At 40.2% G+C, this 144179-nt stretch overlaps 1 protein-coding gene and 1 long non-coding RNA gene across 3 annotated transcripts; both read left to right on the top strand.

Moving 5' to 3' along the window:
- Positions 1–13925: 13925 nt before the first annotated feature.
- ZNF397 (zinc finger protein 397) lies at positions 13926–22473 on the top strand. Of its 2 annotated transcripts, XM_036885110.2 has the most exons (5): positions 13926–14102; positions 14191–14391; positions 15403–15895; positions 16171–16294; positions 18984–22473. In XM_036885110.2, coding segments are annotated over exons 2-5 (1662 nt in total). In that variant the 5' UTR covers positions 13926–14102; positions 14191–14389; the 3' UTR covers positions 20027–22473. The 2 variants fall into 2 exon arrangements, with proteins under 2 accessions (XP_036741005.2, XP_057359935.1); XM_057503952.1 differs by having other exon boundaries at positions 13926–14391.
- A 33615-nt stretch (positions 22474–56088) lies between these two features.
- On the top strand, positions 56089–117900 carry LOC118912241 (uncharacterized). The gene is made up of 4 exons (XR_008998275.1): positions 56089–56434; positions 87537–87610; positions 88626–88736; positions 114834–117900. It is a non-coding gene; the product is annotated as an uncharacterized LOC118912241 (long non-coding RNA).
- The last annotated feature ends 26279 nt before the right edge of the window (positions 117901–144179 follow it).

Genomic DNA, 144179 nt, shown 5'->3' with positions numbered 1-144179 from the left:
CAATGCACAATCATTAATCCACCCCAAGCCTAATTTTCGTCAGTCTCCAATCTTCTGAGACATAACAAACAAGTTCTTACATGGAGAACAAATTCTTACATAGTGAATAAGTTCTTACATGGTGAACAGTACAAGGGCAGCCATCACAGAAACCTTCGGTTTTGCTCATGCATTATGAACTATAAACAGTCAGTTCAAATATGAATACTCATTTGATTTTTATACTTGATTTATATGTGGATACCACATTTCTCTCTTTATTATTATTATTTTTAATAAAATGCTGAAGTGGTAGGTAGATACAAGATAAAGGTAGAAAACATAGTTTAGTGTTGTAAGAGAGCAAATGTAGATGATCAGGTGTGTGCCTGTACACTATGTGTTAATCCAAGCTAGACAAGGGCAATAAAACATCCACGTATGCAGAAGATTTCTCTCAGAACGGGGGGGTGAGGTTCTAAGCCTCACCTCTGTTGATCCCCAATTTCTCACCTGATGACCCCCCTGCGACTGTGCCTGTCTTAGGTTGTTCCTCCCTTGAGGAATCTTACCCGTCTCTGGCTAACCAGTCATCTTCCAGGGCCATACAGGGAAATGTAAAGTTGGTAAGTGAGAGAGAAGCCTTATTGTTTGAAATGGTTAGCTTTTTATTTCTTTGCATATTTATGCCCTGTGGCTTCTATGCCCAGCATTTGTCTTGAGGTATCTTTACCACTTGGAAGAATTATGATACTCGGTAAATTTGATATGAGGCATGAATTCTATTTAAGGGTTGTAATTAGGAACAAAGAAGAAAAGCTATAGAAGTAGCAGGCGGCAGAAAACATGGGAAGATTGATTATTTCTTTGACATATCTTCTTGTCTTTATATCTTTTGAAAATCATTTGTGTAAGGCTAAGTTTAGGTGAGCTTGTTCTTAACATTGTTTTGGTTGTGGGGACCATGGAGAATTCGGCGATGCTGTCGTCCCTCCTGCCCGAGAAGCACACATCACACATACAACAGTTTGGATGGCTGTCAGCCTTAAAGGTTCTTCCCTGACAGGTTAGAATCCTCCTCAGTCACAGGCTAATGTTGCCAGGTCATCTCTCTGCAGATATTCCCAGGAAGCTCGCACACCTCCCCATTCTTTGCTTTTATTTTCTACTGAAGTGAAAGGGACCATTTCCATTACTGCATTCTGCCCAGAATGTAGGGAAATGACTCACAATGGACTTTCCATGCTGCTAAATCCCAAGTCTTCAACAGTAATGTTAAAGACAGGTGATTTCCACACCCCATCAACCCCAGAGAAGTGGTGGTGTTCACACTGACAGGACATTTTCCCTCCTGTTGAGACAGTCTTGACTTGTATATCAGAATACATAAAATAATAAGACACGATTCATTTTCTTAGCATAGAACCATTCAAGGAGAAAGAGTTTAACCATAGGGCATAAGAAAAATATTTAGGAGAAGCTGTATTTAAAAGGCAGCCTAGACAGAGGAGACAAGTAGTGACTCTATAGCATCTTACGACACTGATGGACAGTGACTGTAATGGGGTATGTGGGGGGACTTGATAATATGGGTGAATGTAGTAACCACAGTGTTGCTCATGTGAAACCTTCATAACATTGTGTATCAATAATACCTTAATTTTTAAAAAATGCAGCCTACAATTGCATGGCAGTTAGGAACCCACACCTTGGAGTGAGGCCTCTGAGTGGCTATAGGTCTGGGTCTGGGCTCTGCCACTTACTTCCTGTGTGACTTTGAGCAATTTACTTAACCTCCTGGAGTTTCTTAATCTGTGAAATGGGGATAATACTACACATCCTGCATGGCTCAAGCTAATGTTAAATGAAACTAGATTAGAAATACACAGAGCTTGGTGCATAGTAAGCACTGGGTAATGGGTGGTATTGTTATGTTATTCTTGACCATTTTACTGCACTGATTATCTGGCTTGATTATAAAACATGACATTCTGGTCAGTAGGCACTTTCCATGTTTATTTATCTTTGTTAAAAGCAATATAAGGATTAAACTATGGACTTTTTCCTGTACCTAAAAGGAAACCAAACCAATTGGATTACTGACTTTTAAGGAATTAGAACATAGAAAAAGTGCCAAAGATAAAAGCATATGACTTACCCTACCTTCAGTCATTTGGGAGGATGCTCTGAACCCAGGGTTTCACCATTAAATACAAATCATCATTTTAATATAATAGGAATGAAGAAATACAGAGTAAGAGAGGTTTCCAGATAATAAAATATCAGTTATTCTTCAACTATAGTACAATAGTCTGTGATGTGTCCTTTTATTTAGAAGTCATCTGCAAGACTTATTTTTAAAAGATACTGAGAATGTAGTAGATACTCAATGAACGTTTATTGAATTAAAGGCCGAATTGAAATCTAGACACTTATGTATTCTTAGATGCCAGACCATTATGCTTCCTTACATCTCACACTTCTCTAGCAGGACAAAGATTATGGGTCTACTTTATATTTGAAGCAACTGTGTGTTAGAAAGCTTAATTTGCCAATGTACACATCTAGTAAGTTGTGCAAAGTAACTAATAATTAGTATATCAGCATTCCAGCCATGGCCTAACTTCAAAACCCATGTTGTTTTTACCATTCTCTGTAGCCTGCCATTTTTCACAATGAAAAATATGTGATATTTAAAACCGGTCAGGAACTCTGCTTATAAAATATCTTACTCTGTCCATTATCAATCTGATAACCTCCTGGGGGGGGAATGGCAAAATTTAATGAATAAATATATAGAGTGTGCTGTCTCTTGGATAGATAAATTTCAAATTCAAAGAATAGAAGGTAAAAAATGCAACAGAAATCTGATCTCAGACAATCCACTTAAAAAAAAAACACCTTTTTTCCAGCTTATTCTGTGGATTCATGAGATAAATTCTCATCCCAAGCTAATTAGAACACCAGTTGCAAACATAACTTGGCAATTTGATTACTTACTAATTTAAATGAAGTATTGCAAAGGGCACATGAAAACTGTATGTATAAATGAAGAGAATTTCTCCAATTTTAATGAATCATATCTTTTAGGAGATAAAACACAGGTAAAAGTTGTTGTGTGTGCCAGTTAGGAAGCTATAATCATAAACAATTTTCTTGTGCCTAGAATAAAATTTAATTAATCTGGGATCATTTCCTTTTCATTTGTGCCAAAAAGGGAAGAAATGTTAGTAACTTATTTATGTAATGAATACCAACAATTTGGAAAAAAATTAAAAGTATTCAAATTCAAGGACTAGAGTACAAATTCAAGTTCAAATGGCAATCTAACATAGACTAATAATTCAAGCACTTCCACGGATGCAGCTAATTAGAAATGGGTACCACCGTAGCCCTTGAAATGTCACCTGTGTAGCCAATGGAAGATAGAGATCCATGAGATTTCTAAGGCTTGCATAACACAGAGAACGAAGAAACTCAGTAGCTTTAATTGATTTCCAACACTTTGGTAACCCAGGCTTCTCAAAACAGTGCCAGATCCTTCTGTTGTAGGTGTTATTTGCCTTAATTTTTCTATTGGAACGAAGTTGTTACCAAAAGGCAGAAGCACAGGGACACAGGGGAGTAAAATGCCTGAAGATAAACTAGCCAAAAAGGCACAGCTTAAAAAGACAAAAAAAAAAGTACCCAGGTGCCTTGTTTTATTCATGAGACTGTGCAGAAATCATTAACAGAAAGGAACCAGTTAGGAAATCTCAGCAAAGTTAAGGTTTCTCTAGAATTCAGTCTTCTCTCTGAAGTGTAGCTCTATCATGGGACCCAATAATGAAGTTGAGAAACCATATTTTTCACCATTTTATAATGCACAGACATTCCTAATGTTAGAATGGCTATTAACAGAAGCCAACTTATAGCTCTGCCCCAGAGCCTAGTAGGAGCAGTGAAGACTTGCAACAGGGACAAGTGTGTTCAAGCAGTGCCACGACTCCACAGCCTAGAAAGGGCTGCTTAAGCATAATAAATTTTCCTTTCTTGGCTGTTCACTCTTTCTTAATCTTCTTTTTTAAGTTATGAAAGCACTAAAAAGATTAAAGTTTAAAGGGGTTTATAGTCTCTTACTGAGTCTCTTACTCAGCCTCTCCCCTGCTGTCAGGCAGCTGGTTCCTGAGCACTCACTTCAGTGAACCCTGCGCCCTCCATCTCACCACTCTGTCTCGCCCTGAGCCCCTCTCTGGTTCTTGCCTCACTGCACTCCTCTGCTCATAAAGGCATCCACATTCTAGAACATGCGCCAGGTCCCCATGACCCCCAGATCCCTTGCCTATGTGGTCTCATATAGGCTACAACATGGATAGACCTTGAACACATTAAACTTGATGAAATAAATCATCAGTTGTTTTGGAATTATAAGCAATTTGCCAAAGTGGTTATATTCACAAAGTTTAAACCTTTAATGTAGTTCTGATTCTCAACTTCTGAGTTTCCCACCTTGCTTAACAAGTTTCCATCCTTCACTCCCACATTCCACCCCGCATTCCACCACATTATAGAAATGTTCCCCTAAGGCTTTATTTTCTGCACTTACATATTTAAGCTACCCCACACAAATGCATTTGTACAAACATAACAAAATGATGCACTAAATTGTTAGCACTGGGTACCTAAGCTTTGCCTTTATACTACAGAACAAAATCCCTTACAATATGTATATCCTACTTGATAAAGAAACAAAAAAGAGTACTGTGTAGCTCTAAAAAAAACAGTAAATATAAACCATCTTCACTGCCAAACCGAGAAAAGGAAAAACTAAATAAAATAGGAAAAAAATAATAAAAATAAATACAGAAAAAAATACATGAAAAAAAGGAATAAATAATATGTTTTTGGGGTATGCAAATGTACACAACAAAAGCCAGTGTCTACCCAGATTCAAAATAACCAGTCCTTACAAACTTCAGAATAACAGTTTTTTTCTTCAAATGGTATAAACAAATGGACAAGTAAGTAAGCCCATATTCAATTCAGGGTAAAATGAACCTGTGGCTCACCTCAAAATCAAGTGTAGGTTAATTAGTGAAAGGGGCCAGAGCAGATGATGAGAACCAGTCCAGAGGGAAAAAGAGGCACGCGATTAAGCAAGCAGATGGCCACCTGCAGGTTAATGAACAGACACTTTTGGGTTTGGATGCATAGCCCACCTAGGGAAGGTCTTTAGCTTAAGCTCTTTCCTGGCGAGCCCTGGATGGCTGAACTCCAGTGATTTGTTCAGTTTAGAGCACTTCTCCACCCAGAACTGACATCCGTAATTCATGAAAAGCCTAATGTTAATACCAAACAAGTGCAGGACAGCACAACCGCTAACTCATTCCTTCCAGCTTCAGGCCAGCAGAGTGGAAGAGGAAAAGCACCTTTTTTATCTTCCAAAGATCACATTTAAAAAGCAAAGATTGGAAGGAAATGTACCTTATTTAAATCATTTTTTGTATATACCTTAAGCCAGTGTTACCAAAATTTTGTGACAGCCATGTCAAAGTGGAATCAAACCTCAGAACAGAGCCCACAGGTAGAAATGAGTGAACTCAGGAAAAAAGTAGGGTGCTAATTTAAGAAGAGCCAAAAGCACACGTCATGTATTTCTCAATTTTTCTTAGAATAAGCACATCCAGGAACACTAAGATCATCTCTAAAAGGCCTTTCCGCATATGAGCTGTCAACAAATCAAGAAGCATCTGCTCATTAACCTATAGGTGGCTCCTGCATGTGACAGTATTGGATCCCAAAGGAACCACAGCTGTTTCTGACAAGGTGCAAATAGAATATATACATCTTTAAGTATTTTCTTTTTCACATGACCATCTATAAAAACAAGGTGAAGGTGCACCCCTATGTTTATCGCAGCACTATTTACAATAGCCAAGAAATGGAAGCAACCTAAGTGTCCATCAGTAGATGAATGGATAAAGAAGATGTGGTACTTTACACAATGGAATATTATTCAGCCAGAAGAAGAAAACAAATCCTACCATTTGCAACAACCTGGATGGAGCTAGAGGGTATTATGCTCAGTGAAATAAGCCAGGTGGAGAAAGACAAGTACCAAATGATTTCCCTCATTTGTGGAATATAACAATGAAGCAAAACTGAAGGAACAAAACAGCAGCAGACTTACAGACTCCAACAAGGGACTAGCGGTTACCAAAAGGGAGGGGTGGGGAAGGGCAGGTGGGGAGGGAGGGAGAAGGGGATTGAGGAATATTATGATTAGCCCACATAATGTAGGGGGGTCATGAGGGAGGCAGAAAGAAGACAAGTAATGACTCTATAGCATCTTACTACGCTAATGGGCAGTGATTACAGCGGGCTGTAGGGGGACTTGATAATATGGGTGAATGTTGTAAGCACAATGTTGTTCATGTGAAACCTTCATAAGATTGTATATCAATAATACCTTAATTTAAAAAAAACTATAATGATCCAACATTGAAATATAACAGATGTCAACTCCCCATGAAATTGTTGACTAAAAATAGGAAAGACAAAATAACTTCGAAGGAATTCAAGGAAAACTGGCAATTTCCAGACATAAAAAAAAAATCACATGTCAATACAGCATGAGTTTGTATACAAGATATTTTAAAATTTCCTATGAGATATTTGGCTTGGTCTGTGCTATAATACTTGTATTTGAGGACAAGAAAAAATGTACAAGCTGCAAGATATGATGAAACTATTTCATTTAACAATTACTTTTCAGACCACTTTAAGAAAATAAAGGTAAATTTTACTTCAGGGATTACTGGTGAGCAGTTATGAGGTTGAAGAGAAAATCAAATGGTCTATAATTAGGTCATGACCCTCTATGCTCTTGCTTTACTGGAGGAAGCAAAACAAGTCTGAGATCAATATTTACACATAGAGAAAATTTCCTAAATATTTGGGATTTTTTGTGACCACACAATGCATTTTTTTATGTTCTGCAATCCTAGATGGAAAATGTGTGAATCCTCAGATATTTTTAAAGAAGAACATCAAATTAAAAACAATCTTTATCTCAAAAAAAAAACAAGGTGAAGAAACAGATGTGGGCAAGGGGGGGATTATGGTTCAGTTCAGCTGTGTTTTTGAAGGAATTGCAGCTCAAAAGATATTTAAATCAATAAAAACTGGTGTTTTTGATGTAGGTCAAAGGTTACTGCCATTATCTTCTGGGTTTTATGATACATATATGTTAATTATAGATACATATATCTATATTAATCCCCTTATAAACGAGAGCTTTCCCATTACTATTTCTCCCAGATTCAGTATCGTTTCATTAGCATAAAGTTATCTTTCATTAAATTGAAGATTTACAAATTGAAACTCAAATCCTTCTTTTTTTCCAAATAACTTTTTTTCCAAAAAACATTTTTAAACAGGGAAAGAAAGTCAGAGTCAGGAACTGAGTAGCTGTAAGTATTTCTCCTATCTGAAGGATTGGATGTGACTGCCAACCATTTGTGGTTTTAGCTGCTTTCAAAAGGAGAAATGTGATAATAGCTCCTGGGTAGAATAATTTTGGCTGGACTTGATTAAACCTAAGCTTAAGACTTACAGGACTAGCTTGGACTGCCTTTTTTTTTCTTTTTTGAATAAATAGCTATGCATTCTGCCTTACTGTGGCCTTGCTAGATTTCGGGCCTTTGAGAGTCTGGCACTAGATTAGGTACTAACAAAGGGGCAGTAATGCTGCATAATATGAGTCACATAATCCCAGTCAATACTAATGAGCATGTGTCTCACTAAAACCCTGTAATTTTGGAATGGAGTTCTCAGTGGTTCTAAGGTCCTTCCTTTTACAAAGGGCTATTCATTAAGCTCCCAGAAAGTCATCAGTCCAGAAGAGGATGGGTGATGATCACTGGACACATTCAGTAGGCATCATTATTTATACTCTAATGTCTTTTTCTTTTGATAAATAAATCATTTATTTATTTATCTATTTATTACTCCCCAGAAATGTATCAAGATTTTGCATCCAATATCTTGAGATTTTTTCTTTATATTGTTTTCTGGTGACCTGAGATTTTATTACCACTGATAATAATTCTAGAATACTTGAAAAAAAAATCAACTATATGTTGGAGAACTCCTGGAGTCTCTATTTCCAAACTTGAATACAAATAATATTAAATATTAAAAACTGTTCCATGGGTTTCTGGTTCCTGGACAGGATGCACAAATGTACTTCTCTCATTCCTTCTGCTAAGTGCAGGCAAAACACCTGGACATCACACATAAGACACATATAAGAAGACTGAATGTTTTTCAATACAGAAAGAAAAGAACTTGATATCCAATGAAAATAGCTTTCAAGAATGAAGGCAATATCCGAAGTTCTCAGATAAAAGAACAGTCAGAGAATTTGTTGCCAGCAGACCTGCATTAAACGAATAGCTAAAAGAGGATCTTGAATCAGAAAGGAAATGAATAAAGAAGGAATATTGGGACATCAGGAAGGAAAAACAACAAAAAGAATAAAAATTTAGGTAAATACAATAGACATTCCTCCACCTCTTGAGTTTTCTAAATTGTGTTTGATGGCTGAAGCAAAAATAATTCTATTATTTGATGTGGTTCTTAATGTTTGTAAAGAAAGTAAGACAATCACATTATAAATGGGGGAAGTAGAGGGACTTAAAAGGAGGTAAGATTTCTACACTTTATTCAAACTGGTAAATTTCAACACCAGTAGACTCTGATAAACTATGTGCAGCAAATGTAATATAATGTGTAGAGAAACGACTAAGAAAGCTATACAAAGTCATAAACTCAAAACACCACAGATGAATGAAAATGAAATTCTTAAAAATCATTAGGGAAAACTAAGAAAGGGGTACACAGGACCTCTCTGTACTACTTTTTGCAGCTTCCTGTGAATCTGTAGTTATCTCGAAAACAAAAACAAGAACAAACAAACAAAACCCTGCCAACATTCAAATCCAGGCTCTATCACTCCCTGTGTGAATTTGGTCTCATTTAACCAATCTCTTTCTGGTTTTGTCATCCATAAAATGAAATAACATCTACTATGTTATGGTGAGAAATAGCTGAAATAATACATTCAAAGAAGAATTGTCCTGTGAGTACTTAGTGCTGCTCACATATTCTGGTTTTCCTGTGTTGCAGAGCGGGACAAAATCAAGTCCTCTTTTATCTTTGATTATTTACATGATCTAGTTCATATCCACAATACACAGTTATTGCCTGGGAGCCTACATAGTTAATAAGATATTTATATTAATCATCTCTCTAACACATCCAAGAAAACTTTAGCCTGCAGGATGAACACAAAATGACTTGACGCTGAGCATATCAAGTGCAGGCATGGGCAGCTCCGTAATCTGACTTTAGTCACACCTTACCCTGAGAATCAAAATATTCCTCCCAAAGCACAGGATGTTTGCCCCATTATATTCATTGCACAAAAACAAACATAAATCACATCAAAGTTTAATAAATCGAAAGCTTCCCAGGAAAACTGACACATGTATATAGACCGATTCACCTAGAGAAATAAAGCAAATAAATACATATGGAGATTTAATATATGAAGAGAGTATCATTTGAAATTAATCAGGGAATGATGGACTATTCAATAAGTCGTGTTATAACAATTGGATAGCCACCCTGCAGAAGAGGTGGTTATGCCCACACTCTACATCAGTATAAATTCAAAATGCATCAAAGAATCAGATGTAAAAAATCTGCAATAAAAGTACTAGAAGAAAATAGAAATTTATTTTATAACTGTGAAGTAAGGAAAACTTTTGTAACCATGATACAAAATGAAGAAGCCATAGAAAAAGCAATATAGAAAACTAACTATATAAAAAACAAGAAGTTCTACATGGAAAAAAAATACCAAAACAAACACATACACACACAAAACAATGAGTGAAAAAAACTTTTGCAGAAAACAGTAAGAAAAAATTAATACCCAGTTTAAAATGTACATGGTTATTCTTGGTAGCATTGTATATAACAGCAAGAGATTTTAAACAACCAAAATGCCCATCATTTGGAGGCTAATGATTGAATATTATGGTTCAATATATTTTACATGGTAGACTATTATAAAGTTGTAAAAAAAAATTGAACGAGCTCTTTGAAAGATCTCTAGGTATGTTATTAGTTTTTTTAAACAGCAGAGTGAAAATAGAGTATACCATCTGAGTAAAAGGGGTAAAATAAGAAAGTGTATTTGATTTTCTTACATATGCACAATGAAAATCTGGAATATTACATAACAGACTACTTATACCGGCTCTCCAGTAGGTAGACAGGTAGATGGAACTGAGTGGATAATAAAATATTTCCATCTTATTCCTATTTTTTTAAACTTTGAAAAATTCATCTGCTAAAAAGCTTGGATTAAAAACAACTTTTAAGCAGATTAGGAAAAATATATTTTATTCATTTTAACTTCTATTAAAAGTTATCCCAAGCAATCTTTCTTTAGACTGAAATATTCTGGTAAACACTGTCTAATCAGAGACTGGGAGTTTTAAGATGCTACAAAGAGCACCTGAGACAAATACTAAAAGGTGACTTCCCATTCAACAGCTCAAGAAATTAGTTAAAATTTATTTTACAACAGGAACAATGATCAGATAGTTCAGCAAATTTTAGAGGCATTAGCAACAGCATCTTTTGACATCCTGAGCTCTAAGAATGCCACATCATTTTGAAGGGGCATAAAATATAAGAAAAAGACAACAATAAAAGCGGACAAGGCAGGAGAAAGTCGCTTTTACAGTAGGAAATACCTAATATCTAGGGAAATATCCCAACAGCTTGTTGTCTGTGTGTACGTGTACTCTGTGTGCATGTTTATTAGCTTATTTATTTACTTATTTGTTCATTTATTTATTTTATTCATTCATTGCTTCATTCCAGGCTGGCAACTAGCCCTTTCATTTCAAACAAATTTAAAATTAGATGGGAATTATATTCTTAAAACCTGCAGATCTAAATAAATGAAAACCAATTGAAAGAAACAGTCTCTTACGGAACATTGACTTGTACAGTAGGATGAGAGACAGCGTGTTTTCAGTATTGGTAAGTAAAAAGTGATCATCCCTAAGATACACGTTTTAAAACCACTCTGATTATAAATATGCACTTTCATAGCCTCTAGTCATTTGTGTCTGAGCACTTGTTATTTACATCTTAACTATGAAAATAGCATACAATTTTTCTAAAATGTCTGCTGCTTAGGAGAAGAAAGAGGAAGAAATATTACAATGAGTAATATCTGTTTTAGATTAAAATCTGACAATATAAAGCTGTAGTTTAAGTTTTTGTTATGAGAGGCATAAATTTAAATCTATGGTCAACTGTAAACCAGTGTGCCTAGTAGAGAATGTTTGCATTAATCGTTTGTCTTTTATATTCCATAATCCAAGCTGGAGTTGAGTGTTCCTCCTCCAAGCCCCCAAACAATCCTGTGTATTCTGTACCTTATCCTGCTGATGCAGAATTCCTTGATGACTCAGTGTCACTTTTTGACTGGATGTCCGGAGGGAAGGACCTGTGTCTTTTATTCACCACAGTAGTCACAGAACCTTGTAGAGTGCTTAGCTGAGTAGTGCTTGATAAAGATGGCTTACTAAGTTAAATGTCAAAAAATGGAGGTGTAGCACACATTTCATGACATTTTAAATATCCAGCTTTGCCATTTATGCCAAAGTTCTTTTGTTTTCACATGTGCCATCAGTTTTAAAATGTGATGACAAATTTACAAGACTGAATAAGCATAAGATAACCTGAACCTTATGAGCTTCACAATAAACTCTCCAAGGCTAATTTTCTTGCTGTTTATACAATTCAAAAGTAGCCCTTGTTTAGTCTCTTACAGCATCTTTTTTTTTTCATGTAACTTTATGGAAAGTATTCCAGGTATTTTGGCTCCTTGGACAATTATGCTTTTTCTTTATAGTTCAAATATTTGATGGCTCCCTTAGATGTTGAAAATCCAAATTTTCGGTGTTTAATTACACTGCCGGCTTTCCTGGGATCCTACTGCATCTGCCCTGCTTTATGTGGCCAAGAGGTGGCAGCACATCCCAGAGAAATGGTCTCGAGAATTCTGTGACTTCATTCTGTATAGCCAGAACTGCCAATGAATTACTGGACTGTGGAATACAGGGTAAACAGAAATCTATGCACTCTGTTGGTTCCAGTCTAAGTGTATTTCCAAAGCAGTAGAGGTCATTGTATGGTTTCAACCATTTGGAAACTAGTGTCACCCCTGTTGTTAATTATTACCTATTTGTTAATTCGCAGCAGGTGTAATACAACACAAACCAGCAAGGTTTCTGCCAGGACAGAGAGGAGAAAAGGCAGAAGTAAAGGAACAAAGGGAGCTTCAGAAAATAGGAGATTGAAATATGAGTAAGTATTCTGGAACACCTCTCCTGTGCACATTTGATGACCTTTCAGTCTAATAAACGTGATTAATGTGTGATATATTTTTACCATTTATAATACTACTCCTTTACATATATATTATTACATAGATACTAACAACTATAATACAAATTACTACAAAAATTAAAAAGGATTTTAAGGTCAATTATTCATTCTTTGTAAAAAGTAAGCACTTCAGTAAAAATAGTTTACCTCATTGTGTAGGTACTCCTGTTAAGACTGATACTTAACACCTTCATGTATTTTATTATACCTATAGGATGTTACTAGCACGTGATCCTTTTACAGAGTAATAAAATTATGGTAAAATGTTGGGCAAGCTAGATAGAAAAAGGTAATTACTTATCAGAGTTTACTTTGTGTGGTTTGGTTAGATTCAGTCATTAGCAGAATGCAGTCACTTGTGTGTTTTCTTCCATGTTGTCATGTTTACTCCCTATAATAAATATTCTCCTTGATTTTAAAGTTTTAAGAGATCCTGATATACTCTCCATGTAAATGGGTATTGAGTACCCAGATTCCATGCAGTTGCCTACGAGACTGAGAAATCCATGGCTATTTAAACACAAAACTAAAATGATAACACTTAAACTGCAAACAATTTGAGACTTATTTTAAATTATATGAGTACCCATTAAGCTTAGTAATGTGCCAAGAGTGTCAGGTTATGACCCTGAATTTCAATTTAAATCTGGAGATTTTGTAGTATATCATCTTCTCATTGGCTATGTATGCTACGGCAATCCTGGAGGAACATCACAATGGACATCATTCCAGTTCTACTACCCAGTTCACTGAGTCGGTGAGTGCGGGTCGCACTCTGGTGGTGAGGGTCGCAGTCAGGGGTGTTAGGATGGTAGTCTGGGGGTAAGGGTCGCAGACTGGTACCTAAGGTCGCAGTGTGGGAGTTTCGATGGCACTCTGGGGCGTTAGGTTGCAGTGTCTAGGGCATTAAAGTCGCAGTCTGGGATCCTGTCTCCTTAACTGCGGGGCGCTGGGAGTCCCCTGGGCCCGAGCAGCCTGATGCTGGGCGCGCCAACGGCTGTACAAGGAGCACAGTTCGACTCCCGGGTACGCTGCGCACTCTCCTGTCGCGTGGGGAGGAGCCGCGTGCGTGGGTGTCGCTTTTGCTCAGCCCGTCGGTCACGCGTGTGCTCCTGTCCAAGATACGGTTGACGCGCGTTATTACAGCAAAGCCTGAGCCCTTTCTGGAAAACTGGAGGAGCCGCGACTCGGCGGTGACGCGACACCAAGCAGGGAGGGGGCGGCGGGTGAGAGCGAGGGCTCGCTCGACGGGGCCCCAGGAGCGACTGCGCCGCTCACGCCCGAGCCCCGCGAAGCCCGCCCGGCCCGGAAGCTGCGCGGCTCGCAGCCCTGGGGAAGGCGGGCCGGGGTAGGATGCTCGGCGCTGATGGGCTGCCTGCGATAGAGATGGGCGCGCGCACGTTCGGCGGGGCCGCGAGCGGAAGTTCGCGGACGCGCACTTCCGGCCTTTGTGGCGGGCCGCCCCGGTTCGGCGGCGGGCGTTTCTGCTGCTGCGGGCTGCGGGACGGACGGAGGGAGGCGTGGGGTGGGCTCCCCGGCTGGCGGCCTCCTGCCCGGCGGCGCTCGACCCAGATAGGCGGCGCGGCCCAGGTGCTCAGGCGCCCACGGTAACCGGCGTGGGGTCAAGGCGCGCCGCGCTGCCCTGAGCGAGGGCACAGCCGCCTTGAAGTCAGATGGTGCTGGTCTCCACCGCAGGTTTAACGCCTAGTTACTTCTTGCAACGTTAAGAGATGTTTGCCCCCGTGTCTTGAGAGCCGACGCTGACCCGCCTGCCGCATGTGTCTGGTACCCGACCAGCGGGCCCTCGGCGGCTCTCACGACTCCTCGGCGGATCGCGTGCCTTCTAACCCTAGCTCAGTGCCGCACCGTTTGCCTGAGACCCGTAGAGCATCAAATGTGAGCAAATGGCAGATGCCAAAATGTTTTTATTGTACTCCACTTAGGTTTTATACGAGTTTTTAGAAACGTTAACACCTTAGCAATAACACGGATGGGGCTAAGAGGTTAATATTAATATGATAAGTGAAATAGTTCAGAGAAAGACAAATACCAAATGATTTCCTCCATTTGTGGAGTATAACAACGAAGCAAAACTGAAGGAACAAAATAGCAGACTCACAGACTCGAAGAAGGGACTAGTGATTACCAAGAGGAGGGGTGGGGAGGTGGGGGAGAAGGGAATTGAGGGGTGTCATGAGGTGCACCTGGTGTGTGAGGGATCACGGGGAAGACAGTGTGGCTCAGAGAAGACATATAGGGACTCTGGCATCTTTCTACGCTGATGGACAGTGACTGCAATGGGGTATGGGGGAACTTGATAATGGCGGTTAATGTAGTAACCACATTGTTCTTGTGAAACCTTCATAAGAGTGTATATCAATGATACCTTAATAAAAAAAAACATATTAACACTTAAGTGACGTCAATATTACCATAGATGTAAGGTAACTGAAAACATCTTCCAAAGTCAGCAAGATTCAGTCCTAGCCTGATATTGTTAACCTTGGAAGTATGAGGTCCACATTACAAAGGGAGCCCTGCAAGTTTTCAGACATGTTAAAGAGATTTTTCTCCTTGACGCAATCAGGGCTGTAAGGGAATTGAAAAGGAAATTTTCCACTATGTGATTCATGGTAGTGTTGCATTCTTTTGCTTCTGAAATAATTTTTTATAGCATCATTGGTAGGAATTATACAAAATGGGAGATAACTAAATGAGGTGACTAATTTTTTGTCATTTGATTATTATTTGTTTAGTTTCAGTTTCAGTCCAGCTCCCTTTCTGTGTATTACTAGCATGATGATACATTGATCTTTGTTGATCTGATAATACCTTGATCTTTATTTCTGTAAGTTCTTAGAGGTATTTTTCACTGCAATAAATTAACAGTGCCTTTGTATCCTTCAGGAAAGAAGAGATTACTCAAAGAGCTCTGAAGTACAGTGCCAGTTGTAGCGAGCTTCGGGCTAAGCTGTATCAGCCAAGAATGGCTGTGGAGACCAGAGCAGTTTCAACGGTGGTACCTCAGAACCCTCAGGAACAGAAACTAATACTGGTGAAAGTAGAAGAAAACCTTTCCTGGGGTCAGAAATTTAAGCAGAATGGGAGGACCCACTCCTGCCAAGAGCTGTTTCGTCAGAAGTTCAGAAAGTTTAGCTACCAGGAAACACCTGGGCCCCGGGAGGCTCTGGGCCGACTCCAGGAGCTCTGCCATCAGTGGCTCATGCCAGAGTTGCACACAAAGGAGCAGATCCTGGAACTGCTGGTGCTGGAGCAGTTCTTGAGCATCCTGCCTGAGGAGCTGCAGATCTGGGTTCAGCAACATAGTCCAAAAAGCGGCGAGGAAGCTGTGACCCTGTTGGAGGATTTGGAGAGGGAATTTGATGATCCAGGGCAGCAGGTGAGAACAGGGAGATGTGCTGTGTCATGGGGAAAGGAATTTACAGAGTGGAGGGAGTATGTGGCATCATCATTATTATGGGATGAAAATTTTTTGTCTCTACTGCACCATAACCCTGAAATGACTACTAGGACCACCCCTGTCTATCCTTAGTTTTCTTTTCCTTTTTGCTCATTTGCTCAGCCCTGGAGTTACCTGCGTTGACCTCTTTGAAATTTTTACTAATTTCCTCATGGATTTTCTTAACAAAGCTCAGCATGTTTTACTGACTTCAGGGAGCAGCAGTGCCATGGAAGGATTTGACATGTCTTGGAGTGTCCCAAGAGTTAACAGACATCCAACTCCAGCCGTTAAAGACACAGCTGAAACCCTGGGAACCTTGCCTTTCCCCAAAAAGTGGTAAGAAATAGATACCTTGGAACTGTTATCATTTAGCCCTCTGGTTTTGAGGATACGGAATTTTGTTTTATAAAAAAACCACATGTGAACCTCACCTTTACCATTCTAGACCAGAGGTACTTGCTTTAGCAACTTGTATTCAGTAGTCCTCATGAATTACAGTCAACCCTCATTGTGTCTCTTGCCCTGCCATTTGTTCATTTGCCATACCTTCATTACATAATCTAATACAGTGTGCTAATTCATGTCTGGTACTGTGGTAGGTCCTCTGTGGTCTACTGTGGTAGGATCTGGTACTGTGGTAGAGAGATCCTGTCTTCAAGGAACTTTCAGGTCTAGATGGGGTGGTAGACATGCAAAAAGGCAATTGCAGTATAGTGAGTAAGCTGTAGAATAAAAGTAGGCACTGGGTAATGGGGAGACTTATGAGAAAGCACCTAACCAGGCTTTGAGGTTCAAGGAATGTTTCCTGGAGAAAGGCATCTGAGTTTAGACTTGAACTTGAGTAGGAGAAAGCAAGGTGAATAGGTGGGTGGAGGAGTGTCCCATGCAAAAGGGAAAAATCATCTTTACTTAACACTTCTTGACACCAGGTGTGTGGGATTTTCTCTCCCATTAAGCAATTATGAGCTAATACCCCAGAATTAGTGCAGCTGTCGTAGGTTAAGGTTTCAGTCTCTCAGAGCTGTCCCCCACTTGCCAGTCGCATGTAATGAGTCCCCAGGTTACCCACACTTCTGTCCAGTTTGGCTACAAATCAGAGATTGCATGACCCCCTCCTCAGGTTTCATAATTTGCTATAATGGCTCACAGAATATAGGGAAACACCTTGCTTACTATTCTGGTTTATTATAAAGGACACAAATGAATGGCTAGATGAAACAGTATGTAGGGTTAAGTCCAGAAGGGTCTTGAGTACAGGAGCTTCTGTCCCTTTGGAGTTTGGGGTGTACCACTCTCCTTGCTCTTGGATGCATTCACCATCCCAAAGCACTCTCAACCCTTTTGTTTTAGGTGTTTATGAAGCCTTCATTAAAGCATGATTGATTGATGACATTATTGGTTATTGGTGATTAAATCTCTAGCCTGTCTCCCTGGAGGACAGGGTGAAGCTGCAGGTTCCAACTCTCTAATCCCACGGTCCACGGTGGGTTCCTTTGTCAGCCATCCTCCAACCTCTGAGATTCACTTCATTAGCATAAACTCAGGTGTGGATTTAGGGGCTTACTGTGAATAACAGACACTCCTCTTACCACTACCACTTAGGAAAGCTGTGTAGGGACTGGAGATGAAGGCCACATACACATTTCCTAGGTTACAATATCACACAAGCAAAGGCCACAGAGTACTGAAGGTGAGAGAATACAACCCATACTGAGAATTGCAGGTGATCCAATTTAATTTTAATATAGAATTCATAGGGGAGAGGTGTAGGGGATAAACTAAGAGGAAATGGGACCCAGGTTGTGAAAACATGTCACCATGACCAGTTGGTACAGTGCAGTGGTTACAGTGGAGGGATTTTGGACATGATTGTATTTGTGTTTCAGGTTTGTGTGTTTAGAACGTAGTTGCAGAGGGGAGAATGGAATGTGAGAGAGGCAAGAGTAGAGTGCTAGACTATTGTAATCCTAGTGACTGCAGTGACTAAATCAAGCTATGATGTGGTAAGTGGTGGGCATCAGACCTGACTCCAGTTCATTGGCACTAAATCTTGTGACAGTGACTGGTCATTGTTGCAGGTGAGTATGTGGGAGAGGAGTTGAGAGTGGTACTCGGGTTTCTGTCTTAAGCAACTTAGTTAATGGTGGTGGTGTTCATACAAATGGGAAGAAGTAATCTGATGTGTTTCTTTGGGACATTTTGGTGCTTATAAAATATTCATAAGTAACATGCCCAATTGATATTGGATTTGAGAGTATAAAGCTTTAACAGGGAGAATTGGGAAAGACAGGGTAGACTGATTAGCTTGTACATGTTGGTTGAAGCCTGAGGGTAGAGAGTTCACAGAGAAAGGACACCTGATAGCCCTCTGGAGGACTCTGAACAGAACCTGGAGGAGATTGCATTTGAAACTGTGAAGGGAGAGCCACAGAAATCAGGCTAATATAGCTGCAAGAGAATGTCTCCAGAAGGAAGGTGTGGTCTCCAATGTCAGAGCTGCAGAGAGGCCAACTAAGTGTCCAGAAAGTGTCCATTAGATTAAGCAGCTGTGAAGTTGGTGATCTTGATGGGATGGGGGTGGGAGGTGCAGGGTAAGGCAGAAACCATATTACAGAGTGAAGCTGAGTATAGACAGCCTCTTCAAGACACTTTACTCTGAATGGGAGTAAGGTTGCATGAGGGAGATGTGTAGGCAAGAAGCTCGATGTGAAAGGATGAGGGACACGGGCCTGTGTGAATGCTGATGAGTAGGAGTAAGTGGAAAAAACTTGGAAATAACAGGAAAGGAATCTTTTGTAAGTGATCAATTGAAGTCTCAGAGGAGGGAGGAAAGGATGAACTTCAGATGTTGATGTAGGCTTTAGTATTAGAAAGGAAGACGGGGCCCTGTTGTGACCAGCTAAAGAAAAGATATGTGTGGACAGTGACTTTGGTGGGTAGAAGCCTGTTTTTCTCTCACATAGAAAGTGAGCATTGAGAGTGACTGGAGAAATAAAAACTCTGGTTTTTGCTGTTATCATTTCAGATTGTGAAAACAGTGAATCAGCAACAAAGAACATACCGGGAGAAAAAGCACCAGGACTTCCCCAGGAAACTTCATTTGGAGGAGTTAGTGAACAGGACAGCAATGTAGAGTGGCAGCAAGGGAGTACCACAGCGGGGAAATTTGGAGTACCGCCGTCCCAGGGGGGTGGTCTTAGTCAAGTGATCTTCACACACAAATCTCTGGGAAAGAGAGACCATCATGAGCCTCAGAGAAGCTTAGTGCTGAGCACAAGCTCTATAGCATGTCAGAAAGCTCCAGAAGAGAGACCTTACAGATGCGACGTATGTGGGCACAGCTTCAAACAGCATTCCTCTCTTACACAGCACCAGAGGATCCATACTGGAGAAAAGCCCTATAAATGTAACCAGTGTGGGAAGGCCTTTAGTTTGAGGTCCTATCTTATTATTCATCAGAGAATTCATAGTGGTGAGAAAGCGTATGAATGTAGTGAATGTGGGAAAGCCTTCAACCAGAGCTCAGCCCTCATTAGACATAGGAAAATTCATACTGGTGAGAAAGCTTGCAGATGTAATGAGTGTGGCAAAGCATTCAGTCAAAGTTCCTATCTCATTATACATCAAAGGATCCACACTGGTGAGAAACCCTACCAGTGCAATGAATGTGGGAAGACCTTCAGCCAAAGCTCAAAGCTCATCAGACACCAGCGGATTCACACAGGAGAGAGACCCTATGAATGCAACGAGTGTGGGAAAGCCTTCAGGCAGAGCTCAGAGCTGATAACCCATCAGAGGATACATAGTGGGGAGAAACCCTATGAGTGTAGTGAGTGTGGGAAGGCCTTCAGTTTGAGTTCAAACCTCATCAGACATCAGAGAATTCATAGTGGGGAGGAACCTTACCAGTGTACAGAGTGTGGCAAAACCTTCAAAAGGAGCTCAGCCCTTGTTCAGCATCAGAGAATCCATGCTGGAGATGAGGCTTATATATGTAATGAGTGTGGGAAGGCTTTCAGGCACAGATCAGTCCTTATGCGCCACCAGAGAGTCCACACTGTAAAGTAATGTGAATACAGTGAGTACCATAACTACATAAGTCAGATTTATATCTGCTAGTCGAAAGGGTTGAGAGCAAGATGTAGTGAAGTAATAAATATCTAGGTCTTGAGTCAGCCTGACTTTATGGAGCACTTCCCAGTGTTAGTGCAAATTGTCCCTTGAAAGCTTTTCCAGTGACGAATCAGAATATCATATGGAAAAGTCATTGCTTCCAACTTTTCTCTTGCCATTAGGAATACTCAGGACATGGAAAAATGGGAATTTAATATTGACACCTCATTTTCCATGCAAATGTCCTCTGGTACAGTAACCCAGGCTCTGACTCACTCCAATTGCCTATGCCAGATTGGAGGATGGTAAGGACAGTGTGAAGGCTTTTTCGTCAGTATTGCCAAAGTTTTACTGACCAATTAAGAACAGTGACAGGGCAGTAAGACAGATGGGGAAACAGTTTCATCAGTGATTTGATGAGCCCAGAGTAGGTCACAAATGAAAAGGTGGGAAGAAGGAATACAGACTGACCTGACAGTTTTTGAATGCCTGCTTTGTCTAGGCACTAGGTACAATGGAAATAAAAGTGGTTCAGTGGCCCTGGTTTGATCAACGCTGTTCTTTTAAGGCGTCCCTGCCTCAACCTTGGAGCAGGGAGAAAAAAGTGAGTAAGAGAGGCAGGCCAAGGAACTTCCCAGTAGGGGGAGCAGCAGACAAGGGCCAGGAAGAAAGTCTGAGAAATCAGGCTGTTTTGTGTGGAGCAGTCCTGTTGGGTTCTTTTTAAGTAGAGTTGTGTCTGTAAGAAGCATGGATATAGCCAGAATTCTGAAGCAGTATCTATAGTAAAATAGCCAGTGGAGAAGTTTGTTACATAAAACCTAAGTCCTTGAACCTTGTGATGGTGAGGAGCTTTGTGTTGGTCTGTTGTGACCCCAGGGGAAAGGTGAATAGTTTCTTGCCCTGCCTGCATATCAGGCTAAGCCCAATGCAGGGACAGAAATCAGAAGGTGCTCAGCCTGGAGGTGGAGTCGAGTTCTGCATTTTCCTCTCCTGCACAGATGCCTCCTTTGGTCCTTAGGACTGTGGGTGCTGCAGTTGGCTCCTTCCTGATTCCTAGGCCCCAGGTCAGGCTGCTGTGGCTGCTGTGCCGTTTGTTCAAGGGCTGCAACTGCAGGGATGCTGGGCGGTCCCTTGGGCCCAGGTGTTAAAGACGTGTCAGTTGCTGTATCTGTGACTTACTCTCCAGGCACCTCACACATGCTCTGCTTTGTTCTAGCAGCAGCATTTCACAGGATTTTGTGCACTCTGTTAAAGTTCATGCTGAAGGGTCATAACGTGATATCAAAAGTAATCATGGTCCATTCAGAGGCCACCCTTTTCTGAGGGACCCAGAAGGAAAAGTTGCTTAGACTGGTGCTTCTCAGTGTAACCTGGAAAGGTGTACAGGTTAGTCAGTAGCTTGTTATATGACTTATCTAATCTGTTGGAGTTGTAACACACCTTACCAAATAGAAGTCTTGTGAGACTCTAGAATTCTGTGCATGGGAAAAGAGTTCTTGTGAGGTAAATGCAGAAGTAATGCTCCTGTTGGGGCACACAGATGAGAGTGCACTAACAAGCAAGAGTGGCAGGTGCTAAGTGCCCGTGCTTGGAGAAAGAATGTAAAAAAAGCAAAGGGGTAGGGTCATTTGGGAAAGATGGCAAACTAACAAAAAAACATGGTGAGAGCTGTTCAGCTCTTAACTTTCTTCTTCTGTAAAGAAAGACCCAAACACGCAAAGGGATAGGACAGATGTAGGATTGGTAAGACATACATCACAAAAGGGACATTCTTTATATAGAGAGTGCTTACATATTTGAACAGGAAACAATAGAAACTTGCTAAGGGCTTTGCAATTATGTATTCATTGTTTCTCAGATGGCCCGTATTTTGCGCTTGAGGAAATGAAGGCTTAGGATCATGGCTTACTCAAGGTATTAGAGCTGAAGAGTGGTGAGGTCAGCCTTTAAACCCAGGCAGTAGGAATCCACAGCCCTACTGTGCAGCCACTTCTCTATACTGTCTCCCAGCACATGAAAGTGTCCCAGTAGAAAAAGTAAGCAGTCACAAAAGAATAAATGCCAAGAGATAATAAATGTTCAGCCTTGCTGGAATTTAAATTGTGTATTAATGCAAGATGGCATTTTTTCCTTCATACATCTAACAAAATTCAGGGACATTTGGACTTGTGCTGCTTGTGAGATACGAGTAGATGCTGTCTCTGCCAATCTGTACCAGAAGCCTTAAGCTATTGCTTTCTAACATTAAATTTTTACGTGGAAATGTGCTTCAGAAACAATCATGAATGTATACAAAATCTTAAAACTATTAAATGGCAGAGCATTTATATCTTAAAATATAAGACTACAATCTGATTCCATGTAAGGAATATATTTATGTGATTAAAATACTGGAAATATAATCTCAAAGTGCTATACTGGTTATCTCTGGGTATTAAGATTACAGGTGATTTAACTTTCTCTTGTGCTTTTCTGTGTCTTCCAAGTCTGCCTACAATGAATACCTGAAACTTCTAAAATCAGAGAAAAAAGGTTAAAAGGAATGGAGGCCCTGAGTAGTTGAGAAATATGAAGAAAAACAGATGCTCTCCATAGCATCTCTGCCCCTTCCATGTCCTGGGGACGTTGGCTAAACTGTTAACTCTGATCTCTGACTTCCTAATTGGTAAATGGTAGTGGCACACATACCATCTCACACCAGTGCACAAAGAGAGTCTTCTGTAAATTGTTGCTGTACCCCATTACAGTCACTCTCCATCAGCATACTAAGATGCTGTAGAATCACTACTTGTCTTCTCTGTGTTAGACTGCCTGCCCCCTGCACCCCCCTACATTATGTGTGCTGATCGTAGTGTCCCCTTTTTTCCCCTTATCTTTCCCACCCATCCTCCCCAGTCCCTTTCACTTTGGTAACAGTCCATTCTTGGGTTCTGTGAGTCTGCTGCTGTTCTGTTCCTTCAGTTTTTCTGTTCTTACGCTCCACAGATGAGTGAAATCATTTGATACTTGTCTTTCTCCACCTGGCTAATTTCACTGAGCATAATAACCTCTAGCTACATCCATTTTGTTGCAAATGGTGGAATTTTTTTTCTTCTTATGGCTGAATAATATTCCATTGTGTATATGTACCACTTCTTCTTTATCCATTCATCTACTGATGGACACTTAGGTTGCTTCCATTTCTTGGCTATTGTAAATAGTGCTGTGATAAACATAGGGGTGCATATGTCTTTTTCAAACTGGGCTCCTGCATTCTCACTGTAAATTCCTAGGAATGGAATTCCTGGGTCATATGGTATTTCTATTTTGAGTTTTTTGAGGAACCTCCATATTGCTTTCCACAATGTTTGAACTAATTTACATTCCCACCAGCAGTGTAGGAGGGTTCCCCTTTCTCCACATCCTTGCCAACATTGTTGTGTGTCTTCTGGATGGTGGCCATCTTGACTGGTGTAAGGTGATGTCATTGTTTTGATTTGCATTTCTCTGAATGATTAACAATGTGGAACATCATTTCATGTGTCGGCCATCTGAATTTCTTCTTTGGAGAACTCTCTGTTCAGCTCCTCTGCCCATTTTTTAATTGGATTATTTGCTTTTTGTTTGTTGAGGCGCATGAGCTCTTTATATATTTTGGATGTCAACCCTTTATCGGATCTGTCATTTATGAATATATTCTTCCATACTGTAGGATGCCTTTTTGTTCTATTGGTGGTGTCCTTTCCTGTACAGAAGCTTTTCAGCTTGATATAGTCTCACTTCTTCATTTTTGCTTTTGTTTCCCTTGCCCAGGGAGATATGTTCATGAAGAAGTTGCTTGTGTTTATGTCCAAGAGATCTTTGCCTATGTTTTTTTCTAAGAGTTTGATGGTTTCATGACTAACATTCAGGTCTTTGATCCATTTCTGATTTACTTTTGTGTATGGGGTTAGACAGTGATCCAGTTTCAGTCTCTTACATGTAGCTGTCTGGTTTTGCCAACACCAACTGTTGAAGAGACTGTCATTTCCCCCTTGTATATCCATGACTCCTTTATTGCATATTATTTGACCATATATGTTTGGGTTAATATCTGGACTCTCTATTCTGTTCCAGTGGTCTGTGGCTCTGTTCTTGTGCCAGTATCAAATTGTCTTGATTACTGTGGCTTTGTAGTAGAGCTTGAAGTTGGAAATCGAGATCCCCCTTGCTTTATTGTTCCTTCTCAGGATTGCTTTGGCTATTCGGGGTCTTTTGTGGTTCCGTATGAATTTTAGAACTATTTGTTCCAGTTCGTTGAAGAATGCTATTGGTAATTTGATAGGGATTGCATCAAATCTGTATATTGCTTTGGGCAGGATGGCCATTTTGATGATATTAATTCTTCCTAGCCATGAGCATGGGATGAGTTTCCATTTGTTAGTGTCCTCTTTAATTTCTCTTAAGAGTGTCTTATACTTTTCAGGGTATAGGTCTTTCACTTCTTTGGTTGGGTTTATTCCTAGGTATTTTATTATTTTTGATGCAATTGTGAATGGAATTGTTTTCCTGATTTCTCTATCTGCTAGTTCATCATTAGTGTGTAGGAAAGCAACAGAATTTTGTGTATTAATTTTATATCCTGCCACTTTGCTGAATTCAGTTATTCTAGTATTTTTGGAGTGGATTCTTTAGGATTTTTTATGTACAATATCATGTCATATGCAAACAGGGACAGTATGACTTCTTTCTGGATGCCTTGTATTTGTTTTGTCTGATTGCTGTGGCTAGGACCTCCAGTACGATGTTGAATAACAGTGGGGAGAGTGGGCATCCCTGTCTTGTTCCCGATCTTAGGTGAAAGCTTTCAGCTTCTCACTGTTAAGTATGATGTTGGCTGTAGGTTTGTCATATATGGCCTTTATTATGTTGAGGTACTTGCCCTCTATGCCCATTTTGTTGAGAGTTTTTATCATGAATGTATGTTGAATTTTGTCGAATGCTTTTTCAGCATCTGTGGAGATGATCATGGGGTTTTTGTGCTTCTTTTTGTTGATGCAGTAGATGATGTAGATCAATTTGCTAATATTGTATCTTCCTTGCATCCCTGATATGTATCCCACTTGATCATGGTGTATGATCCTCTTGATGTATTTTTGAATTTGGTTTGCTAATATTTTGTTGAGTATTTTTGCTTCGATGTTCGTCAGGAATATTGGTCTGTAATTTTCTTTTTTGGTGGGGTCTTTGCCTAGTCTTGGTATTAGAGTGATGCTGGCTTCATAGAATGAGTTTCGAATTATTCCCTCCTGTTATACTTTCTTGGAAAACTTTAAGGAGAATGGGTATTAGGTCTTCTCTATATGTCTGATAAAATTCAGTGGTGAATCCATCTGGTCCAGGTGTTTTGTTCTTGGGTAGTTTTTTGATTACTGATTCAATTTTGTTGCTGGTAATTGGTCTGTTTAGGTTTTCTGTTTCTTCCTGGGTCAGTCTTGGAAGGTTGTATTTTTCTAGAAAGTTGTCCATTTCTTGATTTTCCAGTTTGTTAGTATATAGATTTTCATATTATTCTCTAATAATCTTTGTATTTCTGTGGGGTCTGTTGTGATTTTTCCTTTCTCATTTCTGATTCTGTTTATGTGTGTAGATTCTCTTTTACTCTGAATAAGTCTGGCTAGGGGTTTATCTATTTTGTTTATTTTCTCAAAGAACCAGTTCTTGGTTTCATTGACTCTTTCTATTGTTTTATTCATCTCAATTTTATTTATTTATTCTCTGATCTTTATTATGTCCCTCCTTCTACTGACTTTGGGCCTCATTTGATTCTGTTCCCACTTTCAATAATTGTAACTTTAGCCTATTCATTTGGGATTGTTCTTCCTTCTTTAAATAGGCCTGGATTGCTATATACTTTCCTCTTAGAACTGCCTTCGCTGCGTCCCACTGAAGTTGGGGCTTTGTACTGTTGTTGTCATTTGTCTCCATATATTGCTTGATCTCTGTTTTAATTTGGTCATTGATCCATTGATTATTTAGGAAGATGTTGTTAAGCCTCCATGTGTTTGTGAGTCTTTTTGTTTTCTTTGTACAATTTATTTCTAGTTTTATACCTTTGTGATCTGATTATTTGGTTGGTAGAATTTCAGTCTTTTTGAATTTACTGAGGCTCCTTTTGTGACCTAGTAACGTGATCTATTCTGGAAAATGTTTGGGGTGCACTTGAGAAGAATGTGTATCCTGCTGCTTTTGGGTGTAGAGTTCTGTAGATGTCTGTTAGGTCCATCTGTTCTAATGTGTTGTTCAGTGCCTCTGTGTCCTTACTTATTTTCGGTCTGGTAGATCTGTCCTTTGGAGTGAGTGGTGTGTTGAAGTCCCCTAAAATGAATGCATTGCATTCTATTTCCCCCTTTAATTCTGTTAGTATTTGTTTCACATATGTAGATGCTCCTGTGTTGGGGCATATATATTTATAATGGTTATATCCTTTTGTTGGATTGACCCCTTTATCATTATATAATGTCCTTCTTTGTCTCTTGTTAGTTTCTTTGTTTTGAAATCTATTTTGTCTGAGACAAGTACTGCAACGCCTGCTTTTTTCCTCCCTATTGTTAGCATGAAATATCTTTTTCCATCCCTTGACTTTTAATCTGTGCATGTCTTTGGGTTTGAGGTGAGTCTCTTGTAAGCAGCATATAGATGGGTCTTGCTTTTTTATCCATTTTTTTACTCTGTGTCTTCTGGTTGGTGCAGTCAGTCCATTTACTTTTAGGGTCATTATTGAAAGATATGTACTTATTGCCATTGCAGGCTTTGGTTACCAAGGGTTCAAGGGTAGCTTCTTTACTATCTAACTGCCTAACAACTCTCTTATTAAGCTATTATAAACACAGTCTGATGATTCTTTATTTCTTTCCCTTCTTATTCTGTCCATCCTTTATATGTTAGGTGTTTTATTCTGAACTCTCTTGTATTTCTTTTCACTGCTTTTGTGGATAGTTGATTTTGTTTTTTGCCCTTAGTATTTTATTGGTCTGCTTTTTTTGCTGTGATTTTTTTTCTCTGGTGACATCTATTAGCCCCTGAGAGCTTCCTTCTAGAGTAGTGCATTTAACATTCCTGTAGAGGTGGTTTGTGGGAGGCAGATTCCAACTTTTGCTTGTCTGGGAATTGTTTTTTCCCTCCTTCAAATTTAAATGATAATCGTGCTGGATACAGTATTCTTGGTTCAAGGCCCTTCTGTTTCATTGCATTAAATATATCATGCCATTCTCTTCTGGCCTGTAAGGTTTCTGTTAAGAAATCTTATGATAGCCTGATGGGTTTTCCTTTGTAGGTGATCTTTTTTCTCTCTCTGGCTGCCTTTAATACTCTATCCTTGTCTTTGATCTTTGCCATTTTAATTATTATATGTCTTGGTATTGTCCTCCTTGGGTCCCTTGTGTTGGGAGATCTGTGGGCGACCATGGTCTGAGAGACTATTTCCTTCCCCAGCTTGGGGAATTTTTCAGCAGTTATTTCTTTGAAGCCACTTTCTATCCCTTTTCCTCTGTCTTTTTCTTCTGGTACCCCTATAATGCGAATATTGTTCTGTTTGGATTGGTCACACAGTTCTCTTAATATCCTTTCTTTCCTGGAGATCCTTTTTTCTCTCTGTGCCTCAGCTTCTCTGTATTCTTGTTTTTTGATGTCTATTACATTAACAGTCTCTTGCCCCTCATCTAGTCTGTTCTTAAGTCCTTCCAGAGATTGTTTCATTTCTGTTATCTCTCTCCAGACTTTATCCCTTAGCTCTTGCATATTTCTCTGCAGCTCCATCAGCATGGTTATGACTTTTATTTTGAATTCTTTTTTCAGGTAGATTGGTTATATTTGTCTCACTAGGCCCTCTCTCTGGGGTTGTCTGAGTGATTTTTGACTGGACCAGATTCATCTGCCTTTTCATGGCGATAGAAGTGGTTGCAGGCAGGCAGCACATGTGTCAGCTGGGAGAACAAAGTCCCTTCCTGCTTGCTGGTCACCTTGCCCTTCTCCGCTGCCTGTGTCAGTTACCACACACTGGGAGCAGTCTCTGGGATAACCCCCTGAGCTGCCATAGGCAGGGCTGTCCTCAGGCTAGCCTAGAGCTCTGCGTGGAGTCACTGGCACATCGGTTGTGTTCTGTGAGAATGGCACCCCTTTGTGCCTTCCGGACCTTGTTCCAGCTTCCGCTGCCTGTGCCAGTTACCCACACATTGGGAGCAGTCACTGGGATAATCTGAGCTGCCATGGGTGGGGTGGCCCTCGAGCTAGCTTAGAGCCCTGCAGGGGGTGACAGACGCATAGGGTGTGTTCTCCTGCAAGAATGGTGCCCCTTCATGCCTTCTGGACCTTGTTCCAGCTTCCGCTGCCTGTGCCGGTTACCCGCATACTGGGAGCAGTCACTGGGATAATCTCCTGAGCTGCCATGGGTGGGGCAGTTCTCGGGCTAGCCTAGAGCCCTGCAGGGGGTGGCACATGTATAGGGTGTGTTCTCCTGCGAGAACGGCATCCCCTCATACCCTCCGGACCTTGCTCTGGCTTCCTTTGTCTGTGCTGGGCAGCTACACGCTGGCAGCAGCCTCTGGGTCTGTGCCGGTTAGCTGCATGCTGAGAGGAGACTGTGTGGTTGCTGTGGGCAGGGCTGTTATCCGGCTGCTCTGCAGCTGTGGTGGGTCAGCTGGTTTGTTTGTAGCACCGGCCATGGGGAATGAATGGCAGGCTGCTTATCGCCATGAGGGTCTTTAGGACTGGGTTTCCACCCAGGGGGTTGGGGCTCCTGAAGTTCCTTAGGATTCCTAGCCTGCTGGGCTGAGTGTGCCAAGACGATTTTGTCCAGCTGTTAAGCCCTTGTCCCTTTAAGACTTTTAAGAAGCACCCGCTTTTCTCTTGTCCCAGGGGAACTGGCTGTGGGGACCTGCCCTCAGTCTCCCTCTCAGATTTTACTTTTCCGTTTCTCTAATATCCAGTACACCATGCAATGTGTGTCTGTGCTCCCAATGCAGGTTACTAGGGCTGGTTATTTAGCAGTCCTGTGCTTCCACTCCCTCCCCACTCTGATTCTTTTCCTCCCACCAGTGAGCTGGGGTTGGGGGAGTGCTTGGGTCCCACTGGGACACGGCTTTGTATCTTACCCTTTTTGTGAGATGCTGAGTTCTTGTAGATGTAGATGTAGCCTGGCTGTTGTAGTGTATCTTCTGGTCTCTCTTTTAGCAGTAGTTGTATTTGTTGTATTTTCAAAAATATATATGGTTTTGGGAGGAGATTTCTGCCACCCTACTCACACTGCCATCTTGAGCCCCTTCTCCCTCCCCATTTCTATAGGCTACAATTAGCACTGTCCACTGAGGGGACTGGAAACAGAATCAATCTACTGCAACCTCTTCTAGCTCCACTGTGAACTCCTTTGCTGCTCTTGCCCCCATAAAGTGAGCTCTCAGAACAGAGGTAGGAAATTTGAAATCATTCCCCAGGGAGAAGGAACTGACCCGAGAGCATTTCTGCAAAGTGGGGAGGGAGGGTGAGCCCCTTGAGCAACCCCACCTGCACCCGCTTGCCTCCTTGCCCTGCTTTCTGAGCCAGAACCAGATACTGCTACCTAGTGATGCATTCACAGCTGTCTTCCTTGGTGGCACAAATGCCCCAGATCTAAAGGGTCCTGGGTTTTTCCTGCACGTGAGGACCTGTTGAGAGAAGAGGAGAGGCCACAGCAGTGCCCCAGGCTCTTGCTCCCCGGCTGATTGTGCTGGACACAATGTATTTTAAAAGGGAACTTGCACTCATTCCCATGGTTTGTAAACCAAAATATAGCCCCAGATGTCCCCTTGATTTTGTGACTTCACCTGGTGAACAACACCTGACTTCACAATGGTGAAGGGACTAGCTTCAATGTCCAGTCACTTTTTGGCCCAGGGAGTAAAGAGAATACCAGTCCCCTGACTCCCACAACCACTTCCCCATACCCCCAGCACATCTCCAGTTCTGTTACAGTGCTCCCTATTCCTAGGTGGGTAATCTCAGCAAATCTTAAAGTTCATATTTTATTACATTCTAATGCTAAACAATTGAAGCATATACTCCAAGTATAAATGTTAAAATCAGTTACTAAAAATGATTTAACAAGATTTTTACCAAAAAATACTTAGGCTTCAGAGAGAAATGAAATTACTCCAAAATGCTAATATTTCTATGGGTTGTGGGATTGTGGATGAGTTATATTTTCTCATTTATCTTCCAAAAAATAACTTATATGAGACAAAGTGTTACGTCCTCATAGGAGGTGGAACTTTCCAATGAAGTCATCATTCACTCAGTCAATACAGGGAATGTTATGTCTAAAAAATAAATGTCTGCTCTACTGATGGACACATCATGTCTTTGTGGGTCACATCTGTGCAGTTTTACTGTGTGTGTCTATCTTGCCCCAGCATTGATTATGGAAGCAGAGATAATATTCTAGTTTTACTGAACTCACATATGCCAGCAGCAAGAAACTATGCAGTTGTATGACTTCCAGCATTTGTTCTACAATGTTTTGCTATAAAACATCCATACCTCAATCTCCTTCCCCACCTCCGTAGAAAAGTTGTTTGACCCAAGCCACCATGAAAATGCCAAAGTTCATTTGATCTTATATGTAAATATATCAGGAAAGGCTTCTCTCCACCATGATTATTCTATTATGTATCTTGTGCACTGGGAGTAATAAATCTACCTATGCTAAGTGTCTCTTCTTGTACAAAGTTGCCAGCTGTCTCCTTTTCAAAGTGAGTAAGATTTTAAAAAATTAAAATGTGTCCTTTAAAAATTACAGCTAGTGGGAGAACTATCATCGTAAAGATAAAAAAAAAGCAGTCTTCAAGAAAATGACTTGCTTAGATGGTAAAATAAAACTTTAAAAGCTGTCAAGCCTTATGAAGCTCAGAGCCAGGAGGCCCTGAGAGCTGAGGTGCCCATATCCATGAACACGTCAGAATACGAGCCACACAATGCTGAATAAGTGTCAATTTGAAGTTGAAGAAAAAATTTCTGAACCAAAAATAACACCACAGTGTGCAATATCAACACTAAACATCCTGGACAAATTTTGTATTTAAAAAATAAAAATATGTAGCTAGCTAGGTAAAGATAGACAAACAAATAGATGAGAGAGGGAAGCAGAGAGATTTCTGTAAGCATCAAATAAGAGAAAAAAATTAGGAGTGGAAATCAGACTGGGCTCATATTTCTCTGGAAATACTGAACTCCAAAGGACAATGAGGAACCTTCTAAAGAATTTAAGAACAATTTGTAATCTCTTTGCCCCACAAAGGTTATAACGTGCCAAATTTTATTTTTACAGGCAACAGAAAAATATTTTGAGCATTCTGTTCTTATAGTAATCTTGAGATATTATTTCATAAATATTTTGTACCAGCAGTCTTCAACAAAAGGCACACTTTGTTCACAAGCGAACAAAGATTTATCAAGGGCATAAATGGGCCTGAAGACTGAAAGCATGCTTGCAGGTCAGTGTGGTGGCGTCCACTGGCTTACACATACCATGGTAAGCTGAAAAGAGCATTTAAAAAAACGTTTCATACTAATGTAGCTTTTGACTTAGAACACAGGAGTCCAAAGAACCAAGTTTGTTATAGAAAATGCTTTCTGTTCCTGTCTGCTTAAATTCTTGTTTGCATTTCCTAGCATTTTACATAAATGTACTCTTTCAGTCTATTTTCATTCAGCATAGCTTTGAAATTCATCCATGTTGTGTACATCAACACTTCACAACTTATTAATGAATGGTGTTCAATTGCATGGGTGTGCCACATTTTACTTCTCCACTCAGCTGCCAATGTACATTTAGGGTCGTTTTGGTTATTAAAGATAAAGCAGTGAGGAATATTTGTGTACAAGCCTTTGTATGGACACATTTTAATAAGCATGTAATATGTAATAATAGTTTATTTTCTTTTGCACAAGTATGTAGGAGTTGAATGAGTACATCATACAGTAGGTTATGATAAATATTTTAAGAAACTGACAAACTATTTTCCAAAGTGGTTGGGATTTCCCATTCCACCAGCATTGTATGAGAGTTCCAATTCTACCATATCCTCACCAATACTTTGTCGGCTGACTTTAAAGCAGTTCTTAGAGGAAATTTTATAGCTCACCTGATTATTTAAGTTCTAAAATCAATAATTTACTCTTCCAACATAAGAAACTAGAAAAAGAAGAGCAAATCATACCCAAAGCAAGCAGAAAGGAGGAATTAATAAAAACAAGAGCAGAAATCAGTGAAATTAAAAACAGAAATACAGTAGGAAAAAAATCAGTGAAACCAAGGCTGGTTCTTAAGAAACATTAATAAAAGTAACTCTCTAGACAGATGCAGTAAGAAAAAAAAGAGAAGATAAAAATTAACAATAGAAGGAATAAGAGCTAGGCTATCACTACAGATTTAACAGACCCTAAAAAGATACTCAATTTACCTGTGAAAAAGATAGTAAAGTAACAAGAGAACTGAAAGAATAAGGGAATATTACAAAATATGCTATGTCCATAAACTTGTCAACCTAGATAAAGTGGATCAATGCCTTGAAAGATACAAACTATCAAAATTCACTCAAGAAGCATAGATAACGTAATATTGCTGTATTTATTAAAGAAATTGAATTCATAGTTGTTGTTTTAAAGTAATAAAGGAACTCTAGGCCCAGATTTCACTGGAAAATTCCATCAAACATTTAAGGAAGAAAATATACTAATTCTACACAAACACTGAAAGAAAATACTAGAAAAGGAAACACTTCTCAAAGAAATAAGAAAGAAAACTATGGACCAGTAACCCTCATGAAATACAGATACAACCCACCCCACCCCCAATATTAGCAAATCAAATTCAGCTATATATATAAAAAGGATTAACACATCACAACCAAGTAGAGTTTATTATGGGCATGCAAGGTTGGTTCAAAATTCTAAGAAGAATCAATATAATTCACAATATTAAAGGAGTAAAGAAGAAACGTCAGGATCATCTCCGTGGATGCAGAAAGTGAATTTGGTGCTTCCATCCCAGCAGTACCCAGCGGCGGCCTCTGGCCCTGTTCTCAGCGCAGAGACCCCGTCAGCAGACCGACCCTCCCCGGGCCCGAGGTGCGCCGCGCCCTCTGCGCGTCCTGAGGAGGGAGGGCGGCATGGGCGCGGCCCCAGACAGGGCTTCCGAGCCGAGCGGCCCAGCCCTGCCGGGACGGGAGGCGGCAAGACGGGGAGGCAGACGTCTGCATTTGTAACAGAGCGTTTGTCTTTGTTACCAGCATTTCACAGAAATCCGAGGGAACGAGAGAGGAGATCGGACACCCCTGGGGCCTCCAAGCTCCTGAAAATGTTTAATGAGGCTTGCAAATATCATTTCATGACTTGAAAGTAAGTCCTTCTGAGAATTTGACGCTATTTTCTCAGATTTCCTCTTGCTGCAAGACAGCAGAGATGAGTCCCTGACATTTTTCTTGGCAAAATTCCTTCCTTTTACTTCGGGGTGGCTCCCCGTGGCCTCAGGCCCACGTGCCCTCGCGATGGCCCTCGAGCCGCCGGCGGCCGGGGGTCTCCCTGCGCCGCCCGGGCAGAGCTCCGCGGTCAGCCTGGTAACGGCGGGGCCTGCAGCGGACCGCAGCCCTGCTTCCCCCGCGTCTGCACGTCGCTCCCGTAGTGGCCCAGGGGCCCCTCCCCTTCTCCGCGACCCCGCGCCTTGTTTCTGTGTCCCAGCCACAATTTCAGTTTCTCGGATTCAAAAGCCTCCTTGACGTTCATGCCTTCAGACATGCTGTTCCCTTGGTCTGAGGTGTCTTCCCCTCACTCCCTGCGGTTAGCTCTGCTCACGCTTCAGGGCTCAAGTTGAAGGTCTCCCTCAGGAATGCCTGCCCAGAGCACATGCCCCCTCACCATTCTCCCCAACCCCTTAGCACTCTGTGCCATTTCTTCACTGTACTTAGCATGATTTGCTGTCCTACATCTGCGTGTCATCCATTCCTAGGCACCTTTCTCCCACGAGGTTGTGAATTCTGTGCAGGCCAGAGCTACGCTGACTTTACACCCCGTTGTGTCTCCCGTGAATAAACAATTGCCACCATAGAGTGAGGGCTCAGTAAATCCCTAATGAATAAATGTTGAGCCGACTACCACCATCCTTCTGGACTCCAACAGCTGATCCAAAGTGAATATCCTATATTTAAGCCCCCTCAAAATATGTTCCTGTAATGAACTTTCAACAGCATGACATGCCTATTAAAATCACACGTGCTCCTCGAATGCTAATACCAGCATGTTGCCTAATGGAGGTGGGTTTTGGATGTGAAGACGGACAAGAGGGTTACAGACTCGGGCAGCTTTACCACCTGTCCCATCCTGCACTATTATTAAGGGGACCACCCAGGTCTTCGGATTGCTTAGGATAAAAATACTGTAACAATTTCCAGTAAGTTCTCTTACTTTCCTGTACATTCCCAACCATTTCCTTGTAAATGCTCAGGAAATGGGAAACAGTCACTAATTTGATTTTTTTAGTGGTCTCCTACTGGGAGTTTGACTCATGGTAATGATGAGCACAGGGGATCCTGAATAGGATTATATGTTTGTGTTCATTTGCTGTCTTCTGATTGTTTGCCATTTGAAGTAGCCCCCCAGAATCAGGGTAATAAGGCTGAAATTCCCAGTCTGTATTTGCACTGGCTGCTCAGACACACATCTGGACCTTCCATTTTCCAGTTGCTAGACAACCACTGTGTCACACTACTGAATGACAATGATAAGGAAATTAATAATGTTGACCATTTTGATCCCAGCCTAATGGTTTGTTTAATTAATTGGTTATTAGGAACAGCAAATATTGTTTTCTGTCCTAAGACATCCATAAAGGGGACAGCAATCTCTAATAGACTCAGACACCAAGAGATGAATGGCACTCTATCTGAGATCAGCCCAGATTACAGTGACTGCATTATAACTCCAACATGAAGACATATGGTTTGTAAATAATTTGGGGATGATGACTCATGATTTAAAACTGAAATGGCTGCAGGAGATCTCAGAATCAGGCTCTCCAGGCTAAAATGTGGACAAGTGTCTATTTTTCTTCCTTTAAGAACCCAGGCATGGTGAGTGTTTCCGGCATCCAAGGCCTCCCCTGACCAATAAAAAGTAAAAGGGCAGAAATCGATTGAGTTCTCCCTCAGCATTGTTGAGAATCAGGAAGGGGCTGTTGGCATGGGGCCACAAATGGAAGGAATCCTATAGAGCTGGACGGATTAGCAGCAGGGATTAAGGATGCAGGGAGCAGAGAGAGTGGTGAAAGGCCCTGGTCTCGGGGTGGGCAGCTCAAGTGGAGCAGTAAGGTAGGTTCTGTGCCCACAGGCAGTGCTCTGAATAGCTCCATGCAGGTGAAGGTATGTGATTTGTAAGCCCTTTGTCACCCAGAAAGTTCCAGTGGCTACCTTCAAACAACATATATATATAAATTGTATGTTTTGTTATTTACATAGTGTTTCAAATAACCTGCAGTGTTGGGAAGGCGGTTGTGGGCCTGGTAACAATCTGAGAATCACTGACTAATTCTCTCTTCCACTCCCTCCTTTTCTGAGGTGACATTATCTCTACTCACCTTTTAATATAGTCAACTTTGCCCAAATCCCGTGTCCCTTAGTCTCCCCCTTTTGCTGAAGCAGATCCAGTTCCCTGACTGGAATTCCAGAAATAACTACTGTCATAATTGTTGTCCATACAGTTGTTATATCACATCCAGCAAGTGACATTGAGAATATTTGGATTTGTCCTTTATGTCCCTTCCTGGGGGAAGCAAGCTGTGCACTGGGCTGGTTGGGCGAGGCTGGGACTGCCGCTCCAGACCCCTCTGTGGGGTTGGGGGCCCACCCCCAACTCTGTGAATGTTGTTGGCTGCTCAGTCTCAGCTGCCCCTTCTCTGCAGCAGAGATGCGTCCAAGGGGACCTAACTGGGAAATGCCTGGTACCTGTGTTCCCCACCCCCATGACTGACCGCTATGTGGTTAAACCATTGAGTTGGGACTAGAGAAGTCTGAGCAGGAGGGCACTGGAGCTCCCAAAAGGGCTTCGTACCCGCCCCCCCAGAAGCCATCTTCTCAGTTTTACTGAACAACCCGCATGGGGTCATTCATCTGCCCAAAGCCGTGAGGTGTAGCATCTACACCAGCCCCACACCACAACTGGGACAAAGCAAGTAGCCTTCTGAGTGGGAGGCGCCAAACCTAAAGGCTAAAAAAACCCTAAAAATGGCACAAAAAGCCATTTCTGGGGGAAATAAATAACTGGCAGCAAGAATTTGGAGGCAGCACTGAAGAACACTGTCCCTCTTAGGAAGAGCAAGAATGGAGATGGAGTGCTTAAAAATGCATCTGGAAAGACTCCACTCCAAAACTACTAGAACTAATATCGGAATTCAGCAAAGTTGCAGTGTTGGGAGCAAACCTGTGGGCCTTTAGGCAGGCTTGGTTATGAAAGCCCCACCCTTAAAACCTCCCTCCCAAGGCCCCCCCCCGACAAGATGGCGAACTCCCTGCTTTTCTTCTGGGTCCTCCGCTCCCGCCGGCACCAGCCAAGGCTCAATCACCCCTCTGCACCTTCCCACCGGCGCCACCTAAGGCCCAATCACCTTCTGACCCACACCTTCCTCGCTACCTGTATAAATTGAGCCTGCAAACAATAAACTGTGTCAGCTTGATCAGACATCCTGTCTTGCTGTCCGTTCTTTGTGTCCCTTGCCCCTTCATTCTCTCCTCCAGGTCGTCGACCCCCGTTGACTGTCCTGTGGGTCGGGACATTGCAGGATACAAAATTAAAACCCAGAAATCTGTGGCTTTCCTATACACTAACAATGAACTAACAGAAAGAGAAATCAGGAAAACAATTCCATTCACAATTGCATCAAAAAGAATAAAATACCTAGGAATAAACCTAACCAAGGAAGTGAAAGACCTATACCCTGAAAACTACAAGACACTCTTAAGAGAACTTAAAGAGGACACTAGCAAATGGAAACTCATCCCATGCTCCTGGCTAGGAAGATTTAATATTGTCAAAATAGCCATCCTGCCCAAAGCAATCTACAGATTCAATGCAATGCTTATCGAATTACCAACAACATTCTTCAATGAACTGGAACAAATACTTCCAAAATCCATATGGAACCACAAAAGACCCTGAATAGCCAAAGCAATCCTGAGAAGGAAGAATAAAGCAGGGGGCATCTCGCTTCCCAACTTCAAGCTCTACTACAAAGCCACAGTAATCAAGACAGTTTGGTACTGGCACAAGAACAGCGCCACAGACCAGTGGAACAGAATAGAGAGTCCAGACATTAACCCAAACATATATGGTCAATTAACATATGACAAAGGAGCCATGGACATACACTGGTGAAATAACAGCCTCTTCAACAGCTGGTGTTGGCAAAACTGGACAGCTACATGTAAGAGAATGAAACTGGATCACTGTCTAACCCTATACACAAAAGTAAATTCGAAATGGATCAAAGACCTGAATGTAAGTCATGAAACCATAAAACTCTTAGAAAAAAACATAGGCAAAAATCTCTTAGATGTAACCATTAGCAACTACTTCATGAACATATCTAACCAGCCAAGGTAAACAAAAGCAAAAATGAACAAGTGGGACTATATCAAGCTGAAAACCTTCTGTACAGCAAAGGACACCATCAATAGAACAAAAAGGTACCCTACAGTATGGGAGAATATATTCGTAAATGACAGATCCGATAAAGGCTTGACATCCAAAATATATAAAGAGCTCACACACCTCAACAAACAAAAAGCAAATAACCCAATTAAAAAATGGGCAGAGGAGCTGAACAGAGAGTTCTCCAGAGAAGAAATTCAGATGGCCAGCAGACACATGAAATGATGCTCCACATCGCTAGTTATCAGAGAAATGCAAAGTAAAACCACAATGAGATATCACCTCACACCAGTAAGGATGGCTACCATCCAAAAGACAAACAACAACAAATGTTGGCGAGGTTGTGGAGAAAGGGGAACCCTCCTACACTGCTGGTGGGAATGTAAACTAGTTCAACCATTGTGGAAAGCAGTATGGAGGTTCCTCAAAATGCTCAAAATAGGGACTTCCAGCGGAAGATGGCGGCGTGAGTAGAGCAGCGGAAATCTCCTCCCAAAATAACATATATCTATGAAAATATAACAAAGACAACCCTTCCTAGAATAAAGACCAGAGGACACAGGACAATATCCAGACCACATCTGCACCTGAGAGAACCCAGCAACTCGCGAAGGGGATAAGATACAAGCCCCGGCCCGGCGTGAGCCGAGCGCCCATCCCCCCAACTCCCGGCAGGAGAAGAATAGGCAGAGTGGGAGGGAGACGAAGCACAGGGCTGCCGAACACCCAGCCCCAGCCATCCGGGCCAGAGTGCAGGGCCCTCGATACTAGGAAAACAGGGCAGCAAGAACAGTGAGTGGGCACTGGAGGCCGGGTGTCGGAGGACATAAGAAAAGCGCACGACCATTTTTTTTTTTTTTTTTGCTTTTTTGCTGTTTTGTTTTGGCGAGCGCTTTTTGGAAGTCTTAAAGGGATAGGGACCCAAATACTAGGGAAACAGGGCAGCAAGACTGGTGAGCAGAGGCCTGAGGCTGGCACCAGAGAATAAAGAAAAACAAGCGACCACCTTTTTTTTTTAATTAAAAAAATTTTTCTTTTTTTTTTTTCAAATTAAAAAATTTTTTTCTTTTTTTTTTGGTGGTCATTGTTTTGTTTTCGCAGGTGCTTTTTGGAAGTCTTAAAGGGGCAGGGTGGGACACTTAATCCAGAGGTAGGGAATCTGGGGATCTCTGGGCACCCTAACCCCTGGGCTGCAGGGAGCAGGGAGGCCCCTTACAGAGATAAATAGCCTCCCAGCCGCTCCTGCTCCAAGGCGACTCCACCACTTTGGAGCAGAGGCCCAAACCAGGCCACGCCCACAGCAACAGCGGAGATTAACTCCATAGCAGCCGGGCAGGAAGCACAAACCCTGTCTGTGTGCAGCTGCACAGCACAAGCCACTAGAGGTCGCTGTTCTCCCAGGAGAGGAGGGCCACAAACCAACAAGAAAGGAAGTCCTTCCAGCCGTCACTCGTCCCAGCTCTGCAAACTATTCCTATCACCAAGAAAAGGCAAAGCTACAGGCAGACAAAGATCACAGAGATGACACCAGAGAAGGAGACAGACCTAACCAGTCTTCCTGAAAAAGAATTCAAAATAAGAATCATAAACATGCTGACAGAGATGCAGAGAAATACGCAAGAGAAATGGGATGAAGTCCGGAGGGAGATCACAGATGCCAGAAAGGAGATCGCAGAAATGAAACAAACTCTGGAAGGGTTTATAAGCAGAATGGATAGAATGCAAGAGGCCATTGATGGAATTGAAATCAGAGAACAGGATCGCATAGAAGCTGACATAGTGAGAGACAAAAGGATCTCCAGGAATGAAACAATATTAAGAGAACTGTGTGACCAATCCAAAAGGAACAATATCCATATTTCAGGGGTACCAGAAGAAGAAGAGAGAAGAAAAGGGATGGAAAGTATCTTGGAAGAAATAATTGCTGAAAACTTCCCCAAACTGGGGGAGGAAATAATCGAAGAGATGACGGAAATACACAGGACCCCCAACAGAAAGGATCCAAGGAGGACAACACTAAGACACATAATAATTAAAATGGCGAAGATCAAGGACAATGAAAGAGTTTTAAAGGCAGCTAGAGAGAAAAAGTTCACCTATAAAGGAAAACCCATCAGGCTAACATCAGAATTCTCAACAGAAACCCTACAGGCCAGAAGAGAATGGCATGATATATTTAATGCAATGAAACAGAAGGGCCTTGAACCAAGGATACTGTATCCAGCACGACTATCATTCAAATATGACGGTGGGATTAAACAATTCCCAGACAAGCAAAAGCTGAGGGAATTTGCTTTCCACAAACCACCTCTACAGAACATCTTACAGGGACTGCTCTAGATGGGAGCACTCCTAGAAAGAGCACAGCACAAAACACCCAACATATGAAGAATCGAGGAGGAGGAACAAGAAGGGAGAGAAGAAAAGAATCTCCAGACAGTGTATATAACAGCTCAATAAGTGAGCTAAGTTAGGCAGTAAGATACTAAAGAGGCTAACCTTGAACCTTTGGTAACCACGAATTTAAAGCCTGCAATGGCAATAAGTACATATCTTTCAATAGTCACCCTAAATGTTAATGGGTTGAATGCACCAATCAAAAGACACAGAGTAACAGAATGGATAAAAAATCAAGACCCATCTATATGCTGCTTACAAGAAACTCACCTCAAACCCAAAGACATGTACAGACTAAAAGTCAAGGGATGGAAAAACATATTTCAAGCAAATAACAGTGAGAAGAAAGCAGGGGTTGCAGTACTAATATCAGACAAAATAGACTTCAAAACAAAGAAAGTAACAAGAGATAAAGAAGGACACTACATAATGATAAAGGGCTCAGTCAAACAAGAGGATATAACCATTCTAAATATATATGCACCCAACAGAGGAGCACCAGCATATGTGAAACAAATACTAACAGAACTAAAGGGGGAAATAGACTGCAATGCATTCATTCTAGGAGACTTCAACACACCACTCACCCCAAAGGATAGATCCACTGGGCAGAAAATAAGTAAGGACACGGAAGCACTGAACAACACAGTAGAGCAGATGGACCTAATAGACATTTACAGAACTCTACATCCAAAAGCAACAGGATGCACATTCTTCTCAAGTGCACATGGAACATTCTCCAGAATAGACCACATACTAGGCCACAAAAAGAGCCTCAGAAAATTCCAAAAGATTGAAATCCTACCAACCAACTTTTCAGACCACAAAGTCATAAAACTAGAAATAAACTGTACAAAGAAAGCAAAGAGGCTCACAAACACATGGAGGCTTAACAACACGCTCCTAAATAATCAATGGATCAATGACCAAATCAAAATGGATATCCAGCAATATATGGAAACAAATGACAACAACAACACTAAGCCCCAACTTCTGTGGGACACAGCAAAAGCAGTCTTAAGAGGAAAGTATATAGCAATCCAAGCATATTTAAAAAAGGAAGAGCAATCCCAAATGAATGGTCTAATGTCACAATTATCGAAATTGGAAAAAGAAGAACAGATGAGGCCTAAGGTCAGCAGAAGGAGGGACATAATAAAGATCAGAGAAGAAATAAATAAAATTGAGAAGAATAAAACAATAGCAAAAATCAATGAAACCAACAGCTGGTTCTTCGAGAAAATAAACAAACTATATAACCCTCTAGCCAGACTTATTAAGAAGAAAAGACAGTAAACACAAATCAACAGTATCAGAAACGAGAAAGGAAAAATCACGATGGACCCCACAGAAATACAAAGAATTATTAGAGAATACTATGAAAACCTATATGCTAAGAAGCTGGGAAACCTAGGAGAAATGGACAACTTCCTAGAAAAATACAACCTTCCAAGATTGACCCAGGAAGAAACAGAAAATCTAAACAGACCAATTACCAGCAATGAAATTGAAGCGGTAATCAAAAAACTACCAAAGAACAAAACCCCCGGGCCAGATGGATTTACCTCGGAATTTTATCAGACATACAGGGAAGACATAATAACCATTCTCCTTAAAGTTTTGCAAAAAATAGAGGAGGAGGGGATACTCCCAAACTCATTCTATGAAGCTAACATCACCCTAACACCAAAACCAGGCAAAGACCCCACCAAAAAAGAAAACTACAGACCAATATCCCTGATGAACGTAGATGCAAAAATATTCAACAAAATATTAGCAAACCGAATTCAAAAATACATCAAAAGGATCATACACCATGACCAAGTGGGATTCATCCCAGGGATGCAAGGATGGTACAACATTCAAAAGTCCATCAACATCATCCACCACATCAACAAAAAGAAAGACAAAAACCACACGATCATCTCCATAGATGCTGAAAAAGCATTTGACAAAGTTCAACATCCATTCATGATAAAAACTCTCAGCAAAATGGGAATAGAGGGCAAGTACCTCAACATAATAAAGGGCATCTATGATAAACCCACAGCCAACATTATATTGAACAGTGAGAAGCTGAAAGCGTTTCCTCTGAGATCGGGAACTAGACAGGGATGCCCACTCTCCCCACTGTTATTTAACATAGTACTGGAGGTCCTAGCCACGGCAATCAGACAAAACAAAAAAATACAAGGAATCCAGATTGGCAAAGAAGGAGTCAAAATGTCACTATTTGCAGATGACATGATACTGTACATAAAAAACCCTAAGGACTCCACCCCAAAACTACTAGAACTGATATCGGAATACAGCAAAGTTGCAGGATACAAAATCAACACAGAGAAATCTCTGGCTTTCCTATACACTAACAATGAACCAACAGAAAGAGAAATCAGGAAAACAACTCCATTCACAATTGCATCAAAAAAAGTAAAATACCTAGGAATAAACCTAACCAAAGAAGTGAAAGACTTATACTCTGAAAACTACAAGTCACTCTTAAGAGAAATTAAAGGGGACACTAAGAGATGGAAACTCATCCCATGCTCGTGGCTAGGAAGAATTAATATCGTCAAAATGGCCATCCTGCCCAAAGTAATATACAGATTTCATGCAATCCCTATGAAACTACCAGCAACATTCTTCAATGAACTGGAACAAATAAATCAAAAATTCATATGGAAACACCGAAGACCCCGAGTAGCCAAAGCAATCCTGAGAAAGAAGAGTAAAGTAGGGGGGATCTCACTCCCCAACTTCAAGCTCTACTATAAAGCCATAGTAATCAAGACAATTTGGTACTGGCACAAGAGCAGAGCCACAGACCAATGGAACAGACTAGAGAATCCAGACATTAACCCAGACATATATGGTCAATTAATTTTTGATAAAGGAGCATTGGACATACAATGGTGAAATGACAGTCTCTTCAACAGGTGGTGCTGGCAAAACTGGACAGCTACATGTAGGAGAATGAAACTGGACCATTGTCTAACCCCATATACAAAAGTAAACTCAAAATGGATCAAAGACCTGAATGTAAGTCACGAAACCATTAAACTCTTGGAAGAAAACATAGGCAAAAACATCTTAGACATAAACATGAGTGACCTCTTCTTGAACATATCTCCCCAGGCAAGGAAAACAACAGCAAAAATGAGTAAGTGGGACTATATTAAGCTGAAAAGCTTCTGTACAGCAAAAGACACCATCAATAGAACAAAAAGGATCCCTACAGTATGGGAGAATATATTTGAAAATGACACATCTGATAAAGGCTTGACGTCCAGAATATATAAAGAGCTCACACGCCTCAACAAACAAAAAACAAATAACCCAATTAAAAAATGGGCAGAGGAACTGAACAGACAGTTCTCCAAAACAGAAATACAGATGGCCAACAGACACATGAAAAGATGCTCCACATCGCTAATTATCAGAGAAATGCAAATTAAAACTACAATGAGGTATCACCTCACACCAGTAAGGATGGCTGCCATCCAAAAGACAAACAACAACAAATGTTGGCGAGGCTGTGGAGAAAGGGGAACCCTCCTACACTGCTTGTGGGAATGTAAGTTAGTTCAACGATTGTGGAAAGCTGTATGGAGGTACATCAAAATGCTCAAAACAGACTTACCATTTGACGCAGGAATTGCACTCCTAGAAATTTACCCTAAGAATGCAGCAATCAAGTATGAGAAAGATCAGTGCACCCCTATGTTTATCACAACACTATTTACAATAGCCAAGAATTGGAAGCAACCTAAATGTCCATCGATAGATGAATGGATAAAGAAGATGTGGTACATATACACAATGGAATACTACTCAGCCATAAGAAAAGGGCAAATCCAATCATTTGCAGCAACATGGATGGAGCTGAAGGGTATTATGCTCAGTGAAACAAGCCAAGCGGAGAAAGAGAAATACCAAATGATTTCACTTATCTGTGGAATATAAGAACAAAGGAAAAACTGAAGGAACAAAATAGCACCAGAATCACAGAACTCAAGAATGGACTAACAGGTACCAAAGGGAAAGGGACTGGGGAGGATGGGTGGGTAGGGAGGGATAAGGGGGGGAGAAGTAGGGGGTATTAAGATTAACATGCATAGGGGGGTAGGAGAAAAGGGATGGCTGTACAACACAGAGAAGGCAAGTAGTGATTCTACAACATTTTGCTATGCTGATGGACAATGACTGTAAAAGGGGTTTATAGGGGAGACCTGGTATAGGGGAGAGCCTAGTAAACATAATATTCGTCATGTAAGTGTAGATTAGTGATACCAAAAACAAAACAAAACAAAACAAAACAAAACAAAACAAAAAAAGGGCAGTTCCTGTGTGGTAACCTCCAATGAGTTCTACACAAGGGTATAAAGGGCATATAAAAGTGTAGGCAAAGGGTCTGTTTGTGTTTATACAGAAGATCAAAGCCTAATTGGGCTACCCCAAAAATGAACTAAGATATGATATGAAAGAGAACTTCCAACATCAGCACTCTCTGGAAGACTCATGCCTGAAGATGATCATCAAAAAACCCCAACAAAGATCCACGCACTGCTACAGGTGTAGATGCACTCATCCCACCAGCTCCTGGACTTGCCATGGAAATGAAGGAGATATCTAAGCTGGCCTGTGCATACAGTAAAACAACAAATTTGACTGGATCTATACTGTTGGAACTCAACCAAGAATTAGGAGAAGTGCAAATTGTAGTGCTCCAAAATCTTACAACTACAGACTATTTACTGTTAAAAGAACATAAGGGATGTGAACATTCCCCAGGAATGGGTTGTTTTAATTTGTCTGATTTCTCTCAGACTGTTCAAGTTCAGTTGGACAATATCCACCATATCATAGATAAGTTTTCACAAATGCCTAAGGTGCCTAACTGGTTTTCTTGGTTTCACTGGAGATGGCTGGTAATTACAGATATGCTTTGGTTATGTAACTATACTCCTATTATGTTAATGTGTTTGCACAATTTAAGTAGTAGCTGAAAACCTATACATGCTGAAGTTACTCTACAAGAAGATATGTCAAAGAAATAATCAATCTTCCCATGTTTTCTGCCGCCTGCTACTTCTATAGCTTTTCTTCTTCCTTCCTAATTACAACCCTTAAATAGAATTCGTGCCTCATATCAAATTTACCGAGTATCATAATTCTTCCAAGTGGTAAAGATACCTCAAGACAAATGCTGGGCATAGAAGCTACAGGGCATAAATATGCAAAGAAATAAAAAGCTAACCATTTCAAATAATAAGGCTTCTCTCTCACTTACCAACTTTACATTTCCCTGTATGGCCCCGGAAGACGACTGGTTAGCCAGAGATGGGTAAGATTCCTCAAGGGAGGAACAACCTAAGACAGGCACAGTCGCAGGGGGGTCATCAGATGAGAAATTGGGGATCAACAGATGTGAAGCTTATAACCTCACCCCCCCATTCTGAGAGAAATCTTCTGCATATGTGGATGTTTTATTGCCCTTGTCTAGCTTGGATTAACACATAGTCTACAGGCACACACCTGATCATCTACATTTGCTCTCTTACAACACTAAACTATGTTTTCTACCTTTATCTTGTATCTACCTACCACTCCAGCATTTTATTAAAAATAATAATAATAAAGAGAGAAATGTGGTATCCACATATAAATCAAGTATAAAAACCAAATGAGTGTTCATATTTGAACTGACTGTTTATAGTTCATAATGCTTGAGCAAAACCAAACATTTCTGTGATGACTGCCCTTGTACTGTTCACTATGTAACTTATTCATTATGTAAGAATTTGTTCTCCATGTAAGAACTTGTTTGTTATGCCTCAGAAGATTGGAGACTGACGAAAATTAGGCTTGGGGTGGATCAATGATTGTGCATTGAGCATTGACTCCCCTATACAGAATTTTATTGTCGTTAACAACCATTTGATCAATAAATATGAGAGATGCCCTCACAAAAAAAAAAAAAAAAAAAAAAAAAAGGACAGACTTCCAATGGTAAAATAAATAAGTAACCGGGATGTAATGTATAGCATAAGGAATATAGTCAAGATATTGTAACAGCTTGGTAGGGTGATAGCTGGAACCTAGAATTATGTATATAAATGTTTTATCACTGTGTTGTACACTTGAAACTTATGTAATATAATACTGTGCATCAACTACCCTTCAATAAAAAATAATTATCTAAAAAAAAATGCTCAAAATAGACTTACCATTTGACCCAGGAATTCCAATCCTAGGAATTTACCCTAAGAATGCAGCACTCCAGTTTGAAAAAGACAGATGCACCCCTATGTTTATCGCAGCACTATTTACAATAGCCAACAAATGGTAGCAACCTAAGTGTCCATCAGTAGATGAATGGATAAAGAAGATATGGTACATATACACAATGGAATATTATTCAGCCATAAGAAGAAAACAAATCCTACAATTTACAACTACATGGATGTTGCTAGAGGGTATTATGCTCAGTGAAATAAGTCAGGCAGAGAAAGACAAATACCAAATGATTTCACTCATCTGTAGAGTATAAGAACAAAGGAAAAACTGAAGGAACAGAACAGCAGCAGAATCACAGAACCCAAGAAGGGACTAACCGTTACCAAAGGGAAAGGGACTGGGGAGAATGGGAAGGTAGGGAAGGATAAGGGTGGGGGAGAATAAAGGGGATATTATGATTAGCATGTATAATATGGGGGGTGGGGGAAAGGGGAGGGCTGTGCAACACAGAGACGACAAGTAGAGATTCTACAACATCTTACTATGCTGATGGACAGTGACTGTAATGGGGTTTGTGGGGGGGACTTGGTGTAGGGGAGAGCCTAGTAAACATAATGTTCTTCATGTAATTGTAGATTAATGATAACAAAAAAAATCTACGTGATCTTGCCAATAATGCATTGTAAATCTAAAACAGCGGTCTCTATAGTATCAAAAAAACCTATCATCTATGATATAAGAGTTAGTTTTTTAAAATTATTTCTACAGAAAAGAATTTGCAAAACTGCCATCATAACAATATGTCAAGATGTTAGCAGCCAAAACCTGGAGGAAACAAGCATTGCCAGAGTCACGTCAGTCAGTGAACATTATTGTTTCATTTTCTTCTGTTTGTGCTATTTTCTTTAAATCAGCTTTTAATAAGTTGCACTTTATTCAATTCTTAATCTCAATAATAAACCACATTGCACCAAATAAATAATAAATAAGTAAACAGTTAAATCTTGCTTTCCTTATGAGGTTTCTGCAGGCTTTCCCACCTGGCTTTCCTCCTCCAACTCACCTGGTTTCTGACCTGCTGCATTTCCTTTGCCTGACACACTGTGTGGGCAGCCTGCTTAAGAAGCAACCACTTGAGCTTGTCAGCCAGCAGCCAGCGGGCATCTGGCCCTCTGCTATCTCAGTCCACCTTGTCCCCTGCCATGGATGGTGGGAGTTTAGCTGACGTCCTGTCTCGATGTGAGATTATGGCTGGCAGCTGTGGCCCATGGTATAGCCCCACCACAGCCCAGTGACAGCCAAGAAGTTCTAAGAACCCACAAAGAAGTTCTAAGAAAAGTGTCCTCTGATGCCCAGACTCCCTATCCCTCCACACACTCCATGTCAACAAGGAGTTTGACATTGGTGTTTGTAGCTGGTGCTTGTTTCCTTTGAAACATTTGCTCTAACACCTCACTGCTCACATAGCACCAGGACCCAAAGCATCAGCAGCCCCTGGGAAGTTGTTGGAAGTGGAGGAGCTCAGGCCCCCCCTAGATCCACATAACCCAAGCCTGCATTTTAGCAAGATCTGGGTGAGTCATATGCATGTTAAGCTTTGAGAAGCCCTTTGTAGAAGCCTTTTCCATGGTTTCCTGATGTCTCAGTCAGAACTTTCTACTTAATTTCTTGGAAACACTTTGAGGTCAATACCCTAATGTAGTTTTATGGGTTCTATTTTCAAAAGGAGGGATGCAGGTGTCTGTCCTCTGGAAGCCCAGGTTTCAAACCACCTAAAGAACTAAGTTAAATGCCTATTGAATTAAAGTGTTTCTCTGTCACTTCAAATTCATCATAACCTAAACCAAAGTCATTACTTTCCTCCAAACTTGACCCTTCCTCCCGACTTCCCTTCCCTATTTTTAGATCAGGTAAGAGTCAATCTGCACCAAGACTTCTTTTCTTGGCCCATATGGATCATTCCCCTCTCACTTCAGTGCCTAGGATGTCCTGCTATTTTTTCACTGAAGTTAGGTTTTCCTGAATTGGTATTTAATTTTTCATTCACTCTTAGTATTTATTGAACACCTCACATGTGCCAAGGGCTAAGGATATAGTAAAGAACAAAACAGATTAATTTTCTGTCCTGATGAAACTCAAATTCTTGGGGGAGAAAGACTCATGCACATAAATGTATAATCTTCTAATGACTATCAAACTGAGATCACCAGTCCCACCCTCTCCCTTTAACTGTCAACTCACTGCTCAGTATCTTCACGCAAATGTCTACTACCTCAAATTTAGCATATCCCAAATGGAACTCTTTTTTTATATTGGAGTATAATTGGCATACAATTTTACATTGGTTCAAGTGTACAGCACAGTAATTGGACAGTCATGTACATTAGGCAACAACCCGCATGTTGTAGTCACCAGCTGTCACCATACAGAGTGACTGCAATACTATTGACTATATTCCCTGTGCTGCACTACCATCCCCATGACTCGTTTATTTTATAAGCAGGAGTCTGTCCTTCTTTATTCTTTATTCTCATCAACTATCTCACTGCTCTCCCACCCATGGCAACCACCAGTCTGTCCTCAGAGTTTATGGGTCTACATCTGTTTTTATCCAAACTGAAGTCTTGCTTTTCACTCTGCACCCTGTTTTCCAGTGCCCTCCACCTCAATAAGTGGATGACACCCCATCCCCGTCATCCTCTCTTCTCTCGCACCCACATCAGCAAGTTCCAGTAAGTCTGCTTCTAGATGCATCTAAAACAGTCACTTCTCTCCACCTGGTCTGCTGCAGCTCTGCCAGGCACCAGCCCCTCAGAGTCAACAGCTATCTGACAGGTCTGCTTCCAACACCACCCCCTGCTGTAGTGTATACTCGACTCTGGAGCTGGAGCCACGGCTGGCCCTGCATGAAGCAGGTCAGAGCATTCCCTGGTTCAAAACCCTCCCATGGCTTCTCATGCCACTGGAAGTTAAACCCACTTGGTGTCCTCTGAGCCACATGGCAGGCTCCCTCCCCAGAGGCCTTTGCAATTGCTCAGCCCCTATGCACTCTCCCCGGACTCCCAGAAGGCTTGCCTGCTACCTCTCCTGGATCCCTCTCTACTCAAATACTGGCTCCTTGGAGATGTCTTCCCATGTCACCCGCTGAATGAGGCACTCTCTCACCACATTTTCTTTTCTTTGTGACATTCACCAGCAATCACTGTCACTGCACAGAAACACATTTGTTTGTCTTTTTATTCTGTCTCCTCACTGAAGTGTAATTATACCACAGTGTAATTTCCACAAATAGCATGAAATTTGTTGTGAGTGTGTTTTAAAAACAATGTCATGCCCAGCACCTAGACCAGTGCCTGGAGAAACTAGACATTAGAAAAGTATGTTAGTAAATGACCAATAAAGTACCTAATTTGCAAATTATTTTATACAAATATACAGCACAGATTGTCCCTGTAATTATGTCCCTGTCACTAACCTGTGTTTTAAGAGGCTACCTTAAATGGAATTACAGCTGGGAATGGGCCTGGCCTATCACAGCCGAACAGTTCATGCATATGAATAGTATCCGTCACATGTGTGGCAACAGAAGAAAAATTTGAAAACGGTTACTCTGAAACAGAATTTCCAGTCCCACTGGGCAGATGCTTTTTTCTGGAGATCTTTGGAGATGAGGCAGGGAGCACGGCCTCCAGAGGCTGTCCACTGGTCTTTGAGAAGGAGCTAGGAAGATGTTGCCTCCCCTACCCAATGAGGAACACTCTGCTAGCAATGTCCTCCCTGTGTGGCACTCTAGATGTTAATCCTGGTTGTGCTGTAGACCCACATAGGAGCTTCTAAGAAACAGCAGTGTACAGTCACACCCCAGAGATGCTGATTTATCTCCCTAGGGTGAGCAAGGACATTAGTAGTTCTTAAAGGTCCCTGATGACTTTAATGTGCAGCTGAGCAACCAGTTGCTGGTCTACAATCCCTGGTGCTAGCAGTGGGGTCGCACTGAAAGAATGCACAATCTAGGCAGAGCCCAATAGAAGGTTCTGGGATGAGACCTGGGAACCAAAGCGAGTCTTGGCCCCTTTGGGACACTCACAGCCCTGCAGAGGGCCTCACATCTGCACCACCATGTCCCAGTTGAATACTGTGAGCACTTTGGAGTTTGACAGCTCTAGAGAATCCTAGGAGATTCAAGAAAAGATGGATGAAAAGATTTGAGGGGTTGGAATATAAAACATATGAGGCAAAGTCAAGTTAGGTTTATTCAGCCTGGAGAAGTAGAGTTGGGAGAAGAGCTAGTAGAAGAACCAAGTTTTTGACCATTTTTAAGTGTATACATGCATCGCACCCAAAGGAAAACCTAGCATACAAAACCCAAATGTGTGAAAGAGACACATGAGGGGTAATTACGTATTACCTGTGCCTTATACACAAGTACACAGATTAATTACAGCAGATATTTTCGGAGTGTTTTCCAGGGGCCAGCTGCTGTCTGAAGGCTTGTGCCGAGCTCTGCTTGTTTTCACCGTTTAGCCCTGATACCAGCCCTGTGAGATGGATGCACATATTCTTCTCATGGTAGGATGAGGAATCTGAGTCAGTGAAGGGTGAAGTAACCTACCTTTGTTACCATATGGGTCTGTAATTTAAATCTAAGGAGACTGGTCACAGAGTCCATGGTCTTAACCACTATTTTTTACTGTATGCATGTATAGGTGTGTGTGTGTATATATATATGTTATACTCTGTGCACGAATGTATGTGTATCTATCTATCTAGACCCATACTAGATATGTAGGCAGGTTCTGCTGTGTGTGAATATGCACACATTCAGGTAGTCTTAAAGAACACATACACACATTTTGCTTTACAAAAAAAGATGCAGTTTCCTTTCAACAATAGACTTACTTATTGAAGCAAGAATTTGTAATGTGGGTATTCCCAGATGAGCAAGTAGAAATTTTAAAGAGAAAAAGATTTCTGTTATTGTGAGATAACCCATTACAAATCCTTTTCAGCAAAGGGTTTTTGAGACAGATTAACAGGAAGGCACAAGTAGTTCAGTGGAAAATCTTGTACATTTGTTCTGTGTTATTTTAGCATGTGATGGATAAATATGGTGAAAAATGCATTCTTTTGGGACTTTCCTGCTGGACAAGAAACAAACTTAAAAGGCTGGCTTCTAAATGCTAAAGCTCTGTAATCCAGTGACTCAGTGGCTCATTGTTCTCTAACTGGTGATTTCTAGATTAGTGTCTCTGTGTATAGATAAGTCTTAGAATACTCTTCCTAAAGTGCATGAAGTATTTGAGGCAAACAGGACCGGGCATCCTGGCTGCAAAAGAAACATATCCAGTAGGGTATGTGGAGGTCCAGGAGAGAGCCGACAATGGGAACCAGAGAAAGGCCTTACCTCAGCTCAGCTGCATGCTTGGCTCTCCACTCATGTCTTCCAGGCGGCAGGTGAATGGCCCATCTCCCCTTGTTGAATCAACATAGAGCTGACTGTAATAACTGGCTCTTTTTCTGAGAGAGAAGGGCACCACCAAAGTCATATGTTGACTTATTTAAGGTCATTTGTCTGTGTAGATGCCAGAGCCATTGGCTGCAGTCCCCCATGATCTTGTTTAATGAGACGGGAGCTGTCCAGGGGCTTTCCTCACGATGACCTGCTGAAGAACGTGCAGGCGGCAGTCAGGAAGACTGGGGGCAGTGATGACTGGGATTATCTAAGAATGGTATTAGAACAAGTATGTTCTGACCCAGCAATTATGATAACGAGGAAAGAAAAGAGGAAAAGGCCCATTGTGGGTGGACAATGACCAGCGGCCTATAGAAAATGAGAATGGTTATAAGCAAGCAGATGAGTAACAAAACAGGAACTAGTCAGGGGTTTTAGCCCCATGTCTTAGACAACAGTGGCCTCTGCCCTGCATCACCCACATACTCTAAAGATTGCTTCCAGGGGATCTCTGAGAATCTAAATCTGAAGTCCCTTCTTGGAGGAGCCCGTCCACCATGTAGAACTATGAATGATTTCTTAGCTGTGAAATGTGACCCCAAGGATGACTCCCTGGAGTTTTACTGCTGTATTTGTTGCTAACAGTACCTGATAAGGTCCCTTCCCAATGAATTAAGAGTAGTTTTCTTCTGATGTCAATTCCATTAGATGAAATCTCCTGGTTGAAGGCCATAAGGGTTCCAGGGGCTGTTTAGGAAGATGTGGGAAGGCAGCCTTAGCTGCTTGGGGATAGGATTGATCCATAAGCCCCTTGCAATACGTCACCATCTCCTCACACAGTAGGGCAGAACATAAGGGGTGAAATCCTGAAACGCACAGTTCTTCCGCCTACCAGATCACGGAGGATACCTGATGTGTCCCTGGAAGAGTGAAAAGTATGGCCATAATCTCCGGTAGTTCTAGCTTTTCTCTGTGTGTATAATTGAACTATGGTCTAATCAAAGTTAGTTGGAAATATTTAGGATTTTAGCAGACAATCCCCTAATTTTTAGACCCTTTTTTGACTCTGTATATCCCTTTCCATGTCAGTTTTGCCATCCAGGATTTAGCATCTAAAGTTTTGACCAATATGTGTACAAGTTAATATAGTTCAGGTAACCCCGGGACATAAGCACCCCAAAGATGTTTCAGTTCTATGAACAGTGGCTGACCTTGTCCAGATAGGAAAATTCTGAATTACAACTACTAATTCAGCTCAAGTCCAAGGTATACTGTCCCAGGGGAGGGATGGGTATTTTAGAAGCAACTGGCATTTGAGGGTCTCAGGAGAGTCAGAAGAAAAAGGTAGGGAGGGAATCTGGACAAGGGAAAGAAGAGAGAGGCTGACATTACGTGATCTGGGCCCGCGTGCAATGGCTGCCTGCGCCGGGGCGCCGCGTGCTGATTGGCCTCGAGGGCCGACAATAAGGAGCGGGCAGCCCTAAGTCCGGCGGCTGTGTAGTAGCTGCAGGCGTCGCGGCCGCCATATTCAGCAGTCAGGATGTTAGGATCCAGGACTCAGGATGTTAGGATCCAGGACTCTCTGGGGTTTCCCCAGAGAGCAAACCACACGGACATGGAGATGTAAATCCAAGCAAAGTCTTTATTCAGCCAGTTAGCTGGGGCCGACAGCACCTCCCCTGACACGCAGGCCGAGTCCGAGCTGCCGACCCCTAGGCAACTTTAGGTAGGGATTATATAGGGTTTTCACAGCTGTTGCACCGAAGCCCGCGCATTTCTACAACCAATAAATTTAAACCATATTCTATATATTCTATATTTTAACCAATGGAGTTGAAACGAGAACGCCCCGGTTACCTAACCGCTTCCCGCAATCTCTAGCTCACACAAGCATGTCTACGTGACTTATCATGGGTTATGTCCCGAGGCTACTGCCCACCTCTGGTTATCTAACTTAGGGCAGGCATGTTAGCTTCAGGCAGTTTCTACGAAAACTGGGTGGCTCTTGCTCTAGGGTTTAGCTAGGTTTTATCAGTTCTTTTTCCTGACTTTTGCTGCTCTTTGCACTTCTTTACAAGGAGCGTCCCGAGCGCCTCCTAGAGAAGCCGCTCCCGCCTCCTCCTCCGTGTTTCGGTCCGCCGGTCCGGGGAGGAGCGGCCCGCGCCGTCCCGTCCGCGCAGCGGGCCCAGCGGAGACCAGATGCTGACGGACTCGCGCGGGCGGCTGCGCCATCCTCCCGGCGCGCATACGGGAGCGACACCGACCTCGCCCCCGGGCTCGGATCGCCGCCTCGCCCCTTCTCGGCTCTCCCGTGGCGGCCGGAGGGCGGCATCGGCCCGGACTTAAGAGAGCTCAGCCGAGAAGCGGCTCCCGCTGCCGCAGATCTGCGGTGGAGGGTCCAGAGCGGGCTCTGCTTTAGGGGTGAATGCTTTAGGGGTGAAGGCGACAGCGACAGCTCTGCGGGCCGCAAGGTGCGGGGCACGGGGACCCCTGACTCCGCCTGAGGGCGCGGGGGAGCCGGACGAGGGGGCGGACGTCCGCGTTGCTGGCGAAGTTCGCCGGGGCGGGGAGAGAGGGGCCCGTCGGAGCCGCCGCTTCGCTGTCCGGGCCCGGGTGGTGAGGGTGGCTGCTCTCCGCCCCGCAGCGCGCATCCGCCCGGGGCCGGGGCCGCAGGCGGAGGGGCCGGGCCGGGCCGCGCAGATGAGGAGGCCGGTAGGCGTTGTGCCGTGTGTGGATTTTCTCGGCGGGGGCCCCGAGGGCTAGGGCAGGGCGGGCTGAAGTTCAAGTGTGACCCGCGGCGGGGCAGCGGGGGAGAGGCCGCCTGGAGGCAGCGTCTTTAAAATTAAAAATTTTTTCATGAGGTACTTCTTGTATTTTTTATTTGGGAATGAAGTTTCTTTACTTTGATCTGGGAACTGACTGCATTTTTTTTGTATTTAGAAATTGATATCTTTCTGTATTTTCGGTTTGTAATCTTCAGCGGAGTAGCATAACTAGCCACAGAGGTTCTGAGACAGGGACCGTGGATGTAGTCAGAGTAGGGTGGGAGCCTCTGGAAAAAGACCCCTACCAAAACTCCCTATTAAACAATTAAGCAAAGTCAGAGTCACAATAATTCTCTAAAGTAAAATACCAAACTAGGAGTATAAGCATTCTTCCATGAAGATTACTTAAAACTAAAAAGCCAGGAGTAACCCTGGCCTGGAATGTTTGAACACCCCCCAGATAAGAAAATATCAGCATAGCCCATGTCTTCATTCTGTCAATTAAATGAGGCTGTTGTAAAATTTACTTTAACCTGCTAAAAGGCCCAGTTTATCTTTAACTTTTCCCAGATGCGGCTTTTCCTCCTCCAGCCCCTAATCAAGTAATGTATAACCTGAGCAATTAATATGTCAAGTAAGCCCAGCCACAGACAACATAGTAAAAGGCAGGAAGCATCCCATCTTAAAGATAAGATGGCATTTTAACACCCAGGAAGTTAAACAGGTAAGATTCTTTTTAAAAAATTTTTTATTAAGGTACTATTGATATGCAGTCCTATAAAGGTTTCACATGAGAAAACAATGTGGTTACTACATTCACCCATATTATTGAGTCCCCCCACATCATACCCCACTGCAGTCACTGTCCATCAGTGTAGTAAGATGCCACAGATTCACTGTTTGCCAAGAAGTAAGATTCTTAACTTACTCTTTAGCAAACAGACAATAACTCAGCCCACCTTGGGGGCTGGGCAGGCGGCCTTGTTGATATGCTCCCCAACCAAGACACTGGTATCTCAGGGAGAAATCAGAGCAGTAAATTTTTTGTGTTGTTAATTTTAAATATTCAGGGACCACTTAACAAGTCCACACCATTAAGCCTTTATCTAGTTTCCCAAAATCCTCAACTGCCTATAGAACTCCTAGACAGCGCACAACTACGGGCTCTCTTGTTCCCTCCTGGCATGAGCCAGGAGCTCTGTCCTCTTACTAAAGCCTCTCCCTGACTCTCCTACCTTGGGTATTTGCTAAGTTCACTTTTCGACTCCTCAAACAAGAACCCTGGCATCATTATTGGGGACTCGTCCTGAATAACTTGGGAGGTGAGTATCGGCATCCAAACCTGTCTTTTCTCTCCCTGTCCTTACAGAAGGAAGCCGTCTATGGCACACAGCATCGGGTGCTCATCAGCCACTTAAACAGGATTAGCCCGGCTGCCGATCTTATTAAGTCTAGAGGGACAGGTTCCCCTGCATCTCCCTCAGTGGATCCCCCTTCTCCCTTGGGAGCTGGGAAAGTCACCTGAGTGGAGGCCAGGATTCCCTTTCAGAGGCATTTCCTCGGATGCGAGGGACTGAGGAAGGCCGTGGGCAACTGCGAGAGTCTAGGCTGAGGCTACACTTCAGCGGCTTCTCAAGTGTCCGCGTGTCTGGAATCAGACCCCGACAGCCTGCCTGGGTGTCCACGAGGAGTGCCTCTCTCTCTGTCTCTCTGACTTCCAGCCTGCTTTTTCAGGCCTCCCTGGCCTCTGAGTGAGGCAGGGGGCGTCCCTAACACTCTCCTAACTTCATCAATTTCATGGAATGTGAGGTGCACCACCGCAGGGTCAGAGATCTACACTTCACTCTTATTCCTGACTAAATGCTGTGCTTTTTAAATTTTTTTTATTTTGGTATCATTAATGTACAATTACATGGGTAACATTATGGTTACTAGACTCCCCCCATTATCAAGTCCCCACTACATACCCCATTACAGTCACTTCCCATCAGCGTAGTAAGATGCTATAGAATCTCTACTTGTCTTTGTGTTATACTGTGTTCCTGTGCCCACCCCCTGACATTATGTGTGATGATCATAATGCACCCTTTTCCCCCTTATCCTTCCCTTCCCACTCATCCTCCCTGGTCCCTTTCCCTTTGGTAACTGCTAGTCCATTCTGGGGTTCTGTGAGTCTGCTGCTGTTTTGTTCCTTCAGTTTTTGCTTTGTTCATATATCCACAGATGAGTGAAATCATTTGGTACTTGTCTTTCTCCATCTGACATATTTCACTGAGCATAACACCCTCTAGTTCCATCCAGGTTGTTGCAAATGGTAGGATTTGTTTTCTTCTGGCTAAATAATATTCCATTTTATATATGTACCACATCTTCTTTATCCATTCATCTACTGATGGACACTTAGGTTGCTTCCATATCTTGGCTATTGTAAATAGTGCTGTGATAAACATAGGGGTGCATATGTCTTTTTGAATCTGAGAAGTTGTATTCTTTGGGTAAATTCCAAGGAATGGGATTCCCAGGTCAAATAGTATTTCTATTTGTAGTTTTTTGAGGATCCTCCATATTGCTTTCCACAATGGTTGAACTAATTTACATTTCCACCAGCAGTGTAGGAGGGTTCCCCTTTCTCCACATCCTCACCAACATTTGTTGTTGTTTGTCTTTTGGATGTTGGCCATCCTAACTGGTGTGAGGTGATACCTCATTGTGTTGGTTTTTTTAAATTAATTTTTAAAAAATTGCTTCCTAGTGACAGCTCAACTTCCAGGAGCAGGTGGCTCCTCAGGAGGAAAGATTATCTTCATTGATACAGAAAATACTTTGTAACCTTTAATTTAAATAAGTTACTAATATAATAGTGTTAGATATTTAAAAAAAAAATTTTTATTAAGGTATGATTGATATACACTCATGTAGGTTTCACATTAAAAAACAATGCAGATACTACATTTACCCATATTATCAAGACCCCATCCATACCCCAATGCAGTCACTGTCCATCAGTGCAGCAAGTGGCCAGAGATCCACTATGTCCCTTCTCTGTGATACTCATTCTCCCTGTGATCCCCCACACCATATGTACTAAACATAATACCCCTCAGTCCCCTTCTCCCTCCCTCCCCACCCACCCTCCCACATCCCTCCCCTTTGGTAACCACTAGTTCCTTGGAGTCTGTGAGTCTGCTGCCATTTTGTTCAGTTTTGCTTCATTGTTATATTCCACAAATGAGGGAAATCATGTGGCATTTGTCTTTCTCTGCCTGACTTATTTCACTGAGCATAATGCCCTCCAGCTCCATCCATGTTGTTGCAAATGGTAGGATTTGTTTCTTTCTTATGGCTGAATAGTGTTCCATTGTATATATGTACCACATCTTCTTTATCCATTCATCTACAGATGGACACTTAGGTTGCTTCCATATCTTGGCTATTATAAAAAGTGCTGCGATAAACATAAGGGTGCATATGTCTTTTTGAATCTGAGAAGTTGTACTCTTTTGGTATATTCCAAGGAGTGGGATTCTGGGGTCAAATGGTATTTTTATTTTTAGTTTTTTAAGGGACCTCCATATTGCTTCCACAATGGTTGAACTAGCTTACATTCCCACCAGCAGTGTAGGAGCGTTCCCCTTTCTCCGCATCCTCGCCAGAATTTGTTGTTCTTAGTCTTTTTGATGCTGGCCATCCTTACTGGTGTGAGGTGATATCTCATTGTGGTTTTAATTTGCATTTACCTGATAATTAGTAATGTGGAGCATCTTCTCATGTGTCTGTTGGCCATCTGAATTTCTTCTTTGGAGAACTTTCTCTTCATATCCTCTGCCCATTTGTTAATCAGGTTATTTGCTTTTTGGATGTTGAGGTGTGTAAGTTCTTTATATATTTTGGATGTTAACCCCTTGTCGGATATGTCATTTACAAATATATTCTCCCATACTGTAGGATGCTTTTGTTTTGTTGATGATGTCCTTTGCTGTACAAAAACTTTTTAGTTTGATGTAGTACCATGAGTTCATTTTTGCTTTTGTTTCCCTATCTCAAGGAGATGGGTTCAGGAAGAAGTTGCTTATGCTTATATTCAGGAGATGTTTGCCTATGTTGCCTTCTAAGAGTTTTATGGTTTCATGACTTACATTCAAGTCTTTAATCCATTTTGAGTTTACTTTTGTGTATGGGGTTAAACAATAATTAAGTTTCATTCTCTTGCATGTAGCTGTCCAGTTTCGCCAACACCAGCTGTTGAATAGGCTGTCATTTCTCCATTATATGTCCACGGCTCCTTTATCATATATAATTGACCACATATGGTTGGGTTTGTATCAGGGCTGTCTAGTCTGTTCCATTGGTCTATGGGTCTCTACTTGTGCCAGTACCAAATTGTCTTGATTACTGTGGCTTTGTACTAGAGCTTTAAGTTGGAGAGCATAATTCCCCCCACTTTATTCCTCCTTCTCAGGATTGCTTTGGATATTCAGGGTCTTTTGTGTTTCCATATGAATTTTAGAACTATTTGTTCCAGTTGGTTGAAGAATGCTGTTGGTATTTTGATAGGAATTGCATTGAATCTGTAGTTGCTTTAGGCAGGATGGCCATTTTGACAATATTAATTCTTCCTATCCAAGAGCATGGGATGAACATCCATTTATTAGTGTCCTCTTTCTCTTAGGAGTGTCTTGTATTTTTTTTTATTTTGGTATCATTAATATACAATTACAGAAAGAACATTATGTTTACTAGGTTCCCCCCTTCACCAAGTCCCCCCCACATACCCTTTCACAGTCACTGTCCATCTGCGTAGTAAGATGCTGTAAAATCACTACTTGTCTGGTCTGTGTTGCACAGTCCTCCCCGTGTCCCCCACGCACTATACATGCTAATCATAATGCCCTCTTTCTTTTTCTCCACCTTTACCCTCCCTTCCCACCCATCGTCCCCAGTCCCTTTCCCTTTGGTAACTATTAGTCCATTCTTGGGTTCTGTGATTCTGCTGCTGTTTTGTTCCTTCACTTTTCCTTTGTTCTTATACTCCACATATGAGTGAAATCATTTGGTACTTGTCCTTCTCCGTCTGGCTTATTTCACTGAGCATAATACCCTCTAGCTCCATCCATGTTGTTGCGAATGGTAGGACCTGTTTTTTTCTTATGGCTGTGTAATATTCCATTGTGTATATGTACCACCTCTTCTTTATCCATTCATCTACTGATGGACATGTAGGTTGCTTCCATATCTTGGCTATTATAAACAGTGCAGCGATAAACATAGGGGTGCATATGTCTTTTTCAAACTGGAGTGCTGCTTTCTTAGGGTAATTTCTAGAAGTGGAATTCCTGGGTCAAATGGTATTTCTATTTTGAGCATTCTGAGGAACCTCCATACTGCTTTCCACAATGGTTGAACTAGTTTACATTCCCACCAGCAGTGTAGGAGGGTTCCCCTTTCTCTACAACCTCGCCAACATTTGTTGTTGTTTGTCTTTTGGATGATGGCAATCCTTACTGGTGTGAGGTGATATTTCATTGTGGTTTTAATTTGCATTTCTCTGATGATTAGCGATGTGGAGCATCTTTTCATGTGCCTGTTGGCCATCTGGATTTCTTCTTTAGAGAACTGTTTATTCAGCTCCTCTGCCAATTTTTTAATTGGATTATTTCCTTTTTGTTTGTTGAGACGTCATTTATGAATATGTTCTCCCATACTGTAGAATACCTTTTTGTTCTGTTGATGGTGTCCTTTGCTGTACAGAATCGTTTTAGCTAGATATAGTCCCACTTGTTCATTTTTGCCTTTGTTTCCCTTGCCTGGGGAGATATGTTCATGAAGAAGTCACTCATGTTTATGTCCATGAGATTTTTGCCTATGTTTTTTTCTGAGAGTTTTATGGTTTCATGACTTACATTCAGGTCTTTGATCCATTTGGAGTTTACTTTTGTGTATGGGGTTAGACAGTGATCCAGTTTCATTCTCTTACATGTAGCTGTCCAGTTTTGCCAGCACCATCTGTTAAAGAGACTGTCATTTCCTCATTGTATGTCCATGGCTCCTTTGTCAAATATTAATTGGCCATGTATATTTGGGTTAATGTCTGGAGTCTCTATTCTGTTCCACTGGTCTGTGGCTGTGTTCTTGTGCCAGTACCAAATTGTCTTGATTACTGTGGCTTTGTAGTAGAGCTTGAAGTTGGGGAGTGAGATCCCCCCAAATTTATTCTTCCTTCTCAGGATTGCCTTTGCTATTCAGGGTCTTTGACGGTTCTATATGAATGTTTGAACAATTTGTTCCAGTTCATTGAAGAATGCTTTTGGTAATTTGATAGAGATTGCATGGAATCTTTATGTTGCTTTGGGCAGGATGGCCATTTTGACGATATTAATTCTTCCTAGCCAGGAGCATGGGATGAGTTTCCATTTGTTAGTGACCTCTTTAATTTCTCTTGAGTGTCTTGTAGTTTTCAGGGTATAGGTCTTTCACTTCCTTGGCTAGTTTATTCCTAGGTATTTTATTCTTTTTGATGCTATTGTGAATGGAATTGTTTTCATGATTTCTCTTTCTATTAGTTCATTGTTAGTGTATAGGAAAGCTACAGATTTCTGTGTGTTAATTTTGTATCCTGCAACTTTGCTGAATTTCGATATTACTTCTAGTAGATTTGGAGTGGAGTCTTTAGGGTTTTTTATGTACAATATCATGTCATCTGCAAATAGTGACAGTTTGACTTCTTTACCATTCTGGGTTCCTTCTTTTTCTTTGTTTTGTGTGATTGCCATGGCTAGGACCTCCAGTACCACGTTGAATAACAGTGGGAAGAGTGGGCATCCTGTCTTGTTCCTGATCTCAGAGGAAAAGCTTTCAGCCTCTCGCTGTTCAGTATGATGTTGGCTGTGGGTTTATCATATATGGCCTTTATTATGTTGAGGTACCTGCCCTCTATACCCATTTTGCTGAGAGTTTTTATCATGAATGGATGTTGAATTTTGTCAAATGCTTTTTCAGCATCTATGGAGATGATCATATGGTTTTTGTCCTTCTTTTTGTTGATGTGGTGGATGATGTTGATGGATTTTCAAATGCTGTACCAACCTTGCATCCCTGGGATGAATCCAACTTGGTCATGGTGTACGATCCTTTTGATGTATTTTTGAATTTGGTTTGCTAATATTTTGTTGAGTATTTTTGCATCTACGTTCATCAGGGATGTTGGTCTGTAATTTTCATTTTTGGTGGGGTCTTTGCCTGGTTTTGGTATTAGGGTGATATTAGCTTCATAGAATGAGTTTGGGAGTATTCCCTCCTCTTCTATTTTTTGGAAAACTTTAAGGAGAATGGGTATTATGTCTTCTCTGTATGTCTGATAAAACTCTGAGGTAAATTCATCTGGCCTGGGGGTTTTGTTCTTAGGTAGTTTTTTGATTACTGATTCAATTTCGTTGCTGGTAATTGTTTAGATTTTCTGTTTCTTTCTGGGTCAGGCTTGGAAGGTTGTATTTTTCTAAGAAGTTGTCCATTTCTCCTAGATTTTCCAGCTTGTTAGCATATAGGTTTTCATAACATTCTCTAATAATTCTTGTATTTCTGTGGAGTCCGTCGTGATTTTTCCTTTCTCGTTTCTGATTCTGTTGATGTGTGTTGACTCTCCTTTTCTCTTAATGAGTCTGGCTAGAGGCTTATCTATTTTGTTTATTTTTTGAAGAACCAGCTCTTGGGTTCATTGATTTTTGATATTGTTTTATTCTTCTCAATTTTATTTATTTCTTCTCTGATCTTTATTATGTCCCTCCGTCTGCTGACCTTAGGGCTCATTTGTTCTTCTTTTTCCAATTTCAGTAATTGTGACATTAGACTATTCATTTGGGATTGTTCCTCCTTCTTTAAATATACCTGAATTGATATATACTTTCCTCTTAAGACTGATTTTGCTGTGTCCCACAGAAGTTGGGGCTTTGTGTTGTTGTTGTCATTTGTTTCCATATATTGCTGGATCTCCATTTTAATTTGGTCATTGATCCATTCATTATTTAGGAGCATGTTGTTAAGCCTCCATGTGTTTGTGAGCCTCTTTGCTTTCTTTGTACAATTTATTTCTAGTTTTATTCCTTTGTGGTCTGAAAGGTTGGTTGGTAGGATTTCAATCTTTTGGAATTTACTGAGGTTCTTTTTTGGCCTAGTATGTGGTCTATTCTGGAGAATGTTCCATGTGCCCTTGATAAGAGTGTGTATCCTGTTGCTTTTGTATGTAGAGTTCTATAGATGTCTGTTAGGTCCATCTGTTCTAGCATGTCATTCAGAGCCTCTGTGTCCTTACTTATTTTCTGTCTGGTGGATCTGCCCTTTGGGGTGAGTGGTGTGTTAAAATCTCCCAAAATGAATGCATTGCATTCTATTTCCTCCTTAAATTCTGTCAGTATTTGTTTCACATATTTTGGTGCTCCTGTATTGGGTGCATATATGTTTATAATGGTTATATCCTCTTGTTGGACTGAGCCCTTTATCATTATGTAATGTCCTTCTTTACTGTTGTTACTTTCTTTATTTTGAGGACTATTTTGTCTGATACTAGTATTGCAACACTTGCTTTTTTATCTCTGTTGTTTGCATGAAATATCTTTCTCCAACCCTTGACTTTTAATCTGTGCATGTCTTTGGGTTTCAGTTGAGTCTCTTCTAAGCAGCATATAGATGGGTCTTGCTTTTTTATCCACTCTGTGTCTTTTGATTGGTGCATTCAGTCCATTTACCTTTAGGGTGATTATTGAAAGATATGTACTTATTTTAATGGCAGGCTTTAGATTTGTGGTTACCAAAGGTTCAAGGTTAGCTTGTTTACTACCTTACTGTCTGACCTCACTCACTTATGAGCTGTGATAAACACAGTCTGATGATTATTTCTTTCCCTTCTTTTTCCTCCTCCTCCATTCTTCATATGTTGGGTGTTTTGTTCTGTGCTCTTTTTAGAAGTACTCCCATCTAGAGCAGTCCTTCTAAGATACCCTGTATAGGCAGTTTGTGGGAGACAAATTCCCTCTACTTTTGCTTGTCGGGGAATTGTTTAATCCCTCCTTCATATTTAAATGATAATCGTGCTGGATACAGTATCCTTGGTTCAAGGCTCTTCTGTTTCATTGCATTAAATATATCATGCCATTCTCTTCTGGCCTGTAACATTTCTGTTGAGAAGTCTGATGATAGCCTGATGTGTTTTCCTTTGTAGGTGACCTTTTTCCTCTGTCTGGCTGCCTTTAATACTCTGTCCCCATCCCTGATCTTTCCATTTTAATTGTTATGTGTCTTGGCATTGACCTCTTTGGATCCCGTCTCTTGGGAGTTCTGTGTGCCTCCGTAGTCGGAGCAACTATTTCCTCCCCCAGTTTGGGGAAGTTCTCAGGAATTATTTCTTCAGAGACACTTTCTATGCCTTTTTCTCTCTCTTCTTCCTCTGGTACCCCTATAATGCGGATATTATTCCTTTTGGATTGGTCACACAGTTCTCTTAATATTGTTTCATTCCTGGAGATCCTTTTATCTCTCTGCATCAGCTTCTATGTTTTCTGTTCTCTGGTTTCTATTCCATCAATGGCCTCTTGCATCTTATCCATTCTGCTTATAAATCCTTCCAGAGTTTGTTTCTCTTCTGTAATTTCCCTCCTGACATCTGTGATCTCCCTCCAGATGTCTGTAATCTCCCTCCGGACTTCATCCCTTAGCTCTTGCATATTTCTCTGCTCTGTCAGCATGTTTATAATCTTTATTTTGAATTCTTTTTCAGGGAGACTGGTTAGGTCTGCCTCTGCAGATCCTTTCTCAGGTGTAACTATCTTTGTCTGGACTACATCTTTTTGCCTTTTCATGGTGATTGCAGTGGCTATAGACAGGTTGCGGGTGTGTCAGCTGGGAGAAGAAAGTCCTTTCCTGCTTGCTGGATGCCTTGCCCTTCTCCGCTGCCTGTGTCGGCTACCTGCACTCCTGGAGCAGCCACCAGGTTAATCTCCTAAGCTGCTGTGGGTGGGGTGTCCATCAGAGCAGTGAGGAGCCCTGTGGGGAGTGGCAGGCACGCCAGGTGTGCTCCTCTGTGCTAGCAGCGACCCTGCCAGGCAGCTGTGTGGCAGCAGCGGCCTTTGGGTCTGGCCCGAGTTGCTGTGCATTGGGCTTGGATTCCGGTCGGCTCCTGTGAGCGTGCCTGCTCCCTCTGGCTCCGCTGCCGGTGCACGCGGAGTTTTCCGCGCAGGCTTCTACCGGGCTCTGGCTTCACTGCCGCCGGTGCGCGCGAGCCGCACCCGGGCTGTTCGGTTGCACCGCTGCGGGCTTGCCCTGCGGCACACAGATCTGCTCTCGGTTCCTTCTAGCGCGTTCGCCCCCAGTGCGCACTCCCACTCTACTGCTACTGGGCCTGTGATTCAGGGTCCGCGCCAGTTGGAGGAATGACTGGCAGGCTGCCTAGTTCTGTGAGGGGCTTCAGAGCTGCACTGCCTCTGTTTAGGGCGCCAAGTTTCCCCGGTATTCCCAGCTGCCGGGACAACTTCTTGCAGCTATGGGGTCCCTGTCTCTTTAAGACTTGCAGAAAGCACTCGGTTTTTTTTTGTCTCAGGGGCGCCGGTTGCGGGGACCTGCCCACAGGTTTTGCTTTTCCGTTTCTCTAAAATCCAGCACCCTGTGCACCTTGTGTCTGCGTTCTGGGTGCAGATTTCTAGAGCTGGTTGTTTAGCAGTCCTGGGCTTTCTCTCCCTCCCCATTCTGACTCCTTTCTTCCCACCGGGTTATGGGGTGGGGGAGCGTTTGGGTCCCACTTGGCCGCAGCTTGTATCTTACCCCCTTTGTGTGATGCTGAGTTCTCACAGATGTAGATGTATCCTGGTTGTTGTACTGCATCCACTGGTGTCTCTTTTAGGAATAGTTGTATTTATTGTATTTTCATAAATATATATGTTTTGGGGAGGAGATTTCCTCTGAATTACTCACACCACCATCTTCTCATGATCCCTGAGTGTCTTGTATTTTTCGGGGTGTAGGTCTTTCACTTCCTTGGTTAGGTTTATTCCTAGGTATTTTATTCTTTTTGATGCAAATGTGAATGGAATTTTTTCCCGGATTTCTCTTTCTGCTAGTTCAACGTTAGTGTATAGGAATGCAACAGATTTCTGTTTATTAATTGTGTATCTTGCAAGTTTGCTGATTTTGGATGCCATTTATTTATTTGTGTTGTCTGATTGCCGTGGCTAGGATGTCAGAGCCTTTTTAAACCTGCAGCTGTCTTAAGTTTTTCTTTACTAGGCTCTCTTTTGCAGGTAAACACCTCTTCCCTCACATCCTTTTCTCATCCCTGCTGCCCCATCAGCCCTGCCATGTCAGCAGGCCTCCCCCACCGGGATTGGCTGTGCCTGTACCCTCACGGCCTCTTCCCTCTGTCCCGGCTGGGATGTGCAAACCTTGCTGGAGGCACTGCTGTACTAACTTCAGTGGAGGAGGGAACACTGGTGTCAGATGCGGAAAGGCTGGGTTTAAGTCCCAAGTCCTCGACTTACCAAATGTGTGGCTTTGTACATTATGCTTAACCTCTGGGAGCTTCTGTGTCTTCACCCTTAGAACGGGGGCGAGATTTGCTCTACCATCTTCATAGGATTAAAGTGGGAATTTTGTGAGTCTAACATATGGGAAAGCATTTTCTGAGTACTATAGTGTTAATATACTTACTCAGAAGTAACCTCTTTAGAGGTATGATGTGGTAAACAATGGTCCAGTATTAGAAATTATGTGGAAAAAGGAGTTCTGAGCAATGACAACTGGCTTACAAGTGAAGTTTTGAAATAAAATCAATTCACAGTTTGAAAGCTGTTGGATCACTGTGATAGATTTCCATTACAAAAAAATCCTTGCTGACATTAGGAAATACCTTCCATGCTCCTCTAGAGTTGATTTTCCATTTGTGATTTGACACTGGATCAGATATGGGGTGTACTCACGTTTTTAATTAATCAAACCATCACTGTTCCTAAGGCTTATGGCTGATTTCCCATTGGCATACAATGTGTGTGTGTGTGTGAGAGAGAGAGAGAGAGAGGAAAAGTAAGGGGATTGAGATGGGTTTTACTCAAAATCTGATATTATATGAAATTATGCATTATGAAAAAGTGTTTTGATTTCTTGGAAAAGATATCTGTGGTATTGACACACACTTTTATTTTTAGCCTTTATTTCTTCCTTACATCATTCTGACACTAACTGTTTAAAGTGAAAAGAGGAAGTGGGCTGTGTACCCCTTAAGCAGTTTTACTAAAGGCAACGGTGTAACTAGTACTCTCTAAAGAATTGAAAAATAAAATGAAATGGAAAGAGAAGACTTCCCCCACAATTGCCCTGAGAGCAGGGAAGTTGTGGACACATATTAACACTAGGGTCTGTATTAGGTCTCCAGCTGATGTGTAGATATGACTTAGCCTGGTGATTCCAATCTGGGTTGTAAGGAAAAAGGTTGTTTTTAATTTTTAAAGTTACCTGAACACATTTGGTAAGTATGGCAAGTCTAATTTTTAACCTAGTACTAGGCAAACTTTTCTTGTACGGTGGCACCCGGACAGCCTTGAGACAGGAGTTCCTACTAGAATGAGCAGGCAGTCCAGACAGCGACAGGTTGAAATGACTAGAGAAGAAGCTGGAAAAAGATGAGTATCTTTGCTGAGGAACATAAAACTTTGAAAAGAAAAATCACCTGCAGGACTTTGGTATGAGTGTATTTATTGGGATGGTGTCCCATAGTGAGGGAGGAAATCATTTTCATATTTAATAGAACTGTACTGGTTTCCCAAGTGACTTCTACTAGCAGCAGGAATATTTATGAACAGATACACCAGTTGGTTCTCTTTGTCACATGGAAATCTTAAAGTGCACATGAAGATTGCCATGCTTCAGGATTTCACCATGATTTTGGCAAGAGTGTGTACACATAAGGAGACCTTTTGTTAAACCATATGACCGATCTTGTTTATGAGCTCTAAAATTAAGTCATCTCACATAAATACTCAGAAGGTAATTTTCATATTAGTCTCAGTGGTCCACAGTACCACCACAAAAGACCCAGTCACCATTCACTCTGGGACACGCTGGCCTGTCAGCTTTGTGCTGCTCCGTGAGAGCTGCTTGACCTTTGGGCTCTCACACACTCGGAGAGGGAGAGCAGCAGGAAGCACTTCAGCTGGGTCTGTGGCAACAGCATTTACTGCTGAAGAGAGGAAGTGCCCCAGTGCAAGGGAATGGCCACCGGAGTCCAGAGCCCGCGGTCTCTCTGTGTAAAGGGCCAAATAGTAAATATTTTAGGTGTTGCAAGCCATTCGGTCTCTGCCGCATGACTGAACTCTGCTGTATCACAAAACAGCCTTAGACCATACGTACATGAGTAAGTGTTGCAGTCTTCCAATAAAACTTGATGTGCCAAAACCAGGTGGCAGGCCAGATGGGCCATAGTTTACGGACCCTGCTGTGGCTTATGTTGATCTTCCCTTTATCTGTTATTTTTCTCTTGTAAACAAACACAGTTACTGTGTCAGGACCTATTTGGCTCTTCTTTCTCTTTTCAGATTAGTGTTTTTATTTTCTTTGGGTAAATACCCAGAACTGGAATTACTGAATCATAAGGTATTTCTATTTCTTTTTTTACTAAGGTATCATTGATATACAATCTTATGAAGGTTTCACATGAGCTACATTGTGGTAATGACATTCACCCATATTATCAATTCCCGCCCACACCCCATTGCAGTCACTGTCCATGAGTGTAGTAAGATGCCACCAAGTCACTATTTGTCTTCTCTGTGCTGTACTGTCTTCTCCGTGACCTGCCACATCATGTGTCCCAATCATAATATCCTTCAATCCCATTCTCCCTCCCTCCCCACCTGTCCTCCCCCACCACTCTTCTATGGTAACCACTACTCCCTCCTTGGAGTCTGTGGGTCTGCTGCTGTTTTGTTCCTTCAACTTTGCTTCATTGTTATACTCCACAAATGAGGGAAATCATTTGGTACTTGTCTTTCTCTGACTGGCTTTTTGCACTGAGTATAATACCCTCCAGCTCCATCCATGTTGTTGCAAATGGTAGGATTTGTTTTCTTCTCATGGCTGAATAATATTCCATTGTGTATATGTACCACCTCTTCTTTATCCATTCATCTACTGATGGACACTTAGGTTGCTTCCATATATTGGCTATTGTAAATAGTGCTGCAATAAACATAGGGGTGCATATGTCTTTCTGAAACTGTGATCCTACATTCTTAGGGCAAATTCCTAGGAGTGGAATTCCTGGGTCAAATGGTATTTCTATTTTTAGTTTTTTCAGGAACCTCCATATTGCTTTCCACAATGGTTGAACTAGCTTACATTCCCAACAGCACTGTAGGATGGTTTTACTTTCTACACACCATTAAGAATACTTGTTGTTTCTTATCCTTTGGATGTTGGCCATCCTAACTGGTGGGAGGTGATATCTCACTGTGGTTTTAATTTGCATTTCCCTGATGATTAGCAATGTGGAGCATCTTTTCATGTGCCTGTTGCCCATCTCAGTTTCTTCTTTGGAGAAGTATCTGTTCATATCCTCTACCTGCCCATTTTTTAAATCAGGTTATTTGCTTTTTGGGTGTTGAGGCATGTGATCTCTTTGGATATTTTCAATGTAAACCCCTTGTCATATATGTCGTTTATAGATATATACTCCCATAGTGCAGGATGCCTTTTTGTTCTACTGATAGCGTCCTTTGCTGTACGGAAGCATGTTAGTTTGATGTAGTCCCATTTGTTCATTTTTGCTTTTGTTTCCCTTGCCTGAGGAGATGCATTCAGGAAAAAGTCGCTGATGTTTATATTCAAGAGATTTTTGCCTATGTTTTCTTCTTAGAGTTTTATGGTTTCATGACTTACATCCATTTCGAGTTTATTTTTGTGTATGCGGTTAGACAGTAATCCAGTTTCATTCTCTTGCATGGAGCTGTCCAGTTTTGCCAACACCAGTTGTTGAAGAGGCTGTCATTTCCCCATTGTATATCCATGGCTCCTTTATTGTATATTAATTGACCATATGTGCTTGGGTTAATATCTGGGTTCTGTCTTCTGTTCCATTGGTCTATGGGTCTGTTCTTGTGCCAGTACCAAATTGTCTTGATTACTGTGGCTTTGTAGTAGATCTTGAAGTTTGGGAGCATAATCCCCCCAGTTTTATTCTTCCTTCTCAGGATTGCTTTGGCTCTTCCGGGAGTTTTGTCGTTCTATATGAATTTTAGAAGGGTTTGCTGTAGTTTTTTTAGGAATGCTGTTGGTATTTTGACAGGGATTGCTTTGGATGTGTAGTTTGCTTATAGCAGGATATCCATTTTGACAATATCAATTCTTCCTATCCATGAGCATGGGATGTGTTTCCATTTATTGATGTCTTCTTTAATATCTCTCATGAGTGTCTTGTAGTTTTCAGAGTATAGGTCTTTCACTTCTTGGTTAGGTTTATTCCTAGGTATTTTATTCTTTTTGATGAAATTGTGAATGGAATTGTTTTCCTGATTTTTCTTTCTGCTAGTTCATTGTTAGTGTATAGGAATGCAACAGATTTCTGTGTATTAATTTTGTTTCCTGAAACTTTGCTGTACTCAGATATTAGATCTAGTAGTTTTGGAGTGGATTCTTCAGGATTTTTTGTGTACAATATCATGTCATCTGCAAAGAGGGACAGTTCAACTTTTTCATTACCAATCTGGGTGCCTTTGATTTCTTTGTGTTGTCTGATTGCTATGGCTAGGAACTCCAGTACTATATTGAATAAAAGTGGGGAGAGTGGGAATCCTTGTCTTGTTTCCAATCTTAAAGGAAAAGCTTTCAGCTTCTCGCTGTTACGTATGATGTTGGCTGTTGGTTTGTCATATATTGCCCTTATTATGTTGAGGTACTTCCCCTCTATACCCATTTTGTTGAGAGTTTTTGTCATGAATGGATGTTGAATTTTGTGAAATGCTTTTTTGGCATCTATGGCGATGATCATGTGGTTTCTGTCCTTCTTTTTGTTGATGTGGTGGATGATCATGATGGATTTTCGAATGTTGTACCATCCTTGCATCCCTGGGATGAATCCCACTTGATCATGATGGATGGTCCTTTTGATGTATTTTTGAATTCGATTTGCTAATATTTTTTGACTATTTTTGCATCTATGTTCATCAAGGATATTGGTCTGTAATTTTCTTTTTTTGTGGTGCTTTACCTGGTTTTGGTATTAGAGTGATGCTGGCCTTCTAGAATGAGTTTGGGAGTACTCCGTCTCTTCTAGTTTTTGGAAAACTTTAAGGAGAATGGGTATTAGGTCTTCATTAAAAGTTTGATAAAATTCAGCATTGAAACCATCTGGTCCAGGTGTTTTGTTCTTAGGTAGTTTTTTGATTACCAGTTCAATTTCGTTGCTGGTAATTGGTCTATTCAGATTTTCTGTTTCTTCCTTTCAGCCTTGGAAGGTTGTATTTTTCTGGAAAGTTGTCCATTTCTTCTAGGTTATCCAGTTTGTTACATATAATTTTTCATAGTATTCTCTAATAATTCTTTGTATTTCTGTAGTGTCCGTAATGATATTTTCTTTCTCATTTCCAATTCCGTTTATGTGTGTAGACTCTCTTAATTTGTTGTTAAGTCTGGCTAGGGGTTTATCTATTTTGTTTATTTTCTCAAAGAACCAGCTCCTGGTTTCATTGATTCTTTCTGTTGTTTTATTCTTCCCGATTTTATTTATTTCTGCTCTTATCTTTATTATATCCTGCCTTCTACTGACTTTGGGCCTCATTTGTTCTTCTTTTTCTAGTTTCTTTAATTGTGAGTTTTGACTATTCATATGGGAGTGTTCATCTTTCCTGAGTTAGGCCTGTATCACAACGCACGTTCCCTCTTAGCACGGGCTTTGCTGCATACCACAGATTTTGCGGTGTTGAATTATTGTTGTTGTTTGTTTCCATATATTGCTTGATCTTTGTTTTTATTTGGTCACTGATCAATTGATTATAATTTTTTTTCATTAAGGTATCATTGATACTCACTCTTATGAAGGTTTTACAAGAAATACAATGTGGTAATTGCATTCAGCCTTATTATTGAGTCCCCCCCATACCCCATTGCAGTCACTGTACATTAGTGTAGTAAGATGCCCAGAGTCCCTGTTTGTCTTCTCTGAGCTACATTGTCTTCCCCATGACCCCATAGACACCATGTGCACCAATCATGATACCGCACCATCCCCTTCTCCCTCCCTCCTTACCTGCCCTCCCCCAATGCTCCCCTTTGGTAACCACTATATGGGATTGTTCTTCTTTCTTCAGGTAGGCCTGTATTGCAATATTCTTCCCTCTTAGCAAGGCCTTTGCTGTGTCCCACAGATTTTTGCAGTGTTGAATCATTGTTGTCATTTGTCTCCATATATTGCTTGATCTCTGTCTTTATTTGGTCCTTGACCCATTGATAATTTGGATCATGTTATTAAGCCTCCATGTGTTTGTGAGCTTTTTCATTTCTTTGTGTAATTTATTTGTAGTTTCATACTTTTGTGGTCTGAGAAGCTGGTTGGTAGAATTTCAATCTTTTTGAATTTACTGAGGCAGTTTTTGTGGCCTAGTATATGATGTATTCTTGAAAATGTTCCATGTGCCCCTGAGAAGAATGTTTATCCTATTGCTTTTGGATGGAGTGTTCGGTAGATGTCCATTAGGTCCATCTGTTGTAATATGTTGTTCAGTGCCTATGTCTTCTTACTTATTTTCTGTCTGGTTGATCTGTCCTTTAGAGTGATTGGTGTGTTGAAGTCTCCTAAAACGAATGCATTGCATTCTATTTCCCCCTTTAATTCTCTTAGTATTTGTTTCACATATGTAGGTGCTCCTGCGTTGGGTGTATAGATATTTATAATAGTTATATCCTCTTGGTAGTCTCACCCCTTTATCATTATGTAATGTCCTTCTTTGTCTCTTGTTAGTTTCTTTGTTTTGAAGTCTATTTTGTCTGATACAACTACTGCAACTCCTGCTTTTTTCTCCCTATTAGTTGCATGAAATATCTTTTTCCATCCCTTCTCTTTCAGTCTGTGCATGTCTTTGGGTTTGAAGTGAGTCTCTTGTAGGCAGCATATATAGGGTCTTGTTTTTTTATCCATTTTGATTGGTGCATTCAGACTATTTACATTTAGGGTGATTTTTGATAGGTTTGTACTTATTGCCATTGCAGGCTTTAGATCTATGTTCTTTTATTTTGGATATATTTTTTAATTCATTTACCACTAAAGTTAGAGAGTACAACATGCATCTTCGACTTATCATGGTCTACTTTTAATTGGCACATAACCATTTTCCATCAATGGAAGAACTTTTTCACAATGCAAGTCTGTTTACCCACTCCATTCTTTTGCATTATTAGTGTTATGTGTTTTACCTCTATATTCTATATATATTTTAAACCACACAATGCATTATTTTAATTTTATTATTATTATTTCTCCTGTTTAGGAGTATTTAGTTTTGTTTTACCCCATATTTACTCTTTGTGATGTTTTTCTTTCCATCTTTCCTTCCTTCTATTTGGGATTATTTTCCTTATGCCTAAAGAGCTCTTTTTATATTATTTTAGTGCCTGTTCAGCTGTTAATGAATTCCCTTAGCTTTTGTGTTTTGAAACCTCATTTTGCCTTTATTTCCTTTTGTACCACATTCATTGAGATAAAATTACCATAACCTGTCATTCACCCACTTAAAGTGTACAATTCAATGTCACCTTTATATTTGAGTATGAAATTCTAGGTTCAGCACTTTCAAAAAGATGTCCTTACATTCTTTAAGTTTTGTGGAAAAGTCAGCCAGCAGCAGACTTACTGTTGCTCCTTTGAAGTTGATATGTCTTTTTCCCTGGTCACTTTTAAGATTGTCTTTGATTTTTAACAGTTTGATCATGATGTATCTATCTGTAATTTCTTTGTCTTTCCTAAGGATGGTAAACTTGCTAAAGCTATTGAGTGTGTTCCTCATTAATTTTAGAAATTCTTATCTAGTCATTCTTCAAGTGAGTTTTCCAGTCCATTCTGTGTCCTCTTTTTTTCTTAGTTTTTTAATTTTTATAAATATTTTATTTATTTATTTATTTATTTTCATGTCATTAATCTACAATTATATGAAGGACATTATGTTTACTAGACTCCCCCCTTCACCAAGTCCCCCCCACATACCCCGTCACAGTAACTGTCCATCAGCATAGTAACATGCTGTAAAATCACTGTCTTCTCTGTGTTGCACAGACCACCCCATGCCCCCCTCCACTATACATGCTAGTCGTAATGCCCCCTTTCTTTTTCTCTGCCCTTATCCCTCCCCTCCCACCCATCCTCCCCAGTCTCTTTCCATTTGGTAACTGTTAGTCCATTCTTGGTTTCTGTGATTCTGCTCCTGTTTTGTTCCTTCAGTTTTCCTTTGTTTTTATACTCCACATATGAGTGAAATCATTTGGTACTTTCTTTCTCTGCCTGGCTTATTTCACTGAGCATAATACCCCCTAGCTCCATCCATGTTGTTGCAAATGGTAGGATCTGGTTTTTTCTTATGGCTGAGTAATATTACATTGTGTATATGTACCACCTCTTCTTTATCCATTCATCTACTGGTGGACATGTAGGTTGCTTACATATCTTGGCTATTGTAATTAGTGCAGCGATAAACATAGGGGTGCATCTGTCTTTTTCAAACTGGAGTGCTGATTTCTTAGGGTACATTCCTAGAAGTGGAACTCCTGGGTCAAATGGTATTTCCATTTTGAGCATTTTGAGGAACCTCCATACTGCTTTCCACAATGGTTGAACTAATTTACGTTCCCACCAGCAGTGTAGGAGGGTTCCCCTTTCTCCACAACCACGCCAACATTTGTTGTTGTTTGTCTTTTAGATGGTGGTGATCCTTACTGGTGTGAGGTGATATCTCATTGTGGTTTTAATTTGCATTTCTCTGATGACAAGCGATGTGGAGCATCTTTTCATGTGTCTGTTGGCCATCTGAATTTCTTCTTTAGAGAACTGTCTATTCAGCTCCTCTGCCAATTTTTTAATTGGATTATTTGCTTTTTGTTTGTTGGGGTGTGTGAGCTCTTTATATATTTTGGATGTCTATCCTTTATCGGGTCTGTCATTTATGAATATATTCTCCCATACTGTAGGATACCTTTTTGTTCTATTGATGGTGTCCTTTGCTGTACAGAAGTTTTTAGCTAGATATAGTCCCACTTGTTCATTTTTGCCTTTGTTTCCCTTGCCTGGGGAGATATGTACATGAAGAATTCACTCATGTGAATTTTTGCCAATGTTTTTTTCTAAGAGTTTTAATGTTTCATGACTTACATTCATGTCTTTGATCCATTTCGAATTTACTTTTGTGTATGGGGTTAGACAGTGATCCAGTTTCATTCTCTTACATGTAGCTATCCAGTTTTGCCAGCACCATCTGTTGAAGAGACTGTCATTTCCCCACAGTATGTCCATGGCTCCTTTATCAAATATTAACTGACCATATATGTTTAGATTAATGTCTGGAGTCTCTAATCTGTTTCACTGGTCTGTGGCTCTGTTCTTGTGCCAGTACCAAATTGTCTTGATTACTGTGGCTTTGTAGTAGAGCTTGAAGTTGGGGAGCGAGATTCCCCCCCCACTTTATTCTTCCTTCACAGGATTGCTTTGGCTATTTGGGTGTTTGGTAGTTCCATATGAATATTTGAACAATTTGTTTCAGTTCATTGAAGAATGCTGTTGGTAATTTGATAGAGATTGCATCGAATCTGTATATTGCTTCGGGCAGGATGGCCATTTTGACGATATTAATTCTTCCTAGCCAGGAGCATGGGATGAGTCTCCATTTGTTAGTGTCCTCTTTAATTTCTCTTAAGAGTGTCCTGTAGTTTTCAGGATATAGGTCTTTCACTTCCTTGGTTCGGTTTATTCCTAGGTATTTTATTATTTTTGATGCTATTGTGAATGGAATTGTTTTCCCGATTTCTCTTTCTATTAGTTTATTGTTAGTGTATAGGGAAGCCACAGACGTCTGTGTGTTAATTTTGTATCCTGCAACTTTGCTGAATTCCGATATTCTAGTAGTTTTGTAGTGGAGTCTTTAGGGTTTTTTATGTACAATATCATGTCATCTGCAAATAGTGACAGTTTGACTTCTTCTTTACCAGTCTGGATTCCTTGTATTTCTTTGTTTTGTCTAATTGCCGAGGCTAGAACTTCCAGTTCTATGTTGAGTAACAGTAGGGAGAGTGGTTATCCCTGTCTTGTTCCCCATCTCAGAGGAAAGGCTTTCAGCCTCTAGCTGTTCAGTATGATGTTGGCTGTGGGTTTATCATATATGGTCTTTATTATGTTGTGGTACTTGCCCTCTATGCCCATTTTGTTGAGAGTTTTTATCATGAATGGATATTGAATTTTGTCGAAGCTTTTTCAGCATCTATGGAGATGATCATGTGGTTTTTGTCCTTTCTGTTAATGTGGTGGATGATGTTGATGTATATTCGAATGTTGTACCATCCCTGCTTCCCTGGGATGAATCCCACTTCGTAATGTTGTATAATCCTTTTGATGTATTTTTGAATTTGGTTTGCTAATATTTTGTTGAGTATTTTTGCATCTATGTTCATCAGGGATATTTGTCTGTAATTTTCGTTTTTGGTGGGGTCTTTGCCTGGTTTTGCTATTAGGGTGATGTTAGCTTCATAGAATCAGTTTGGGAGTGTTCCCTCCTCTTCTATTTTTGGAAAACTTTAAGGAGAATGGGTATTATGTCTTCTCTGCATGTCTGATAAAATTCCGAGGTAAACCCATCCTGCCCGGGGGTTTTGTTCTTGGGTAGTTTCTTGATTACTGATTCAATTTTGTTGCTTGTAATTGGTCTGTTTAGATTTTCTGTTTCTTTCTGGGTCAGTCTTGGAAGGTTGCATTTTTCTAGGAAGTTGTCCATTTCTCCTAGGTTTTTCAGCTTGTTAGCATGTAGATTTTCATAGTAGTCTCTAATAATTCTTTGTATTTCTGTGGGGTCCGTCGTGGTTTTTCCTTTCTCATTTCTGATTCTGTTGATGCGCGTTGACTCTCTTTTCCTCTTAATGAGTCTGGCTAGAGGCTTATCTATTTTGTTTATTTTCTCGAAGAACCAGCTCTTGGTTTCATTGATTTTTTTCTATTGTTTTATTCTTCTCAATTTTATTTATTTCTTCTCTGATCTTTATTATGTCCCTCCGTCTGCTGACCTTAGGCCTCATTTGTTCTTCTTTTTCTAATTTCGATAATTGTGACATTAGACTATTCATTTGGGATTGATCTTCCTTCTTTAAATATGCCTGGATTGCTATATACTTTCCTCTTAAGACTGCTTTTGCTGCGTCCCACAGTAGTTGGGGCTTTGTGTTGTTGTTGTCATTTGTTTCCATATATTGCTGGATCTGCATTTTAATTTGGTCATTGATACATTATTTAGGAGCATGTTGTTAAGCCTCCATGAGTTTGTGAGCCTTTTTGCTTTCTTTGTACAATTTATTTCTAGTTTTATACCTTTGTGGTCTGAAAAGTTGGTTGGTAGGATTTCAATATTTTTTATTTTCCTAATGCTCTTTTGTGTCCTTGTATGTGGTCTAGTCTGGAGAGTGTTCCATGTGTATTTCAGAAGAATGTGTATGCTGTTGCTTTTGGATGTAGAGTTCTTTAGATGTCTGTTAGGTCCATCTGTTCTAGTGTGTTGTTCAGTGCCTCTGTGTCCTTACTTTCTGTCTGGTGGATCAATCCTTTGGAGTGAGTGGTGTGTTGAAGTCTCCCAAAATGCATGCATTGCATTCTATTTCCTCCTTTAATTCTGTTAGTATTTGTTTCACATGTGTTGGTGCTCCTGTATTGGGTGCATATATATTTATAATGGTTATATCCTCTTGTTGGACTGAGCCCTTCATCACTATGTAATGTCCTTCTGTATCTCTTGTTACTTTCCTTGTTTTGAAGTCTATTTTGTCTGATAGTAGTATTGCAACACCTTCTTTTTTCTCCCTGTTGTTTGCATGAAGTATCTTCTTCCATCTCTTGAGTTTTAATCTGTGCGTGTCTTTGGGTTTGAGGTAAGTCTCTTCTAAGCAGCATATAGATAGGTCTTGCTTTTTTATCCATTCAGTTACTCTGTGTCTTTTGATTGGCGCATTGTTTCCTTTTACATTTTGGGTGATTATTGAAATATATATATTTATTGCCATTGCAGGCTTTAAGTTTGTGGTTACCAAAGGTTCAAGGTTAACTTCTTTACTATCCTCCTGTCTAACTTAACTTGCTTATTGAGCTATCATAAATACTCTCTGAGGATTCTTTTTTTCTCTCCCTTTTTATTCCTCCTCCTCCAGTCTTCATATGTTGGGTGTTTTGTTCTGTGCTCTTTTTAGGTGTATTCCCATCTGGAGCAGTCCCTCTAAGATACCCTGTAGAGGTGGTTTTGGGAGGCAAATTCCCTCAACTTTTGCTTGTCTTGGAGTTGTTTAAACCCTCCATCATATTTAAATGATAATCGTGCTGGATGCAGTATCCTTGGTTCAAGGCCCTTCTGCTTCATTGCATTAAATATATCATGCCATTCTTTTCTGACCTGTAAGGTTTCTGTTGAGATGTCTGATGATAGCCTGATGGGTTTTCCTTTGTAAGTGACTTTTTTCTCTCTCTGGCTCCCTTTAATACTCTGTCCTTGTCCTTGATCTTTGCCATTTTAATTATTATGTGTCTTAGTGTTGTCCTTTTTGGCTCCTGTCTCTCGGGAGTTCTGTGTGCCTTCGTAGTCTGACCAACTATTTCCTCCCCCAGTTTGGGGAAGTTCTCAGCAATTATTTCTTCAAAGACACTTTCTATCCCTTTTCCCTCTCTTCTTCTTCTGGTACCCCTATAATGCAGATATTATTCCTTTTGGATTGGTCACACAGTTCTCTTAGTATTGTTTCATTCCTGGAGATCCTTTTATCTCTCTCTGCGTCAGCTTCTATGGGTTCCTCTTCTCTGGTTTGTATTCCATCAATGGCCTCTTGCATCTTATCCATTCTGCTTATAAATCCTTCCAGAACACGTTTCACTTCTGTAATCTCCCTCCGGACATCTGTAATCTCCCTCCATACTTCATCCCTTAGCTCTTGCATATTCCTCTGCAGCTCTGTCAGCATGTTTATGATTTTTATTTTGAATTCTTTTTTAGGGGGACTGGTTAGGTCTGTCTGTGCAGATCCTCTCTCAGGTGTTGTCTGAACTATCTTGTACTGGACTAAATTTTTTTGCCTTTTCATGGTGATAGCAGTGACTGTTGGCAGGTTGCGGGTGTGTCAGCCAGGAGAAGAAAGTCCTTTCCTGCTTGCTGGATGCCTTGCCCTTCTCCATTGTCTGTCAGTTACCCGCACTCCTGGATCAGCCACCGGTTTAGTTCCCTAAGCTGCTGTGGGCAACGTGTCTGTCAGAGCAGCGCAAAGCCCTGCGGGGAGTGGCAGGCACACCAGGTGTGCTCCTCCATGATAGCAGTGCCCCTGCCGGGCAGCTGTGTGCCACCAGTGTCCTTTGGGTCTGGCCCGGGCGGCTGTGCGTTTTGCTGGGATTCCGGTTGGCTGCTGGGAATGTGCCTGCTCCCTCTGGCTCCGCTGCAGGTGCATGCGGGGCTCTCCTGCGTGGGCCTCTACCGGGCTTCTCTGGCTCCACTGCTGCCGGTGTGCCCGAGTTGCACCCGGGTGTTTGGTCGCCACTGCTGCGGGCTCATACAAGCCTCTCTTGGTCACCTCTGGTGCCGTTGGCACATGAGATCTGTTCCCTGTCCCTTCCGGTGCCACCACCCCCGGCATGCGCTACCACTCTCCTGCTACTGGGTCAGTGTGTCGGGGTCCATGCCAGTTGGAGGAACGACTGGTAGGCTGCTTAGTTCCGTGAGGCGCTTCAGACCTGCGCTGCCTCCCCTGGGTTTAGGGCGCCTATGGTTCCCCGGGATTCCCAACTGCTGGCTAAGTGTTCCGGGATGACTTTGTCCAGCTATGGGGTCCCTGTCTCTTTAAGACTTGCAGAAAGCACTCGCTTTTCTTTTGTCTCAGGGGTGCCGGTTGTGGGGACCTGCCCACAGATTTTGCTTTTCTGTTTCTCTAATATCCAGCACCCTGTGCTCCTTGTGTCTGTGCTCTGGGTGCGGATTTCTAGAGCTGGTTGTTTAGCAGTGCTGGGCTTTCACTCCCTCCCCGTTCCGACTCCTTTCTTCCCGCTGGGTTCTGGGGTGGGGGAGCGTTTGGGTCCCACCTGGCCGCAGCTTGTATCTACCCCCTTCATGTGATGTTGGGTTCTTGCAGATGTAGATGTATCCTGGCTGTTGTACTGCATCCACTGGTGTCTCTTTTAGGAATAGTTGTATTTATTGTATTTTCATAAATATGTATGTTTTGGGGAAGAGATTTCCTCTGAACTACTCACGCCGCCATCTTCCTGTGATCCTCGAGGCTCTTTTTGTGGCCTAGTATGTGATCTATTCTGGAGAATGTTCTATGTGCACTTGAGAAGAATATGTATCCTCTTGCTTTTGGATGTAGAGTTCTGTAGATGTCTATTAGGTCCATCTGTTCTAGTGTGTAGTTCAGTGCCTCTGTGTTCTTACTTATTTTCTGTCTGGTGGATCTATCCTTTGGAGTGGTGTGTTGAAGTCTCCTAAAATGGATGCATTGCAGTCCATTTCCCCCTTTAGTTCTGTTAGTATTTGTTTCACATATATTGGTGCTCCTGTATTGGGTGCATATATATTTATAATGGTTATATCCTCTTGTTGGACTGACCCCCTTATCATTATGTAATGTCCTTCTTTATCTCTTGTTACTTTCTTTGTTTCAAAGTCTATTTTGTCTGACACTAGTACTGTAACACCTGCTTTTTTCTCCCTATTGTTTGCATGAAATATTTTTTCCCATCCCTTGACTTTTAATCTGTGCTTGTCTTTGGGTTTGAGATGAGTCTCTTGTAAGCAGCGTACGGATGGGTCTTGCTTTTTTATCCATTCTGTTACTCTGTGTCATTTGATTGGTGCCTTCAGTCCATTTACATTTAGGGTGATTATCGAAAGATATGTACTTATTGCCATTGCAGGCTTTTGATTCGTGTTTATCAAATGTTCAAGGTTAGCTTCTTTATTATCTTATTGTCTAACTTAACTCACTTATTGAGCTATTAGAAACACTGATGTTTCTTTATTTTTCTCCCTTCTTTTTCCTCCTCCTCCATTCTTTACATGTTGGGGGTTTTACAAATCCCCCCATAATAGCAAAAACTGCACCTATGGAGAGCACATAATAAAATGGGCTACTACATAGTAAGTATCATGAAGAACAATATCTATTGGTGAATTAACTAGTATAATACCAGTTAAGTCCCCTACTGTAAACAAGAAAATAAAGCCTAGGGCCCATAATGTGGCCGGGGATCATTTTACATTTCTGCTGTGCAGAGTTGCTAATCAACGGAATACTTTCACACCTGTTGGAATTGCAATAATTATAGTGGTGGATGTAAAGCAGGCTTGTGAATAAATGTCTGTGCCTACTGTAAATATATGATATGCTCAAATGATGAAGCCTAGAAAGCTGATTGACATTTTTGCCCAGAGTATGCCCATATACCCAAAAGGTTCTTTTTTCCTAGAATAGTATGTTACAATATGAGAGATGATTCCAAAGCCAGGAAGGATTTAAATATTTACTTCGGGGTGACCAAAAGATCAGAATGTGTTGATATAAAATTGGATCCCCTCCCTCCGCAGGATCAAAATATGTATTTAGGTTGCGATCTGTTAAAAGCATAGTAATGCTGGCAGCTACAACAGGTAGAGACAGTAGTAGGAGTATGGCTGTAACTAGAACTACAGTCACACAAATGGTGGAGTTTGATATTGGCTTATAGTGGGAGGTTTTATGTTAATAATAGTTGTGATGAAGTTAATAGCCCCTAGAATCGATGAGACACCTGCTAAGAGAGATGATAGTTAAATCCACTGAGACCCATGCATGTGCTAAATTACCTGCTAAGCGGTGGGGGAGGATATGCGGATTCAACCGGTTCCAGCTCCTGCTTCGACTGTAGAGGATGCTAGGAGAAGAAGGAAGGAGGGAGGGAGGAGTCAAAAGCTTATGTTGTTTATACAGGGAAATGCTATGTCTGTGACACTAATTATTAAAGGCTTTAGTCAGTTTCCAAAATCCCCAATTATAATGGATATCACCATAAAGAAAATTAAAAAGGTGTGCGTGGTTACACTTACATTATAGATCTGGTCATCATCTAAGAGGGTCCCAGGCTGGCCTAGTTCAGCACAGTAAGGAGGCTTACAGCAGGTCCCACTATTCCAGCTCAAGTGCCAAAAGGATGGTATAATGTACTGATGTCTTTGTGATTAGTTGAAAATAATCGATTGATAACATGGGTAAGGTGGCTGAATAAGTATTAGACTGTAAATCTAAAGTTGAGGTAAAGTCCTCTTCTTGCCAAGTCCTGAGGTGTTTTACTGAATTGCAAATTCAGAGAAGCAACTTCAATTCTGCCTGGACTTCTCCCGCCACCTTTTTTTTTTTTATGGCAGGAGAAGTTGATTGAAGTAAGCTGATTAGGGTTTTTAGGTGTTAACTAAAGTTGCATGAGTTTGTATCCCATCAATCTAGTGAAGATTTAGCTTAATGAAAGTGTTTGATTTGCATTCAAGTGATGTAGGATAGAGTTATAGAGTCCTTAGGATCAGAAATTAAGTGTTTTATACTTGCTTAGGTCTTCGAGGGGTCTTGGTCTGTGTAACCTAAATTTCTTGTTTAGAATTGATATGGTTGGAATTAGTAGAAGTATTATTGTGGATAGAATAATTAGGGGTGGGGCTAATTTTATGTGTTTTGTAGTTTCAAATTGTCACTTTATGTTGTTGGTTATTGGGAATATTGTTAGTGTTGAGTAAGTTAGCACATATAAAAATATAAGTTTAGTAGAGCTATCACTGCTATTATTGTTGGTTATATTATTATGTTGTTTTTGGTAAGTTCTTGAATGATCATTCATTTAGGTAAAAATCCGGATATAATGGTGCAAGGCCTCCAAGTGATAGTAGGATTGTGAGCATAATGGTTGTAATTAGCAGTGTGTTATTTGATAGGTGAGACAAAAATAAGGTTGTTATCAATGAGTTGTATACTAGCATTATGAATATTGATAGGGCCATTATAAGATAAATTAGGAGATTTAGAAGAGTAATAGTTGGGTTATCTGTTATGATTATTATTATTCAACCTATGTGAGCAATTGAGGAGTAAGCTGTAATTCTTTGTAATTGTGTTTGGTTTAGGATGCGCTGAGCATCCATTTAAAAGTGGGAGTGTTGCTATAGGTATTTTATGTTAACTGTGGGTGAAATTTGACATAGAACTGAGATGGGTGGGATTTTTTGTCGGGTTAGTAGTAATATGCCCTATGACAGCAGGGTTCCTTGTCCTACCTCTGGAACTCAGAAGTGGAATGGGGCTATTCCCAATTTTACAGCTATGGCTGTGGTAATGTTGATAGATGCCATGGTATCATATATTTTTGTAATAGCCCATTGTCCAGAGAATATGAGATTGATAGTGATGGCTAACATTAGTACTATAGACGCAGTGGCTTGTACTAGGAAATATTTTGTTGCTGCCTCTATAGCTCTTGGATTGAATTTTTTAATTAATTAATTTCGAGTCCTGGGGAAAACCTGGAGAGAGCCAGATGGACTGCAGTGCTGTAGAGGATGCAGCAGTGGCAGACACTGCCCAGGGATGGGAAAGGGGAATTGGAGAGAATTCAGGAGCCCAAGGCCCTGGGTTAGGAGTGGAAGCCTGGCCTCACCTGCTTTTCCAGGAACGTGCCTGTGGGTATTGGCTCAGCCCATGTGGGTCCCTCTCCTGTACAGCATCAGCTGAATGCCGGTGTTGCTGGGCAGGTCTGTCCCTGGGTACTAGGTAAAACCTCAACCCAGACTGGGGACAATTCTTGTCTCTGATAGGGAAAGAATTCTTGACCAGGTCAAATGTGTGCCAGGAAAAAAGGAATTAATTACAGCAAGAGTAGAAGTGAATGTCAGCAGCTGTGCAGGCAGTAGAGAGTGAGGCAGAGCAGAGGGAGGAAAAGAAAGTTCATTGAACTGCTGCTTGGCCCAGGGCACATCCTTTGGAAACTCCTGAAGCCAGGGTCACCTGGCATCCAGTGTCCACTTGATCTGCACGGGGTGAGAATTATGTCCCTACAAGCCCAGAATTTGGGGAGCCATGGAGCGCTGGATGGAGTGAGATAATGTTCTAAGAACTACTGCTTCCCCACTGGCCTTAAGTAAAACAGGGAGAGAGAAAAGGATTGTAAGACTAGAAAGCTGAATGAAGTAGCAAAGTGACAGAGACATTTACCTCTGGAGGTGGAGGTCAGAGAGTTTTTGTCTCTATTAGAGTAAAGAGGTCAGAGATGAGTCCAGTTGGCTCGTGCAACAAGAAGGTTCATTTACTGTCAGACACTACACACCCAGACAGGAGTGCAGGTGACTTGAGAGAGGAGGCACGGTTATACGGCCTTTTGGGCAGCTGTGGGCATAAGGGATGCTGCATACAGGTGATTCCTAATTCCTTTGAAGTTTTATCTTAAGAGTAGGGTTATTCAGGGGACTGTGTTGAACCAGATCTCAGCATTTTTTATTCCCCTAGGTTCACTTACACTTCGGAGGTCTATCTCCCATCCTGGTTACAAGGTTCCTTAATCGATAGAGGGGCTGGAAGAAGCAGAACAGCATGTAGATGAAGTTAAAGTATAAAGTGGGCTTTTTTCAGGCTGAGTATATTTTACAGTGGCATGACCCTCATGCCATTTCCCTGCTCTGTCTCACTGCAAATGCAGAGAGTGGATTGAGAAGGTGTCTCAAAAACTTCTGCACTTTTGTTTGAAAGTCAAAACTTCTTAGTAACATCCAGCTAGTTCTCATGGTCACCAGAGGCAGCAGTGAACAGGTAACGTGGGTGCTGTCACTCAGAAGTGGGACCTATTGCTTAGACATTCTTTGTGCTCCAGTGTAGTCAGAGCAGCAGAAAGTCATACTCAGGAAATTAAAATTCTAGTTTTGGGAAATTCTCCCCCCTAACTACACCCTATTGTGCTGCCTTGCAAGTGCTCAGACAGCCAGGAAGCATCTCCAGTGGAAGTGGAGCTTGCACTACCCCATTCGACCGTGGCGACAGGGAGTCGCTGGGCCACCTCCTCTTCCCTGTTGGGTTTTTCCAATCTGAACCCTGAGAGGAGTGGAGCCCCTTGCATTGCAAAGCTGAGCACACACGGCACCTGTTCAGCTGCTCTGACTCCAGGATTTTGTTCTTCGCAGGCCTCTGTGTGTCAGGCTGGGTGGTGAGGTGACAGCTAAGGCTGGGGGAGTGGAGAGCAGCTGACAGGAAAACAGACTCCTGAAGCCCTTTCTCCCATCTCTCTGCCCCATGTCCCTGGGGAGGAGGGCCTCCTCGGCCTTGGCATATACCAGAAGCTTGACTTTATCCTCCTGAAAGGGATTGTCTTTGGCGCAGATCAATGTCATGAGTAGCAAGGAAATTATGGTGGAAGTGGGGAGCTCTGTGCCTCCTCTCGGGGAGAGAGAGGTCCCTGCAGGCATTATGGGTATGTAGGGACACCTGTTGTGATATAATGGTTGGTAAGAAGGAAATATTTGGTAATTCAGATGACCAAAATATATTTTCTAGGTATTTTTGCTCCTTATCCACAGTTCCTAAAAATCCTTCTGAGCCATAACTGTCCAATGGGTGTCTTGTTAGGTTAATGCAGACGCTTTTGTGCCCTAGCCCAGGGTAGAGGCTGGTTGCCAGGGGCACCAAGTTTGTGGTTAGAGGGTGGGATCTCTCAGCCTCCAGGCCCCAGGGAAGAGAAAAGGGATGAAGGGCTGGAGGTTGAATCAGCAATGGCCAGTGATTTAGTCAGTCATGACTGCAGTGAAGCCCTCACAAAACCCTATGAGAAGAGCACATCTCTCTTCATCTGCTTCTCTGTCAGAGCTTCCATGCTTGGGGAACCAGGTTGCCTGCACATGCCACCATGCCAGGCCCCAAGCTCTGGGAGGATAGAAGCTCCTTTATTTGGGACCTTGCCATATGTGTGTGTTCATTCGGCTGTTGTGTGCCTTATGGTACTCTTTGTTAAACTGGTAACTGTGAGTGTTCTCCTGAGCTTCTGAGCCACTCTAGCAAATTGGTCAGACCCAAGGGGGAGGTCGTTGGAACCTCCAGTCTTAGCCTGTAGGTGGGAAGCACAGGCTAACTGCATGGGGCTTGCAACCAGGCTCTGGAGCTGGGGTGGAGGGCAGTCTTGAGGACAGAACCCTTACCCTGGGAAATGTGGGGCTGTCTCCTGGCAGATAACCTCAAAATTGAGTTCTCAGACACCCTGCTGGTGTTTGAGAATTGCTTAGTGTTGTATGCATTGGAAACAGGTCTGGAATCCTGAAAGGAGTTACACTGCTGTGTACGAAAAAGCACACTGGGTCATATGATACTGCTATTAATATCTTCAGGCACCTCCGCACTGTTTTCCACAGTAGCTGCACCAATTTACATGGCCACCAACAGTGTATGAGGCTTCCCTTTTCTCCACATCCTCATCAATGCTTGTTATTTCTTGTTTTTTGGTGCTACCCATTCAGACTGGTGTGAAGTGATAGCTCGTGATTTTTTTTCCTTTTTGGTATCATTAATGCACAATTACATGAGCAATATTATGGTTACTAGACTCCTCCCACATTACAAGTCCCCACCCCATAGCCCATTACAGTCACTGTCCATCAGGGCAATAAGATGCTGTAGAAGCACTACTTGGGTAATTTGTGTTGTACTGCCTTCCCTGTGCCGCCCCCTGACCCCACACATTATGTGTGCTAATTGTAATGCCCCCTTTTCCCCCTACCCCAGTCCCTTTCCTTTTGGTAACTGTTAGTCCACTCTTGGGTTCTGTGAGTCTGCTGTCATTTTGTTCCTTCAGTTTTTGCTTTGTTCTTATACTCCATAGATGAGTGAAATCATTTGATACTTGTCTTTCTCCATCCTGCTAATTTCACTGAGCATAATACCCTCTAGCTCCATCCATGTTGTTGCAAATGGTAGGATTTGTTTTATTCTTATGGCTGAATAATATTCCATTGTGTATATGTACCACCTCTTCTTTATCCATTTATCCACTGATGGACACTTAGGTTGCTTCCATTTCTTGGGTATTGTACATAGTGCTGTGATAAACATAGGGGTGCATATGTCTTTTTCAAACTGGGATCTCCTGCATTCTTAGGGTAAATTCCTAAGAGTGGAATTCCTGGGTCAAATGGAATTTTTAGTTTTTTGTTTTCGAGGAACCTCCATACTGCTTTGCACAATGGTTGAACTGATTTACATTCCCACCAGCAGTGTCGGAGGGTTTCCCTTTCTCCAAATCTTCGCCAACATCTGTTTGTGTCTTCTGGATGGTGGCCATCCTGACTGATGTGAGGTGATATCTCATGGTGGTTTTAATTTGCATTTCTCTGATGATTAGCGATGTGGAGCATCTTTTCATGTGCCTGTTGGCCACCTGAATTTCTTCTTTGGAGAAGTGTCTGTTCAGATCCTCTGCCCATTTTTGATTGGATTATTTGCTTTTTGTGTGTGGAGGTGCGTGAGCATTTCATACATATTTTAGATGTCAACCCCTTATCGGATATGCCATCTATGAATATATTCTCCCATACTGTAGGATGTCTTTGTTCTATTGATGGTGTTTAAACAGAGTCTTATACCCCCTGCCATTTCATTCCAATTCTGAGTTAATTTTTTTTCTTCTTTTTTTCAGAACACCAACCTGCCGAGAAAACTGGAACAAAGAGGAGAAGATGTGATACAGGAACATCGAGCCTAAACTGAGAAGTGAGATGGTGGAGACTGGTAGTTTCTTTCCATTTGCTGCTTTCAAGGTTCATAGGGGAAAAAGATTGCCATGGAGATAAGACCAGGATGTTGACATCACCTGGTATCGGTGGAGCCACCTAGCCACTAGCCATTAATGGGAAGGCTAGCAAGCGGCACTGTTATTTCCTGCGGAGTTACACGTGCGGCGTCCCCCCGTTGCAGTTCGGTCAGACCTCATGTGGGACTGCCCTGGCACCGTCCGGGGTGGATCTGAGAGCTCTGCCTGTTGCTGCTGGGCTGTCCCAGCATCCCTCTCAGAACAAGGCCTCAAAAGTGCTCCTGATAGAGAGAGAGAAAGAGAATTATTCTCAGGAGACAGGGGCAATTTTTTGCTGTAGCTCCATGAGCGTGTTTCTGATATTTATGTTGAGATCCCTTTCACGAAGATTGATTAAGTCCAGTTGCCAGGTTCCTTTGACTTTGACATTTCATATTTGTAAGTGGCACCCTCTAGCGCCCAGAAGCTTTTCTCTCTGGAGCTGCTCAGCCCTTGGGGTGATGGCAGGCAGGGGTCACGGGAGCAGCACTGGTGCCTGCAGGAGGAAAGAGGTCTTTCCTGCATTCCGGCCGCAGTGCCTGTCTCTACTGCCAGGGCCAGTTTGCAGAGCATGCAGGGAGAAGGCTCTGTGCTTTGCACCTGTAGCTGCCATAGGTGGGGCCGTCCTGTCACTGGCCTGGCGCAATGGAGGGGGCAGCCAGTTTGCGAGCCGGTGCTGGTGGGGAGGAAGGTGCAGCAGGCTGTGTTGTGTACCGTCACATCACGGTGGGGGCCTCGGAGCTGCGAAGACAGCCAGGGTGATGGAACGCCTGGAGCTCCTACAAGTTCCTCCACCTGCTGGGCAGAGGGACCCGGACAATTTTGTGCACCTGTGCTTTCTCCTGAGCAGCAAGCTCTGTGCAACCCTTGCCCCTTTAGCAGCTCTCTCGCTGTTAGGAAGTCTCTCATACTGCCCGCCTTTCTTTCATCCCACAGCGGCTGGATGTGGATCCCTGTGTTCCGCAAGTGGCAGGAATCTCAAGTCTCTCCAAATACTCCACCTGTCTTTGCTTTCCAACCCCACGATCCTCCAGAGCATCATGTAAGGTAGGTTCGTGCTCCCAGAACAGATCTCCAGGGCTGGGTGTTCAGCAGTCCTAGGCCTCCACCCACCTCCCCGGTTCCATTTCTCTTCCTCCCTCCGGTGAGCTCGGGTGCGAGAAGGGCCTGCCAGGTCCCTCTGGATCACGGCTTTGGTACGTCACCCTTCACCTTGAGGTGATGGCCTGTCACGGCAGCCTTCTTTCCTGCTTCTCTTCCAGGATCTGGTGTAGTTGTTATATTTCCATATTGTACGTATGTATGTGGTTTTTGGAGGTTTCTGCCTCCCCTCTCACGCTGCTGTCTTTAATCCCACCAAGCCATCTTTAATTTTTTTTTCTTTTTCAATTTCACTTGTGTAGGGTACCTTTTCCCACTTGTAGTTTGTGTGCTTGGATCTCAAGTGAGCCTCCTGTAAGGGAGCACGTAGGTGGTCTTGAGTTTTCATCCATTCATCCATTGATTGGAACATTTAAAGTCTTTCCCTTTACTGTGATAATTGATAGCTATATCCTTATTGCACTTCTTAAACTTGATTCCTTTTTCTTTTTGTTTGTAGTTCTTCTCTGTGCTTTCATCATTGCTCTCCTGGTTATGAGCAATAGCTTTGTTTAGTATTATGCTTTCCTATCTATCTATATATCTGTCTATCTGTGTATTTATCTATCTATCTATCTATCACCCTCTATTTATCTCCCAACTATCATCTATGTGTCTATCTATCCAAACTAATCTATCACCTATCCATCTATTATCTATCATCTCTATGTATCTATATCAATGTGTCTATCTAATCTATATGTATATCTATCATCTATCTAATCTATCTAATGTATCTATCATCTAGTCTATCATCTTATCAATCTACCTACCTATCATTTATCTATATGTATCTGTAGGTATCTATCTAATCTGTCCACCTAATCTATCATCTATCTAATCTGTCTGTCTGTCTAATCTGGCTAATCTCTCCATATGTATCTATATCATCTATCTAATCTATCATTCTATCTTTGTATCTATCTTATCTATCATCTCTATCAATCTATAAATCTAATCTAATCTATCCATCTATCTAATGTATCTATTTATTTATTTTGTCCATTTTTGTCAACGTACTGTGACTAGGTGCACAGTCATTCTTCTGTCTCCTTCTCATTCTTGATTCCTTGTGTTTGTTTCTGTGAGTTAGCTGTGTCTTTGGGTCTTGAGAGGAGTGGCCATGGGTTGGAACACCTGGGTAGGTGGCACGAGTCCGCTGGGTGTAGATGGCTGCCTGGATTCTCTAACCAGTGCGGGCTAGGGCCCTCTGGGTGCTCTGCCCTGGGGCTGGCCCTGCCAGGGTGGCTACGTGAGCTGCAGGGCAGACCCGAGGCCCTAGACAGGGAGCACCCCAGCTGGCCTGCTGGGGCTGAGGCAGGTGCATGCCCAGTAGTAGGTCTTTGTGCCTGTGCGCCGATGTCACCTTGGTGGCCCTGCTTGGCTGCCCATCTCCAGAGAGCATGTGTAGTCACAGGTTAAGTGAGCCACCTTTTGGGGACACACGGGGCTGGTGTGGCCTAGTGTCCTGTGGGCTTGCTGAGGTGGCAGGCCAGCTAGCTTGTGGGGAAACTGCTCCCCTCTGCTGTCAAGGTGGAGGTGGAGTTTCAGTGCATTTAGGCATTTAGATGTGAGTGAGGTCTATCTGAAATGGAATAGTAGCATTTAGAGCTATGTTTCTGTTCGTATGAAAAGGGTGCTGGGCATAAAGGGTTGGGTGGTGGTGGCAGGAATTCTAGGAATGTTTATGTCCTCGCATTTATTTATTTTCTGTTAAGGGAAGTGATTCTGAAGTAACTTTTTACTCATGTATGAAGGTGGTGCGTAAGGTTATCCCATGTCAATCATGGTGAGATGAAGTGAGGTAGTAAAAGTAAAGCCTGTACCCCTTGGCTTGATGCATAGGAGACACACTGTGGGTGCTCTTTGCTGCACTCCTGTTCTGGCTTATTACCTTAACTAACCTGATGGTTCAGAGTGGTCCCAGCAACATTTCCAGCAAAATCTTTCTAAAATTGCATAGAAACACTTGGCAAGGATATCCCCAGAGGGTGTGGAAAAGCTTACTCTTTCTGGTCACTGTTTGCAAGTTGTTCATTATCGCACATTCCTTTGTTACTTTTGGACTGACAGGGGCAGTGGTACACACACACACACACACACACACACACACACACACACACACACACGCACACACACACCAGCTCTGAACCACCCCCCCCACAAAGACACACACCCAGCTGAAGCTCTGTTCATCCCTCAGCTTCCGTGAGCACCCGATGTGCTTTGTGAAGGGGGCTGGGTGAGGTTTGTTCAAAGACATGGAGCAGTAGGAGGTGGCTGGGGGAGAGGTCCTGCAGGAGGGTGCCCGGGGAGGCTCTTCCCCACTGCACAGGTCCCTCTGGGTGCCCTGCTCGTGGCCTCCCTTCCTCGGGTGTCAGCGACAGTGTGTCCCTGTGGGCCCTGTTTCCCAAACAAGGCTGAGACTTAACGGAGACCCCAGGTATTGGAAACTGCAGCCCACACTTTAAGAAAAAAACGTGCGTAAGTTGTGCTCCTGGTGTTCCTCTCATAGGAAGTGGACTTCAAAGTGCAGAGATGGATGGATGCAGATACCTATGCAAACACGTAAGCACAAATATCTATGTGTAGGCTCTCTCCGTCCATCATCTAAGTGCGTATCTGTTTACCTACATATCTATGTTAGTCTACTCAAGCTGATAACCAAACTGTCATAGAGTGGGGGCTTAATCCATAGACACTGATTTCTCGGTGTTCTGGAGGCAGAAGTCCAAGGGCAAGGCTGATTCATTTCCTGGTGAGGTCCCTTCTTCTGGCTTGCAGATGGCCACATTCCTGCTGTGTCCTCACAGGGTCGAGGGAGAAAGCTCTGTCCTCTCTTCCTCTTAATAGCACTGAATTGTGTAATGACAGCTCCACCCACACCCTCATGATTTCTTCTGAACCTAGTTACCTCCCAAAGGCCCCACCTCCCAATACCATGACAGTGGGGGTTAGGGCTTCAACCCTGACTCAATTCAAATATGAATTTATATGTGTGTGGTGGGGGTGGGTTAGGAGGAGCAGGAGATGGTGAGGCGAGGGCCCAAAAATACAGTCCATAACTCTATATCTGTCTATCTATCTATCTATCAGTCATCATCTATCTATCTATATCTAATCTCATCTATCTAATCTGTCATCTATCACCTGTCTATCTAATCTTCTATCATCTACTGATGTCTCTAATCTATCATGTATGTATCTATCCTATCTATCTAATCTGTATCTGTCTATGTATCTATCATCATCTATCTAATCTATCATCTATCCTATCTAATCTATATCTATCATCTTTCTGTCTACATAATCTATCATCTATCAATAAATCACCTGGCATCTATCTATCTACCATCTATCTAATCTAACCTATCTAATCTATATCATCTATCCTATTTAATGTCTCCTGTGTCTATCATCTATCTATCTATCTATATCTATCTATCTATCTATCTATCTATCTATCTATCTATCTATCTATCTATCTATCTATCATTTTTTTGTCTATCTATCCTTATGTACAGAATAGTTAACAACATGGCTATCTATCTATAATCTATCATCTTTTTTTCTACCCATCCTTATGTGTACCGAACAGTTAACAACATGGCTTATGCGTCACTTCCCTATATTATGTTTCAAAAAAACTTGCAAGGTAACTAGGCCATAGAGACAGCACTGGGTTCACCGAGACACTTGCATGCTTGAGTCAACTGCGTGTGATTACAAAACCAATAAATGGTGGTGCAGGGACTTCAACCCATCTCTCTCTCCTCGGTCCTCTTTTCCCTCCTTACCACTTGCTGACTGTATTCTAGCCACATTCGTTGACTAACTGCCCCCTGAAGACCACAAGTATCCTTCCTCTGGGCTTTTTCAGTAATTTATCCCATTCTATGGAATGCTTTTCCCTCAGATACCTGGTTCAGTCACCTCCTTCTAGACTGTTCAAGTTCCACCTCCCTGGTGAGGCTTACCCTGTCCACTGTTTATATTGAAAGCCCTGCTTTTCTCTGCCTGTAATCTCAGTCCTCCATATACTGCTTTATTCTTCATAGTGTTTGTTTGTTGCCAGCTAACCTACTGGAAAACTTACAGATGTTCGTTGTCTCTTTCCTCCCCTCCAACTAGAAACTAGTTTCCACAAGTTAGGAATTCCACCTGTATTAAGTCTGGTGGTGACCCTGCAGACTCTAGGGTCAGTGAGAAGTGGGCACAGTTGTAACTCAACATGGTTTGACATTTTAGCAGTTTAGGTTATTAAAGAGGACCCTTTCTGATATTTCTAAGCTATGTGATAAATTCTAAGCAAGCTTAAATTTTCAGAAATCATAGAGCAGGCAGGAGCGCTTCCTTCTGTCATTCCTCTAGCCTCGAGGCCCTGGATGCCCAATCCGTTCTCTCATGGGAAAGTGGGAATGTGTGAGGATGATTTGCCAAAGTCTAAGTTATGTAAGACACACACACACACACACACACACAGAATTAAACATGTTTAAAAACCAAAATGAACAAAGTGGTTTCCTGTGTCACAGCTGGGATTTCCTAGCCTACAGTGAGCTCAGAGCAGTGGCAGAGAAGAGGGAAGGGGCCTTGTAAGCCAACCTGGTCTCCCTCCTCTGGACCTGCCTCCCCCTGGTTTGTCATCCCTTAAATGCTCAGCATGAAGACCTCACGTTGAGCACACACAGTCATAAAACGCGGCTACTTCCACATCCCAGTCACTGGGGCATGGGACATGTTGCATCGTTAGGTGTGGCTCATAACATTATCACTCCTGTATGTGAGTTCTTCCTCTGTAGCTGAGTGAAAGAGTAAACAGAGCAGAGGCATATTAGCAAGAACAGGGTTTAGTGGGAATATATAATACACATGCACAATCTGAGAAAGATTTTGTTTAATGGATAGGGGGATATGAAGCCCCTATAAATGGACATAGGCCTTGTCTGGGGCTGGGGGAGACCTGTAGACAGCCTCGAGGGTGGCGGTGTGTCCACCGTGTCACCATCATCAGGGGTAGGGCTGAGTCTGGAGGTTGTGCCATGCGCAGCATTGGGTGGGGCCAGGGGAGACCGGAAGATGACGGCCCGTGAGGGTGGCATTGGAGGTGGGCAGGAGGCCAACAGTTGTGCTGACCACGGCCTTAAGTGCGGCTGGGGGAGACCGGAAGACAATGGCCTGCGAGGGTGGCATTGTGTCCATAGGTTCATTCTCTGCATCAGAGTCCAGCCCCAGGCCAGCAGCTGTGGTACCCATGGCCTTGCGTGGGGCCGGTGGGGACCGGAAGACGATGACCTGTGAGGGTGGTGTTGTGTCCATAGGTTCATTCTCTGCATCAGAGTCCAGCCCCAGGCCAGCAGCTGTGGTACCCATGGCCTTGCGTGGGGCCGGTGGGGACCGGAAGACGATGACCTGTGAGGGTGGTGTTGTGTCCATAGGTTCATCCTCTGCGTCAGAGTCCGGCCCCAAGCCAGCGGCTGTGGTGCCCACGGCCTTGCGTGGGGCCAGTGGGGACCAGAAGACGATGACCTGTGAGGGTGGCGTTGTGTCCATAGGTTCGTCCTCCGCGTCAGAGTCTGGCCCCAGGCCGGCGGTTGTGATGCCCATAGCCTTGTGTGGGGCCAGTGGGGACCAGAAGATGACGGCCCGCGAGGGTGGTGTTGTGTCCATAGGTTGGTCCTCTGTGTCAGAGTCTGGCCCCAGGCCAGCGGCAGTGCCCATGGCCTTGTGTGGGGCCGGTGGGGACCAGAAGATGACGGCCTGAGAGGGTGGCATCGTGGCCATAGGTCTTTTATTTGAGGCAGGCATGAGAATAGGGTATGAAGCTAGGGAGAGCTTCTAACTCCTTCTCAGGCCAAGCACGCACTGGGCTGCCCAGCTAGGGCAACCTCTGATAGGTCAGCCAGGGTACGCATCACAGAGCAGCCCAGGCAACCGTGATGTCACCCAGGGGGAATGCATCACAGAGCCCCCACTGCCATGAGCACACCAGCCCCACCCAGAGGAGACCCTGGCCAAATGTCACAGGGTGTGGTGTCAACGCCAACCCCAGTAGAATCCCTAGCCACCGGGACTTCCCGCTAAGGGCTCTGCAGGTGTCTGGGCCAGTGAGACCACCATGCAGGCCGTTCAGGGCCGCAGTGCCCACGTCTGTCAGCTCAGCCCGCCTGGGTGCTGGCTCTGCAGGCGCTCAGCACCTGGGGTGCGGCTGCCAATGCTGTGCCCCCGCGGACCCGGAGGCCAGGGTTGCTGGGGCACGGCCTGCTCTCGCCCCGGGCCTTCCCATCTTTTCTGGGAGGCCTGGAGCCAGGCTTGCTTTCTCCGCCATGGCCAGCCAGGCAGGTGACAGATTCTGAAGAAGGGTCCGACCGCATGACTTCCCTTTCTAGCTAGCAGGCAGGTTCTTTCTTTGCTTCCCAGAAAGCATAGGTCAGGGACCACCAGGTTTCAGCATAGCAACATCCTATGTTCTTACTGAGCCTGGCAGCCCAGATTTTCTCTTTGGTCTCATTTTGGGGCCTGTGTCTGGTATATGAATAACACAACACAGAAAACTGGGAAACAATTTTTATTTTTTTATTTTATTCATTTTGTTATCATTAATCTGAAACTACATGAAGAACATTATGTTTACTAGACTCCCCCCTTTACCAAGTTCCCCCCACAAACCCCGTGACAGTCACTGTCCATCAGCGTAGTAAGATGCTGTAGAATCACTACTTGTCTTCTCTGTGTTGCACAGCCCTCCCTATGCACCCCCCACACATTATACATGCTAATTGTAAGTCCCCCTTTCTTTTTCAGCACCCTTATCCCTTCCTTCCCACCCATCCTCCCCAGTCGCTTTCCCTTTGGTGATTGTTAGTCCATTCTTGGGTTCTGTGATTCCGCTGCTGTTTTGTTCCTTCAGTGTTTCTTTGTTCTTATACTCCACATATGAATGAAATCACTTGATACTTGTCTTTCTCCGCCTGGCTTATTTCACTGAGCATAATACCCTCTAGCTCCATCCATGTTGTTGCAAATGGTAGGATCTGTCTTTTTCTTATGGCTGAGTAATATTCCATTGCGTATATGTGTCACATCTTCTTTATCCGTTCATCTACTGATGGACATTTAGGTTGCTTCCATATCTTGGCTAATGTAAATAGTGCAGCAGTAAACATAGGGGTGCATCTATCTTTTTCAAACTGGAGTGCTGCATTCTTAAGGTAAATTCCTAGAAGTGGAATTCCTGGGTCAAATGGTATTTCTATTTTGAGCATTTTGAGGAATCCCCATACTGCTTTTCACAATGCTTGAACTAATTTACATTGCCACCAGCAGTGTAGGAGGGTTTCCCTTTCTCCACAACCTCGCCAACATTTGTTGTTGATTGTCTTTTCAATAATGGCGATCCTTACTGGTGTGAGGTGATATCTCATTGTGGTTTTAATTTGCATTTCTCTGATGATTAGCGATGTGGAGCATCTTTTCATGTGTCTGTTGGCCATCTGAATTTCTTCTTTGGAGAACTGTCTGTTCAGCTCCTCTGCCCATTTTTTAATTGGATTATTTGCTTTTTGTTTGTTGAGGTGCATGAGCTCTTTATATATTTTGGATGTCAAGCCTTTATTGGATCTGTCATTTACGAATATATTCTCCCATACTGTAGGGTACCTTTTTGTTCTATTGATGGTGTAATTTGCTGTACAGAGGCTTTTTAACTTGATATAGTCCCACTTGTTCATTTTTGCTTTTGTTTCCCTTGCCAGGGAGATATGTTCATGAAGAAGTCATACAAGTTTATGTCCATGAGATTTTTGCCTATGTTTTTTCTAAGAGTTTTATGGTTTCATGACTTACATTCGGGTCTTTGATCCATTTCGAATTAACTTTCATGTATGGGGTTAGACAATGATCCAGTTTCATTCTTTTACATGTAGCTGTCCAGTTTTGCCAGCACTATCTGTTGAAGAGACTGTCATTTCCCCATTGTATGTCCTTGGCTCCTTTATCGTATATTAATTGACCATATATGTTTGGGTTAATGTTTGGAGTCTCTATTCTGTTCCACTGGTTTGTGGCTCTGTTCTTGTGCCAGTACCAAATTGTCTTGATTACTGTGGCTTTGTAGTAGAGCTTGAAATTGGGGAGTGAGATCCCCCCCACTTTATTCTTCCTTCTCAGGATTGCATTGGCTATTCGGGATCTTTGGTGGTTCCATGTGAATTTTTGAACTATTTGTTCCAGTTCATTGAAGAATGCTGTTGGTAATTTGACAGGGATTGCATCGAATCTGTATATTGCTTTGGGCAGGATGGCCATTTTGATGATATTAATTCTTCCTAGCCAGGAGCATGGGATGAGTTTCCATTTGTTAGTGACCTCTTTAATTTCTCTTAAGAGTGTCTTGTAGTTTTCTGGGTATAGGTCTTTCACTTCCATGGTTTGGTTTACTCCTAGGTATTTTATTCTTTTTGATGCTATTGTGAATGGAATTGTTTTCCTGATTTCTCTTTCTATAAGTTCGTTGTTGGTGTATAGGAAAGCCACATTTCTCTGTGTTAATTTTGTATCCTGCAACTTTGCTGAATTCTGATATTAGTTCTAGTAGTTTTGCAGTGGAGTCTTTAGGCTTTTTTCTGTACAATATCATGTCATCTTCAAATAGGGACATTTTGACTTCTTCTTTACCAATCTGGATTCCTTGTATTTCTTTGTTTTGTGTGATTGCTGTGGCTAGGACCTCCAGTATTATGTTGAATAACAGTGGAGAGAGTGGGCATCCCTGTCTTGTTCCCGATCTCAGAGGAAAAGCTTTCAGCCTCTCGCTGTTCAGTATGATGTTAGCTGTGGGTTTATCATAGATGGCCTTTATTATGTTGAGGTACTTGCCCTCTATGCCCATTTTGTTGAGAGTTTTTATTATGAATGGATGTTGAATTTTGTCGAATGCTTTTTCAGCATCTATGGAGATGATCATGTGGTTTTTGTATTTCTTTTTGTTGATGTGGTGGATGATGTTGATGGATTTTCAAATGTTGTACCATCCTTGCATCCCTGGGATGAATCCCACTTGGTCATGATGTATGATCCTTTTGATGTATTTTTGAATTTGGTTTGCTAATATTTTGTTGAGTATTTTTGCATCTACGTTCATCAGGGATATTGGTCTGTAGTTTTCTTTTTTGGTGGGGTCTTTGCCTGGTTTTGGTATTAGGGTGATGTTGGCTTCATAGAATGAGTTTGGGGTATTCCTTCCTCTTCTATTTTTTTCGAAAACTTTAAGGAAAATGGGTATTGGGTCTTCTCTGTATGTCTGATAAAACTCTGAGGTAAATTCATCTGGCCTGGGGGTTTTGTTCTTAGGTAGTTTTTTGATTACTGATTCAATTTCGTTGCTGGTAATTGGTCCATTTAGATTTTCCGTTTCTTTCTGGGTTAGTCTTGGAAGGTTGTATTTTTCTAGGAAGTTGTCCATTTCTGCTAGGTTTTCCAGCTTGTTAGCATATAGGTTTTCATAGTATTCTCTAATAATTCTTTGTATTTCTGTGGGGTCCATCTTGATTTTTCCTTTCTTGTTTCTGATTCTGTTGATGTGCATTGACTCTCTTTTTCTCTTAATAAGTCTGACTAAAGGCTTATCTATTTTGTTTATTTTCTCAAAGAACCAGCTCTTGGTTTCATTGATTTTTTCTACTGTTTTATTCTTCTCAATTTTATTTATTTCTTCTCTGATCTTTATTATGTCCCTCCGTCTGCTCACCTTAGGCCTCATTTGTTCTTCTTTTTCCAATTTCGATAATTGTGACATTAGACTATTCATTTGGGATTGTTCTTCCATCTTTATATATGCCTGGATTGCTGTATACTTCCCTCTTAAGACTGCTTTTGCTGCGTTCCACAGAAGTTGGGGCTTTGTGTTGTTGTCGTCATTTGTTTCCATATTTTGCTGGATCTCCATTTTAATTTGGTTGTTGCTGCATTGATTATTTAGGAGCATGTTGTTAAGCCTCTATGTGTTTGTGAGCCTTTTTGCTTTCTTTGTACAATTTATTTCTAGTTTTATACCTTTGTGGTCTGAAAAGTTGCTTGGTAGATTTCAATCTTTTGGAATTTACTGAGGTTCTTTTTGTTGCCTAGTATGTGGTCTATTCTGGAGAATGTTCCGTGTACGCTTGAGAAGAATGTGTATCCTTTTGCTTTTGGATGTAGAGTTCTATCGGTGTCTATTCGGTCCATTGGTTCTAGTGTGTTGTTCAGTGCCTCTGTGTCCTTACTTATTTTCTGTCTGGTGGATCTGTCCTTTGGAGCGAGTGGTGTGTTAAAGTCTCCAAAATGAATGCATTGCATTCTATTTACTCCTTTAATTCTGTTAGTATTTGTTTCACATATATTGGTGCTCCTGTATTGGGTGCATATGTTTATAATGGTTATATCCTCTTGTTGGACTGAGCCCTTTGTCATTATGTAGTGTCCTTCTTTATCTCTTGTTACTTTCTTTGTTTTGAAGTCTATTTTGTCTGATACTAGTACTGCAACACCTCCCTATTGTTTGCATGAAATATCTATTTCCATCCCTTGACTTTTAATCTGTGCATGTCTTTGGGTTTGAGGTGAGTCTCCTGTAAGCAGCATATAGATGGGTCTTGCTTTTTTATCCATTCTGTTACTGTGTCTTTTGATTGGTGCATTCAGTCCATTTACATTTAGGGTGATTATTGGAAGATATGTACTTATTGCCATTGCCGGCTTTAGATTTGTGGTTACCAAAGGTTCAAGGTTAGCTTCTTTAATACCTTACTGTCTAACTTAACTCACTTATTCAGCTATTATACACACAGCCTGGTAATTATTTCTCTCCCTTTTTATCCTCCTTCTCCATTCTTCATATGTTGGGTGTTTTGTTCTGTGCTCTTTTTAGGAGTGCTCCCATCTAGAGCAGTCCCTGTAGGATGCCCTGTAGAGGTGGTTTGTGGGAGGCAAATTCCCTCAACTTTTGCTTGTCTGGGAATTGTTTAATCCCTCCTGCATATTTAAATGATAATCATGCTGGATACAGTATCCTTGGTTCAAGGCTCTTCTGTTTCATTGCATTAAATATATCATGCCTTTTTCTTCTGGCCTGTGAGGTTTCTGTTGAGAAGTCTGATGATAGCCTGATGGGTTTTCCTTTGTAGGTGACCTTTTTTCTCTCTTTGGCTGCCTTTAGGACTCTGTCCTTGTCTGTGATCTTTGCCATTTTAATTATTGTGTGTCTTTGTGTTGTCCTCTTTGGGTCCTTTCTGTTGGGAGTTCTGTGTACTTCCGTAGTCTGAGTAACTATTTCCTCCCCCACTTTAGGGAAGTTCTCAGCAATTATTTCTTCAAAGACACTTTCTTTCCCTTTATCTCTCTCTTCTTCTTCTGGTACCCCTATAATGTGGATATTGTTCCTTTTGGATTAGTCACACAGTTCTCTTAATATTGTTTCATTCCTGGAGATACTTTTATCTCTCAGCTTCTATGTGTTCGTGTTCTCTGGTTTCTATTCCATCAATGGCCTCTTGCATATTATCCATTCTGCTTATAAATGCTTCCAGAGATTGTTTCAGTTCTGTAATCTCCCTCCGGATATCATCCCTTAGCCCTTGTATGTTTATCTGCATCTCCGTCAGCATGTTTATGATTTTTATTTTGAATTCTTTTTCAGGAAGATTGGTTAGGTTTATCTCCTTCTCAGTTGTTTTCTCTGTGATTTTTGTCTGTCTTAGATTCTGCCTTTTCATGGCGATAGAGATAGTTTGCGGAACTGGGGCGAGTGACGGCTGGGAGGACGTCCCTTCTTGTTGGTTTGTGGCCTTCCTCTTCTGGGAGAACAGCGACCTCTAGCGGCCTGTGCTGGGCAGTTGCGCACAGACGGGGCCTCTGATTCCTGCATGGCCGCTATGGAGTTTAGCTCCGCAGTTGCTGTGGGCGTGGCCTGGCTCGGGCTGCTGCTCCGATATGGTGGAGCCATGTCGAAGGGGAAATGGCCGGGAGGCTGTTTATCTCCGTGAGGGGCTTCCTCCCTGCTGCCCAGGGCGTTAGGGTGCCCAGAGTTCTCCGGGATTCCCAGCTTCTGGGCTAAGTGTCCTGGGGTGCTTCTGTCCATCTGTGGGGTCCCTGTCCCTTTAAGACTTTCAAAAAGCTCTTGCTTTTCTTTGTCCCTGGGGTGCCGGCTGTGGGGACCCACTCACATTTCTTACTGTCCTGTTTCCCTAGTTTCCAGCACCGCACATACGCACTGTGTGTCTGCGCTCTGGTGCAGATGGCTAGGGCTGGGTGTTTAACAGTCCTGGTCTCCCTCTCCCTCCCCGCTCCAACTCCTCTCCTCCTCCCAGGAGCTGGGGTGAGGAGCGCTCAGGTTCTGCCGGGCCACGGCTTGTATCTTACCGCCTTCGTGAGGCGCTGGGTTCTCGTAGGTGTGGATGTATTCTGGCTGTTGTCCTGTGTCTTCTGGTCTCTCTTTTAGGGAGAATTGTATTTGTTGTATTTTCAAAAATATATGTGGTTTTGGCAGGAGATTTCCGCTGCTCTCCTCATGCCACCATCTTGGCTCCACCAGTTCATTTCATTTTTGTAAGAATGAATTTCTTAATACACATAGGAAGCCTACAATTATTAAGTGAAAATATTTTAATGTTATAAATTTTCTCAACATTGCTCCAATATAATCCTGAATTTACACAAGAGCATTCTGTATGTCATATTGCATAATCCAACTTAAAAAAATCATTGTACTTGTAGTAGGTTGTGCATGGATTCATTACAATTTCATTTTCTTAGACATTTAGGAATGGGTGTATTTGTATGTGTATGAGTGTTTGCACACATATATTTTACATTTTGTTTTATGCTAGCATCATAATTGTGAATTTAAAAACAATTAGACCCTTGTGTTTATCACAGCACTATTTACAATAGCTAAGAAATGAAAGCAACCTAAGTGTCCATCAGTAGATGAATGGGTAAAGAAGATGTGGTACGTATACACAATGGGGTATTATTTAGCCATAAGAAGAAAACAAATCCTAACCATTTGCAACAATATGGATGGAGCCAGAGGGTATTATGCTCAGTGAAATAAGCCAGGCAGAGAAAGACAAGTACCAAATGATTTCACTCATCTGTGGAGCATAAGAACAAAGTAAAAACTGAAGAACAAAAGAGCAGTAGACTCACAGAACCCAAGAATGGACTAACAGTTGCTAAAGGGAAAGGGACTGGGGCGTGGGTGTAGGGGAGGTAGAGGGGGAGTGAGGGGCATTGTGATTGGCACACGTGATGAGGGGTGGTGCAGAGAGGGGAGTGTGGCATAGAGAAGACAAGTAGTGACTGGCATCTTGCTGTGCTGATGGACGGTGACTGTAATGGGGTATGTGGTGGGGACTTGAAAATGGGATGAATCTAGTAGCCACAGTTTTGCTCATGTAATTGTTTAGTAATGATACTAAAATAAAATATTTAAAAAAATTAGAAAAAGCTTGTTATTTAATGATAGTTATATAGTTTTATTTTCATAAATCATTGTAATCTTGTGATTATAATTTATTTTTAAAAATCGAAAATATAATGTACATTCTATGTTCAAGCTGTTTACTCAATATGAAAGTTTGTACTGTATATTTAACCATTTTTCCTACTGATTCTTATTCAGATATAGATGAGAAATTGTAGAAATTTCCCATAAACACTGTTTATTTTGATCATGTGTGATTCGACCTAGTTAGGAGGGACTTCCTAGAAAAAGTGAAAGGGATAATCCTTTCTTCCTATGTCTTTGGTTTGGTTTACTTTCCTACTTTGGGCATCTTCTGTTTCCTCATGTGGTCTCCATTATTTTGTTTTTGGTGCACTCTATTCTTGACTTTTTCCTATTTGCTTTGTATATCAAACTTCAGTGTGTATAGTGATTAAAGCTGTTCTCTTACATGGCTTCATTTGAGATCTTGAGTAGTTTACCCACCTTTCTGTACCTCAGTTTCCTCTCATTTAAGGTACAAATAATTTTTTATTTTCTGTTTTCTGCATAGAGTTATTATTAGGAATTAATTTTCTATTAAAGGATTGTTATGATAAGGATTAAATTGATCTACTATAAACACTTAAAATAGTGACTTCATGTAGACAGTGAATATCACTCATTATTAAACCAAAATTATCTGGCTTATGTTCCATTAAATATCTTTCTTCTGAATTTCAATGGTTAGAAATACGTTCCAAAGCAAACTAATATTTAAACTATAGTAAATTCAAGAGTAAGTTGAGAGAGAGCCTATTTTTAAACAATCAGGATGTGTAGAACTCTTCAAATTATACTACAGGTACTCTCATAATTTGCCTTTTCACAGGGCTTTTCATGGACAAGCATTTGCTGCTTCTTTTCCCTAACTTTCTATTCTGTAGAAGAAAATGAGAAACAAACAGAAGCAGTGACCCTGTCATTTAACTGATAGAGATGGCCAGAGTGAAATGAAATACGTGTGACTGAGAGTGTCTTCTCTACCGCTGCTGTGGCAGAGGGAATAACAAGCTGATTGTGCCATCACCTTGGTGGAACCTCCTCTTCACCTACAAAACTAAAACTTCTAGGACAGTGATGCAGAAATAGAAAATATGTACATGAGGGACTGCTGGAAACATGTCAGTCGATGTGCACTACTAAAATAATGATTTTACAAATAAGAACTAGCTTAGAAAAACTTTGAGTAGATTGATTTATGGTCTCACAATTCATTAGTGTGCGATATGTCGCCAGGTCTCTGTGATTCTACAGCAACCACTTTTAAGCTTAACATCATAATGTCTCTTAAATTGTTCAAGAAACTTCATGGACATATTGGAGAGTAAAAAATATGTTTAATCAGATAATATATTATTTAGGTAACTATCATAAGCCAGCCTTCTTCTGGGTACTTGGGATAATGCTGTGATTAATGTTTTTGTAATGTAGCCAAAATCTTATGACATTGATATTCTAGAGGTAAATGAGAAAAGAAGAAAAAACTACTGGATAATGATTAGTTGAATGAAGAAAATACAACAAGATGATGTGATAGAGACTGTTTTCAGCTGGTATAGTCATTAGACATTAGTAAAACCTCACAGGTTTGAATATGGACAGCTTTGGAAAGATCTCATGGAAGAAGACACTAGCCTAAGAAATAGGAAAAGACAGCAGCCTAAGGAATAAAGCAAAGGTCTTAAAATTGGAAGGAACTTTTTCAAAGTTAAGAAAATGAAAAACAATCACTGTGGCTTGAGTGCACTGAGATGTCTGTGGAAGGCCACTTAAGGTCATGGTAAGAAAACTGCTTTTATTCCAAATTTAAGAAAAACAATTAGAATATTACAAACAAATGTGAGTGGCATCATCTAATTTCCACTTAAAAAATACTCTTGAATTCCTCATAGAGGATAAGTTTTAATGGGACAAGAGAAGAAGGAGGAATTGAAATTGATAGAATATTAATTTGGTCCCAGTGAGAAATGATGGGGCACAGATAAGTAATATAAACCATAAATATAGCAAAAAATAGACAAATATTTATATATAAAGTTGATAGCATAGTGGCTGACACAAAATGAATACAAATATATATATAATCACAGTTGTATAAACAGGATTCTTATTTTCAAATCACTCAGTGTCTGTCTGGAAAGATTTGAGAAATACACATATTTTAATGACTGTTACCATTTCTAGAAGAACAGTGTTAGACAAAATTAGAAGTGTCTCTCTCTTTCTCAATAAAATGATTTGTACCTATACCTGCAATAATAAAAGTAAGGAGTCAGTGAGCTTCAATTGGAGAAGGGAAATATCATTCCAAGTCCATATAAAAGTCAGTGATATCCTACAAAGCCATTCTATTCAATATCAGTTAAGATAGATATTTTAACTACCTATTAAGTGCCAAGCGTATTTCTAAGCACTGAAAATACAGTGATGAGAAAGACAGACACTGTTTCTGACCATACAGGGTTAAATTCTTGCCATTTAAAAGAGCTTTATCTTACATAAAATAAGGTGACTGACTCAAATTAAAAATTTTCCATTTTAATTTATACTGGCTTTAAGTTCCATAATATTTGATATGGTAAAACACTGCATGACATTTGTAAAAATAAACAGAAAACATGAATGACTGTTTAGTGATCTAGCCTATGAAGTAGAATGGGGAAAACCTCTCAAAAATATATTAGATTTAAATCTGAATTTTGGATTCCTTATTTCTGGAAATCTTTTTTAAAAATCAACTTGACAAAATGAGTTCCAGTGGAATGGCTTTCCATTGTCCATACAGCTAAGAACGTGTTGCAACAGACGACAAGTAGTGACTCTATAGCAGTGACTGTAATGGGGTATGTGGTAGGGAGTTGATAATGGGGGGAATCTAGTAACCACAGTGTTGGCTCATGTAATTGTATCTTAATGATACCAAAAAAAAACATTATAAAAATAAACAAATCTTGACATCACAATTGTGTAATTCAGTAAATATTAATTTGTCACCCATGCGATATCTATTGTAGATTCAGTGAACCATCTTGATTTTATAGTTATGGCCCTCTGTGTTTGTTTGTTTGTTTATCTTGAGAGGTCTATAAAGTAAGATCATATAAGGTCATGGTAAGGACATAAAGCTTGACCCAAATTCAAAGAAATTATTAAAATGTTACAAACAGGAGAGTGTATATGACATGATCTTATATCCGTTTTTGAAAGACACTTTAAGCTTCCCTGTAAAAAATAGGTTATAAAAAGGAAAAGAGAAGAATTTGGGACTGAAGTTATGGTCTTTGTCATTCGTAGGCTGAGAGTATGTCAAATGACATTTTTAAGGACTAGGCTTGGATATGACTTAAGTCACTTTTGCCCAGTTCCCATTGGACAGCCCTTAGCTTCACGTCACCATCCTAACTTCCTAGGTGTGGGTAATACATAGTCTTGCTAAGGAAATGGAGCAATAAACACATAATATTGTTTCTGCCTCACAGCATTTCCAGTGAGAATTTTAGATGCAAAGGTTCCTCATGTCTAAATGATAACTATTTCTTTTGTTTTATTTATTCCCAGCCACTGCTTCAAACTCCTGCAGTTTCTGAGAGCACACTCTTTAATGAGAATCAGTAACCCCTCCTACTGAAATGTATGCAACCAATTGTTATCAAATGAACAAAGAATTTGGAAATGATAATTGCTGCCAAAACTGGTTAATATGTTTGATTAATAGTAATGATTCCCCTCAGTCAGTTGTATGGATGGTAAAGAGGATTGAGCTATGACACAGTTTGCAGAATCATCAGTATACCTGTAGGAAGGTTGGAATAAAGAGAACAGATAATATCAGATTGGGAGAGAGTATATATTGTTAAAAGAACAGTAGAAGCCTGGGAAGCATTGATTATTAAAGTAACTGGTAGAGAACTAGGAGGCAGTAGAAAGGTAGATAAGAAGTGGATAGCTAGGTACAAGGGTAATCAGCAAAGTATTTCGGTAGAAGCCAGAAAGGCAAATTCTCAAAAGAAATGAGTAAATAACAATGTTAAATTCACAGAGAGGCCCAATTAAAAAAATACAGGGCAAGTATGTGTTCTATAGGGAGTCAATAGTGAACTTAGGAGAAGTGTTTCAGTACAAAGTGTGAACAGAGACAAGATTGCAGTCAATTAAGGGATGATTTGAGAGGGAAATAAGTAGAAACATTAAATGAAGACAATTTTCTGAGGTATTTGGAAAGGGAATAGGAAAAATATTCTGTTAGAAAATGATGGTTAGTTAAGAAAACTATACTCTGTCTTGCTATTTGTAGGTGGGGGTGTTGGCTTTATTTGTATTTCGATTTTTAGCACAGTATTAGAGAGAGACTTACCAGCATAAGTGATTCCAGGTACAGACCTGGAAGATGGGGTCACACATCCAAGTGAATGGTTTAGCTGTTTTGTATGAGTTAGTCCTGTGATTTTTGATTCTAGTTATTCGTTAGAATCACCTAGGGGACTTTAAAAAGTACCCTAGTGTTGATCCCACTGTTTTCAATTAAATAAGACTCTTGGAGTTGGGGATGAATTATAGGTATGTTTAAATGCTCTCCTATGTTGAAACAAAGGTATAAGACTTTGGAAATCATACCCTGATCATTTTCAGCTTTTTGGATGGAGTAGCAGTGAAGTTTGCCTTCTGGGAGTGAAAAGCACCAAGTGGAGTGGGGCCTCAAGGAGGGGGACAGGTTAAAAACGAGGTGTAAACAAGGACAGGGCTTTCATAAAATAGGAATAAGTATCTGAGTTGGTGGCTACTTTCTGTACTGAAACGATGATTCTCAAACTGCAGATCCCTTGGCTCTTCCCTGAACTTAAGGAATCAATGATTCTGGGCCCAGCAGTGTTTTAACAGTCTCTCTGGGATATTTGCATTCATGCTACTTTGAAATCTATTGACCTTTACAAATACTTAATGGCTGGATCCTGCTCAGTTTCTCAATACCGTCTGAGGGAATTTAGGAAGAGGAGGACCAGATCTGACCAGTCTTTCATAGAGGCAGGGGACACCACGTAATATATTTGCTGACTTGGGTGGAGAATGTGTGCTTTTGAGGTATTTTTATATTTCATGATGTTTTTAATATGTACAGAAAAGTCACAACCTAAGTGTACAGCTTGAAGAATTTTCACACACAGAATGCAGCCTTGTCGTCCAGATCAAGAACAGAATATGGCCAGAAAGTCAGAAATCAAATATTCCCTCTTTGTCACTATCTGCCCTGCTTAAAAACCCTTCTGATTTCTTGCACCACAGATTATTATTACCTATTTTCAAGGTTATAAAATGGAATATCTTACAATATATACTCTTCAACAGTCTTATTCTTTGTTAGATTCATCTTTTTTTTTCATGTAGTGGTAGTTTATCCATTTTCATTGATTGATAGTTCACTGTTTTATTCTATAATATCTAATCTGTAATGCCCATTGAGCAACTACTTTTATTTCTAATCATGTATTTTTCATCTCTTAAGGTTTCATTTGGTTATACTTTATATTGCCCCTTCTTTTCCTCACCATGTTGACTGGTTTTACTTTTTCTGTAAAGGGTGGTATAGTAAATATTTTAGATTTTGCATGGCACATGTGGTCTCTATCATGATACTGGTTTGTTTTTCATTTTTCATTTTTTAATTTTTTTATAATCCTATAAAATTATAAAAATCATTCTTAACTTTCAGGAAATATCAAAACAGGGTACAAGCCAGGTATAGTCTGTAGTTTGTCAACCCTTGCTTTAAGTAGTAGAACAGAGTTAAAATGTCTGCTAGAAAGTCCTTGTCTGCTAATCCCATCATTTTTGTTCTGTTTCTATTGAATGGTATTTCTCGTGATAATGGGTCCTATTTTTTTGCTTCCTGATGTGACTAATCAAGAATTTTTACTGGGTGTTAAACATTGTGAATTTTAATTTTTTGAGTTGTCTGGATTTAGGTATCTTCCCTTAAAGAATGTTGGGCTTTCTTCTGCTTCATAGGGAAGTTACATTTGGTTCAGCTTGTTATCTTTTGAAGTTTATTTTTAAGTTTGCTAGGGCAGTTCTAGAGTGACTTTACTCAGGGATAGTTTAGCCCCTCTACTGAAGCATATCGACTGAAGTTTTTCGAATGAATACTCTCTTTAAAGCGAACTCTGTACCCTAGCTGGAGGAAGTTGAAAAATACCCAGCCCTGTGTGCTCTCTTGGAATCATTCAGCATGCAGATCCCTGGTCTCTCTCTGTCAGACTTCATGGAATTCTACCCTTTGCATGCATTTGTTAGTGTATAGCAAATGCCCAGGGGTCACTGTGCAGATTTTATGAATTATTTTTCTGCAGAGGTCCCTCTCCTCTGGAAGTCTGTCTCACAGTTTACAGGCACCTCATGCTCCCTGAACACTGTCTGCTGTGCTTGGTTGGAGCACCGTGTTCTGCATACAATCTCCCTCCCTAGTCTATGGTCCTGAATGTGTTTCTAGATGGAAAGCAAGGCAGTCATGCTCCTCTCTTTTGTTCTTCTCCTTTCTGTGATCACAGTTCTGTATGGCTCTGGTCCAGTGTTTGATAAAAAGTTATATTTTTACTCATTTAATTTTTTTTGAAGAAAATAGCATTAATTCACTCTCTGTTGCTCTGCTATGGCTCCTTCTTGGTTTAAAGATTTTTTTCATTTAATCTTTAAATAATTGAAACTTTCAGATTAATTTGTTTTTCTTATTTGGAGATTCTGAGAAGTATTTTAAACTGAATGTGAAAAAAAGAATGAACCAAACAATCCACATGTTTATTAATTATTTTTCTAGATGCATTAACTTACTCTGTCATTTTCTACACATGTGTCTTAGAAAAGTAAGTATAAATTAAGGTGGGATATTTGCTCAAAAGCATATTTGAGTATTCATCAATAAACTTTCAATGAAGAGATGTCATTATACTTAGCTTTTTTCCCCTTAACATGAGGTGTTCATCTGGATGAATGATGAATGTTATTCTTCAAGTTGTTATAAATCTATTTCTCAGATGAATTTAATTTAATCTGTTTTAGTATGAAAGGAGCTGGAGTAAGAAATGGAAATGATGAGGACCCTTCAACTGTCTTCATTATCACCAAAAAATCCATTTATCTTTTTTTTAAACTTGAAATGGCATTATTTGTTGTGCCTTGACAAAAACAAAATAAATATAGCAGTCTAGAAGATGTACAGTTTAACTACTCAGTGGCTCAATTTTCTTTATGATAAAAGAGTTTCTCCTTAAATACAAAGCTCCATAAGGCTGAGTTAACAAAAACAAAGACAGCTATACAAATGGAACTGCTGCTCTGTACATGTCACATAATGGATAATTAATGATTATAATATTTAAATAGTTTGTCTAATTAAGAGGTTGACACCAGTGATGCCTGTCTGCAAAGGAATAATCCATACATAAATGTCAGTTTTATTGGAGTGCTTATGAAAGGTTTATGTTAAGGGAGATTTGTAGAAAAATATCCCTTGATAAAGTCTGAGATTAGACTGAATGCTTAGCATTTGGAATTGACCGAGTGTGCACATCTTCCACAATTTACAATTCATTTCTCTTTTGTGATAAACAAGCCTGTTTCTTATCACCCCTGCCCCCCATTCCTAAGCTATTTCAGAAGAAATTGATAGCAGGGCAGAGCACGGTATGAGATCAGGATCTGAAAAGGTGTGTTACAGAAAACTTTTAGATGGTTTTTGAAGCTTTTTTGTGTTTTGTCATGTTTGGGGGCAGTTCCAATTTACAATGTCTTAAATGGAATGTATGATCTCGTACCCAAAGCCAAAACAAGTTGATGTATTTTCATTATCTAAAAAAGTGATACAGAAATTTAAAGTAATTAAAATTTAATACTAGGAAAAATACATTTGTGGAAAAAGTATCAAACATTTTCTTAATCTTTGCACTTAAATACAATTAATTTTCATTTTATTTTATGACTTTTCTTCCTCCTGTTTGTGTAAGAGATTAAGGAAACTACCAAGTTTACATAAATTCAGTTACTTTAAAGTGTGGAGATAGAAGTTACATAGATTTATAACATTGTAAACAATTAAAATTACATTTCAAAACATTTAAAATTTAACAGCTATAGTTTTTATCAATAGATTTGAGCACATTAAGAATTTAAGAGGGATTTTGATTGTATTTTCCCCATAATAGACTAAAGTCTCAAGTCAAAAGGATTAAAAAAAAATTGTTACTATTAAAAGACCTTTCACCCTCATTAATTCTGTTAGCTGAACTGGTTGTTTTCTCTGTGTTTTACAACAGACCAACTCTGTAAGCTTCATATATTAAAAAATTAAAATAGCTTAAATATTTTTCTTAGAATAAGAGAAACCACCAATCTTTTTATTATCCACTATATTCCTGATATGTTAAATAACTATATTTGAAGCCATCATAACTTCTAATTAACTTCAAGTCTAAGCTATTTAATCACATTGCTTTACTATTTAGGTAAAAAAAAATAGTTTTTAAAAATTGGCCTAATAGGGGTATCTAATTAATTTTGTTATGATGCTATTTATTCTGAAGTGTCTACAAAGACCAAAGCAATCTTTTGAAGATATTGGGATAAAATATGCTAAAACACTGGCAAAAAAAAGGTATTTTATTTTAGAAAGCAATCAAGCATGCAGAAATTTGCCTGCACTCTTGATTCAGACCCCTAATCTGTATTCCTCTCTCATCTTCACAAATCAGCCAGATAATATTTTCAAAACCCAAATCTAGTCCTGTTATCTTTGCTGAAAGCCTTCCATTCCATTGCTGTAAATGAACTTCATGGCCTTGTCAGAAAGGTCTTTCAAGGCCTGTCCCCTGCTGCCCGCCCAACCCCATTTGTACCACATGTCCCCTCACTCTGGGCAGTGGCACACAGACTTTCAGTTTGGAGAGTGCCTGTTTCCTCTGCTGAAAGTGTCATGTGCCTGCTCAGAATACTTCTAATTCTCCCTCGCTTCTAGCTGAATGCTCACTGTTCTCTCAGGTTTCTAATGTGGTGTCCCTTCCTCAGATAATTCTTGTTTCTGAATCCTGTAACCAGTGCAAAGCCCCACACATACGATAATAGTATTAAATGTTCCTTCTTTATGGTACCTGACAGAAATGTAGTTTTATGTTTATTTTATCGTTTGTTTAGAGCTTTACTCTCCACTAGGCAGGATGCTCACTGAGGGCAGAGATTATGCTCACCATTGGTCATCACTATAAGGTAGCCTGAGGACTAACTCAGTTCCTCTGCTACTTAGTACATCTTGATGAGTACTTTTTAAACAGATGGCCAAATGAATAAACTTGAAAATTCGTAGAAGGTTTGTACAGGTAACCAATATGATCCCCATGTGTATCTTGAATCTATTAAGAAATGGTTTCATTGAATAACCTTCTGTGAACCCTCTCCTTTTTCTGAATTGTTGAACAAAAATGTTTCAGATGGTGCTAATCACACTGGCAAGCCTGGTGGCCCAAACAGAGTGCTGCTGAAGGAACAAAGGTTCCATTATTGACAGGATTTGTACCAACTCACTTTGACCAGAGACCAGGCAATGTCACTTAGTAGAGAGAGCACAATGCTGATTAAGAGTCATGGTGTGTTTAATACTGTCTTTCACTTGTTCTAACTGCTGTAAAATAAAAAATTGGCTTAGGTAGTATATTCTGCCAAATGAGTCTATTTTTATAGAAAATGTGTCTTTTGGAAAATAATAATTATTATATCCAGGCCAAATCACAATAAAGAGGTTCTAGCATTCAGGTAGAGCCCTTAGCCAAAATGTTGTATATCTAACAAGTACTAAAAGCAAACTTTACCTATTCACAGTTTTGTCAGATACATATTCTATGATAGTCATTCTATTAATAAGGCAATCAAACAGGATTACTGAACAAAGAACTTGATAGAAGAACAGGCAAGAACATTGGTTTGAATGCTGGAAGATCTGAGTTCCTATCCTTGTTCTCAAGTGCAACTCAGTCATACTTTTGGGTTGAAGTTATTTTTGTGTAAATTAAACTTTCCCTGGAATGAGGTATTCTATGAGTTGCTCTCCATGTAATGTGTCCAGAGTTTGGGATAATTTTTCTTCTCTGTGAATGGAGATTGAGAAACTTCAAGAAGACCAAGCATAGAAATTGATTTGTATGCCCTGGAGTTGGGCAAATAGTATATTATTATTATTAAAACCATGGGTGAAATATTTAAATGGCGATTGCAAACCCAGAGAATTGCACTTGGGAAGAAACTACACTTCTACAGAGAATGAATAAATGGGACATATTTTCATTTAACCAAATACAGGATTTTTGTGAGGGATTTCTGGCCTGGAATTGACTTAGATCCTGCCCAAGAAACCCACCTGGAAGAATCAGGGGACATGATGAAGTATACATTCTGTAGCCACAACATGAGGGAGAAATGTAAAACAGCCAGCTGGAGAGACACATTCACCCATCTGCAGCAAGGGAACTTGATTGGGCCACCCCTGAGGATCCCAAGAAAAGGCTCACGATCAAAACAACCATCTTAAATCGTCTACCAGTGCCCTTGGAACCCAGTAACAAATCAGTACCATGCAAATGAGAGGATTCATGTCCCTGATTCCTGCTACTTTCAGCTCCTGAAGGAATCACAGAGAGCTCAGTGAGTAGGGGTAGAAACACAGACACCCTAGGAGGGAAATCAGGGAGGAGCCCACTCCTCTGCCTCACCTCTGCTCCATCTGCCCCAAGCCCAAGCTACAGAGAGCAAAGAACCTTAACCCAAATGAAGTCATTTGTGCATGTGTGTGTGTGTACCCAGGACTGGACATATTAATTAATGAATTGAGATTAATTTTAAATAAAAAAATGGAAGACTTTTTTTCTTTGAATGTGAATTGAAATGGCATGTGTCTGCCTGAGATTTTATTTAGAGACAGAGAAATAAATATCTCACAGAGCTGGTCTGAATAGGTTGTGTACCAGTTACCGTACGAGCATATGATATCGCAGCACTGCATTTCCAAAGCAGCACTCCATCTTGGTGTTGGCACTGAGAGGACAAAGACTAGAAGTAATTCAAAATTGGGGACAGGAGGCAGCACTACATGTTTTCCAGAGGTTAAGGTTAAAGTATTGAGGGAAAACGTGTGTTCTGGCAAGAAAACTGTAGCAATATTGCCTTGTAGTCTAGACAGAACCACTAGTTCATTCTAATTACTCAACAAACTTAAAAAAGTAGAGAAGGCATGCTAAATAAATAGCTATCATTTACAGTAACATAATGAAAGTTAAATATTTTTAAGAGTAATATGTTTACCAGTCTATTAATTATGGAGCTAAGTGGCCAAAGAGTGGGGCAGAAATCAGCTAATGTCACTTGTGATTATTATTTCAGTGATGAAGCTGTCCCCAGCTCCAGAGCGTTCTGCTGTCCTCAGCCCGCCTTAGGGTCAGAGAGGGCACTGCTCTTATCTGCTCAGTGAGGTCACAGAGTGTCAGCCAGAAAATAACTGGTTATTATAGGACCAGATTCTTCCTTAAACATTTAACTTCAATTGAAGAAATGCCCTGAGTGGCTCAAGTAGCCTATTAACCTATGTGGCCTACAAATTGGGTGTTACAACAAGTCAAATTTTATAGCCTCAGTTTCTTTCAAAAACAAGGAGCTTTATCTTATATTTTCACACTAAACACAGCGAGCCATGTAACTCCTCTGTTAGTGCACACCATTGGCCAAAAGTAGACTCATGGAGAATCTATGATATCTATTTGAAAAACTGAGAACCATAGGTTCAGATGTGAAGTTGGTAGAAATTTTATTTATAATACTGTATACATATATATCATATAAATATTTAAGAAAATACATTTACACTGAGTCACAGGGAATATATTACCAAAAATATATTAGTTACTATATTATTTTTCTGTACTTAATATTTCATGGATATGTGATGTGTTTTTAAATTACATTTCCACAAACATTTTCCATAGCTTGTGAAACATACCACTAATTAAAACTGCATCATATTCTCTCTTCAACTGTTTATTTTGTACATACCTACATTAAAAAATAAAAACAAAGTTCAGGCCTACCATAGTATGCACAAAGTGGTTGAAGATTTTCCCATCACAGACCTTAAGTCTTGTGTTTCCTTTGTATTACTCACTTCATCACCTAATCAATGTAAAGGAAATCTTGGTTCTATTATCCTGAGTCTCATTGGAGTAGAGATTACTATTTACATTGCTGTCTCAACCAATGGATATAAAATTGCCACAGTATCGTTTGTATTTACATGTGTGCCTAAAACTTTTTCATAGACTTATTTAATCTCTAGTTAGTATGATATGCACTTGGTATCACAACATTTGGACTATTTTTATCCAAAAATGTTAAGTTGCTTTAATTGCATTTCTATGAATGACTTACAACCAAACATCTCGTCCTTGTTTTAACAGCTGAAGATGCATGTGGAGGAACAATGAGAGGATCCAAGGGCATCATGTCAGGCCCTGGTTTTCCTAATGAGCATCATAACAATGCTGACTGCACTTGGACCATTGTAGCAGAGCCTGGGGACACAATTTCACTCATATTTACTGATTTCCAAATGGAAGAAAAGTATGATTACTTAGAAATAGAAGGTTCTGAGCCCCCTACAGTATAGTAAGTAGATAGTTTCCTTTAATCTAGCATTGTTGCCATTGACTGAGGTAAACATCTAAGTGGACCTTTAAAACTTGAGGTATTTAAAATAACTTACAGGGAAATTATAAGGGGCAATTGTTAGAGCTGAGGGATATTTTTGAAGATTGGGATACTGATATTAAATCAATTGTTTCTTTGAAAGATGGAACTTTCCATTAGTATTTCTTTATCACTCAGTGAAAAGTAATATGACTTTATCAAAACTTGTATTAAGGAATAAAAGTTGTTCCTAATGTAACCTGCATTGTATTCCTTAGCATGCCAGACCATACTTAGTGGTTTCTTTCAAATTAGTTTAATAGTTGTAGAAGTAATTTGCCTTTGTTTTTGTAGATAGATCTTTTATGTAGCTTGTTATCTGATGGCAAAAATTAAATTCTATGATATGGGTGAGTTTGGTCTGTTTCTTTAGAGACTATGGTCTTATAAGAATTAAAGAGTTTTTAGAATGTGCTTTTAAGGTATAATATTTTTACAAAAGAACATATTCATGCTATTTAAAAATGTGAATGTGTCAATATCAGTGAAGTGTAAAATAGATTATGAATCAGTAATTGAATGAAGAATGATGAGATTGCTTAAGTAAAGAAATGTGTAAACACTAGGCTAGGAAGGGCCTTTGAGGCCAAGTAAAGGATGTGATCAGAACAGTGGGAATTTATTAAAGTGTTTTGTCAAAAACAATTGCATGAATAGGTTTGGATTTTCAAATTATTATTACTGAAGTGTAAATATTGATTTGAAGTGTGGCTCAGTTAGCTGTAGGAAGATCACTTAAAAGATGATTGCTAAAAAATCATTGTAGCTCAGATGAGGATGGTATTGAAAAAGAAGTAGAATGATGAGATATATTTAGGAGGTGTAATGAAAAGGACTCTAATTGAGTAGTGATAAGATGATGTTTACAACTAAAACATTTTCTAACTTGCAAAATTTGGTAAAGGCAGTAGAGATACTGAGTTGGAAAACGTTGAAGGGAACTCAAGTTTAGAGTGGGAATGCTATGAATATTGAGATTTGTTTTAGGTATATTTAGTTTGAAGTTTCTTTGAGATATGTTATTAAAGCCATCTAAAAGACAGATATAACTATATGATATAGAAGCTCTGAGAAGCATAACATATGTAGTTCACATTGATGGTAATTGAACCAGTAGGCATCAGTAATGTTGGTTAAATAGAGACAGGATAGAATGAGAAGACAGGAGGGGACTAGGACTGAATCTGAGCATTCCTCAGGCTTATGAAGATGATTCAGCAAAGGAGCCTAAGGTAGTATATTCAGAGAGGCAGGAGAAAATCTAAGGGAATAAGGTATCATACAGACAAGAGAAGTATGGAAAAGAAAAAGTTGACAACATTGTGGATTGCTGCTGAAAATATACTAAATTTTTTTGAAAACGTGTTAATAGTTGGCTGTGCTTGAACAAAAGTACCAACTGTTTCTATCATCTCAGTGCATAACTTCAAGACAAAATTCGCACAGTCAACTATGTCCATTTTGTTTTTTGTTCGTTTTGTATTTTCTTCTACTTTCTTCTATCTCTACTTTCAAGCCACCAGTACTCAGTGGCATATAACTTTAACTCTTCCCATGCAAAATTCATGCCTGGGTACAATGAAACCTTCAGAATCCTGGTTTAAGATGCTAGATAATTCAAAAACTGATGTTTTAGAAATTGCTATTCTATAGTGATACATCATATCTGAGTCTTATGAAGGTGGAATTTTTTTATAATGTCATGAATTTTCCAATTATTGTATCTGTTGATACACAAGTGATCCCATTAGAAATGAAGTTTTTAAACTTAAAAATATTTGACTACTAGTTATAATAAAAGAAATTAGAAAGCAGTGTTTTGTAGTACATTTTCTTTTTACCATTGAACTCTAGAAACCACATCAATCAAACACATGTACTCTAGAGATCATAGTATCACCATTTATGTTCATAGAGTCACTTTCTCTTTTCAGATTAAACATTCTTGGTTAATGATTTGTATGTTTCTTATCTATCAACATCTATTTATATGTTTCTGAGTTCCTAGAACAAATGTAGCTTGTCTAATAATAGCATGGGATCCAAAAATTGCTCTTCTCTCCATTTTCTTCTGAAATGACACTGGGCCACTTTACTTATTACCCTCTTCCTTGGGAAGAAAACAGCAACTAAGAAATTCATTGTTTTACTGTCCTTTTAATTAGTGTTACAGTAAATGTTTAGGTAGACCTGTCAAAATCCTGGTTATATAATATAACATGAATAAGTCATTTGGTACTTTTCAAGAAAATAATAGAGATGCCCAAACTATATTATATTTCTATAAATGCCAATTTAAAGATAGTGTCAATAAATTAATATTACTGTATATAGTCACTTAAATGTCATAAAAACATTTTTTTTACTTGTAGTAATTACACAATTGGTACATAAAATGTTCTGTAAATAATTAAAATAAAACTTTAAGTCTATTCCTGGCCCTGCAGTCCCTTCAAGTCCTTTAATGTTCTTACATCTTTTTATAAAGGACATGGTCATCAAAATGAAACATCTTATTTCAGGTGGTGTTACAATGACGTTTTCTTATGAGTATGCATTGCTCATGTATTTTCAGTTCATAATAGAATGTAAAAGACAAATGTGAATACAGACAGTTTTTTAATTAAAGCTACAAATGGTTCCTTCGACTTCAGATTCCACATTGAGGGACTGGGAACTTGACAGTGGCTACTGTACATTGTAATTTTGTTCCTGAATTTCAGGCAGTGAAACAAAATTAACTGTAGCCTGCTTTTGACTTTGGCAACATAGACTGAGCCAACCCTATAATTGTGCTGCACAGAGAATTTTAACAGTTAGCCAATGCATGCTGTATATGCTAAATCATTAAGTTCTCAATTATTAACAGTCAACAGCACCAGTATATATGTATATGAATATTTGCATATATTTAATATATTTGATATATATATATTATGTAACTATTATCTATATGTGTGTCTGTGTGTATAAAAATGGCTCCACATTTAGGAATATTTGTGAAATGGTGTTGTTATAATGTATACATCAGAATTGCTTGGGGTGTTTGTTAAAGTGCAGATTTCCCAGCTCCCATGCATACCTTCTGATTTACATTCAATAGGAATGCAATCAGGAAATTTGCAAAGAGGAAATTAAAGCAACAAGTTTGGTTTCATCAATATTATAAATGTATTTTATAAGTGTCTTATGAGCATGCCACAAGAGCTGCAATATTTCTTATCACTCAAAATGTTGACAGATTAATATGATACATCAAACTGATTATCACTATGTAAAACATATGTATTTGCTATAAACTGATGTAATGAATAGCACAAACATTGTGAAAGGGGATCAACAACTTGTCTAACCAAACAGGATACATTAACCAGAGAAAATTGGCCATAAGCTTTATTTTGAAAAATTAAATAGCACTGATAATAATCCTGTCAAACAGGTTATCTTGTTTACTACCTTACTTCTGACAATTATTAAGCTAAAATATACAATGAAGTTATGGTTCTGCATATCACTATTTATCCATAGTGTTAATGCCACTTGACTAAGTATCCACTGATTCAATAATTTTGAACACTTTTTTTTTTATTGTGGCAAGAACACATAAGTGTATAATGCCATATTGCTAACTATAGGAACAATGTTGTACAGCAGATCTCTAGAATTTATCCATTTTGCACAACTGAAACTTTAAACCCATTGAATAGCAACTCCCCAGTTCCCTGTCCCCTTTCTCTGGCAAAGTCTACCATTTCCTTGATGAGTTTGACTGTTCTAATAAGTGGAATCATATATTTTTCCTTCTGTGAATGGCTTTTTTTACTTAACATAATGTCCTCAAGGCTCATACATGTTGTCCAACCTGGCAGGATTTCCTTCTTTTCTATGGCTGGACAGTTTTCCTTTGTATATATTTACCAAATTTTCGCTATCCATTTTTCTACTGTGGTTGCCTCTGTTCAGACAAATAGGACTCATAAAATGAGAAGATATTAGAGCCTTTGAGAGAGATGAATCCTTCAGGCTCAACGTGTATTTTGAGAAATTCAAGATACGAGGCTTAAGACTTCCTAATACCTACTCCGGTGTACTTTTTAAAGTACCTCCTGTTATTATGCACACAACCAGAGTTTTCTTACAAAAAATGTACTGTACAGTAAAACAACAAATTTGACTGGATCTGTACTGTTGGAACTCAACCAAGAATTAGGAGAAGTGCAAATTGTAGCACTCCAAAATCTTACAATTACAGACTATTTACTGTTAAAAGAATATATGGGATGTGAACATTCCCCAGGAATGGGTTGTTTTAATTTGTCTGGTTTCTCTCAGACTGTTCAAGTTCAGTTGGACAATATCCACCATATCATAGATAAGTTTTCACAAATGCCTAAGGTGCCTAACTGGTTTTCTTGGTTTCACTGGAGATGGCTGATAATTACAGGTATGCTTTGGTTATGTAACTATACTCTTATTATGTTAATGTGTGTGCGCAATTTAATTAGTAGTTTAAAACCTATCCATGCTGAAGTTACTCTACAAGAAGATACGTCAAAGAAATAATCAATCTTCCCATGTTTTCTGCCGCCTGCTACTTCTATAGCTTTTCTTCTTCCTTCCTAATTACAACCCTTAAATAGAATTCGTGCCTCATATCAAATTTACCGAGTATCATAATTCTTCCAAGTGGTAAAGATACCTCAAGACAAATGCTGGGCATAGAAGCCACAGGGCATAAATATGCAAAGAAGTAAAAAGCTAACCTTTTCAAACAATAAGGCTTCTCTCTCACTTACCAACTTTACATTTCCCTGTATGGCCCCGGAAGACGACTGGTTAGCCAGAGATGGGTAAGATTCCTCAAGGGAGGAACAACCTAAGACAGGGTAAGATTCCTCAAGGGAGGAACAACCTAAGACAGGCACAGTCGCAGGAAGGCCATCAGGTGAGAAATTGGGGATCAACAGAGGTGAGGCTTAGAACCTCACCCCCCCTGTTCTGAGAGAAATCTTCTGCATAGGTGGATGTTTTATTGCCCTTGTCTAGCTTGGATTAACACACAGTCTACAGGCACACACCTGATCATCTACATTTGCTCTCTTACAACACTAAACTATGTTTTCTACATTTATCTTGTATCTACCTACCACTTCAGCATTTTATTAAAAATAATAATAATAAGGAGAGAAATGTGGTATCCACATATAAATCAAGTATAAAAACCAAATGAGTATTCATATTTGAACTGACTGTTTATAGTTCATAATGCATGAGCAAAACCAAAAGTTTCTGTGATGACTGCCCTTGTACTGCTCACCATGTAACTTATTCAATATGTAAGAATTTGTTCTCCATGTAAGAACTTGTTTGTTATGCTTCAGAAGATTGGAGACTGATGAAAATTGGGCTTGGGGTGGATTAATGATTGTGCATTGAGCATTGACTCCCCTATACATAATTTTATTGTTGTTGACAACCATTTGATCAATAAATATGAGAGATGCCCTCACAACAACAACAACAAAAAGTACACACTTCCAATTGTAAAATAAATAAGTAACCGGGATGTAATGTATAGCATAAGGAATATAGTCAAAATATGGTAACAACTTGGTATGGTGATAGCTGCTACCTAGAATTATCATGTATATAAATGTTGAATCACTGTGTTGTACACCTGAAACTAATGTAATGTAATACTGTGTGTCAACTACCCTTCAATAAAAAATAATTATCTACAAAAAAAATTTACTGTACAGGGGGGAGGAGTCAAGATGGCATGAGTAGGGCAGTGGAAATCTCCTCCCAAAACCATATATATTTTTGAAAATACAACAAATACAACTATTCCTAAAAGAGAGACCAGAAGATACAGTACAACAGCCAGGCTACATCTACACCTGCGAGAACCCAGCGACTCACAAAGGGGGTAAGATACAAGCCACAGCCCGGTGGGACCTGAGCACGCCTTCCACCCCAGCTCCCTGACAGGAGGAGAGGAGTCATAGCAGGGAGGGAGTGGGACACCGGGACTGCTAAATACCGAGCCACAGTGTCTGCTGTGCTGGATACTAGGGAAACAGAACAGTAAAACCTGTAAGTGGGTTCCCACAGCTGGTGCCCCTGGGACAAAAGAAAAGCGACGGCTTTTTGAAAGTCTTAAAGGGATAAGAGCCTCACAGATGGATGGAAGCATCATGGCACACTCAGCCCAGCAGCTGGGAATCCCAGGGAACTCCGGGTGCACTAACTTCCTGGGAGGCAGTGCAGCTCTGAGGCCCCTCATGGCGATAAACAGCCTCCCACCCGTTCCCCTTCTGGCGTGGCTCTGCCATAGCAGAGTAGCAACCTGGGACCAGCCTCGCCCAAAGCAGCTGCACAGAGCCTCCTCTGCAGCCACTGGGGCCAGACTCAGAGGCCCTGTCAGTGCGCAGCTGCTTAGCACAAGCCACTAGGGGTCTCTGTTCTCACAGGAAGGGAAGATGACAGGCAAGTAGGAAGGGACTTTGTTCTCCCAGCTGACCCATGCGGCAACTGCCTATGACTACCTCTATCGCCATGAAAAGGCAGAAGAATTTGATATAGACCAGACTAACCCAGACATCCCAAGAGGAAACCTGGGGAGATAGATTTAACCAATATTACTGAAAAAGAATTCAAATTAAAGGTCATAACCATGCTGATGGAGCTGCAGAGAAAAATGCAAGAGCTAATGGATAAAGTTGGGGGGAAGAATACAGAAATAAAACAATCTCTGGAAGGACTTAAAAGCAGAATGAATGAGGTGCAAGAGGCTGTTAATAGAATAGAAATCAGAGAAAAGCAATGCAGAGAGGCTGACGCAGAGAGAGATAAAAGGATCTCCAGGAATGAAAGAATATTAAGAGAACTGTGTGACCAATCCAAATGGAACAATATCCACAGTATAGGGGTACCAGAAGAAGAAGAAGAGAGAAAAAGGGATAGAAAGTGTATTTGAAGAAAATAATTGCTGAAAACTTCCCCAAACTGGGGGAGGAAATAGTTGCTTATCCATGGAAGCACACAGAATTCCCAACAGAAGGACCCAAGAAAGACAACACCAAGACACATAATAATTAAAATGGCAAAGTTGAAGGACAAGGACAGAGTATTAAAGGGAGCCAGAGAGAGAAAAAAGGTCACCTACAAAGGAAAACCTATCAGGCTATCATCAGACTTCTCAACAGAAACCTTACAGGCCAGAAGAGAATGGCATGATATATTTAATGCAATGAAACAGAAGGGCCTTGAACCAAGAATACTGTATCCAGCACGATTGTCATTTAAATATGAAGGAGGGATTAAGCAATTCCCAGACAAGCAAAAATGGAGGGAATTTGCCTCGCACAAACCACCTCTACATGATATTTTAAAGGGACTGCTCTAGATGGAAGCACTCCTAAGGCTAAACAGATGTCACCAGAGAAAATAAAATCACAGCAAAGAAAGCAGACCAACCAAATACTAACTAAATGCAAAAAATAAAATCAACTACCCACAAAAGCAGTTAAAGGAAACACAAAAGAGCACAGAATAAAACAACTAACATATAAAGAATGGAGGAGAAGGAATAAGAAGGGAGAGAAATAAACAATCATCAGACTGTGTTTATAATAGTTCAATAAATGAGTTAAGTTAGACAGTAAGATAGTAAAGAAGCTAACCTTGAACCTTTGGTAACCATGAATCTAAAGTCTGCAATGGCAATAAGTACATATCTTTCAATAATCACCCTAAATGTAAATGCACTGAATGCAGCAATCAAGACACAGAGTAATAGAATGGATAAAAAAGCAAGACCAATCTATATGCTGCTTACAAGAGACTCACCTCAAACCCAAAGACATGCACAGACTAAAAGTCAAGGGATGGGAAAAACTATTTCATGCAAACAACAGGGAGAAAAAAGCAGGTGTTGCAGTGCTAGTATCAGACAAAATAGACTTCAAAACAAAGAAAGTCACAAGAGATAAAGAAGGACATTACATAATGATAAAGGGCTCAGTCCAACAAGAGGATATAACCATTATAAATATATATGTACCCAATACAGGAGCACCAACATATGTGAAACAAATAATAACAGAATTAAAGGAGTAAACAGAATGCAATGCATTCATTTTAGGAGACTTCAACACACCACTCACTCCAAAGGACAGATCCTCCAGACAGAAAGTAAGTAAGGACACAGAGGCACTGAACAACACACTAGAACAGATGGACCTAATAGACATCAACAGAACTCTACACCCAAAAGAAACAGGACACACATTCTTCTCAAGTGCACATGGAACATTCTCCAGAATAGACCACATACTAGGTCACAGAACGAGCCTCAGTAAATTCAAGAAGATTGAAATTCTACCAACCAACTTCAGACCACAAAGGTATAAAACTAGAAATAAATTGTACAAAGAAAGCAAAAAGGCTCACAAACACATGGAGGCTTAACAACATGCCCCTAAATAATCAATGGATCAACGACCAAATTAAAATGGAAACCAAGCAATATATGGAAACAAATAACAACAACACAAAGCCCCATCTTCCGTGGGACACAGCGAAAGTAGTTTTAAGAGGAAAGTATATAGGAATCCAGGCATATTTAAAGGAAGAACAATTCCAAATGAGTAGTCTAAAGTCACCATTATCAAAATTGGAAAAGGAAGAACAAATGAGGCCTAAAGTCAGCAGAAGGAGGAACATAATAAAGATCAGAGAAGAAATAAATAAAACTGAGAAGAATAAAAGAATAGAAAAAAAATCAATGAAACCAAGAGCTGGTTCTTGAGAAAATAAACAAAATAAATAAGTCTCTAGCCAGACTTATTAAGAGAAAAGAGAATCAACACACAACAGATTCAGAAACAAGAAAGAAAATTCATGATGGACCTCACAGAATTACAAAGAATTATTAGAGACTACTATGAAAACCTATATGCTAACAAGCTGGAAAACCTAGGAGAAATGGACAACTTCCTAGAAAAATACAACCTCCCAAGACTGACCAAGGAAGAAACAGAAAAATCTAAACAGACCAATTCCCAGCAATGAAATTAAAGCAGTAATCAAAAAACTACCCAAGATCAAAACCCCAGGGCCAGATGGATTTACTGCGGAATTTTATCAGACATACAGAGAAGACATAATACCCATTCTCCTTAAAGTTTTCCAAAAAATGGAAGAGGAGGAAATACTCCCAAACTCATTCTATGAAGCCAACATCACCCTAATACCAAAACCAGGCAAAGACACCACCACCAAAAAAAATTACAGACCAATATCCCTGATGAACATGGATGCAAAAATACTCAACAAAATATTAGCAACTGAATTCAAAAATACATAAAGAGGATCATACAGTATGGCCATGTGGGATTCATCTCAGGGATGCAAGGATGGTACAACATTCGAAAATGCATCAACATCTTTCACCACATAAACAGAAAGGACAAAAATCACATGATCATCTCCATAGATGCTGAAAAAGCATTTGACAAAATTCAGCATCCATTCATGATAAAAACTCTCAACAAAATGGGCATAGAGGGCAAGTACCTCAACATAACAAAGGCCATATATGATAAACCCACAGCCAACATCATACTGAAGCGAGAAGCTGAAAGCTTTTCCTCTAAGATCAGGAACAAGACAGGGATGTCCACTCTCCCCACTGTTATTCAACATAGTACTGGAGGTCCTAGCCATGGCAGTTAGACAAAACAAAGAAATACAAGGAGCCCAGATTAGTAAAGAAGTAAAACTGTCACTATTTGCAGATGATGACATGATGTTGTACATAAAAATCCCTAAAGACTCCACTCTAAAACTACTAGAACTAATATCTGAATTCAGCAAAGTTGCAGGATACAATAGTAATACACAGAAATCTGTGGCTTTCCTATACACTAACAATGAACTAATAGAAAGAAAAATCAGGAAAACAATTCCATTCACAATAGCATAAAAAAGTATAAAATACCTAGGGATAAACCTAACCAAGGAAGTGAAAAACCTATACCCTAAAAACTACAAGACACTCAAGAGAAATTAAAGAGGTCACTAACAAATGGAAACTCATCCCATACTCTTGGCTAGGAAGAATGAACATTGGCAAAATGGCCATCCTGTCCAAAGCAATCTACAGATTCAACTCAATCCCTATCAAATTACCAACAGCATTCTTCAATGAACTAGAACAAATAGTTCAAAAATTCATATGGAAACACCTAAAACCCTGAATAGCCAAAGCAATCCTGAGAGGGAAGAACAAAGTGGGGGTTATCTCGCTCCCCAACTTCAAGCTCTACTACAAAACCACAGTAATCAAGACAATTTGGTAATGGCACAAGAACAGACACACAGACTAGTGGAACAGAGTAGAGACTCCAGACATTAACCCAAACATATATAGTCAATTAATATATGATAACAGATCCATGGATATATAATGAGGAAGTCACAGCCTCTTCAACAGTTGGTGTTGGCAAAACTGGACAGCTACATGTAACAGAATGAAATTGGATCATTGTCTAACCCCATACACAAAAGTAAATTCAAAATGGATCAAACACCTGAATGTAAGCCATTAAACTATAAAACTCTTAGAAAAAAATATAGGCAAAAATCTCTTGGACACAAACATGAGCAACTTCTTCATGAACATATCTCCCCGGGCAAGGGAAACAAAAGCAAAAATGAACAAGTGGGACTATATCAAGCTGAAAAGATTCTGTACAGCAAATGACACCACCAGTAGAACAAAAAGGCATCCGACAGTATGGGAGAATATATTCATAAATGACAGATCCGATAAAGGGTTGACATCCAAAATATATAAGAGCTCTCGCACCTCAACAAACAAAAAGCAAATAACCCAATTAAAAAATGGGCAGAGGAGCTGAACAGACAGTTCTCCAAAGAAGAAATTCAGATGGCCAACAGACACATGAAAAGATACTCCACATCGCTTGTCATTAGAGAAATGCAAATTAAAACCACAATGAGATATCACCTCACACCAGTAAGGATGGCCACCATCCGAAAGACAAACAACAACAAATGTTGGCGAGGTTGTGGAGAAAGGGAAACCCTCCTACACAGCTGGTGGGAATGTAAACTAGTTCAACCATTGTGGAAAGCAGTATGGAGGTTCCTCACAAAGCTCAAAATAGACATACCTTTTGACCCAGGAATTCCACTTCTAGGAATTTACCCTAAGAATGCAGCACTCCAGTTTGAAAATGACAGATGCACCCCTATGTTTATCGCAGCACCATTTACAATAGCCAAGAAATGGAAGCAACCTAAGTGTCCACCAGTAGATGAGTGGATAAAGAAGAGGTGGTATATATACACAATGGAATATTATTCAGCCATAAGAAGAAAGCAAATCCTAACATTTGCAACAACATGGATGGAGCTAGAGGGTATTATGCTCAATGAAATGAGCAGGATGGAGAAAGACAAGTATCAAATGATTTCACTCATATGTGGAGTATAAGAACAAAGAAAAACGGAAGGAACAAAACAGCAGCAGAATCACAGAACCCAAGAATGGACTAACGGTTACCAAAGGGAAAGGGACTGGGGAGAATGGGTGGGAAGGGAGGGATAAGGGCGGGGAAAAAGAAAGGGGGCCTTATGATTAACATGTGTAATGTGGTGGGAGGCAGGGGAGGGCTGTGCGACACAGAGAAGACAAGTAGTGAGTCTACAGCATCTTACTACACTGATAGTGACTGTAATGGGGTGTGTGTGGGGGTCTTGAGGAAGGGGGGAGCCTAGTAAACATAATGTTCCTCATGTAATTGTAGATTAATGATACCAAAAAAATGTACATCAGTAAAACATTTTAAAAACGGAAACTTTGACATATGAATATATTATGGATTAATGTTTTCAAATGTAGGCTGAAGTTGCTGTTATAGATGGAGTTGATGCTTAAATATAATTTTGTTCCAAAGAGTTAGAAATTTTTCTAGATATCAGAGAATGTTTAATATGGTTGGCCTACCATTTTAAGTGCTTCATATATATGTATATTTTCTGCCTTAAGAAAAAGTCATTTGAGAGTGTAGCAAGAAAATTTTACTATGTATGTGAATCTTGCTCATACATAAAAAATTACATAATAAATGAAACCAGAATTAGCACAAATGTTACGTGATTATTAAAAGCATTTTCAAAGGTTTCTAACCAGGCTGCTTACATTTAAGTGCAAAACATCTCTCATTTTTAAGGTACAAAAATACCAGTTCTTAGATGTATCTCACATCTTTGAGATACCAATGTATGCATTATATATAGATATATACACATACACACATATATATATATATATACACACACCCCCACATATATATATAGTTTTCATGTATATATGAAAACAATTGATGTTATCCTTGTAGTAGTGTGTAGAGGAAAAATCCTTTAGTGATGTTTTAATACCTTTAAGAACCAGACCTTAAATTAATTGTCATATCTTTATTTCATTTATAAAGTGGACTAATTTCTGTAGAAGTAAATGAATGCCTACCCTGTTTTTAAACTTAAGAAACTCACTTACCTAAATAAAATTCTTTAATTAAGGAATGTACTAATCAAATGTATGTTTAAACCTTAAAGGGAAAAAGATCTGTTTTATTTTTCTTTTGTTATCTTCTGTGATCTTTCATATAGACTATGTAAAATTGTACAAATCTCTAAACCAAACTTTTAATATATGAAATACATGACTAATTCCATGGTCTTATTTAATCAATATAAATCATACACCATCTTGTTTAGCAGTATTATCCGTGAAGAAGTTCAAATATGCAATTTTCAGAATTCTTTGCTCCTCTTATTTCTTCCCTACTTTGATAAAGTGCTCCCCTCGGTACTAAATGGAGGCACTGCATTTCTGAAATCTAAACTCCAGTATTGTTGGTTACTCTGTTCATCTAGTTAAAAAAAAATTTCACCATAAACTGTAGTGCTTGTCATATCATTTTTCTGCAATTAACCTGTAATTTAAACCTTAGCTGGGAGGAAACACTGTTCCATTTTGTCAGGAGAAAAGTATGAAAGAACAGATATATCTGCATTTAAGTTTGTAAGTGTAATAGGTGAATGGATATCTATTACATAGTAATGGAATATTGTTCAGCCATTAAAAAAAGAATCCTGTCATTTGTGACAACATGGATAGACCTGAGGGTATTATGCTCAGTGAAATAAGCCAGGCAGAGAAAGACAAATACCATATGATTTCATTAATTTGTGGAATTGAAAACAAAAACAAAACAAGATGAACAAAACAGCAGTAGATTCATGGACACTGAGAGGTGACTAGTGGTTATCATGGGGTTGGGATGTGTGGATGGGGCGGGAGAGGGGGATAAAGAGGCACAAAACTTCTCAATCACAATATAAGTTGGCTGCAGGAACAGTCACACAGCATGGGGAGTATGGCCAGTGACTCCGTAACATCTCCCTACGCTGACAGATAGAAACTGCACTAGTGGGGGTGAGGATTTAAAAATATAGGTAACTGTTGAACCACTGTATTGTATACTTGAAACAAATATAAGATTGCATATCAATAATGATACTTCAATAAAAAAAGGTAAGTGTAGTTACCAAACATTGAGATACATTCTTTGTGTTTTTTCCCTGAGTAAAGAGGCAAGTTCATCTTCTGAAAATGAGGGGAGCTAAAAGGATATTTGAGGAGATTGGGATTATTTAAAATATCTTCTGTGGAGACTGGGAAACAAACAACTGGGGAAATTGGATTTCTGGGCAATGTTTTGAATCCAGCTGGGATTTTACAACATGAATTTGTAGTGGCAACAATTAACAAGCTTGCATATTTCTACAGCACTACTTAGCAACTCAGATGAAAGTATAAAAAGGCAGGCAGTTGCATTGCTGGGTTATGGAACATTGGGACAATGATGAAGGAGACTGAAGGTGTTTGTAGAGCATAGTCTGGAGAGTGAAAGATGTGATTTCCAATGTATCTCCCTCTTATAAGCACATTGGTTTATATCCATACATTTTCTCCGTTAGTATAAACCATTTATTCCTGAGAGCTTGCATAAAAGAAACAAATGCTCATGAGGACCTAAAAAGCTGTACAATATAGCATAAGTTTTTAGTATATGAGTTATACTGGCATATATGTCTCTGATATAGATATCTTAGTTTGAGTTTTTTTTGAAATATGTCAAATATATTTATTTTAACAGAACATTTTTCTGAATGATTTCATTCTAGTTAAATAAAGTGAAATTGTTATTCTTGATTTAACCATTGCTTTTAAAAGCCACCTTCTGTAACTTTCTTCCTCCTCTATCATAAATAATTTTGTTAAAACTGGGCTATGCCTAATGTGATTAATTCCCTTTATCCAGCAAGTGGTTTTATGTCCCTGAAATACTCTTTTAGGCAAATTTTCATTGCAAAGGTGCTTTAATGTTATAGATTCCAAAATAGTCAATTCACATAGAATTATTTACATACAAATTAAAACATGAAAGTTAAAACTTAAAATATTTTGAACTAACTTCTGAGCAGAGGAAGACTTTGTTTATGCCACACTTCTCTGCAGTGCCTCTCTCTGTTTCCGTGACTCCCATCTTTTTTCCTGAAGCCTCATTTTCTCTTACATACCTTCCTACATTAACCCACATTTTAAATACAGTCAACAGTCATAATGATTAGGAAAGTCAGGTAATTTATTTTTCTTTTGTGTTTTGTTTTTTGGATTAAAGTGGAACAATGAGAATGAATCTTGCAATCTGATAAGGACATTTCAAGAGAAATTAGATGACAGATTCTTGAGAGAAGCTGCAAAGTCAAATTATAAAGTATAATTAAGAACAGCATGAAGACTTCAGCCATATTTGCACTCTACAACATAAGACAACAATTTTAATGACATTCATGTATTTGAATATAATGGGTATTTAAAATTTAATAGCCATTTATTTATCTCTCATGCAGTAAGATATGTTCATTTTTGTATTCATCCATATATTTAGCTAGTTAATCATATATTTGTTTTGCTTTATATAAGATAACACCAGTATTTGATATATCATTAACTTTATGACCTAGAGTATATACTTCAAGTTTTCAGCCCAAAATTATTTTGGGGACATGAAAAAGATGAGCTTACCGAAGAGGATTAAAGATGGCGCCATGAGAGGAGAGACAGAGGCTTCTTCCTAAAACTGGATACAATTAGAAAATTTAATTGGCGCAACTAATCCTGAGAGAGCAACAGGAAAGAGGACGGCATCAGACTGCACACACCTGGAGATAAGAGCAGACCTCAGCGAATGGGGTAACGTACCAGGGCTGTGGCTCCACGGGACCCTAGCCCCTCCCCCACCCCAGCTCACCAGCAGGAGAAAGACAAATGGAGCAGGGAGGGAGTGGAAGGCTTGGGACTGCTGAATACCTAGCTCCGGAGATCCACGCAGGGAGTACAAAACTACATTTCATGGTGTTTTCATGAGACTCACTTGACTACCGGGTTGGAAAGTTAATACAGGCAGAGTTCCTGAGGAGACTGGGATTCCTGCTGCTTGTGGAAAGCATGGATCCATATCTGTCTGCTCTGGGACCAAAACTTATACCTGTGTGCCCAGACCACTGGCTCAGGCAGTGGAGACAGGCACGGCAGCCATGAGGCAGGGAACAGCTCTTTCCTACCCCCAGGCACCAGTTCCGCTCCCCTGCAACCCCCAACATTGCTTCAGGGGCTGAGCAGCTCCAGAATAGAGCTTCTGGACACTAGAGGGCGCCATATACAAACATGAAATGCCAAAGGAACCTTGTCCAGAGAAAAATTGTTAATACAACTCCCGAGAAAGATTTAAATCATATGGACCTCGTGACTCTTCCTGAAAGGGAGTTCAAAATAAAAATCATCAACATCCTAATGGAGGTACGGAAAGACATCCAATAACTCAGGAATAAATTCAGGTCAGAGATCCAATCGTTAAAGAACATGAAGGAGTGTATAAAAAGCAGGTTGGATACAGTGGAGGAGATAATAAATGAAATAGAAACTAGAAAAGAAGAATACAAAGAAACTGAGGCACAGAGAGAAAAAAGGATCTCTAAAAATGAAAGAATATTGAGAGAACGGTGTGACCAATCCAAGCGGAACAATATTCACATTATAGGGATACCAGAAGAAGAAGAGAGAGAAAAAGGGATAGAAAGTGTCTTTGAGGAGGTAGTTTCTGAAAACTTCCCCAATCTGGGGAAGGAGATAGTCTCTCAGGCCATGGAGACCCACAGATCCCCCTACACAAGGAACCCAAGGAAGACAACAGCAAGACACATAGTAATTAAAATGGGAAAGATCAAGGATAAGGACAGACTGTAAAAATCAGCCAAAGGCAGAAATAAGATCACATACAAAGGAAAGCCCATAAGACTAACAACAGGCTTCTCAGCAGAAACCTTACAGGCCAGAAGGGAGTGGCATGATGTATTTAATGCCATGAAGCAGAAGGGCCTGGAACCAAGATTACTTTATCTGGTGAGATTATCATTTAAATTTGAAGGGGGGATAAAACAATTTCCAGATAAGCAAAAGCTGAGAGAGTTTACCTCCCACAAACCATCTCTGCAGTCTATTTTTGAGGGACTGCTATAGATGGAAGTGTTCCTAGGGTTAGATAGCTGTCACCAGAGGCAGTAAAATCATGGTAGGGAGGGTGGAGCAGATGATTGGGAGGCAAACACAAAATTAAATTGACTATCCCCAAAGCCAATCAAGGGATAGAGAAAAAGTATAGAATCTGATACCTAATAGATAAAGAATGAAGGAGGAAGAAAAAGGAGGAGAAATAGAAAAGAACCTTTAGATTGTGTTTGTAACAGGATATTAAGTGAGTTAAATTAGACTCTTAGATAGTAAGGAAAGAAACCTGGAACCTTTGGTAACCATGAATCTAAAGCATGAAATGGCAATGAGTACATACCTATTGATAATCACCCTAAATGTAAATGGACTGAATGCACCAATCAAAAGACACAGAGTAATAGAATGGATAAAAAAGCAAGACCAATCTATATGCTGCTTACAAGAGACTCACCTCAAACCCAAAGACATGCACAGACTAAAAGTCAAGGGATGGAAAAAGATATTTCATGCAAACAATAGGGAGAAAAAAGCAGGTGTTGCAGTACTAGTATCAGACAAAATAGACTTCAAAACAAAGAAAGTAACAAGAGATAAAGAAGGACACTACATAATGATAAAGGGCTCATTCCAACAAGAGGATATAACCGTTATAAATATATATGCACCCAACACAGGAGCACCAGCATATGTGAAACAAATACTAACAGAACTAAAGGAGGAAATAGACTGCAATGCATTCATTTTAGGAGACTTCAACACACCATTAACTCCAAAGGACAGATCCACTAGACAGAAAATAAGTAAGGACACAGAGGCACTGAACAGCACACTAGAATAGATGGACCTAATAGACATCTGTAGAACTCTACACCCAAAAGCACATTCTTCTGAAGTGCACATGGAACATTCTCCAGAATAGACCACATACTAGGCCACAAAAAGAGCCTCAGTAAATTCAAAAAGATTGAAATCCTACCAACCAACTTTTCAGACCACAAAGGTATAAAACTAGAAATAAATTGTACAAAGAAAGCAAAAAGGCTCACAAACACATGGAGGCTTAACAACACGCTTTTAATAGTCAATGGATCAATGACCAAATTAAAATGGAGATCCAGCAATATATGGAAATAAATGAAAACAGCACAAAGCCCCAACTTCTGTGGGACGCAGCGAAAACAGTCTTAAGAGGAAAGTATATAGCAATCCAGGCATATTTAAAGAAGGAAGAACAAACCCAAATGAATAGTCTAACGTCACAGTTATCAAAATTGGAAAAAGAAGAACAAATGAGGCCTAAAGTCAGCAGAAGGAGGGATGTAATAAAGATCAGAGAAGAAATAAAAAAAATTGAGAAGAATAAAACAATAGAAAAAAACAATGAAACCAAGAGCTGGTTCTTTGAGAAAATAAATAAAATAGATAAGCCCCTAGCCAGACTTATTAAGAGAAAAAGAGAATTAACACACATCAACAGAATCAGAAATGAGAAAGGAAACATCACGATGGACCCAACAGAAATACAAAGAATTATTAGAGACTACTATGAAAACCTATATGCTAACAAGCTGGAAAACCTAGAAGAAATGGACAACTTCCTAGAAAAATACAACCTTCCAAGATTGACCCAGGAAGAAACAGAAAATCTAAACAGACCAATTACCAGCAATGAAATTGAATCAGTAATCAAAAAACTACCTAAGAACAAAACCCCCAGGCCAGATTAATTTACCTCAGAGTTTTATCAGACATACAGAGAAGATATAATACCCATTCTCCTTAAAGTTTTCCAAAAAATAGAAGAGGAGGGAATGCTCCCAAACTCATTCTATGAAGCCAACATCACCCTAATACCAAAACCAGGCAAAGACCCCACCAAAAAAGAAAACTACAGACCAATATCCCTGATGAATATAGATGCAAAAATACTCAATAAAATATTAGCAAACCGAATTCAAAAATATATCAAAAGGATCATACTCCATGACCACGTGGGATTCATCCCAGGGATGCAACGATGGTACAACATTCGAAAATCCATCAACATCATCCACCTCATCAACAAAAAGAAAGACAAAAACCACATGATCATTCCAAAGATGCTGAAAAAGCATTCGACAAAATTCAACATCCATTCATAATAAAAACTCTCAACAAAATGGGTATACAGGGCAAGTACCTCAACATAATAAAGGCTGTATATGACAAACCAACAGCCAATGTCATACTGTACAGCGAGAAGCTGAAAGTTTTTCCTCTAAGATTGGGAACAAGACAGGGATTCCCACTCTCCCCACTGTTATTCAACATAGTACTGGAGATCCTAGCCACAGCAATTAGACAAAAAAAAGAAATACAAGGCATCCAGATTGGTGAAAAAGATGTCAAACTGTCACTATTTGCAGATGACATGATATTGTACATAAAAAACCCTAAAGACTCCACTCTAAAACTACCAGAACTAATATCAGAATTCAGCAAAGTTGCAGGATACAAAATTAATACACAGAAATCTGTTGCGTTTCTTTACACTAACAATGAACTAACAGAGAAATCAGGAAAACAATTCCAGTCACAATTGGATCAAAAAGAATAAAATACCTAGGAATAAACCTAACCAAAGAAGTGAAAGACCTACACCCTGAAAACTACAAGACACTCTTAAGAGAAATTAAAGAGGACACTAACAAATGGAAACTCATCCCATGCTCATGGCTAGGAAGAATTAATACCGTCAAAATGTCCATCATGCCCAAAGCAATATACAGATCTGATGCAATCCCTATCAAATTACCAAAAACATTCTTCAACGAACTGGAACAAATAGTTCAGAAATTTATATGGAAACACCAAAGACCCCAAATAGCCAAAGCAATCCTGAGAAAGAAGAATAAAGTGGTGGGTATCTCACTCCCCAACTTCAATCTCTACTACAAAGCCAAAGTAATCAAGACAAGTTGGTAGTGGCACAAGAACAGAGCCATAGACCAGTGGAACAGATTAGAGACTCCAGACATTAACCCAAACATATATGGTCAATTAATATTCAATAAAGGAGCCATGGACATACAATGGGGAAATGACAGTCTCTTCAACAGATGGTGCTGGCAGAACTGGACAGCTACATGTAAGAGAATGAAACTGGATCACTGTCTAACCCCATACACAAAAGTAAATTCAAAATGGATCAAAGACCTGAATGTAAGTCATGAAACCATAAAACTCTTAGAAAAACACATAGGCAAAAATCTCTTAGATATAAACATTAGCAACTACTTCATGAACATATCTCCCCAGTCAAGGTAAACAAAAGCAAAAATGAACAAGTGGGACTATATCAAGCTGAAAAGCTTCTGTACAGCAAATGAACCATCAATAGAACAAAAAGGTACCCTACAGTATGGGAGAATATTTTTGTAAATGACAGATCCGATAAAGGCTTTACATCCAAAATATATAAAGAGTTCATGCTCCTCAACAAACAAAAAGCAAATAACCCAATTAAAAAATGGGCAGAGGAGCTGAACAGACAATTCTCCAAAGAAGAAATTCAGATGGCCAACAGACACATGAAAAGATGCTCCAAATCACTAGTCATCAGAGAAATGCAAATTAAAACCACAATGAGATATTACCTCACACCAGTAAGGATGGCCACCATCCAAAAGACAAACAACAACAAATGTTGGCGAGGTTGCGGAGAAAGGGGAACCCTCCTACACTGCTGGTGGGAATGTAAATTAGTTCAACCATTGTGGAAAGCAGTATGGAGGTTCCTCAAAATGCTCCAAATAGACTTACCATTTGACCCAGGATTCCACTTCTAGGAATTTACCCTAAGAATGCAGCACTCCAGTTTGAAAAAGACAGATGCACCCCTATGTTTATCACAGCACTATTTACAATAGCCAAGAAATGGAAGCAACCTAAGTGTCCATCAGTAGATGAATGGATAAAGAAGAGGTGGTACATATACACAATGGAATATTATTCAGCCATAAGAAGAAAACAAATCCTACCATTTGCAACAACATGGATGGAGCTAGAGGGTATTGTGCTCAGTGAAATAAGCCAAGTGGAGAAAGACAAATACCAAATGATTTCACTCATCTGTGGAGTATAAGAACAAAAGAAAAACTGAAGGAACAAAACAGCAGCAGAATCACAGAATCCAAGAATGGGCTAACAGTTACCAAAGGGAAAGAGACTGGGGAGAATGGGAGGGTAGGGAGGCATAAGGGTGGGGAAGAAGAAAGGGGGTATTATGATTAGCATGTATAATGTGGGGGGTGGGGGTAAGGGGAGGGCTTTGCAACACAGAGAAGAGAAGTAGTGATTCTACAACATCTTACTATGCTGATGGACAGTGACTGTAATGGGGTTTGTGGGAGGGGTCTTGGGGTAGGGGAGAGCCTAGTAAACATAATGTTCTTCAAAAAAATAAAAAAATAAAAAATAAAAATAAATAAATTAATTGATTAAAAAAAGATGAGGTTACCTCAGAATTTTTCTAGATGGATGCTTGTCTTTAAGCTGAAGTGATTGGTTAAAAATCTCTTTTGGCATAGCAGGGATTGGCTGGGGTTACGAAAAAAAATTTGCATATTGTTCCAGGAATACTATGACCAAAAATAAAATAAGAGCAGAGGAAGAAAAAGGATCATGTTTAGTGAGAATTATTTATTGAGACGGGAGAGTGCATGTAGCTTAAAAGGACAATAGGAAGTCAAGAAATTCCATCAGGAAGTCGTGACACCAGGAGTTGTTAAGGAAAAGACATGCTAAATGTTCGGTATTAAGATATACGCTCCCCTGGGCTGAAATTTAATCCCTAATCCCAGCCTTGCAGGGAAATTGTAAGCACTTGAAGTCCATTGAAATCAGCCTGAAATAATTGCCCCAGTGGTTGAAGAGAAACTCACCTCCACCTGACATGATTCCTAACATGTGTTATTTATGGAATATCAAGGAAAATTATAGACCAGTGTGTCTTTAAATGAAGTTGTAAGTTTTCAGAACAACGATTTTTCTCCCTTCAGTCATTGCCTCATGGTAGAAAATGTGTTGTGTTTTATTCAGGAAATAATTGGTTTAAACTGTGGGTGTCTTAGAGATGGAAAAAAATTAAAACCATGTGTATTAAATGTTTAATCATGAAGGATCTGTTAGAGGGAAAGGATTTTTATAACCTGTTTTTTTAAAGAGTATTTTCAATTAAACTAGAATTCATGAAAATCTTCAAAAGGTTACTGATTAAAATTGGAAATTCAGTTATCAAAGAAAAATTCATGTCATATTTCTAATTTGCTAAAGAAGTAAAGTAGAATACCACTCAGCGAAAGACTAGACAATACCATATTTTAAAAATAAGCACCTGATTTTTCAAGGCCTTTTTCAGACTGTCATTCTTAATGAGCAGAAGTAAAACCTTACATTTAGCAAATGCCTTGCTGAAGCCCCAAATCATAAATGTTCATACATATATTCTTTGTATTAATGCAGTAAATTAGAAATATGCAAGCATATGCTTCCAATAATGTCTTTAGATTTAGCTTGCCTTTTTCATAGTACCTATTTTTAATAAATTTTTCTTTTTCAAAATGTCTTTCTTCCACAAGTCAGTTTTCTCAGCAACTGTAACACTTGGAAGGATAAACTCCAAAACTTTCTGGATTTCACTTTTTGAAAGTATTCCCTATCTCTGTAGGGATTGGTTGAAGGAGTATGGATGAGGTATTACTAGGAATCAGTTGAATGCTGGTTAGCTACTAAGGAGTTTTCAGAATGAAAAAAATGGATTTTGATACTCGGAACAAAATAGAATCTATCTCGTTAGAGCACAGTAACACTAGCCATACTCACATGAAATAGAATACTAATTTAGGTATTCACCGCGTTCTTCTCTTTACTTTTGCTCTTCCTTCCCAGGCTTCCGTTATAATGATATCCCTTCAGATATGCAGTATTAAGACCTTTGCATATACTATTTCATCTTCCTGGAATGTTCTGTCCCTCCCTCACCATTTCCACCTAATCCCTATTCTCTCTTCTAATCACAGGCTAAAGACCATCCCTGTGTTACATTTTCCCTAAGTAAAGTAGGTAAAATCTTCCAGCTACACGTCCTCATTACCGTCTACATCTTTTAAGACTCGTTGGCCTCTTTGGTTACTTGTCCAATGCCTGTATTACCTGTATGCCTTAAAGTCTGTGAAGACAGATGCCATCCTTTTCAACTTAATAATCTTAAGGCCATTCAGAGAACATATGATGTGCTCCATGGTTATTAAATAAATGAATAAATGAATTAGTGACATTGGTTTTTTTAGGTACCAGAAAAGTTGTGTCACCATAATATGTTCTCTCCCTGTACAGTAGATGTTTATGACAGGTTATATGCTAATTAGAAGTTTCCTTGGTAAACAGAATCAGAACAGAAAAAGTGTTAACATCTTAGGCTACAATAGCCAAATTTGGTTATTTCCAGAGGGGCATACTTGTCGTAGGGCTGGGAATGATCAGGTCCATGGGCTGGTGCGTTGCTCCCCTGGGTTGACTTACAATCCTTTGGGCTTTCCATCCCAGCATTATGTAAACTGGACAAGTTAAAAGATGCTTAAGATTTTGCTTTCATCCCTGCCTCATTACAATTTTTCACAGGTCCTATTGAAGTTTGTACTTGAGTTCTTCATATACATATGCACACACCATCACTTGCTTAGGAAAATTAATATACCAGAAGTCTTGATACATACTACATTCTAGAAAGAAAATCTAGTCTTCTTTTCTTTCAACAAACACATCAGATGTTTCTCTGAGGAATAGTTTTACACTGGTTAACAAAATATTCATGACATCTGCTCTCATAGAGTTTATAGTCTATTCTCTTTTCCATATACAATATGGTATTAAAAGCTTCTGAATCAGTGTTAAGGATGCAGCCATCCCTTGGTTTAAGATGGGTAGAATAGTACACTTATCTTGTCTTCCATATAATTCTTGATATTACTCGATATTTTTCATAATAGAACCATGCCAGTCTGATAAAATAATAAATTATATTTAAGACATAACTGAAATACAAACATCCTGGTAAATTTGCATCATTTTTTCTGAAGCATAATGCTCTATACTTATGCTACTACCTTTTTGTCCCACATATAATATTCCACACACACAGAGTGTTGTGCTTTTAAGGCATTATTCTGTTATCCTTTGTTATGTAGTAGTACATAAAATCATCATTCTAAATAAACTATAATGGAAAGTTGAGAGTTTAAGTCATTATCCAGCAAGTAGCTATTACTTGTAATACATTAACAGTATCATAAAAAGAGAGAAACGAGTAAACAACCTACTTTTGTATTTTGTGTCATATGCTTGGAGAAATGGTGTAGAAGTCCCAAATATAAGGTATAGGGTAGATGTATTTAAGAGATGGAAAAGGGAGAAACATTCAGACTATGATTGTCAGGGATAATTCTGCAGAGATTTCAACTAGGTGTTGAAGGGTAGTAGCCTTTTGACCAGTTCCCTTAAGTCCCTGTCCATGCTTTTTGCATTATGCCAACTGCCATTTTTATTCCCGTGTTTAATGGGTACAATTGTGTTTCTCTGAGAAGTGTGTTCAGGTTTTAGCCCTTGTGCCTGTCTATATAACCATATTTGGAAATAGGATCTTCGCAGATTTATTCAACTCAAGATATGGTCAGTTTAGAATAGTGTGTGCCCCAATCCATTGACTGTTGTCCATCTAAGAGCAAACTTTAGACATAGAGACACAGAAGAAAAATGTGGTGATGAGGTAGAGAATGGAATGATGCATCCACAAGCTAAGGAATGACAAGGATTGCTATTAGTTAGTCATCCAAAGCTAGAAGAGGCAAGGAAGGCTTCTTCACTAGAGCCTTTAGACAGAGCATAGCCATGCTGATACTTGATTTTGAACTTCTAATGTCCAGAACTGTGAGACAGTAAAATTTCACTGTTTTTAATACACCTAGTTTCTGGAACTTTGTTAGCATTTCCTAGCATTCCTAGGAAATGAATAAACTAACAGTGGTTTTCAGTGATTTGTCTGATTTTCAGAGCACATTTAAAGCACGTAACTAAGCTCTTTCATATAGTGTACGAACTTGTTCTGTAGTATCTGTTCAGTCATATTTGGTTGGATTTAAGCTACATCTAGGGAAATGGATCTTCTATAAACTTAATGAAGAGTAAGTTTCCTTGGCAGTTCCTTTGTATGACAAAAATATTCATGGTAGTAGATACAGTCATTTTGCCTATAAAATTAGTGACATAGATTTCCATTGTATTTCACACATATCTGACTAGAAATCACATAGCATTAGGAAGCCTTTTGTCTTTTCTGGTAGATAGTGAGCTCTTCAAAGACAAAATATTTCATTCACATGTGCATTGTTGGTGCCTAGCAATAGTGCTCAGTGCATAGTAGGTACACAATATTTGCAAATTGAAATAATTATAGTATTCACAGCTTTGGATAGCCATGCCCACTCCAGGTAGAGTTCATTTTATTGTAATTTTCAAATAGTAAAACTTCAAAAATGTTCTTCAACATTACTGAATTAGGGAATTTGTGTACAGTTGAGTTGTTTGACAGAGTATTTTGTTTTATTTAAGAAATACTGAAATCCATCTATTTGGCAAATATGGCTCAGTGTATGTGCCAGAGACCATGTTGAAAGCAAAAGGAAGAGAACCAAACAGGACCCTGCTCTGGACCCCAGGAGAGAGAAGAGTGACAGTCCTGTGAAAGGAGGCAGAGAGCGCTTTTCAAGCCCAGAAGAAGTGTGCTTTGAATTGGTACTGAGTCAATTTATTATAAAGTCAAAACACTTTAAAATCTTATTCGTATGAATTGGGAGGTAACTACTCCAGGTTTTGTTGCAACAGCACACTTAAACAAATGTATCTTCTCGCAAGTCATCTAGGAGTGAGAATATTATAACAGAGAGCTGAAGCTGAGATTTAGTGACTCCTCAAAGAACTCCAAAAATAATACTAAATGGAAAAGCACCTCTAAATTTGTACTTCAACAGTCAAAGATTTGGAGTACGTCCTTCCTTGTGCAGCTTTTTAGCTGTGTGACATCTGTGTGATTTGCCTTCATCTAAGTTTGTACAGAAGATGGAGTTAGAGTTCTAACCCTCAAAGAATCTTCATTTTTCTCTACCCAGTATATCAAATTCTTTTAAACTTAGCAGGTTACTGCAAATGCAATCTTTCTCTGAATTTAAATTTTGGCAGCCCATATTTATAATACTCTTTCTACTTAAGAAGAAGAAAAAAGAAATAAGCTGAATGGAAGAAAAATCCAAGTTTGGTACTAGTTTGTTCTGTCATTATCTCCCTATTGTGAGCAAGTTCACTTGGGAATAAGATTGTGGTAGAAATATAAATGCAATTTTTATATTAATATAAGAATTGTTAATTTGCTAATCTTAGAATTCAGAATATATTTTCAAAACTACCTTTTTCATCTAGTATGTATTGAATAATATTTCTTCTGAGAAATTCCAAATTATTTTTTATCATCTCAACCATCTGTTTAACTTTAATATTCAGTTTTGAAGGATAGTTTAGGATCATTAAAATAATAAATATTTGATAAAAAGATGAATGACAGAAAATTCAAGTATATATTTTTTTCTGCACCAGGTTTGCCAAAAAGTTGTAATGATCCTTGCCTGTAGCAGCATTTTCATTAAGCTAAAATATGTACTACCTGTGAAACAAAAGTTCTCACAGACTTTGCTTTAATACTCTTGGATGTGTCAGAGAGTAGCAGGCACAGATGAGTACCCCAACCTTCCCTGTGTCCTTCGCTTCATGAGCCCTGGCCTGGTCCCCAACATGCCATGGTCCGGTCTAAGGTATGCTGTGAGCACTTCTCCCTGTGACATTTACAGGTCGATGATACTGGACTCTGTCCAGCCTTATTCTTGAATAGAGTAAGAAAATGATGCATTCCTCTTAGCTAACTCATGGTATTTTCAAACTAGTTTTCCCCAGAGAAACAAAGCAACTTAAAATAAAATATGGACTTTATAATGAAGATTTCCACCTTCATTAAAAGTCGACATAGGCATCCAAAAATTAACTACAAGTAAAGTTACTAAACCCCTCAAATTTATACAAAAGCAAATTGACTAGGGTAAAAGCTAAAAGATGTCATGATACAATTTAAGTTTTATGTTTAAGTTATTTTAATGAAACCTAGACTAAACTTTAAGCTTATGTTTTTTAATATAAGAGTATTTTAGGGCAAAGAACATATCATATTTAATTTTAAGTTACTTCCACAACAGAAGCTATATACCAGGCAATGGATGTGTGAAAGAATTGGCACTATTGGAGGATAGTTAACCTTTGTATTTGATCTCTAATTTGTCTTAATGGGATCTGTGTGGCATAGGGAGTGGAAAGAGTGGTTTCCTGTTTCCCAGAACCACCAGCCGGAGCTGTGCAGGTGGCATGGTGTACATCTCCAGGGGATTCCAGGCACACTGCAGTTCATGGGAATGGCACCCCTGAGTCTGCGCCACGTGCAGCCTGTGGGACTGTATATGTGTCCTGCTTCTGCATTGAATGTAATTTGTTATTTCAGCCCTGACGTTGCCAGAATGGCCTTCGCCTGCCTAGTCTGTACCCATGTGAATAAAAAGCTTTTAACTTTTTAAGTTTTTTTTTTGGTATCATTAATCGACAGTTACATGAGGAACATTATGTTTACTAGACTCCCCCCATCACCAAGTTCCCCCCCACAAACCCCATTACAGTCACTGTTCGTCAGTGTAGGACTGTGCTATAGAATCACTACTTGTCTTCTCTGTGTTGTACAGCCCTCCACATGCTCCCCCCTACATTATGTCTGCTAGTAGTAATGCCCCTTTTCCCCCTTATCCCTCCCTTCCCACCCATCCTCCCAAGTCCCTTTGCCTTTGTTAACTGTTAGTCCATTCTTGGGTTCTGTGAGTCTGCTGCTGTTTTGCTCCTTCAGTTTTTTCTTTGTTCTTATATGCTACAGATGAGTGAAATCATTTGGTACTTGTCTTTCTCCACCTGGCTTATTTCACTGAGCATAATACCCTCTAGCTCCATCCATGTTATTGCAAATGGTAGGATTTGTTTTCTTCTTATGACTGAATAATATTCTATTGTGTATATGTACCACATCTTCTTTATCCATTCTTCTACTGATGGACACTTAGGTTACTTCCATTTCTTGGCTATTGTAAATAGTGCTGAAATAAACATAGGGGTGCATCTGTCTTTTTCAAATGGGGCTGCTGTATTCTTATGGTAAATTCCTAGGAGTGGAATTCCTGGGACAAATGGTATTTCTATTTTTTGTTTTTTTGAGGAGCGTCCGTACTGTGTTCCACAATGGTTGAACTGATTGGTATTCCCACCAGCAGTGTAGGAGGGTTCCCATTTCTCCACATCCTCACCAACATCTGTTGTTGTGTGTCTTCTGGATGATGGCTATCCTAGCTGGTGGGAGGTGATATCTCACTGTGGTTTTAATTTGCATTTCTCTGATTATTAGTGATGTGGAGCATCTTTTCATGTGTCTGTTGGCCATCTGAATTTCTTCTTTGGAGAACTGTCTGTTCAGTTCCTCTGACCATTTGTTGATTGGATTATTTGCTTTTTGTTTGTTGAGGTACATGAGCTCTTTATATATCTTGGATGTTAACCCTTTATCAGATCTGTCATTTATGAAGATATTCTCCCATAATCTAGGATGCCTTTTTGTTCTATTGGTGGTTTCCTTTGTTCTACAGAAGCTTTTCATTTTGATGTAGTCCAAGTTGTTCATTTTTGCTTTTGTTTCCCTTGCCCGGGAAGATATGTTTATGAAGATGTTGCTCATATTTATGTCCAAGAGATTTTTGCCTATGTTTTTTTCTAAGAGTTTTATGGTTTCATGGCTTACATTCAGGTCTTTGATCCATTTTGAATTTACTTTTGTGTATGGGGTTAGACAATGATCCAGTTTCATTCTCTTACATGTAGCTGTCCAGTTTTGCCTACACCAGCTGCTGAAGATGCTGTGATTTCCTCACTGAATGTCCATGGCTCCTTTATCAGATATTAATTGGCCATATATGTTTGGGTTAATATCTGGAGTGTCTATTCTGTTCCACTGGTCTGTGTGTCCTTGTGCCAGCACAAAATTGTCTTCACCACTGTGGCTTTGTAGTAGAGCTTGAAGGTGGGAAGCGAGATGCCCCCTCCTTTATTCTTCTTTCTCATGATTGCTTTGGCTATTCTGCGTCTTTTGTGGTTCCATGTGAATTTTAAAACTATTTGTTCCAGTTTGTTGAAGAACGCTGTTGGCATTTTGATAGGTATT

This window comes from Manis pentadactyla, chromosome 6 (assembly GCF_030020395.1).
Source record: "Manis pentadactyla isolate mManPen7 chromosome 6, mManPen7.hap1, whole genome shotgun sequence".
In the NCBI taxonomy this organism is placed as follows: Eukaryota; Metazoa; Chordata; class Mammalia; order Pholidota; family Manidae; genus Manis; species Manis pentadactyla.
The sequence above is the reverse complement of the archived record's forward strand: the minus strand, read 5'-3'. Positions and strand labels throughout refer to the sequence as shown.

Coding starts and splice junctions, on each gene's coding strand:
- ZNF397 (XM_036885110.2), top strand. Junction 15,896..16,170: donor TTGATGATCCAGGGCAGCAG/GTGAGAACAGGG, acceptor TACTGACTTCAG/GGAGCAGCAGTGCCATGGAA. Junction 16,295..18,983: donor TTGCCTTTCCCCAAAAAGTG/GTAAGAAATAGA, acceptor TTATCATTTCAG/ATTGTGAAAACAGTGAATCA.